Below are 113,155 nucleotides of genomic sequence, written 5' to 3' on the forward strand. Positions count from 1 at the left end.
ATGGAAGTGGGTAAGACTATTATTTCCATATTGTTTCCTTCATGTTTAAAGGGGGGTATTAAGGGAGAAGGCCCACCCAACTTCCCACCCTCCCCAGGTCCCGGATGTAGGGTATGCTCCAAGTTTCTTGCTCAAGTGGCTTTGATAGTTCAACAGTTATGAATCACTGCCAATCTTGCCACTCCAAGCACGATGAGGTCTTTGAAAAATCCACTGATTGACATAGTCCATCACAGAGTCTCTGTTTGCCCCGTATTTCGCTGCCAACATATAGCTGAGGTGGTTGATTGACTTGTTCTGTCTTCTCTCTTTTCTTGGTTAGGGTTCAGCATTACTATTGGGGAGATCTCCAAAGAAACTTTGTCTGAGGTGTTCTCAGACCAGATTCTTGTATGTACTAGCAAGTACAGGGCCCGGCACAGTCCATCGCCCTAATCAGCTGGTGGTTGCTATTGCTGGGTTGGTTCTGTTTTCAGCCCCGACTTCCACTGGAACCAATGGGTGTTGCAATCCAGCCTGGTGCTGTGCAGCACATACTCGGCCTTCGCATAAACCAGCGGGAGCTACAGCCTAGTCAGAGAGACCCACACTAACCCCCACTAGGCCAGCCCCCTACCCTGGTTTGCCAGTATGTATAGCAGTAGTCCAGTCTGTCTCACAAACCCATTCCACCCCAGCCCCTGTCCTGGTTTTCGTGCCCTCTTGTGGAAGTGGTAACCCAAGAGGGAGGAGCCCACTATTTCCCTCCCAGACCTCTCCCACTTCCAGATTATGCACTTTCCAAGTAGTTCTGTGGATTGACTTGACAGAACTAGCCACCAGTGCCAGCTTCCAGATTCCAGCTGATGCTGTGGCTAGGCCCAAACAACGCTCACCCACTCTAATTTTGTTTGCACCAGTAGGAATAATCAGCCCAGTCTGGCTTTTCCCTGATGTAGTCCACATGAGGCCCACAGGTGTTGTAGCCCTGCTTAGTCTGGTCTGCCCGCATCCCAGCTCAAGCTCTTCAGTGAGAGTAGCTGTCCAGCAAGGAAACCACCCCTTATTCTCCCTGCCAGCTACGCCCCCTCCCTTTCTGGTTCTCAAGTGTCCTGGTTGGGCACTGTGGTCACATCTGGTACAGGCAACCTCACCTTGGCATTTCATATTATGCACTAGTTTTTGTTGTGACTGAACCTGGCTCAACCCACATTGTTTTGGTGCTTGGATTTACCAGTGGATGATGTGGTCAGATTCAGCCTGGTCTTCCCCTGCCCCCTGCCCCCACGTCTGCCAGTGGGTAACTTTCCATGGCCTATTCTGGGCTGTTTCCTGTCATGTTTCTTGCGCTTACCTGTCAGGTCTGTGTCCTGCCAGAGGAGTTGCCCAGGCTCCTCCATCAGAACCTCTCCCAATGCCAGATTTTGCATATTCCAGGGGGTCCATGAGCCAGCCCTATTCAGTTCACCTCCTGTCCTAGCAGGACAGTGGCTTTTCCTGACTAGCCTTCAACCCAAACTGGTCCTTGCTGTTGGATATTTCAGCCCAGCCATGGCTCGTCCATACCCACAAAGGACTCACACATGTCTCAGTAGAGATTGAGACCTTGCCTAGTCCATCCCATATCTACCCTGGTCCTCCAAGACACGAGAGGGTGTTGGTGTCTGGCCCTGTTCAGTGCATCCAATTCCAGTCCACACTTGTGCCAAGGGAGACTACAACCATTTCCCGTTCCGAACGCAGCCCCCATTCCAGGCCACGTGCCCCTTGGTTGGAACCTCAACCCAGCTAGGGTTGTCCCTTTAGTTCCCCAACCAGGTCTGTTCCTAGCCATAGATCACTCACATGCCAGTGGTTGCTCTGACTCAGCTTGGCTCAGCCCCTCACCTGTCCCGACCTCTGTCTTAGACAATGTGGCTTAGTGTCCCTGACTTACACAGATCAGTAGGTGCAAGAGCCTAGCTCAGCATGACCTGTGTTCCCTCCTGGTCTCTAGTTTTGCTTGTGGGCTAAGGTTTGCTCAGTCCTGCACGGTCCACCCTCTTCCATTACCAACTGACACATTACCAGGTTTTGTAGCTACTTTGCCTAGCTTGTCCAACCCCCCAGGTCTGGACCACATGTTCACCAGTGGGAGCTATGACTCACCAAGGGAGTTTCCCAAGCACCTCCACTTAATCCACTCCCATCCCAGGTCTCATACATGCCAGTGGATTTAGGCCAGGTTCCGGCGAAGTCTGGCCTTCCATTTGGCCTTGTATGAGCTGGTGAAAGTTGCTGCCCAGCCCATTCTCACTAGGGTATTGAATATTTTTCTGCACACCCCTCCTAAAACTGTTCACCTAAACTGTTGACATATGTCTTGTTAGAGTTATAGAGTTAGACTACCTGAAAAACAGCCAGGTTCGGCAAAATCATGCTTCAATGCTATAAACTGCTAAATACTAAAATTAAAATAGACATAAGACAGCTGAATGTAATCTATAGCCATTCTAATGTGTATAGAACCCGGTTGTATGTAAACTAATAATTGAAGTGTCAATGTAGAAGTCACAGGATGTGGTTCAGAACTTGCATTCTTTTTTTTTTTTTTTCTCTTTTAACATATTGGTTACTTAATACCATGTCAACTAATTCCATAACGTTATAAATTGTTACTGATGTAATGTTGGGGCTTTTACTTGATCAGGATGATACTCTGCCGGCTCTACTTTCAGACTAGAGATGGTCTCCCCAAGAAACCATTGAACTTATCTGGACAATAAGATGCTGGACTTCTCAGCTATATGTTGGCAGCGAAATACAGGGCAAACAGAGACTCTATGATGGACTATGTCAATCAGTGGATTTTTCAAAGACCTCATCGTGCTTGGAGTGGCAAGATTGGCAGTGATTCATAACTGTTGAACTATCAAAGCCACTTGAGCAAGAAACTTGGAGCATACCCTACATCCGGGACCTGGGGAGGGTGGGAAGTTGGGTGGGCCTTCTCCCTTAATACCCCCCTTTAAACATGAAGGAAACAATATGGAAATAATAGTCTTACCCACTTCCATATAGCCCGTTAACCTTTTTACCCTAATTAGCTATGTAAAGATTGTCAAAAATATAATAAAAAAATTAATTAAAAAAAAAAGAATAAAGAAATCTTAAAAAAAAAAAAAAAAAAAAAGAGAGAGAGAGAGAAAGAAAGAGAGAGGGAACGCCCAAGACTGTAGACCTCACATCCAAATCTGGGTGGTTGGTTTTTCTCAATAAACACCATACTCAATTTTAACTTCTAGCTTATTGCATGTGTTATTACCTTAATGTTCTGGAAATTTCTTTATTTTTATGATTTAAAACACAAATCTATTTTAAAATCTGTACATCATAGGCATAGAAACCTCATAGCTCATAAGAAATGCATGTGTGGTCTGATATTGTGGCACAGTAGTTTAACACATTGCTTGAGACATCAGGATCTCATATCAGTTCTAGTCTTTGCATCTCCACATCCAGATCCCTGCTAGTGTATCTGAAAAGTGATGGAGAAAGGCCCAAGTACTTGGGCCCTTGCCACTCTTATGGGAGACCAGGATGAAGTACTTGACTCCTGGCTTTGGCCTGCCTCAGCCCCAACCATTACCACCATTTGGGTGTGAACCAGAGGTCTCTTTCCCCATCTTTTGCTGTAACTCTGACTATCAAATAGATAGAGAGAGGGAGGAAGGAAAAGAGAGAAAATATTGGATATGTTACAAAAAGGTCAAGAGAAGGAGTCAGACTATTCCATAACATCTCTTACTGGCATTTTTAATTTATGAAATTGGAGAAAGGGTAGTTGGTGCCTAGTAATGGGTTAAATTAATTTAAAAGGGCCAGTGTTGTGGCATAGCATATAAATCTGCTGTCTGAGACACCAGCATCTTATGGGTGCTGGTTCAAGTCCGATTGCTGCACTTCCAATCTGACTCCTTAGTAATGGTCTGGAAAAAGCAACAGAAGATGGCCTGCTGGGTTCTGTGCAGTGGATGTGAGGGACACAGTGTGGAGAGCATTGTTCCATTGCAGGCAGGGCCACATGGAATTTCCCGCTGTATGGCAGGGCCCAGAGGATATCTCTAGAACCACCTGAATGCAGCTCCACCTTCCTTTGCAAGGACACTGGACCACTCTGCAGAAGAATTCTGTAATCCATTCAGGCATTGTTTGCTGATTGTGGAGTTGGCTTTTTACTATCAATATGAGCTTGGAGGTTGATGTTGTTAATCTTGCAAAAAGGGTCTTTTATAATTCATGCTGTCTCAGCTGCCCCATCCACCTCATGCTAATCAAGGGAACTATGCTTAGGGTTTCATTCATTCCTTGATCTTTAGGGTCTTCTTTGTGATATGTTTCTTCCTTTATGCTAATCAAGGGACCTGTGTTTAGTGTTCCATTCTTTCCTTGATCTTTAGATTCTCCTTTTCTTTGTGATACATTTTGTCCCTTAACTGATTCAAGATTGAGTTATAGAATAAGAATTGTAGTAGGAACTTCTATTGAGAGTTTTTAGGTGAAACAAATAGCAGAATTATTCTTGGATACACCCACTGGACCATGACTCAAAAGTCTGTGCCAGAGCTTGTGAGGGTTTCTGTATAAATAAAGGGGACAACTTTCTTGCATTTGTCCAGTATGATGCTGAAATTGTAGTGGTCCGTTTCTTTCCTCTTGTGCCTACTCCATGCACCCTTCGCGAGTTCTGAACTCAGCTGGAGCTAGACTCCGGCAATGGCCCAAATACTTGGGGTCACTGCATCCATGTGGAAGATCCAGAAGAAGTTCCTGGCTTTGCACTTGCCCATTACAGCCATTTGTAGAGTGAACCAGTGGATAGAAGATCTCTTTCTTTCTGTCTCTGTTTCTCTCTGTCTCTCTTTCACTTACTCCTTCAAAATAAATAAATCTTTAAAAAAAATTTTTTTAAAGTTCTTTCAGCTACTAGATTCTGTGCTTCTGTGGTATTATATTTATCAACATAATTTATATTAGTTTCACACTTAATTGTTTTTAAAGTAACACTAATTAAGGAACTGAATAAAACAACAATAACAACAGAACTGTATAATAGCTGAGATTTTAAACAAGAAGTCATGGCAACATCTACATAGTTAGATCCAGAAAGAAACCACTCCAATTTCACCTCAAAACAACTCAAATTTATCATGCTTGTTGAATTAAGTATACGCAGTGAGCTGAGAAAAGCAGTCAATTTAAATAATCCTAAATTATCTTGGCGTACTCATGCTAGAGTTCAGCATTTAACACACTGTCTTGATTATTTGGAATACCTTTCAATATATCACATATTGCTGTGAGCCACCTGAGTAATTAATTCATCAACTTTGCATATGTAATCACAAAGTAACTTGAGTAAAATACATTTTATTTTAGGTTAGCTTATTTTGAAATGACTTGGAAAATTTCTTTTAAAGTACTCTGATTAGGTTTACCATATGGAAAGCTAAATTTAGACTTTCTCCAATTGATACACACTTTATCATTTCAATTTTTTAATTTTAGAAAATTCATGTTTCATTAATGCATACATTTTTAATGATGTTTGTGGGCCAAATATGCTATAAAATGAAAAATAAGTAAAGCTACCTTCCTGACCAATTTGTAACTTATGGTTTAAGTACTAGACAGTATTAGATTTTACATGCTGAGACCACTCATAACTCTTGCTGCCAAAGTCATCCAACAATTTGTAGTTTCCCACTTTTCTGAAAGAAAGCTGAACTCTTGTTTTTCGGGAGTGTGTGTGTTCATCTGCATAGGAGAGTGTTCTCTGTGCACTGATTTGGAAGTTTGGGGGCAAATCCAAAAATGAATAGAGATTGTTTAGTTAAAATAATGAATTTCTTAAAAACACGACAGTGGGAATCTGAGGAAAGCAGATGGGCCAGTGCTTACCAGAGAGGTAACTTCACTGTCATAACCTTACTAGAAAAGTGATGAGATTCTGGGAACTCAGTTACAGTTTAACAGGCTGTGACAGCGCCATAGAGACCAACCCGGCAAGGTAAGAGAATCAAGTCTTTCCTAGGTCCCGACACAGTGGCCTAGCGACTAAAGTCCTCAACTTGAATGCACCAGGATCCCATATGGGTGCTGGTTCTAATCCCGGCAGCTTCACTTCCCATCCAGCTCCCTGCTTGTGGCCTGGGAAAGCAGTCGAGGGCAGCCCAAAGCCTTGGGACCCCACACCCACATGGGAGAACCAGAAGAGACTCCAGGCTCCTGGCTTCGGATTGATGCAGCACTGACCATTGTGGTCACTTGGGGAGTGAATCATCAGATGGAAGATCTTCCTCTCTGTATTTCTGACTTTGCAATAAAATAAATACATCTTTTTTGAAAAAAAGATGTATTCTTTCCTGGAGGGTAAGAATGTACCAATAGGTGCAATTTATAGTACGTATTCTATATGAATTCTCTATGAAATCTATAGTTTTTTAAAAATCTTTTTTGGGTGGGTGCAAGTGGGTGGGAGGAGGGAAACAGTAATACAGCGTAGCACACTAAACCTCCATCTGCAGTGCCAGCTTCCCTGATTCAAGTCCCACCTGCCTCACTTGAGATCCAGCTCACTGCTAAAGGCTTGGGAAAAGCAGTGAAAGATGGTTCAACATCTTGGGTCCTGGCACCCACATGGGAGACCTGAGAGAAGCCCAGCTCTGCCCCTGCAGCCATCTGAGGAATAAATCAACAGATGGAAAAAATCTCTCTCTCTCCCACCTCTCTATATAATTCTGCTTTTCAAATAAACTTTAAAAAAATAGGGGTGGGGAGTTTCGGTTTAGATAATTAATGAATATTCTTAAAAGCCTTTGGAAATTACCAAATTCATCTGTTAAATTTATTCATGTAGATGCATAGGCCTCACCTCAAACTCAATGAATAAGGACCTAGAAGAGCATCTTCCTTTTTTATTTTTAAAATTTATTTATTATTATTTTTTAAAAATGTATTTAATTATTACAAAGTCAGATATACAGAGAGGAGGAGAGACAGAGAGGAAGATCTTCTGTCCGATGATTCACTCCCCAAGTGACTGCAACGGCCGGTGCTGTGCCGATCTGGAGCCAGGAGCCAGTCCTTGACTGCTTTCCCAGGCCACAAGCAGGGAGCTGGTTGGGAAGCGGAGCTGCTGGGATTAGAACCAGCGCCCATATGGGATCCTGGTTCATCCAAGACGAGGACTTTAGCCACTAGGCCACGCCGTCGGGCCCGCATCTTCCTTTTTAAAATTAGTTGTTTCAGAGGAGCAGAGAGATATCCTATTCTCCTATATGGTCTTTTACTTCCTATATGTTCTAGCTGAGAGTTCCAGCTGGAAACCAAAAGCTCAATATAAGACTCTCACATGGATGGAAAGCAACTACCAAAGCCAACACTGCTGTCTCCCAGAGTATTAGCAGGAAGTTGAAATCATGGATGGAACTTGAAATCAGGCCAATATACATCAATGTAAGATGAAAACATCCTAACCTGTGTCTTGACTGTTGGGCCAAACACCTGTCCTAGAAATCCATTCAATTGCTATTTATTGGAAGTGACTATATGCCAGGCATTTGGGATAGGCCATTAAACAAAATGAACAAAGATCCTTCATTTATTTCGTCTGCTGTGTCTTTCCTAAGAGCTGCAGTAAGCTCAGCCAATAATGGGTTAGAAGGCAATGATTCAATAGAATTTCAAAGTTAGAAGAAGGTAAGCAGGTTCCTAGTGTTAGCAGGGATTGTGATTTTTTTAAAAATTGATCGTCTTGGGTCTGAGGCATGGCCTGGTGGCTAAGGGCCTTGCCTTGAATGCACTAGGATCCCATATGGTCGCCGGTTCTAATCCTGGCAGCTCTACTTCCTCTCTAGCTCTCCTCCTCTCTGGATATCTGACTTTGTAATTAAAAAAAAAATTCTAAAAAAAAATTGATTGTCTTTGTTGTTGAGTTCTGAAAATTGTTTTTCTTTCTTTTCTTGAAAGGTTATTTATTTGAAAAGTGAAATTTACAGAGAGAGAAAGAGAAATCTTCCACCTGCTGGCTCACTTAGCAAATGGCCACAATGCCCAGGGCTGTGCCAGGACAAAGTCAGGAGTTTCTTCTAGGTCTCCCATATGGTTAAAGATGTTTAAGCACTTGGAACATACTCTGCTACTTTCCCAGGCCATTAGTAAGAAGTTGGATAGGAAGTGGATCCACTGGAACTTGACACTACAAGTGGCAGTTGTTTCGCTTAAGACTTTTTTTTTTTTAATTGAAAAGGCAGACATACATCTCTAGAAGGAGAGATGGAAAGATCTTCTGTCCTATGATTCATTCCCCAAGTGACCCTGATGTGTTTTTTATTTTTTTTTTTTATTGTTAAGTCAGATATACAGCGAGGATGAGACAGAGAGGAAGATCTTCCGTCCGATGGTTCACTCCCCAAGTGACCTCAACAGCCGATGCTATGCCAATCCGAAGCCAGAAACTTCTTCTGGGTCTCCCACACGGGTGTGGAGTCCCAAAGCTTTGGGCCGTCCTCAACTGCTTTCCCAGGCCACAAGCAGGGAGCTGGAGTTGAAGTGGAGCTGCCGGGATTAGAACCGGCGTCCATATGGGATTCTGGTGCATTGAAGGCAAGGACTTCAGCCGCTAGGTCACGCAGCCAGGCCCAACCCTGATGTGTTCTGACAGTGAATAGGCCAGGATGACGAAAGAGAATCTACCATGGGGAGAGAAGAGCGGGTGACCAAGGCGGCAGTCAGTGCCAGTTCAGTTGGAGCATTATAGGTTCTTGTGAGAAATTTTTCACTCCAGATCATTGTGTCTCAGCTTTGATACGATTGATCTTTTAGTTTAGATAATCCTCTCTCGAGGCAGGACTGTACCCTGACTTCTAAAATGTAAAGTAGCATCCTTGGCTCATCCCACTTGAAGCCAGTGGCACCCTGCCAAAGTAACAACCAAACATGCCTCTAGACACATTGTCAAATGTTTCTGGATATAAAATCTCACCCTGCCCCTCACCAGCCACTAACTGTGGTCAAGAACCACTTGGAAAGTCATCTGAGGTTTGTAAACAAAGGAGTGACATCTGGTGTCTGAAAACAGCTTTGCTTGGGCCTGGCGGCGTAGCCTAGCAGCTAAAGTCCTCACCTTAAACGCCCCGGGATCCCATATGGGCACCTGTTCTAATCCCGGCAGCCCCACTTCAACTCCAGCTCCCTGCTTGTGGCCTGGGAAAGCAGTCGAGGACGGCCCAAAGCTTTGGGACCCTGCACCCGTTTGGGACACCTGGATGAAGTTCCTGGATCCTGGCTTCGGATCGCCATATCATCAGCCGTTACACTCACTTGGGAAGTGAATCACTGGATGGAAGATCTTCCTCTCTGTCTCTCTTCCTCTCTGTATATCTGACTTTCCAATAAATAAATAAATCTTTAAAAAAATAATAAAATAAAAAATAAATTAAAACAGCTTTGCTTACAAGACTATGTATTATCAAATTTATCCAAAGTGTAAAATGGAACATTTTTTTAATATTGTGATGCACTCATCACAAGAATTTATGCTGGGACATCGTATTTGGCTTAGCAGTTAAGACACTGGTTAAGTCATCCATGTCCCGCACTGTCATTTGCTAACTGGCTACAGCTTCCTGATAATGCAGACATGGGAGGCAGCAATGATGGTTTAAATAATTGGGTTGGACCCAGCACAATAGCATAGTGGTTAAAGTCCTTGCCTTGCATGCACTGTGATCTCATATGGACGCAGGTTCTAATCTCGGTGGCCCTCCTTCCCATTCAGCTCCCTGCTTGTGGCCTGGGAAAGCAGTCAAGGAAGGGCCAAAGCCTTGGGATCCTGCACCTGCGTGGAAGACCTGGAAGAGCTCCTGGCTCCTGGCTTCGGATTGGCTCGTCTCCAGTCGTTGCTTCACTTGGAGAGTGAATCATTGGATGGAAGATCTTTCTCTTCGTCTCTCCTCCTCTCTGTATATCTGCCATTCTAATTAAAATAAATAAATCTTGAAAAAATAAAATAATTGGGTCACACGTCTAACATGTGGGAAAACTGGATTGAGTTGCAAGCCCCCAGCTTGGCCTGGTCCATCCAAGTCACTGTGGATATTTGCAAAGTGAACCAATGAACAGGAGGGCTATCCCTCCCGCTCCCTCTCAAATAAATAAATAAATGCAAAAATTTAAGATTCCTTTAAAAAAAACTACTGTTGTCACTTCAATAAGGGATTTTTGTACCCACTGTCAGTTACCCCCCGACTCCATTCTGTTGTATCCTGTTGTATCAGCACTTTTTATTGAAACTGTTTTCTGATTAAATTGTTTTGCCACCCTCATCAAAATCAGTTGGTCATATGATAAGGATATGTTTTTGAGCTTTCGATTCTAGTCCATTGATTTGTATCTCTGTCCTCATGATACTTCTAATTTGACTACTGTAGCTTTGTAGTAAGGTTTGAAGTCAGTGAACACCTGTCTTCCAATTTTTTTTAAGATTTATTTATTTATTGGAAAGTCAGATATACAGAGAGGAGGAGAGACAGAGAGGAAGATCTTCCGTCCAGTGATTCACTCCCCAAGTGACCGCAACGGCCGATGATATGCCGATCCGAAGCCAGGAGCCAGGAACTTCTTCCAGGTCTCTCACACGGGTGCAGGGTCCCAAGGCTTTGGGCCATCCTCGACTGCTTTCCCAGACCACAAGCAGGGAGCTGGAGTTGAAGTGGAGCTGCTGGGACATGAACAGGTGCCCATATGGGATCCCGGCACGTTCAAGGCGAGGACTTTAGCCACTAGGCTATGCCGCCGGGCCTCTGTCTTTCAATTTTATTGTTCTTTGTCAAGATTGTGACTCTTCTAGTTACCTTGCATTTCCATATGAATTTTAGGGTGAGACCATTTTCTGAAAGAGTCAATTACATTAATCTGCAGATCAACGTGAGGGGTATACTCATTTTCAATTCTTATTTTTTCAAAGATTTTTTAATTATTATTTTTATTGAAAAGGCAGATGTACAGAGAGAAGGAGAAACAGAGAGAAAAGATCTTTCATCTGCTGGTTCACTCCCCAAGCGACTGCAACAAGCCAGAGCTTAGCCAATCTGAAACCACAAGCCAGGAGTTTCTTCTGAGCTTCTCATGCAAGTGCAGGGTCCCAAGGCTTTGGGCCGTCCTCGACTGCTTTCCTAGGCCACAAGCAGGAAGCTGGATGAAAAGTGGAGCAGCCAGGGCATGAACCAGTGCCCATATGGAATCCTGGTGCATGCAAGGCAAGAACTTTAGTTACTAGGCTTCTGTGCTGGGCCATATACTCATTTTTAAATAAGATTTATTTACTTACTTATTCAAAAAGCAGAATGATAAAGGGAGATCTTTCATCTTCTGGCTCAGTCCAGCTAGGCCAAGCCAACGCCAGGAATCAAGAACTTCATATGGATTCCTACATGAGTGGCAGTAACCCAGGTACTTGGAACATCAACTATTGCCTCCTAGATATGTTAGCAATAAGATGTTTGGAAGTGTGGGGTAGCTAGGTCTTTTTTAAAAAAATGTATTTATTGTGCCCGGCGTGATATTGTAATGGTTAAAGTCCTTGCCTTGCATGCTCTAGGATCCTATATGGGCACCAGTTCTAATCCCGGTGGCCCTGCTTCCCATTCAACACCTTGTTTGTGGCCTGGGAAAGCACTCGAGGACGGTCCAAAGCCTTGGGATCCTGCACCTGTGTGGAAGACCCGGAAATGCTCCTAGCTCCTAGCTTCAGATTGGCTCAGTTCCAGCCATTGTGGTCACTTAGGGAGTGAACCAGCAGACAGAACGTCTTCCTCTTTGTCTCTCCTCCTCTCTGTGTATCTGCCTTTCCAATAAAATAATAATAATAATAATAAATCTCTAAAAAAAATATTTGTTTAATGATACACTTTCATAAGTCTCCATTGGTCAGAGTTTTCCCTTTTCCCCTCTCTAATTCCCCTCCCCCCACTGATTTTTCCTACATTATTATAATATCCTAGTCCTTCAAAAAATCATGAGTTTGTCATTTGGCTATTTAAATGTGTCATGACATTATAGGTATAGACAATGGTAGAAACTCCAGCATCTTATTGTCAAGATATATTTAATAGTTTCATAGTAGCTAGGTCCTTTTTTTTTCTAAGATTTGTTTATTTATTGGAAAGTCAGATATACAGAGAGGAGGAGAGACAGAGAGGAAGATCTTCTGTCCAGTGATTCACTCCCCAAATGACCGCAACGGCCGATGATATGCTGATCCGAAGCCAGGAGCCACGAACTTCATCCAGGTCTCCCACATGCAGGTGCAGGGTCCCCAGGCTTTGGGCCATCCTCGACTACTTTCCCGGGCCACAAGCAGGGAGCTGGAGTTGAAGTGGAGCTGCCGGGATTAGAACCAGTGCCCATATGGGATCCCGGGGCATTCAAGGCAAGGACTTTAGCCGCTAGGCCATGCTGCTAGGCCACTCTGCCGGGCCTAGTAGCTAGGTCTTAAAGAGGGAACTCCAATATCAGATGCAGGACTCCGAAGTGAAATACTAACCACATCTCCAAACTTTGTGCCTAGATCTTTTCTTCTTAATTTAGCAACTCTGATATTATTGCATATATTTCTTACATCTCCTGGACCACAGAAGCAACTCAAGATCTCTCATTGTAAACAACAACAACAACAAAGTTAGAATAGATAGAGAACAACAAAGAAAGCTTGGAACCAGACAGGAAAACAGTCAGTGGGGACTCACATATACCTTACTAGATAGGACACGAAAATAAGTTACTCCCGACTGGGGAATTGAAGATTTCTCTGCACACCCCTCCTAAAACTGTCCTGTGCCTCAACTGTTGACATATGCCTTGTTAAAGTTATAAGTCAGTTTGGACTATCCTAAAATCTGCCAAGTTCAGTAAAAATTAGCTTCAATACAATAAAGTGCTAAATACAAAAATGAAAATAGACACGAGACAGCTGAATAGTATCCTAGGGCCATTTTAAGGTGGATAGAAGCCGGTTGTATATAAACTAACATTGAAATGTCAATGAAGTAGTCACAGGGTGTGCGTAAGAACTTGCATTTTCTAACATATCAGTCACTCAATACCATGTCAATTAACTCCATAATGTTATAAACTGTTGTTGATGTTATGTTGGGGCTTTTCATTGGACGGGATGATATTCTGCCAGCTCTGCTTTTAGACCAGAGATGGTCTCCCCAAGAAACTGCTGAATTGATCTAGACAATAACATGCTGTACTCTATGCATGGTACATGCTTGCAATGAAAGAAACATGACTGCTTTTTGAACCGTAATACTGCAATAAGGTGGAGTAATCCACCATGGAGGGAGGGTACAGGGAGGAGTTGGGGTAATCTCAGAGCCTATGAAACGATGTCATAAAATGAAATGCAATAAAAAACATAGCAAAAAACAAAAAAAGATCTCTGTGTGAAATGTAGGCATTTGTGACTTTGTGACTTTGCTTGGCCCTTCAGCAGTCTTCTCCGCACTTACTCCTCCAACTCGCACCTGTGCTTTTTGCTTTTATATTGAAGATGCTGAAGATGGAGACATTTTCATTTGGTCTTCTTTGCTGTGGTTATACATTGTTTCTGAATGTTGAAACCAACAAGGCTTATTGTTATTAATTTGACTAGGTAATTATCTAGAGTCAAGTAAAATCATAAATTATAATTTATATAAGATAATTATATTTCCTGTCTTGCTTAGGTTTTTTTTATTGTATTTTTAAAATTGAATTACTGGTGAAGCTGTTCATGACAAAAAAAAATGAGCAAAGGATCCAAATATCTCTTCGACTGACACGAAATAACCAAAGTAGTTTTTGCTTTTATAAATAAAATCACTTGACCATTATACATGATGTAAATGCTCATAAAAGGATATGAAAATAAAAAAATCTAATCCACATGGGAAAAAGAATAGAAATTTAAAATAGCTGCCATATTACAGACACATCTGTTATTATTGAGCTAGTCTAGTCTACAAGCAGCCATTTGATGTGATACAGATTTTATTCCATATAGGACTGTTTTTTTTTTTTTACCAATATACACTTATCCTTTCTTTTTTAAATTTTTTTCATTTTTTATTCTATTTTTGACAATCTTTACATAGTTAATTAGGGTAAAAAGGTTAACGGGCTAGAGGGAAGTGGGTAAGACTATTATTTCCATATTGTTATGTAGGACTGTTTTTAGATTGGATGTATGTTGTTTGTGCAATTATCTTATACACTAGTTCAAATGTCTAAAAATGGATCCCATAGAGTGCTTAGGTGCCTGTCTCTGAAAACACTCACATGGCACATAATGGCATTTCCACCCACAACGCACTGTGCACTGTATACATGATGCCAACTGTGTAAGATGACAATGTGGCTATAAAATCCCTATTATCTAGTGACATGGTAGCGCTCCTCTCACTGTATGCATTTCTCCCATGTTTGTGGTGATGCTGATATGAACAAATGCACTGCACTGTTAGTCTGCAAAATCTAGCTTATACAACAATGGAAGTACACAAGGCCTGATAATGATAAAAATGAACTGGTATTTGTTTACACATTTACCAAATTATGCTTTTCCTCATTATTTCAAAATGTATTCCTACTTAAAAAAGAAACCAGATAACTGCAAAAAAAAAATGTTCAGTCCAGTTCTTCTTTTTAAAGATTTTTAGGGCCCGGCACCGTGGCCTAGTGGCTTAAATCCTCGCCTTGAACGCGCCCGGGATCCCATATGGGCACCAGCTCTAATCCCAGCAGCTCCACTTCCCATCCAGCTCCCTGTTTGTGGCCTGGGGAAGTAATCAAGGATGGCCCAAAGCCTTGGGATCCTGCACCTGTGTGGGAGACCCGGAAGAGGTTCCTAGTTTCCAACTTTGATTCGGCATAGCACCGGCAGTTGAGCTCACTTGGGGAGTGAATCATCGGACGGAAGATATTTATCTCTCCTCCTCTCTGTCTGACTTTCCAATAAATAAAAATAAATCTTTTTTTTAAGATTTATTTATTTTTATTAAAAGTCAGATAGAGAGGCGGAGAGATAGAGAGGAAGGTCTTCCGTCCAATGATTCACTCCCCAAGTGAGCTCAACGGCCAATGCTGTGCCAATCCGAAGCCAGGAGCCAGGAACATCCTCCAAGTCTCCCACACGGGTGCAGGATCCCAAAGCACTGGACCGTGCTCAACTGCCTTCCCAGTCCAGAGGCAGGGAGCCGGATGGGAAGTGGAGCTCCCGGGACCAGAACTGGCACCCATATGGGATCCCAGCGTGTTCAAGGCGAGGACTTTTAGCTGCTAGGCCACACCACAGGGCCCAGGACAGAAGATCTTCCTCTCTATCTCTCCTCCTATTCGTATATCCACCTTTCCAATAAAACAAATAAATCTTTGTTGGGCCCAGCGTGGTGGCGCAAGTGGTTAAGGTCCTCGCCTTGCACGCCCGGGATCCCATATGGGCGCAGGTTCTAGTCCTGGCGGCCCTGCTCCCCATCCAGCTCCCTGCCTGTGGCCCGGGAAAGCAGTCGAGGACGGCCCAAAGCTTTGGGACACTGCACCCGTGTGGGAGACCCGGAAGAGGCTCCTGGCTTCGGATCGGCATAGCATTGGCCGTCGTGCTCACTCGGGGAGTGAATCATCGGATGGAAGATCTTCCTCTCTGTCTCTCCTCTCTGTATATCTGCCTTTCCAATAAAAAATAAAAATAAATCTTAAAAAAAATAAATAAATCTTTTTTTAAAAAAAATATTTTTAATTTTTTTGTTATTTTATAGGAAGGTAGATCTACAGAGAGATGGAAAGATAAATATCTTCCATCGTTGGCTCACTCCCTCTCACAACCAGTGCTGAACCCATCTGAGGCCAAGAGTTAGAGCTTCTGGGTCTACCATGTGGGCACAGGGTCCCAAGGACTTGGACCATCCTCTGCTGCTTTCCCAGGCCAGAAGCAGGGAGCTGAATGGGAAGTGGAGCAATAGGGACATGAACCTGTGCCCAGAAGGGATCCCAACACATAAAGGGGAATACATGTTGGTGGGCCTACCATTCTGTAATTTAAAGTATGATTATTAGCTAGCATGTAGAGTAGTAGGCTAAGTCTCTGCCTTATTAGTTTTCACTGTAATGAGGGAAAGAAGAAACCATTAGATTCATGGACATCTCAGACAGAGGGTGTTTAAGAGAACATGTGTCAGTGTCCGGGTTTAAATTTAATGACTAGGTAGGGCTGAAGGGAATCGGGGTTTTCTTCCAGCTTGGAAACTTTCTGGAAACAGAAGACCGATTATCTTAATAATTCCTACCTAGAAGGCATTAGGAATAAAGTACATTAATGCTGTATTTCATAAAGAAGTCACTCAGATTGTCCAGGAAAGGGGCATAATGAAGCAATCTGCAGTTCAGACCATACTGCGGTTTTACTCTACTTAAACACTGTTTCAGAGTGCTCTGACTTTATCTGCTTCCTTCAGCATCACAAAGTGGCCTTCTCTGATATTTGTGTTCGTGTATTTTGTTGTTGTTGAAGAACTGTGAGTACCAGGTAGCTTCCCACTGTGAGAACGCCCAAGTGTGAATGCCAAAGGAGCTCCGCAGGCAGGAGACTGGCAAAACAGTTAATTTGCTCCTTGCTCTCACTCCGTATTAGAATTCTTAATTCCAGATACTCTGTTTCTGATTCCACTTCCGTGCTAATACACACCCTCGGAGGTAGCAGGTGAGCATTTAAGTGCTTGGAACTTTGCCTCTTCTGTGGGAGACCAGGAGAGAGTTCCAGGATCATGGCTTCGGCTTGGCTCAGTTCTAGCTGTTGCAGACGCTGAGGAATGAACCAGCAAGTAGAAGATCTCTCTGTGTCTCTTTGGTTCCAGATGTCACAGGTTTCTTTTCTCATATTAAGAATGCTCATGGTATGAACACATCATGTGTTAAAGATTTTAAAATCTAATACTTCAGATAAGAAAGTAAATGAAAACTTCCAGATAGTATGCTCAAAAATATAAACACCATGTTAATAAAAAAAAAAAATAGTGCAAGAGGGGATTGCAGATTCTTAAAATTTAGGATGACTATTTGTGTTACATTGATACAAAAAGATGCAATGACACATAAATTGAACCCAAGACCCTAAAAAGCTTCTACTTAGCCAGTGAAAGAGTTAACATCCGCTTTGCTGTTAACCCTGTGGATGTCCAACAGCCACTGAGAATGACACAAATGCAGCCTGGATGCCTAAATCTTCCTGTTATCTTTCACTGAAAGGAACTAGGTCTTTGGAGGGCAGCCAGTATCAAATCTCCAGCACAACAGTTCTGGAAAGATCTTGTTCCCGATGAGGATTCCAGGTCTACTGTTGGAGAAGCCCCAGAGAAAATCTAAGAAAAATATTTACACACCAGGAACAAACCAACCATTACACACTGAGTATTGAAATCTATGACTTAATCAACTGGACAAATCTGAATCTATAAAAATTCGCGGAAGCCAGAATAAAATTTTAAAAAGAGATGTCAACATGAAGCATGGTTAAAAACATAACTGCGATGTGGGCATAAGTTAACAACATATGTTGGTAAATATTTATAAATATAATTTGTTCATCCAGACAAATTTTGAGCAGTCTACTCTAAAGCCATGGTCATGATTTAACGATCACAAATTAGTATATATAAAGTAAGGCAACAAGGACCAACAGAAATGAAATATGAGCCACACACATAAACACGTCAGAGCCCAGAGCAATGGCCTAACAGCTAAAGTCCTTACTATGAATGTACCAGAATCCTGCATGGGTGCTGGCTCTAATCCTGGCAGCCCCGCTTCCCATCCAGCTCCCTGCTTATAGCCTGGGAAAGCAGTCCAGGATGGCCCGAAAGCCTAGCGACCTTGCACCCCTATAGGAGACCCAGAGGAGCTCCTGGCTCCTGGCTTCGGACTGATGCAGTACTGGCCGTTGTGGTCACTTGGGGAGTGAATCATTGGATGGAAGATCTTCTTCTCTGTCTCTCCTCCTCTCTCTATATATCTGACTTTGCAATAAAATTAATAAATCTTTAAAAAACACATCAAATTAATTCTAATTATACAGCTAACACAAACATTCAAAATACTCTAAAATCTCAATGCAATGGAAGAAGTGTTTTCATTCTTTTCCTCAATAAATTTTAAATCTGTTATATTTTATATTTATAGCTCAACTGAATTTGTTAGCTATAACCAAATGTGACTGTAGGTACCATACTGGATAACACAGATAGACCCCAGAATGAATTGCTTAGATGATGGCCCAAGTACTTGGGACCCTGCCATCGATGTGGAAGACCAGGATGTAGTTCTAGGTCCTAAGATCTAGCCTAGCAAGGCCATTGCAGCCATCTGGGAAGTCAACCAGCAGGTGGATGATTTCTCTGAAATTCTTTTCAAATAAAAAACAAATATTCAAAAACTGAGTTGTTTTGTTGAATTATAACTGTGAAAAAATCACAAATTTGGGCTCAACACGATGGCTCAGTGATTAAATCCTTACCTAATATGCGCCAGGAGTACATGTAAGTACCAGTTCATGTCCGGCTGCTCTACTTCCCATCCAACTTCCTGCTCGTGGCCTGGAAAGGCCAGTGCAGGATGGCTCAAAGTCTTGGAACCCTGCACCCATGTGGGAAACCCTTGTGGGAAGCTCCTGGCTAACAGCTTCAGGTCAGCTCAACTCCAGGCATTGCAGCCATTTGGGGAGTGAATCAGCAGACAGGAGATCTTTCTCTCGTCTCTCCTCTCTGTAAATCAGTCTTCCAATAAACATAAACAAATCTGGTTTATTTTCTTTTGTTAAAATATTTATGTATTATTATTGGGAAATAAGATATATATAGAGAGGAGGAGAGACAGAGAGAAAGATTTTCCATCCGTTGATTTACTTCCCAAGTGACTACAACGGCAGGAGTTAAGCTGATCCAAAATCAGGAGCCAGGAGCTTCTTCTAGGTCTCCCACACGGGTGCAGGGTCCCAAAGCTTTGGGCCGTCCTCGACTGCTTTCCCAGGCCACAAGCAGGGAGCTGGAGTTGAAGTGGAGCCACCGGGATCAGAACCAGCATCCAAATGGGATCCCTGCCTGTTGAAGATAACACTTTAGCCGTTAGGCTCACATGCTGGGCCCAATAACCTTTTTTTTTTTTTTTTAGCAAGTCTATTATGGCAACAAGTTCTCCTAAATCCATACTGTAGAAATATGATAACAGACTCCTCATATAACCATGTTGTGAAGAAAGGTAGGATAAACTAAGAAAAGCTTGGATCTCATTGGAAATCTCAGAAATATCTGTTGATAACTATAGTCAACATTTATTTAGCACTTTCAATCTACCACAAACTGCGCTGTGAATTGCACAACACCTGGTAAGATAACGTTATACTCACACAAAATTGTTCTCAAAATTTTGCATATTTAATGCATTTAATATTCTGTCAACTCTGTGAAGAAGTTTGTTAGCTTTGCATTTTTTAAAAAGGTTTTTTTTTTTTTATTACAAAGTCAGATATACAGAGAGGAAGAGAGATATAGAGGAAGATCTTCTGTCCGATGATTCACTCCCTAAGTGAGTGCAATGGCTGGTGCTGTGCCAACCCAGAGCTAGGATCCTGGAGCCAGGAACCTCTTCCAGGTTTCCCACACGAGTGCAGGATCCCAAAGCATTGGGCCGTCCCGGACTGCTTTCCCAGGCCACAAGCAGGGAGCTGGATGGGAAGTGAAGCACCCGTATAGAAGACCTGGAAGAAGCCCCTGGCTCCTGGCTTCAGACCAGCTCAGCTCCAGCCATTGTAGAGATTTGAAGAGTAACCAGCAGATGCAAGATCTGTTTCTCAGTTTCTTCTCTTTGTGTAACTCCAGTTTTCAAACAAAACACAAATAAATCACTAAAAAATTAAAAGTATGTATTACTGAATATTTGTCTTAGAAGGAAAACAGTCATGTACAATTGTGTTGCTTGAGCAAATGAATGGAAAATCAATTCATATACTATACTGCTGAGTGATACTTGGCTATAAACTGTATTGGGATGTGCAGTCTTTGTTAATTTTTAAAAAAGACTTATTTTATTTATATTGCAAAGTCAGATATATAGAGAGAAGGAGAGACAGAGAGGAAGATCTTCTGTTCGATGTTTCACTCCCCAAGTAACCACAACGGCCAGTGCTGCATCAATCCGAAACCAGGAGCCAGAAATTTCCTCCAGGTCTCCAACATGGGTCCAGGATCCCAAAGCCTTGGGCTATCCTGGACTGCTTTCCTAGGGCACAGGAAGGGAGCTGAATGGAAAGTGAGGTCACCGGATTAGAACTGGCACCCATATGGGATACTGATGTGTTCAAGGCGAGGACTTTAGCTGCTAGGCCACTGCGCCGGGCTCCAGTCTTTGTTAATTTGTCCTCCATAAATACCATGAAGGAATTCTACCAAGAAAGACAAAATTCTTGGGGCCAGTGCAATAGTTTAACTGACTATGTGAGTGCCAGTTCATGTCCTGGCTGCTACACTTCCAATTCAACCCCTGCTTATGGCCTAGGACAGCAGTGAAGAATGGCCCACAGCATTGAGACCCTGCACCCTGTGGGAGACCTAGAAGAAAATCCTGGCTCCTAGGTTTGGATTGGCTCAATTCTGGCAACTGCAGTCATTTGAGGAGTGAACCAGGGGGTAGAAGATCTTTTCTCTGGCTCTCTTTTTCTCTGTAAATCTGTCTTTCCAATAAAGATAAATAAATCTTTAAGAAAAGAGAGAGAGAGAGAAAGACAGACAGGCAGATAAGGGCCTGGCATCGTAGCCTAGTGGCTAAAGTCCTCGCGTTGAACACACCAGGATCCCATATGAGTGCCGGTTCTAATCCCAGCAGCTCCACTTCCCATCCAGCTCCTTGTTTGTGGCCTGGGAAAGCAGTCGAGGACTGCCCAAAGCCTTGGGACCCTGTACCCACGTGGGAGACCCAGAACAAGCTCCTGGCTCCTAGCTTCAGATTGGCTTCACGTCAGCCGTTATGGCTGCTAGGGGAGTGAAAAAGCAAATGCAAGATATCTCTCTCTATATATATATCTCCTTCTCTATATATATCTACCTTTCCAATAAAATAATAAATAAATATTTTTTTTAAAAAGACTAAATTCCTGGGCCCGGTGCGGTGGCGCAGTGGTTAAGGTCCTCGCCTTGCATGCCCAGGATCCCATATGGGCGCCGGTTCTATCCCGGCAGCCCCGCTTCCCTTCCAGCTCCCTGCCTGTGGCCCAGGAAAGCAGTCGAGGATGGCCCAAAGCTTTGGGACCCTGCACCGCGTGGGAGACCCGGAAGAGGCTCCTGGCTTTGGATCGGCATAGTATCGGCCGTTGTGCTCACTTGGGGAGTGAGTCATCGGACGGAAGATCTTCCTCTCTGTCTCTCCTCTCTGTATATCCGCCTTTCCAATAAAAAAAAATAATACAAATAAATCTTTAAAAAAAAAAAGACTAAATTCTTGATTCTGATAGATAATGATAAGCCTGGCTGTCTGATGAAATAACTTTAGGGAGATAAGATGCAAGTTTGCTAAGCCTGCTCTATTGGGCAGAAACAACAGGGAAGGCAGAGCTCATAGAATGCTGAGTAAAAGCAAAAATGTACCTATAAAAAAGTGCATAGACTGAAAATACCCTGTTCTAATCAATTTTTTTTATTCTTATTAGCGAATCATCACTTGACAAATCATCACTTGAGGTTGGCTTATTTTCAAAAAATGGTAAGTCATCATTTATTGAGATGGTGTCAAGTGGCTAGCAAAAGAGTAGCACTTCCTGTAAAGCTAGGTATTTAATATCTCCATTCCTCACACATGACTCGGACACACTGTGAAGTTGAACTATGGTTAATGCAAATGTATTGAACAGGTAGCAATACTGTAGATCTCCAGGCTTTGTGTTTTAAGTGACAGTGAAGGCAGACTTGCAATCATATCGCCTCCATTATTCTCAGAAATAATCGGAGCGCTCATTGGGATCCTGCTACTGGGGTGCTGCTGACCTTGTCTATATCCTGGACTGCTTGTCTATATCCTTGTCCTCTCCTGGACCGCTGAACTCCTCCCCCACTCAATACCCCATATTTTTCCTCTGTGACCCACTGCCATACTCGGGTCAGTTCCCATGGGGCTGATCTGGAGGCCTCTTCCTTCTCCATCCTGCCTGAATAGTTGGTTCGCAAAAATCCTCAAACATTTCTGGGCTTCAGTCTATTAGTCCAGAGAGAGAAGTCCTCTAGGGGGCAGTGTGGGCCAACACCTTGGGCCATGCCAACAAGGTACCTCCACTCAAGTTAAATATTCTGCAACACCCCAGCATGAAAACTGAAGCTCCGAGAACTTAAGAAAATGTGGTCAAGGTCACCAGCTAGTCTACAGCAGGTCTAGGATTCTAGCTCTGATTGCAGAAAAATGACTTTGTTTTGTTCTGTGGGATTATCTTCACCATTCACTGAACAAAAAATAAAATACAGGCAGCAAGTCATAATTAAGTAACTATTTCAATGTACTTAATCTGTGATCTCTGAAGTGAATTGAAGAGAAGATAAATCACTTGGGATAAGCCATATTCTTTGGGGGAATTTCTAGGGCTAAGTAAAAGCACAGACATGATTAAGAATACAGGGGATTTTGTTGTAAATAGACCATGAGTTCTATGTGTTATAACCATTCAATCACTCACACATTTAGTAACAAACAGGCATGAAGACTTTATGCAAGTTTACAGATTAGGGAGAGATTAAATAAATAGTGAATAATTAAACATGAAATTACAGAGGCTGCTAGGGTGAAGCTGCACCTGTGATGCGAGAATCCCATACAGGTACCAGTTTGTATATTGGCTGCTTCACTTTTGAACCAGCTTCCAGCAACAGATGGCTTAAGCACTTGGGCCTCTGCCACTCAAGTGGGAGACCCAGATAAAACTGGTTCCTGGCATCGGACTGGTCCAACCCTTGCTGTGGTGACCATTTGGGGAGTAAACCAATCAACAGAAGAACTCTCCTCTCTCGCCCTCTTTCTGTAAAATTCCTTCACGTGAATAAATAAATCTGGTTGGAAAGTCAGATATACAGAGGAGGGACAGAAAGGAAGATCTGTTTGCTGATCAAGGGACTGCAACAGCCACAGCTGAGCTGATCCAAAGCCAACAGCCAGGAGCCAGGAGCCTCTTCTGTGTCTCCCACGTGTGTGCAGGGTCCCAAGGCTTTGAGCCGTCCTCAACTGCTTTCCCAGGCCACAGGCAGGAAACTGGATGAGAAGTGGGGCTGCTAGGATTAGAACCACGCTGCCTATTTAGAATCCTGATGTAGGCAAGAAGGGGACTTTAGCCGCTAGGCTACTGTGCCAGGCTCTCACATAAATAATTAAATCTTGGGGCTGGCATGGTGGCATAACAGCTAAAGTCCTCACCTTGAACGCGCTGGGATCCCATATGGACCCAGGTTCTAATCCAGGCAGCTTCACTTATGATTCTTATCTGCCTTCTTTTGAGAAGGGGGAAAGTCTCAAACCAGCTAAAGGAAGGTAATCTGAAAAATCTGGTGCTTCCCGGTTTTGAGGTAGGCTTGTGTTAAAATGTGTTTCCACGAATTGGGAGAAATGGTTGAAAATTGCTTAAAGCCATAGTACTTAAAATTTGGTATGCTTTTATTTAGAAAATGTCTTAATTTGGAGTCTTATATGATTATTTAATAATGTAAATCAAGGGAATTAGCAGATAGAAATGGTTACAAGCGTGAGAATGTGTTGTTAGTGAGAAGGTTATGAAAGAAGAATAACTTGGGCTCGGTGTGATAGTGTAGTGGTTAAAGTCCTCTCCTTGCATGCGCCGGGATCCCATTTGGGTACGCCAGTTCTAATCCCGGCAGCCCTGCTTCCCACCCAGCTCCCTGCTAGTGGCCTGGGAAAGCAGTCAAGGATGGCCCAAAGCCTTGGGACCCTGCACCTGTGTGGGAGACCTGGAAGAAGCTCCTGGCTTTGGATTGGCTCAGCACCAGCTGCTGCGGCTGCTTGGGGAGTGAAACATCAGATGGAAGATCTTCCTCTCTGTCTCTTTTCCTCTCTGTATATCCGCCTTTCCAATAAAAATAAAATAAATCTTTAAAAAAAAAAGGAGAATAATTTTATTAAAGGAAGAGCATAGCTTGTAGAATAGTTTGTTCTACACGAGAATGGCTATCATAGAATGGAAAGGGAAAGCTGGAACAATATACTTAAAGGTTTAAGCATGTTGAGAAAAAGATGGGAAGTCAGAAAATTTGAGGAATGAATCTTTTAAGTTTTATATAAGTGACCATAATTTTTAAGATACTATTACAGCATTAAGTTTTTAACATTAATATCTAATGTTGGGTCCGGCGGCATGGCCTAGCGGCTAAAGTCCTCGCCTTGAACATGCCGGGATCCCATATGAGTGCCAGTTCTAATCCTGGCAGCTCCAATTCCCATCCAGCTTCCTGCCTGTGGCCTGGGAAAGCAGTTAAGGACGGCCCAAAGCTTTGGGATCCTACACCCGCGTGGGAGACTTGAAAGAAGTTCCTGGATCCTGGCTTTGGATCGGAACAGCACCAGCTGTTGCGGTCACTTGGGGAGTGAATCATGGGTCGGAAGATCTTCCTCTCTGTCTCTCTTCCTCTCGGTATATGTGACTTTGTAATGAAAATAAATAAATCTTTAAAATTAAAAAAAAAAATTTTTTAATATATCTAATGTTTGCTGACATTAGAATTGATATCTGTGGGCCCAGCGGCGTGGCCTAGCAGCGAAAGTCCTCACATTGCACGTCTCAGGATCCCATATGGCCGCCGTTCTAATCCCAGCAGCTCCACTTCCCATCCAGCTCCCTGCTTGTGGCCTGGGAAAGCAGTTGAGGACGGCCCAATGCTTTGGGATCCTGGACCCATGTTGGAGACTGGAAGGAAGTTCCTGGATCCTGGCTTTGGATCGGCACAGCACTGGCCATTTTGGTCACTTGGGGAGTGAATCATCGGATGGAAGATCTTCCTCTCTGTCTCTCCTCCTCTCTGTATATCTGACTTTCCAATAAAAATAAATAAATCTTAAAAAAAAATTGATATCTGTTTGCAAAAAGTTTTTGAAGTGTGCACTCATATGAATGCTGGTAAATACCTAAAAATAAGCAAATCTCTAGTTTTGAATGCTATTACATAAAATTGAAACATTGAACTTTAGATAGTCTGCTTAATTGGTGACTTTGTCAATTAGCAATCCAACTTCAGCAAACTGCTCTAGTTCCAACTTTTGAATTTGATAAATCCTTACAAAGTTATGAGATCATTTTATGTGTTAATCCCTGTGTTTCCCTTCTGGTGACTGACTATGAAAACATACATTTAGCCTTCCAGTTAGGTAACCTCTTTGGTTCTCTAGATTGTCTTTGTTGCATTGTCATGGTTTAAAAAGAGCTGTGTGTAAAATTATGCTAAATATTAAATTGCATTACATAAAAATGCCATTAATACAAATGTCCTAAAAATTCTATAAAGGTTAAAAAAGGGTTAAAGGTTAGAAAAGTTTGGGCCCGGCACAGTGGCACAAGTGGTTAAGGTCCTCGCCTTGCATGCCCAGGATCCCATATGGGCGCCGGTTCTAATCCCGGCAGCCCCGCTTCCCTTCCAGCTCCCTGCCTGTGGCCTGGGAAAGCAGTCGAGGACGGCCCAAAGATTTGGGAACCTGCACCTGCGTGGGAGACCTGGAAGTCTCCTGGCTTCAGATCGGCATAGCATGGGCCGTTGTGCTCACTTGGTTTGTTTAGGTTACTAAGAACAAGATGTAATTCTAAACAGCTGGTAACTTTTAAACACTTAAGAGCTTCTTTAAGAACCTGTTACAAAAGCTGTTTTTATAATATGTGTTACCTGATATGCATGTACATGTTTACGTGGCAAGCTATGTAGTCTATTTTAATTGACTTATAGATGAGAATGTTCATAAATGAGAAATGCTAAGCTAAATCCTTTAAAAAATAATGTATAGATGCATAATTAGGCTCTTGGAGAGTCATGTCTGTTTCTGTTTTCTCAGACCCTACAAACTCTGTTCAGCTGTATAATTCTGCATGTGTTCAAATGAACTTACTATTAACGGGTACAGTTTTTAAAACTGGCCAAGGGACCCCAAATCCCCATGAGCTAGATGCAAAATAAAATATATGGATATATGTATGTAAGTGTTTAATAATTCAGATGTCAGGGAATGTTAAAATGCTCCAACATGGGAAGCAGCTCTTATGGTAGACTCATAGACTAGCAATGTTGAATAGCACTCAGTAGCCTCAGAACCAGCCCAAAAGGCATGCTGGTCTGACAGGAGGGTCAAGAGAGCATTATCAGGCATGGAAAGCCAGGACACTGCTGCGAAGAGTGTCCCTCCGTGGAGGACCTCAGTGGTCCATGCCCCAGCGCGAGGAAACAGTCATCAAAGATGTTTGTGCTCTTCTCTCAGTGGAGTAGAGAACTTCCACTTTGTGTGTGGTCTTGTCTAATGACTTGCGGGCTTGTTGTAGATTCAAGATGCTTCCACAGCCTAAGCATCCTGTGTCTGGAGCCTCAGGTGATCACTGACGTCACACATAAGAGTGCTAATTTATTAAATTTATTAGAGTCACTGTACTGGCTTCCGATGCAGGACCTGTGTTTTCAGAGTTGTATTAAAATTAATAGTAAATCTTGCTTTATTTCAGTATATTAAGATTTATAATCTCAGTTTTGGTTATGTCTGAATATTTAGCTCCTTTACTTTGAAACAATTGTTCAGATATTTTATATGCTTCCATAACCAGTAATCTAACTGGATAGATTTAGTTACATGTGGCTTGCTAGTCCCCTTACAGGGATGTTTACCATCTCCCTCTTTACTCTGAAGCCGACTGCATACCTTCCTCACTTGGCAAATTAATTGAAATTTCTCTGCTCAACTACTTAAAGATTCTTGTGTTCTTCAATTGCCAGTACACGGCTTGTTAGACTATAAATTAGTACATTGTTCACCTCTGCCTTAAAATGTGTAAAGTTCTGTAAAATCTTGTCAGAATACTGTAAACTGCTGGATTATTGTAAGTGAGAACTAGTTTAAATCTTTTGCCATCTACCATGTAACTAGTAGATGTTGTAACAGAATGTTTTCAGGACCGGGCGCGGTGGCGCAGTGGTTAAGGTCCTCGCCTTGCACGCCCAGGATCCCATATGGATGCAGGTTCTAATCCTGGCGGCCCCTCTTCCCATCCAGCTCCCTGCTTGTGGCCCGGGAAAGCAGTCGAGGACGGCCCAAAGCTTAGGGACCCTGCACCCATGTGGGAGACCTGGAAGAAGTTCCTGGATCCTGGCTTTGGATCGGCATAGCATTGGCCATTGCACTCACTTGGGGAGTGAATCATCGGACAGAAGATCTTCCTCTCTGTCTCTGCTCTCTGTATATCTGCCTTTCCAATAAAAATAAAATAAATCTTAAAAAAAAAAAAAAAGAATGTTTTCAGTACTGTGCTTTATGTTCTAGGCTAGATTTCTTCCTGAAACTGTTAGGACTAACAACAAATGACTTCAACAAAGAAAATCCTTCAAGCACCAGGCAGTACTCCAGGCCAGATGACTTCTACCTTCTACCAGGAAGCGCTGGATGACCCCTGCTGCTGCTGTTCCTCAATGCTCCCTTTTGACAGAAGCTTATGAGAACCATTTCTCATGTGCAACACAGAAAAGGGGGGAATGTGGAGTTGGGGTGGCAAGACTGGGTGGCAGGGATTTATTCTTAACAACAGTAGTGATAGGGAGTTTCTCAACTGTCAGCATAGCCGCTATATTTGGCTTCTGTAATCGTTGTTTGGCTTTGCTGCATAAAGAACAGGACCAACGCCATGATGGGCCTAAGGTCAAGGAGTAGGCCTAAGTTCCACTTCAAAGTTTGGTTTTCTTCAGAGTGATGGAGTAGGCAGGGGGAATTGACCTTGGAGATGGGCCAATCAGGAGCGTCTGCACGTCCGCAAATGGAATGTGGCCTACACCTGTACCAAGATAAGAACTGCTTGCTGGAGACGTGTTGTGCGTGACTAGGAGGGAATAAAAACATTCTGTAAGAGAAAAGCAGGGTCCTTGTCAAGACTCACTGCGATGGGCGAGACGTGGACCCTAGCTCCACTAGCTTAGCTTTTGCATAATTGCATGTGGAACCCGTCTGTATGTGGTTCGGGGATCTTTTGGACCTAACAGTAAAATTGAAAAAAATAAAATAATTAAATCTTATCTAGAAAACCCTAGGTAATTATATATTTATACAATGATGGTCAAAAGAGAAAAAATTGAGAGATTCTCTCTGTTCCTTTTAAGAGAAGGACTCCAAAGATTGAAAAGCAACTGGATAAGTGAAAAAATGTTTCAGGTAGGGAAGAGCAAATATAAAGATGAAGTGAGGAAGAGTGTCAGAGTCTGAGGTGCTGGTAAAGGGTCATTGTAACTGCCGGACCAAAGGATACTTACTCCTTAACAGCATTTAGTGCAAACACAAGGGCATTTCATACAGCATAATAAACCAAACAGGTACGAAGCCAGAAACAATGTGGATGTTGGAGAACTTGGAGAACGGGGTAGCAGCAAGTTTGGGAAGTTAGCAAAGCACTCTGGTGCTCTTAGGAAGTGCAGGTGATCAGGCCAGGTGGCTGCAGCTAAAGGCAATCTGAAGATTTTAATTCTTTTGGAAGAAAGAAGGAGCTGGATAATCTTAAACAATGGAGTTCAATTAACATAGATGAACTTCCAGGGGTGAGATGATCAGTTAGTAGCAGGGACACCTGTTAGGAAGCTGTTGGGATAATCCAAGCAGGAAATAGCTAGTATTCATTTAAGGCTTTTGAACCAAAGATCCCTCTCTTTAAAACTAGCAAATACAAAATCTCTCAGAGACCACAGCAAACAGGTATTTTCCCCCAGGTTGGGGAGTGGGAGGCGGGGAGGAGAGGTCTCTGTTGGGGAGTGGGAGGAGAGAGGCTAAAACAGTGTCCTATGAGATTTTGAGTTTCCACCTTCATCGGGGGTGGGGGGGTTGGGAGTGGGGGGGGTGCCTTTGGGCCCCTCTGACCTCCGGTAAACCCAGGGACAAAGTCTCCCAGAAAGGAACAGGAAGCTCCTGAGGAAGAAACAGAATATGCCAGGAGTCCCAGTGAAGTGATGTCAACAAGTCTGAGGGTGGGGTCCCCGGAGGGGTCAGGGCGGGGAGGCATGAGAATTCCAAACAGGTTTGTGGAGCCTATGGCTCCCCTGCACCTGGGGGTGACTCTCACCCCTTAAGTTCATCTCATACCGTCAGAGGACACCACACTGTGTTGCCTGTGAGTTCTCAAGACATGGACAAGTAGAAATGCTTAGAAGTGAATATGAAAAAAAAAATTTTCTTAAGAAAAAATGATAGAAAATAACTGAGAGAGAAGGCTGGGTGTTTGAACCATGGTGATTTAAGATCTTCTAACTCCCTTTACGCCAGTTCCTCCCTCCCTAAGCAAACTGGTGCTAATTTTGCTCACATGCTCACTGCTCTATAGGGAAGCTATTATGTTTCTCAGAGCAAATTAGAAAATTGGGCTCTTGTGACTTAATCACCACCTGGGTGAAATGAGAGAATCAAGTTCTTAAACTTGCAAATCAAGCCTTGCAGCTTAATCTGCTCCTTTCAGGATCCACAACATGAGTCTATCCTCTGATCATATTATTGTCATTCATAGGACAATCATGGAAATAATGGTTCCTATAGGTAGGACATCTCTGCTTCTACAACAAGGAATGCTAGACTTATCCTCTGAAATTGAACCTTGCAGAAGTAGTGCCATTTATCGAGTACTTACTGTTTAAGTATTGTGTCTGGCTCTGTTCTGGGCACTTTGGGTACATTCCCCTAGACCTCATAACATCCCTGTCAGGGAAAAGCTACTACGAGGCCCATCTCCAGAGGAGAAACCTAAGGCTCAAGAAACTAAGTGTCTAAAGGCACACAACCAATAAGCAGTTGGGGCGGGGATCCAAACCTGACAGAATTCTGTAAGTCTTAACGTGTATTAAAATGAAAAAAGAGGACCACCACAATAATTCAGTGGCTAAATTCTCACCTTGCATGTGCCAGAATCCCATATGGGTGCCAGTTTGTCTCCTGGCAGCTCCACTTCCCATCCAGCTCCCTGCTTGTAGTCTGGGAAAGAACTGGGGATGGCTGAAGGCCTTAGGACTTTGCACCTATGTGGGAAACCAGGAAGAAGCTTCTGGCCCCAGCTTCAGGTCTGCTCAGCTCTAGCCGTTGCAGCCACCTGAAGAGTGAAGAAGTGGATGGAAGCTCTTTCCTTCTGTCTCTCTTTCTCTCTATAAATCTGCCTTTCCAATAAAAATAAGTTTAAAAAATAAAATGAAATTTAAAAATCTTTTTTTAAAAGATTTATTTTATTTTTTATTGGAAAGGCGGATATACAGAGAGCAGAGACAGAGAGGAAGATCTTCTGTCCGATGATTCACTCCCCAAGTGAGCGCAAAGGCCAATGCTATGCCGATCCAAAGCCAGGATCCAGGAACTTCTTCCGGGTCTCCCACGCAGGTGCAGGGTCCCAAAGCTTTGGGCCGTCCTTGACTGCTTTCCTGGGCCACAGGCAGGGAGCTGGATGGGAAGCAGGGCCGCCGGGAATAGAACCGGCGCCCATATGGGATCCTGGGCATGCAAGGCGAGGACCTTAACCACTGCGCCACCGTGCCGGGCCCAAAATTAAAAAATCTTAACATGGTCATAGTAAGTGCCTCCAATATTTTAAAAATCTTAATAGATGACTCTCCAAACATTAACTATCATGAGTCATCACTTGTAAATGTCTGACTGATAGTGTATTGAGAAATACCCAGGTTCAACAAAAGGGAACTGGGAGTAGCCATGACACTGGGACATGATCCAAGAAAATGGCAAGGAGGGGCCAGTGCTGCGGTACAGCAAGTTAAGCTGCCGTCTGCAGTGCCAGCTTCCCATACAGGTGTTAGTTTGAGTCCCATATGTTCCAGTTCTGATCCAGCTCTCTGTCAATGCACCGGAAAAGTAGCCTCTGACACTGCTTTGGAAGACTCAGAAGGAGCTCCTGGCTCCTGACTTCAGCCTGGGCCCAACCATACTTTGAGGCCTTTTGGTGAGTGATCTAGTGGACGGAAATTTTTGCTCTCACTCTCTGCAATTTTACCTTTCAAATAAATAAGTAAGTGAGTAAATACAATGAAAAAAAAAAGTTTCTATTAAATGAACTGCATTGTAATTGCTTCTGGGAAAAAAGGGACAATAAAATCCAGAACTTGTTTTTTCCATGATGTATGTTCTGCCTTTCCAATAAAAGTAAATAAATCCTTTATAAAAAATTATAGTTTGGAATACTATATAATCCTCAATTTGCTTTTTATCATGCTTCGTGACTTTTTAAAAATTTGATTTATTTTATTGGAAAGGCAGATCAGATTCACAGATACAAGGAAAATAAAAAGATCTGCCATCCGCTGGCTCATTTCCCAAGCAGCTGCAATGGCCAGAGCTGAGCCAGTCTGAGGCCAGGAGCCAGGAGCATTCTCCAGGTCTCCTACACAGTGTAAGGTCCCAAGGCTTTGGCCTGTCTTCCACTGCTTTCCCAGGCCATAAGTGGGGAACTGGATGGGAAGTGGAGCAGCAGGGGCAGGAACCGCATCCATAAGGGATCCTGGTGTTTGCATGTGCGTGTTTAGCCATTGAGTCATTGTGCTGGGTTTCATGCTCTTTTTTTTTTTTTAATTATTATTACTATTTTTTTAATTTTTTAAGATTTATTTTATTTTTATTGGAAAGTCAGATTTACAAAGAGAAAAAGAGACCTAGAGAAAGATCTTCCATCCACTGGTTCACTCCATCAAGTGCCACAACAACCAGAGTTGAGCCAATCTGTGGCCAGGAGTCAGGAGCCAAGAGCTTTTTTGGGGTCTCCCGCATGGGTGTGGGGTCCCAAGGCACTGGGCCATCTTTCATTGCTTTCCCAGGCCACAAGCATGGAGCTGGAAGGAAAGTAGAGCTCAAACCACTAGGCTACCCGCGCCAGGTCCCATGCTCTGTATTTTCAAAGTCCATTATTTCCCAAATTTTCAATTTCGAGAATAATTAAAGGCGTAACAGTGGTTCAAAAAATAATTATTAAGTGGTATGTTTGCTTGTTTAAGTAGTTATAGGTGTTAGGAGTACTATATGTAGACTTATGGGACACAAAGGGTTAACATATTGTATACCATCACTCTGCTTTTTTTTTTCATGGAAGAGTGCGCTATTATCCATATGCTACTTCGTTTCCTCAGTGCTCACAATATCCAGGGCTGGGCCAGGCCAAAGCCAAGAATCTAGAACTCCATCCAGGTCTCATGTGGGTGGCAAGGGCCCACACACTTGAATCATCATTTGCTGCCTTAGGATGCATTAGCAGAAAGTTGGATTAAAGTGGGCAGCCAGGACCGCCACGAGAGGCACTCTTAAATGCCAGCATCCCAAAGTGTGGCTTCCTCCTATGCATCACAATGCCGGGCCCAAACTGTGTGCTTATTATGTTGATATATACAGTTTAAATTCATTAATTTATTTGCTATACGTGTCAATATGTGAATATGCCATAATTCGCTTATTTATCTCATACTGTTTTCTAGGTCCTTTCCAACATGTTATCATAACATGTAGTATTACAATGAATCTTAATAAGATAACAATTATGGAGTTGGGAGATGCAGAATTGGATTCCAGGCGCTACTGCTTACTAATTATCACTTTGGGCAAGTGACTTAACTTCTCTGTGTCCTAGTTGCCTAAGCGGTAGAATGTAGGTAACTTTTCATGACAAATTGTTAGGACTAAATGAGTAAATACAGAACTTTGGAGAGTGCCTAGTACATTAAATTTCAGTGAATAGCAACTCTTATTACTCTTACTATTAGGAACTAACATGTCACAAGATATAGCAAACATCAGTTTTATTATTAAGTGTGACAAATTTTTCTCCTCCATGACACAGCCCTGTCAGCAGTGTGCAAGGTACTATCTTCCTAAATCATAATATAAAGTACTAACAAAAGATTTCTGACCATCTGTAAGTTTCAAAATCACATCACAGGGCCAGTGCAAAGGGTCAGTGACTAAATCCTCACCTTGCATATGCCAGGATCCCATATGGACGCCGGTTCTAATCCCGGCAGCTCCACTTCCCATCCAGCTCCCTGCTTGTGGCCTGGGAAAGCAGTTGAGGACGGCCCAAAGCCTTGGGATCCTGCACCCATGTGGGAGACCTGGAGGAAGTTCCTGGCTTTGCATTGGCTCAGCTCCAGCCATTGTGGCCACTTGGGGACTGAACCATCAGATGGAAATCTTTCTGTCTCTTCCCCTCTCTGTAAAGGTAGATAAAAGGTAGATACCTTTCCAATAAAAATTTAAAAATTAATCTTTAAAAAATTACATCTCGGGCCCGGCGCGGTGGCGCAAGTGGTTAAGGTCCTCACCTTGGACACCCGGGATCCCATATGGGCGCTGGTTCTATCCCAGCAGCCCTGCTTCCCTTCCAGCTCCCTGCCTGTGGCCCGGGAAAGCAGTCGAGGACGGCCCAAAGCTTTGGGACCCTGCACCCGCGTGGGAGACCTGGAAGAGGCTCCTGGCTTCAGATCGGCATAGCATCGGCCGTTGCGCCCACTTGGGGAGTGAATCATCGGATGGAAGATCTTCCTCTCTGTCTCTGTTCTCTGTATATCCGCCTTTCTAATAAAAAAATAATAAAAATAAATCTTAAAAAAAAATTACATCTCATTGCTCTAATTTTACATTCATAGTTACAGCGAAATTTAAAAATTGTTCCTGGGATATTTCCCTTTTTTGTAAATTGCCTCTTTATATACTTTATCCCTTTTTATTTTTTAATAAAGATTTATTTATTTTTATTTTTATTTGGAAAGTCAGATATACAGAGAGGAGGAGAGACAGAGAGAAAGATCCTCCATCTGATGGTTCACTCTCTAAGTAGCCGCAATGGCTGGAGCTGAGCCAATCCGAAGCCAGGAGCCAGGAGCCAGGAGCCAGGAGCCTCTTCTGGGCCTCTCAGGCAGGTGCAGGGTTCCAAGGCTTTGGGCCATTCTTGACTGCTTTCCCAGGCCACAAGGAGGGAGGCAGATGGGAAACAGGGCTGTTTGGGATTAGAACTAGTGACCATTATGGTATCCTGGTGCGTTCAAGGCTAGGCCCTTAACCACTATGCATATTGCCCCCTTTTCTTTTAGATTTCCTTTTTTTTCTATTTAGAATTATTTATTGGAAAGGCAGATTTATAGAGGAAAGGAGAGAGAGAATGATTTTCTATCTGCTGGTGCACTCTTTAAGTGGCTGCTGTGGCCAGAACTGAGCTGATGCAAGGCCAGGAGCCTGAAGCCTCTTCCAGGTCTCCCACACAGGTGCAGCTTCCCAAGGTTTTCTTCTACGTTTCGTCATGCCACAAGCAGGGAGGTGGATAGGAAGTAGAACGGATGGGGCACGAACTGGTGCTCATATTGCATTCTGGCGCTGGAAGGGGGAAGATTAGCTAGCTGAGCCATTATGCCTGGCCCTAGATTTCCTTTTCCCTGTGAATCGTTCCAGTTATTAATCCAAATAATGGTTCCATGTATGGTAACAAGCATCCAATGTCTGGCTTGTCTTTGTGCATCACCTTTTAAACTTCTGCTACCACAGAAGTAACATACTTTATATAAGAGGCCACACTGTTGGTGGTTGCACCTGGGAAAACAGAGCAAGATGCAGCAAGTGCTTGGGCCCCTGCATCCACCTGGGAGACTCGAAACAGCTCCAGGCTCCAGTGCCCCGTGAACTAGTGAGTGGGACATCTCTGTCTCTCCCTCTTTTTGTAACTCTGTCTCCCGCAGAAATAAAATTTGAAAACCACGCTATTTGAGAGAGAAAGAGATCTTCTATCTAGTGGTTCACTTCCCAAAATGCCCACAACAACAGGCAGGGCTAATCAATGTCAGCTCAGGAACCTGCATCTGCATTTAGGTCTCCCAAATGGGAGGAAGGGATCCAAGTACTTCAGAGATCACCTGCTCCCCCCCGCCACACCCCAAGTGGTCCTAAAACCCAGAGCTGGGCAGACCGGAAGCCAGGAGCGTCTTCCAGGTCTTCCACGCAGGTGAAGTGGAGCAGCCGGGATACGAACCGGAGCCCATACAGGATCCCAGAATGTGCAAGGTGAGGAGTTAGCCACCAGGCCATAGCGCCGGGCCCTGTGCTTTGAGCTTTTACCTCAGAAATTCTATTTTTTTCCCCTTGAAGCTATTTTCTATTTATGTTTTGAGTCTTTAATGAACCTGGGTTTTATATTTGGATGTGGTTTGAGGTAGAAATTGGTTTTTCTCCCCTTTGTGGAAAGAAAAAAAAGGCGCCATTTATTTCAGAGTTCATCCTATCCCCAATACTGGTAATGCTGTTTCTGTCACAAACCGAGTCTCCTTGCAGTTAGTCTTCTATCTCATAACGTTCATTTGTTTTTTTCTCTTTTACCAGGGATGTTGTGGTCTGGGTTCCTCCCAGGGTTACCTTCATTCCTCAGCTCGAAGCTCCAATGTCATTTCCCTCATAGCAGCCACACTGTTGGCAGACGCTCCTGGCTCCGCGTAGCGGGAGGTGGACAGGAGCCTGGAGCCAGCCGTTGCTAGGCTGTTGCTAGGGTGCAGGTTGCAGAGGCCTTGTGGAGGAGGAGCCTTCGGCACTCTCGTGACGCAATCGAGCAGGCGCCGGCGTCGCCAGGGAGTACGTCACCGTGCGCGGGCGATCGGGGGCGGGGCAGAACAAAGTCACGTGGCTCGGTTGCCTACGCGCTGCTGGGCCGTGGGAAGATGGCGGACGGAAAGGGAGACGGCGCCGCAGCTGCCGGGGCCGGGGTTGAGGCTCCGGCGGTAGCGGCAGCGGCCGCCGGAGCCGGAGTCGAGACTGAGTCAATGGCTCGGGGTAATCGCCCCACATCTCCGGTGCCAGGAGCCCCGGGTCTACGACCCTGCCTCTGGCAGCTGGAAACGGAGCTGAGGGAGCAGGAGGTGTCCGAGGGTTCATCTTTGAACTACTGCCGGAGCTTCTGCCAGGTAAGGGGCTGACTCGCTGGCTGAGGACGGCGGGGCGGGGACGCCAGGGACGAGGCCCCGGGTCCGTTGCAGCAGAAGGGCCGGGACTGAAAGGCACCACCTCCACGTCTTGCCGCGCCCCCGAGGTGGGAAGGCCCAGTTGGGAAGCTCGGTCGCTGACCCCCCTCCGTCCCTGCCCGATTTCGGCCAGCGCCGGGGCGGGTTGTGCTGGCTTCTACCGGCAGTCCCGAGGGCCCCCCAAAAGGGCCGGGCCCTGTTAGCGTTGCCCGTGTCCCGGCCGGGCGGGTTGGAGCGCCACTGCCCCCTGAGGGATGATGGCTCGGTCTTGCACTGAGAGCCTTTTTGGAGTGGAGTGCGGATGTCTTGTTCTGGAGAATCCGTGGAGGTGTGTTGGGGACAGAGCCTTAATTTTTGGAGTCACCATCTTCCGCCCCTCCATCACCCCCCAAAAAAAGAAGGTTTGACAGTTGACATTGAAATGCATCTAGGGCTCTGTGATTACAGTTTGAGGAGCTGATCGGTGGCAGGGTTTTGCACTCCCCCCACCCCCCGTTTTTTTCTTTCTTTTTTTACGTTTAAGCCGTTTGTTCGCCTGTTCAGTTCCTTCGAGGATTGTGCTACCAGGAATGAGGCTGGTGAGTCTTACACTGGCGATTAGGAGCATTGAGGAGAGAGATTGGTGCGTTTGGCAGTCGTGTGGTCATTTATGTGCCAGAACGGGCCCTAACCTCTGATTACGTATTTATGGGTGTATTTGAGATTCTTCTCAGTGTTTTAAACTCTTGCGGTGTAAACAGTTGCCATTATTATTTCTACTTTGGTCGTTTGCTCTATCATGTTTGTGCCTCTCACTTCCCGCACTTTAGGGAATGCCGAATAATGGAGTGTGTTGTTACTTGGGGGATTCTTGATAAGTAGTGAGTGTGCTGAATAAACTGTGGCATTCCAAAGTTAATTTGGGGCGTGTTGATTGCCCCATTGACCCAGAGCAAAATCAGAAGCTTCCTTGCCTTCCCTCCCGCCCCCTTTTGCTGAGCTGCAAGCATCTCCTTTCTGAACGGAGTCTTGTCCTGGTCATCTTTTCCGTACTCGAGTTTTTGTGTGTGTCCGACTTGGAGCATTTATCCGCACTATTAAGATGTGATTTTTTTTTCTGCTTATTACTTTTCTTGACCCCAAGGGTTGATGCCAGAAACTTAGGGAGGAAAGTAGGTAAGACACACAGCCCGTGGCCTTGTGAGCTTGCGGTCTTTTGGTGTAGTTTGGGGTGGAAAAGGAGACACTGTAGAAAGTGGTGAGGAGAGCCCTCGGGGGACATCTTAATGGAAAAAGCAGTTAACTAGTTAAATGGAATTTCGAACCGATTAATTGTAAAGAGAGTCACCTGGAGAGGCGGAGCAGGATAGGGTGGGTCGTCGGGCTGAAAGGATGGGAAGTGGACTCCTGTGGAAACCTGGGGGAGTGGCACTCTAGGCCACAGCTGGAGACGATGGACGGGGTGGAGGGTGGGAGAAAGGGAAGCTGACTGGAAGGGCAGAGGAGCTGGGCCAGCTGGTGAGGCTTCTGAGTTTGAGTTGTCTTTCTAGAAGGATAACAGGAGTGAATGTAGCCGGTCATGAATATGTATTGCTATGTATTGCCCAGTTTGTCAAATGCTTGAAGTTCCGATTGTAACATTAAAACACGCCACTAAAAATACAGTCTTGGTAATACCTCCAGATGTGAGGGCCTTGGGGAGTTTTAAAAATAAAGCACTTGTGTAATTTGTATTGTTTATCAAGTTAAGATTTTTTTTCCCCTTAGAATTTTCTAGAAAACATTTTTGGACTAGTAAATGAAGTAGGAATAGGTGTTCTGTAACATTATGTTGTAGAGATTCTGGCACATCAGATTGGGAGTCAGTTGGATCCTGATCGAGACTCTGCATCTTAGCTTATAACTTTGGAAAATTTATCTTGCTGTTTGACCTTTTTCAGTAGAATAGAAAGTTCATGTGCAAAAATTTGTCATAATAATTTTGTCACATTTTCCCGGTAATTCAGATAACAAGCTTTATCCTTGATCTCCAAATACAGGTAAACAAAAAATTTGAAGTTTTTATGAAGAACCAGGAAAGTTTTTACTATCAAGTAATTTGGTTTAATAACTATTGGTTCCACATGTGAACAACAGTGAGCTATATTCACCCACTTAAGAAAATTCTGATTTGTATGACCAAGTGTTGAAGATAGGAACCAAGTGAAGATAGAATTCCTGTCCTTTAAGGGAGGTGTGCGATAAGAGAAGTACCATGTTTTGCTTTCTCCTCAGCCTGTGCTAATCGATGTTAATGAGCACAGGTGTTTTTGTTCTGTTTTCCAATTAGCTGCTTGGCTCAGAAAGTTGTCTTGGAGACTTCAGTTGTACTTGGTTGATGCCTTCTACATGGCGCTGGGAGCATGTTCTTAAATATCTCTATCTTGGGAATTATAGTAAATCAAGAAATAAGCTGACACATGAGTTGATAGAGAAGTTTGCCTTACTTGATTTTCTTAAATTTGTGAAGATGTTAAAATGAAACTCCAGAAGTAATTGTTACTAAGAAAATGATATTTACACTGTGTTCAGTGAATATTTATATTCAGTCTCTATGAGATGTGCTTTCTTTTTTCTCTTTCCCTCATTTCCTTTTCTGAAAACATTGCCTGTCACACTGTATGAATAAGATTAACTTGGAAAAGCAGTCTTTGTTTTGCTGAAAAATTGATGATATCTTACTAATTTTTACTGTCTTTTGAGAATTAAGACTCCAACACTTTTACAACTGGTAGTGCTATTTGGAATATAAACTTGAAAGCTTTACTAATAAAATTTAAGTTATTAAATGAATGCTTATGCCTTGAGAATATTAAGCAAAGTAATCTTATGAATAAACCATGTGTATATGAGACATCATTAAGTTCTAGAGTGACAGTAACTGTAGATTTTTTTTTTAACATTTATTTGAAAGGCAGAGAGAGATGTTCTCCTGCTGCTTCACTCTTCTAATGACTGCAGTGCCCAGAGCCGGCCGAAGCCAAGAGCCTGGCACTCCATTCTGGTCCTCAGTGTCGAGGCAGGGGCCAGGCACTTGAACCATCTGTGTTTTCCCGGGGACATTAACAGAGCTGGATTGGACGCAGAGCACTCATAGGATGCTGACAGCGTAACCTGCTGAGCTGCAATGCTATTTCCAGTTTTATAGATTAAAAGATGTATGAGAGGCAGTGGGGTGTGAGGTGGAGAACTCCCCTTCCCGATGCACTGATTTACCTTTCAAATCCCTGGTGAGGCTGAAGCCAGTAACTGGGAACTCAGTTCAAGTCCTCTGGGTGACTGAATGCAGTCACTTAAGCCATCACGGCTGCATTCCAGGGTCCCCAAGAGCAGGAAGCTAGTCAGGAGCCTGAGCTAAGACACCCACCCAGGGACTCTGGTATGGGATATGGGCATCTTTTTTTTTAATATTTTTATTTTGAATTTTGAATTATGCGGTACATTTTTGTATAGGCTGGGATTCCCCCCCCTCAAACTCCCATCCCCCATCAGATTTTTCCCATTTTGTTACAATAGTGTAGTCCTTCATAAGAAATCATAATTCGATCAGTATCTTTGGGATGTGGGCATCTTAACTGGTGTTTTTGTTTGTTTTCTACTTTAAATTTTTTTTTAGTTTTTTAACATTTATTTATTATGTTTATTGGAAAGGCAGATTGACAGAGAGAAAAATCTTCCATCTGCTGGTTCACTCCCTAAATGGTTGCAATGGCTGGAGCTAAGCTGATCCAAAGCAAAGAGCCAGGAGCTTCTTCCAATCTCCTATGTAGATGCAGGATCCTAAGGCTTTGGGCCATCCTCTATAGTCCTCACAAGCCATAAGCAGGCAGATGGATAAGAAGGGGCCCGGCACGAAAGCGTAGCTGTTAAAAAGTACTCACCTTGAACACCCGGGATCCCATATGGGTGCCGGTTCTAGTACTGGCAACCCGGCTTCCCATCCAGCTCCCTGCCTGTGGCCTGGGATAGCAGTCGAGGATGGACCAAAGTTTTGGGATCCTGCACCCGTGTGAGAGACCTGGAGGAAAGTTCCTGGCTTCGGATTGGCTCAGCTCCAGCCGCTGCGGCCACTTGAGCCGAGTGAATCATCAGATGGAAGATCTTCCTCTCTGTCTCTCCTCTCTGTATATCTGCCTTTCCAATAAAAATAAATCAATCTAAAAAAAAAAAAAAGAAGTAAAGCAGTCAGGACACAACCAGAGCCCATAAGGGATCACAGAGCTTGCAGGCAGAGGATTAGCCAACTGAGTCATTGCACTAGCCCTTTAATTGATGTTTTGATGGTTAGGCTAAACACCTGTCCCACATTTTGTAAAGTTAGGTTGAGCATGTATTTAAGCTTATTCCTAGGTTGATGATTGAGTGCAGAGGGCTCTGAGTCAGATGGGCTATATACTACACTTTGCCTGCAGAGGGCATGTTCTAAGGCAACTGCAACTGGTAGATGCCTGAAACCTCATGTAATACTAAACCCTACATATGCATTTTTTTGCATATACACATGCTTATGATAATGTGAAAGACCAATAAAAGAACAGTTTATAGCCGTAAAGTGTAATAGATTTTGTGACTCTGGTCTCTTTCAAAAGTATTTTGTGTTGATGTGAGATGATACAGTTCCTTCATGATGAAATGAAGTGAATGATACAAGTCTTGTGTTTTAGCTTAAGGCTACTTATAAAGCATTTCTAAAAGGTAAGCAGCTGTGATATTCCTATGTCTTGATATAACCAAGATCACTACTGGCTAATGGTGGATAGACTATACAGTTTGGGTAACATGGTCAAAGGAATGGTCTTTGTCCCAGGAGGGAGAGTGGTGAGACAAATAGGGATTTCATTATGCTGTTTAGAAGGGCACACAATTTGAAACTTATGAATTGTTTATTTGTGGAATTTTCCATTCAGTATTTTTAGTCCATGATTAACTAAAATTACTAATATGCAGGGACTACTGTACTGGCTTCACTTTAATTAATGGACTTTAGGCATGTTGGTTTCCATAATCCTTAATTTTCTCATTTACCAACCAGTGGAATAATAATACTTACATACTGTGTATCAAATAGTAATACTGTATGAATACATGTTATGAGGAATGAATGCAATAATATCTATTTAAAGAAGTGTGTCTAGAATTAGGTGCCTTATCCAGATTTCTTACCTTGGATTAAAAAAGCTTTACAATCTTGACCTCAGCTTGTTTTTCTTTCAGTTACACTGCCTTGATCCTACTCTTAACTTGGATTCAGTACTTCTTTATTTGGAGTCATGACCAAAGTGTAGGATCAGTTATTTCTGTGGCTAGTATCCTATCATTTGAGTCTCCAAGTACAATTTTTTAAATTTTATTTTAAATTTTTTTATTTGGTTCTGCACGACTTAAGGCACATATTAAGTTTTCAATAAATATTCACTGATACATTTCCAGAAGAATAAAGTTCGTTTAACAAGGTCTCAGGTCATCAAGCATATCTTTTCATTGTACTGCTCAGTTGTTTTCTTTTGCTTCCTACATGGTAGATTTTTTTTTCTTTAGAGCTCAGTGCAAGTGAGCGTTCATGTTATCTCCCTGAAGCTTTCTGTCATTTCAGCAGATAGGTTTGCTCTTAGATGTTTTTGGACACTTTATGAAGACCTGTGATATTGACAGTTGCTTTTCTTGTTGTTGCTATCTTAGTTCAGGCTTTCTCTTGGACCTGTTTCTTACTGTTCTTTACATTCTAATTGAACTTATCTACAGTTCATTTTTGTAGTAGTAAGTTGAATAATATAGTCTTGTTAGTCACTTTTTCCCCAGGGACAAGATAAAGTTTGGTTCATTAGTCTGGCTTACAAGGCCTTTAGATCTGCATTTCCAGCTCCCACCTTAAACTTTTTTTCTTCTTTCTAAGAGAGACATCTTTCCAATGATTCACTCCGTAAATGGCTGAAGTAGCTGGAGCTAAGCTAGTCTGAAATGTTGAGCCACGAGTTTCTGGGTCCACCATGAGTGTGCAGGTCTGAGGAGTTGGGCTGTCCTCCACTGCCTTTCCAAGTTCTTTAGCAGGTTGCTAGTTTGGAGTGGAGCAGCCGGGATTGGAACTGGTGTCCATGTGAGATACTGGCACTGCAAGGGGGAGCTTTACTCCTATGCCATGGTGCTGACCCCAAACCTGTTTTTTTTCATTCTACCATCTCCATTTCTCTGCTTGCTAACCTGAAGGCCTCCCTCCCCTTCTTCCTGTTTGACTTTCAAGACTTTACACACTTACAGGATATTTCAGGAGCTTTTCTTATTTTAAGCAGACAGATTTAGGTCTTTGACCAGAATATTTTATCAACATCATGTATCTAAAACATGTGTATAAATATTTTTTTTAGCATTTATTTATTTTTATTGGAAAGGCAGATACAGAGAGGAAGTTCTTCCGTCCGATGATTCACTCCCCAAGTGAGTACAACGGCTGGAGCTGAGCCAATCTGAAGCCAGGAGCCAGGGCCTCTTCGGGTCCTCCACGAGGGTGCAGGGTCCCAAGGCTTTCCCAGGCCAGAGGCAGGGAACTGGATGGGAAGTGGAGCTGCTGGGATTAGAGCCAGGAACATGTATAAATATTTCTTTGTCTGTAGCTGTGACTAATAATTCGATGGAAGCAGAGAACTTGTTCGTTCTTAATTGTATACTTTATCTAGGGGTTAATACACTGCTTGGTACTCAGATTAATTTGTTGAATGAACTATATTGTAGGAATTGCATGATATACTCAAACACTTCAAAAGGAACATCTAATGTAAAATCTAGCATGTATGAACAGTTCTATCAAAAAATCACTATGATGGCATAAATGTTTTTATTTTTTAAATGAACAAAATGTAACTTAAGCCTACATTTATATAATAATCTATTTAGCAACATGTGTTCACTGGGTAACGTTGATGGACAGAGCATGAGAGTATTATGCTGTTGGAGAAGAGTTAGCCACCAGTCACACAACAGTTTGAAGATGTTGCAATGGGGAAGATCTCAACTCCTTGAAATTGGTGTCCATGACAACTAATATTTTTTAAAGATTTATTTTATTTATTTATTTGTAGAGCGAAGTGAGAGAGAGATCTTCCGTCTGCTGGTTCATCCCCAAATGGCCACAATAGCCAGATGTCTAGAGCTGAGCTGATCTGAATCCAGAAATTATGGCTGCTTCTGGGTGTCCCACATGGGTGCAGAAGCCCAAGGGCTTGGACCATCCATTGCTACTTTCCTATGTTAGAAGTAGGAACGGGATTGAAAGTTGAACAGCTGGGCCTTTATGGGATGTGGGCCCTGCAGGTGGAGGATTAGCATGTCAAGCCACTGTGCTGATCCTCCTCTGATAATTCTTGAGCTTTTCTTGTAACATCTTGATTGAAATTCTAGTGCATTAGTTTCCTGTGGAGGATGTCTAAATAGAAGCTGCTTGACAAGTAATTATCATAGTAAAAACTAGCATTGTGTGGTAATTAGAGCCAAAGCATTATAAATGTAACCTGTGAAATGTTATACTTGTGACTCCTAAATGGTTTCTCTTTCTTTCTATAGGTCATGGTATTCTGAAAAGTATTTTTTTTTTTTTTAAAGATTTATTTTTATTATTTTTTTTTTTATTGGAAAGGCGGATATACAGAGAGGAGAGACAGAGAGGAAGATCTTCCGTCCGATGATTCACTCCCCAAGTGAGCCGCAACGGGCCGATACTATGCCGATCCGAAGCCAGGAGCCTCTTCCGGGTCTCCCACGCGGGTGCAGGTTCCCAAAGCTTTGGGCCGTCCTCTGCTGCTTTCCCAGGCCACAGGCAGGGAGCTGGAAGGGAAGCGGGGCTGCCGGGATTAGAACCGGCGCCCATATGGGATCCCGGGCGTGCAAGGCGAGGACTTAACCACTTGCGCCACCGTGCCGGGCCCCTGAAAAGTATTAATAAAAAATTTTACATAGAGGATCTGGCGCCATGGCTAAAGTACTCACCTTGAGTGCTCCAGGATCCCATATACGCGCCGGTTCTAATCCCGGCAGCCCCACCTCCCATCCAGCTCCCTGCTTGTGGCTTGGGAAAGCAGTCTAGGACGTCCCAAAACCTTGGGACCCTACACCCACGCGGGAGACCTGGAAGAATAATCCAGTTAAAAACTAGGAGATCAAAGCAGACATATCTCAAAGGAAGATTTACAAATGGCCAGCAGATCTGTAAAGAAAGTGCAACATCACTGACCATTAAGGGAATGCAAATCAAAGCTGAATGTCTTCAAGGATGAGGAGAGAAAGGACAGTGCTGGCAGGAATGTAAATCAGCACAGCCACAGTGGAACAGATAAGATCCCAAATACCAATAACCCCACTCCTAGATATAACTAAGGGAAATACACCTGCCTGTAGAGGAGACCTCTGCACTCTGATGTTTACTGTAGCACAATTCACTGTACCCACAAAGCAGAAACAACCTAGGGATCCATCCACCAATGAATGGGTGAAAAAAACATGGTATATGCACACGGTGGCATATCACTCAGGGGAAAATATTGTGATTTGCAGCAACATAGATATTATTACTAAGTGAAGCAAAATCAGCCAAGTATAGAAACTACGTAGAGTCACTAAGTATGTGGAGTCTCAAAAATTGGTGACATCATAGAGGTTAAAGTATAATGATGATTACTGGAGACTGGTGGAGAGAGATGGGGAGAGACTGGCTGGCACTAAGCCATAGTTAGAAGTTCTGGGGTTTGGGCCTGCCATGGTAGCCTAGTGACTAAAGTCCTCACCTTGCATGTGATCCCATTTGGGTACCAGGTTGTATCCCAGTCGTTCCATTTCCCATCCAGCCCCCTACTGCTTGTGGCCTGGGAAGGCAGTCAAGGACAGCCCAAAACCTTGGGACCCTGCACTCACGTGGGAGACCTGAAGGAGGTTCCTGGCTCCTGGCTCCGGATCGGCACAGCACCGGCCCGTTGTGCTCACTTGGGGAGTGAATCATTGGAGGGAAGTTCTTCTCTATCTCTCCTCCTCTCTGTATATCTGACTTTGTAATAAAAAATAAAATAAATCTTTAAAAAAAAAACCTGAAAGATAGAATTTGATACTGTGACTATAAAGAAGTGATCAATGCTTGAAAAGAATGCATAAATTTATCCTATTGCTAAAATAATTCAATAAAAGCATTTTTCATAGTTTTTTTTTTTTACTTGAAAGTAGGAGCTACAGAGAGTGCGAAAGAGAGAAAGAGATACTGAGATTCCACCAGCTCGTTCATTCAGCAAATTGCTGCAGCAGCCAGAACTGAGCCAGTCTGAAAGCAGGGAGTCAGTAGCTTCTTCCAGATACAGGTGCAGAGTTCCAAGGCTTTGGCCCATTCTCTGCTGCTTTTCCAGCCCACAAACAGGGAGGTGGCTTGGAAGTGGCCAGGACTAGAACCAGTGCCCAAAGGAGATACCAGTACTGCAGGTAGAGGATTAGCTGCTAAGCCACTGAGCCAGCTCTAAATAAAAGTATTAAAAAAAAAAAACCAATGGTCTGTCCATGGATGTTGACCAGAACTCTGAAACTCCAACCTAGGCAGCCCTCTAACTTCAAAGTTATGTGTATGTTCCTCCTTTGCATAACACAATTAAACAGGAGGTTGGTGTAAACATGGTATTTTATCCACATTTACTATTAGGATCTTGTGGGATAACTTATTCTAGAGTGGTCATTTTCATTTACCAAGTCCTTTAAAGACTAAAATCAAGATTTCACTAAAAGGAAAAAAGCTAAATACAGAGAATGAGCATAATAACTAACGTAAGTAGATGATTTCACTTCACATTAGCAGAGTGGTTTCCACTGGGATGGGCATTTACCCTAGAGAAGTAAATGAGAACCCATCAGGATACAAGATTATAACTGAATAGTTATATTTAAATGAGTTTTTAAAAATCTCATTCTTATTATCTATTTCTGTGTTCACCTTTTTTACTTTATTACATGATAGCTGAATGGAATAAACAAAATGGCTCGAGCATCATTCCAATTAAGAATATACAAACACATGCTTAGAAATGAGGAAATAATTTTCAGTAGATATTTTTAATGGATTTACCAATTTATGCAGCAAAATCAAAGCTTAAAGCATTAAGCAACAATTTTAATTCTCAAATAGCAAACTACTTTAGCCCACGGTCATATATCCCTTCTATGGCAGTGTATGCAGTCACGATATAAGAACAAGTTACTAGAAAGAAGTAAAGTTTTTCTAATATTCCATAGCTTAAATATCCCCAGAATTCAGTAGCATATATTTAAAAAAAGATCAGTCAAAAAACAATTATACTGACAAATTTCTCAGAATCATTCACTAAACTGTATCCTATGTCTAATCAGGTTAAGCTGCAGCTCTAATTATAATTCTTTAGAATATGTTCTGCTCCTTGAGAACATCAGAGTGACATGAAATCAATAGAATCTCAAGATTAAGTTGTCATACTTGATGATTAGACAAAAGTCTAGTTGTAATGACTTAACCATTTTCAAAGTCACAGGGTGAGGAAGACAGAGTGTGCTGCCTTTTATACAATGACTATTCAATATTCCCAGGACCTCCCCACCTCCAAGGCTCCTGAGGGGGGAGACCATCCCATTCTCCACCACTCTCCTAGTCTGACAGCAGGGACAGTGACTCTTCTCCCCCAAGACCCCTGAAAACAGACACATCAAACCCTCTCCATCCCTTACCAGAATCGCACATGGAGTCCCCATCTCCTCACTTCTGTAATGAATGTTTAAAAAAAAAATCAGTGACTTCGTTATGAAATAAATATTTAAAAACCAAAAAATTTTAAAATGTCCAATACACATGAAAGTCTCGTGTTAATAAAACAGAATGACAATTTTTAAATCTATCATATTGACAAATACTAAAAAAAAAAATTAAAGACTGTCAGTGTTAGTTGGAACGTAAGCCAGCAAGGACTAGCCAAAACAGACTGGACATATGGGACGCTGCAACAGTGCAAGCCGTGTTTGCCCCACTGTACTATACAAAGGCATATAAATCTTTTAAATTCTTATTCTATAAAATTCTTAGAATGAGCATGTATTTAAAGTTTGGAATCACAAAAAATTTAAAATTCACTTCTTTTTTTAGTTTCATTACTTGTTTTCAAATAATGAAACTAAAGAAAACAAGTAATGCCCACATTCCTTACCAAAGTGTATGTGCTTGTGTCTTGGCTCTGCTTCCAATTCCAGCTTCCTTCTAATGCACAGCCTGAGAGGTACAATGTGATGGCTCAGGTGGATGGTCCCTGTCTAAGAGATCCAGACAGAGATTCCAGCTTTCCCCTAGCCCACCCCTTATTGGCATCTGGAAAGTGAGTCAGTGAGTAGGTGGGAGATCTCTGTCTCTGCCTTTCCAATAAAATAAAATAAATTTTAAAATGTGCTATTTTATATGACTACATGTGATACACAATTCCTATCCACTTAATTAAGCCAGTAATAAGTCTACATTAGTAAGACATGTTAGTTAATGTGATTATTCAGGCTGTATTTCAAATAAAAACACAAATTAAATGCGAGCACCAAAAACTACAAGGTACCACTGAGAATTAAATAAGGCACTAAAAAATTAGCAAAACTATACTTAACACAAAAGTGGGGAGAAATATAAAACCTCAGAACCAATTCTGAACAGATATTTATGAAATACAATTCATTCTCAACTTCCCAAAAATTGCATTTTATACACAAGTTATAATATTTTTTTCCTAAAGATTTATTTATTTTTATTGGAAAGTTAGATTTTACAGAGAGAAGCAGAGACAAAAATCTTCCACTGTTGGTTCGTTTCTCAAGTAGCCACAGTGGCCGGTGCTGTGCCAATCTGAAGCCAGGAGTCAGGAGCTTCTTCCAGGTCTCCCACACATATGCCAGGTCCCAAGGCTTTGGGCTGTCCTTGACTGCTTTCCCAGGCCACAAGCAGGGAGCTGGATGGGAAGTGGAGCAGCCAGGAAATAAGCCAGCGCTCATATGGGATCCCGGCACATGCAAGGCAACTAGGTTACAGTGTTGGAGCCAAACTCATAATCTTATTAACATACAGAAAGTTGGAGGGTAAATTTTCTCATAAAAAGCTCAATTATGTTTTAAATTGAAGCTAAATAATCAAAATGAATTGGTAGGAAGGCAAGTCATACTCTTGGTTAAGCTGTAATGGAGTGTAAGGTCTACATTCCAGTTAGTCCGCTTTTCCAATCTAGCTTCCTCTGATGCACATGGGAAAGTAAGAAGCTCAGGTACTCAGACTCCTGCTACCCACAGGGAAATTCAGATAGAATTTCTGGCCCTGGACTTCAGCCTGGTTTAGTCTCAGCTATTGCAGGCATTTGGGCGACCGGCCAGCAGATGGAAGGTAGGGGGTGGGTGGGTGGGGGGGCTGGGGGTGTGTACCAGACTCAGTCTTTCAAACACATAAATCTTAAAAAGAAAAAACCTCAGTGCTTGTGCAGAAAACCATTGTGGTTTGCTTCAGTGGGAAATAAGTATGCGATTTTTGAGCTCACACAGGCTTTGTATCAAAGTATAATATTTTGAAGTTGGGCCAAGTTCAACAAATGCTGCTGCATATACCTTATGTCTCTCCAGGAGATTCACAATACATCTTAATACATAAACACATTTAGAAAAAAGTTTTGAAAATGTTTACTTCAAAACTCACAAAACTAATTTTTATAAGATTAAAAAAAATTTTTATTGGAAAGTCAGATATACAGAGAGGAGGAGAGATAGAGAAGATCTTCCATCCACTGATTCACTCCCCAAGTGGCTAGAGCTGCACTGATCCAAAGCCAGAAGTCTCTTCTGGGTCTCCGAAACGGGTACAGGGTCCCAAAGCTTTGGGATTATCCTCGTCTCTTCCCAGGCCACAAGCAGGGAGCTGGATGGGAAACAGGGCTGCCAGCACACAAACAGCCACCCATATGGGACTCTGGCACATGCAAGGGGACGACATTAGCCACTAGGCTACCACGCCAGGGCCAAAACGCTTATTTTAAGAAATACTTACTAATGTGTGTGTACATATCATGTTGAATGAAACAGGATTCAGTAAACTCTGAGACAGGAAGAGTCTGAGGTCTAAAAATCTTGCAACGCAATGACTTACCAACTGTGTGATCCTGAGCAAGCAACTTAATGAAATCAACACCACTAACTTCAAACCTGTAGGTTAGAGAGCCTTTATAATGGTCTGTATATTGGCACTGTGCCACAGTGAATTTTATTATGCACATTTGCCATTTATGTTGCGCTTTTAACAAAATAACTTATGGTTTACATGAAACTATATTAGTTTTTGCTTGTATGAAAAATAAAAATCAGGGGCAGGACTTTGATACAGAAGTTGCTGCTCAGGGAACTCACATATTGCAATGCCTGGTTCAAGTCTGGACTACTCAACCTGCAGCCCGTCTTGACGGCGATATACCCTCCTGGGAGGCAGCAGGCAATGGCTCATGCGCTCAAATACCCTGGTGGGGTACCAGAACTGAATTCTGGGCTCCTGACCTTGGCCTAGTCCAGGCTTGACTTGCAGACACTTAAGGAGTAAATGAAGAGACGGAAGCACTCTCACCATCTGTCTGTCTTTTAAAAAAAATGAAAAAACAAATAAAAATGAAGTTCTTAATATTGGGCTGAACAGAAGTGACCCGTGAAGCCTTAGTGCATCAGAGGACAAGGAAGTTATTCATGAGCTGGAACACCTGGTAACCTTGGAACACCAAGCAGCAGACTGAGTCCTGGTGCTATCTCTCCTTTGCCTCCCTCTGGCCATAAATAACAGAGGAAAGCCTCCCTAGTTCAATGCTATCTTTTCTTCTTGCAAATACCAGATCAAAGCAGATCTAGTCTCTGTGCAGAAGGTCAACACCTGCCATTATGACATGTCACAAGCATGCACTTACTGAGGAGCTGCCACCTTCCTCCATCCCCTACGCCTAAGATGGATAAATCTCTGAGTGCCATGTACTGTGGGTTGTCATTTCCCTCAAGGGTCACCTGCCATGTGGAAGGAAGCCTGGGCTTGCTCACACTAGGGAGCAGTTCGTCATTCTCTCTCTCAGCTGCCTTCATGTCGCTTTCATCCTCTACCAGCAGGCTGTTGCCCTTTTGCCAGTAGGTCCTGGCTACAAACAGTAAATCTCTTGTATATTTTCTGGTGTGTGGTGTGGTTGAAAAAGCTAACATTTAAGGTGATCAAGGTACAAAGAACAGTATTTGGGCCTTGCTGGTCAGTAGCATAAATGCAATGACAAGAAAGCATACTGAATTCGTTGTAATAACTGCTAGTTACCCTCAAAAGTCTAGGGGGGACATAGGGAAAAGAAAGTGCTAAAGGTCAGGAAATAAATACTAAGTACTCTTTAAGTGCCAGGAACTATTCTGTACTGGGGCAAACCAAGCAGATAACACTTTTATGTCATTTACATTCCAATTGGAGAGGCAAGCAGACTTGCCAAACAGAAATTAGTGATGTGATGAAACCTACAACAGTGTTAAGGAGGTGGAAAACAAAGGGAAAGTGCTGTTTTAGATAAGATAGGAAAGGCCTCTGAAATAGATGATAGGGGTCTAGAAATTAATAAAAGAAAAAACAGGTTAGTTTACCAAAGTCTATCATCTTACAATAAGTGGTGCTTTCTATGTAAAACATTTTTTAAAGATTTATTTTTGGGCCTGTCGTGATGATGGCATAGTGGTTAAAGTCTTCACATTGCACACACTGGGATTCCATATGGGCGCTGGTTCTAATCCCAGCAGCTCCACTTCCCATCCAGCTCCCTTCCTCTGGCCTGGGAAAGCAGTGGAGGACAGTCCCAAAACCTTGGGACCCTGCACCTGTGTGGGAGACCTGGAAGAGCTCCTGGCTTCAGATTGATGAGGCACCAGCCATTGTGGTCACGTGGAGAGTCAATCGTCAAATGGAAGATCTTCCTCTCTGTCTCTCCTTCTCTCTCTATATAGCTGACATTGCAATAAAAATAAATCTTTTTTTTTTTTAAGATTTATTTGTTTTTATTGGAAATCCAGATATACAGAGGATCTTCCATCCGATGATTCACTACACAAGTGACTGCAATGGCTGGAGCTTAGCCAATCTTTTTTTTTATGAAATTAGTGGATGATTTTTTTTTAAGATTTAGTTTATTTTTATTGGAAAGTCAGATATACAGAGAGGAGAGACAGAGAGGAAGATCTTCCGTCCGATGATTCACTCCCCACGTGAGCACAACGGCCCATGCTATGCCGATCCGAAGCCAGGAGCCTCTTCTGGGTCTCCCACGCAGGTGCAGGGTCCCAAAGCCTTGGGCCATCCTTGACTGCTTTCCCAGGCCACAGGCAGGGAGCTGGATGGGAAGTGGGGCTGCCGGGATTGGAACCAGCGCCCATATGGGATCCCGGGCGTGCAAGGTGAGGACCTTAACCACTTGCGCCACCGTGCCGGACCCCAATTTTGTTTTTAATTTTAGTTTTTTAAAATTTATTTACTGCTACTGAGTTTTTTTGAGTTCTTTACGTATTCTGGCCATTAAGTCCTAGAAGGATGTGTAGTTTGCAGGTATTTCCCCCAGTTGTATAGATTGTCTCTTCTGTTGATTGTTTCATATGCTCATAGAAACTTTTAAGTTTGTGAGATTTCATTTATCTATTTTTGTTTTTATTTTTATACTTTTGCCTTAACAAATCCTTTCCATTAAAATGCCCTGATGTGTTTTCTGTCTTTTTTTCCTGATAGTTTCAAAGAATTGGGTGTCATATTTAGATCTTTAATGCACTTTGAGTTGATTTTGTAAATGGTAAGAGGACTCTAGCTTGCTTTTTCTGTGTGTGGATTTCCAGTTTTCCCAGTGGCATTTATTAAGAAGACTGTCCTAATTACCTTAGATCAACTGGTTGTAGATGTATAGGTTTACTTCTAAGGTCTCTATTCCATTGCTTTGTGGATCGGTTTTTGTGCCAATACCATACTGTTTTCATTAGTATAACTTTGTAATATAATTTAAAGCAAAGTAGTTTGATGAATTCTACTTTAGTCTTTTTGCTAAAGGTCACTTTGGCCATTTGGAGGGGATTTTTTCTGGTTGCATACAAATATTAGTTTTTTCCTAGTTCTGAAAAACTGTCATGGAAATTTTGATAGTAGTTGCACTGAATCTGTAAAACCCTTTGGAGAGTATGCATATTTCAGTGATACTGGTTCTTCCATCCTAAGCGGGGAATATCGTTCCATTTCTTTGGTCATCAGTGACCTAGAGTTTTTGTTGGAGAACTCTTGCATGTTTTGGTTTACATTTATTCCCAGATGTTTTGCCTTATTATTTTTGTAGCTGGTACAAATGAGGTTGCTCTCAAGAGATGCACTATTGGTGTTTGTTTGTTTTTAAGATTTCTTTGTTTATTGGAAAGTCAGATATACAGAGAGGAGGACAGACAGAGAGGAAGCTCTTCCATCCGATGATTCACTCCCCAAGTGACCACAACCGCCGATGCTATGCCGATCTGAAACCAGGATCCAGGAACTTCCTCTGGGTCTCCTACACAGGTGCAGGGTCCCAAAGCTTTGGGCCATTCTTGACTGCTTTCCCAGGCCACAAGCAGGGAGCTGGATGGGAAGTGGAGCTGCTGGGACTAAAACTGGCGCCTATATGCGATCCTAGTGTGTTTAAGGCAAGGCCTTTAGTCGCTAGGCCACGCCACCAGGCCCACTGTTGGTATTTGATAATGCTGTTAATTTAACACTTCTTTGATGGAGTATTTGTTTTTTTAATATATGCGTATATAAAACATGTTATCTTTTTCAAAAAAAAGATTTATTTTTTTTAAAAGATTTATTTATTCTTATTACAAAGTCAAATATACAGAGAAGAGGAGAGACAGGAAGATCTCCCGTCCAATGATTGACTCCCCAAGTGAGTGCAACGGCTGGTGCTATGCCGATCCGAAGCCGGGAACCTCTTCCGGGTCTCCCACATGGGTCCCATATGGGATCCCGGGGCATTCAAGGCAAAGACTTTAGCCACTAGGCCACGCTGCTGGGCCCAAAAGATTTATTTTTAATGGAAAGTCAAATATACAGAGAATTGGGGAGAGAGAGGAAGATCTTCTGTCCAATGATTCCCTCCTCAAACGGCCGCAGTGGCTGGAGCCGAGCTGATCTGAAGTCAAGAGCCAGGAATCTCTTTCAGGTCTTACACGTGGGTACAGAGTCCCAAGGCTTTGGGCCATCCTCAAGTGCTTTCCCAGGCCAGAAGCAGGGAGCTGGATGGGAAGCAGATCCTGTATGGGAGCATGGTGCATACGTGTTTGATCTCATATGGCAAATATGGGAGACAGTAAACAATGGTTTAGGTGGTGAATTGGATTCCTGCCATTCCCATGGGAGGCCTGGATTGAATTCCCAGCTCATAGCTGCACTTTGGCTTAATTGTAACTGTTCTAGGATTTTGGGTGAACCATTGAATAAGAGCTCATTGTGTATGTGTTGGTATGTGTGTGTCCTTCTCAACCAAAAGTTAACCAGACAAAAGTAACCAGAAAAGAATTGCTGAGTATTTGCTGTGTGATAGTAGTACTAGATTCTGATTTACACTGCTGACAAAATATTTGGTTTTTGCCCTCCATTCATTGACTAGAGAATATAAGCATACAATAATTGGTTGTTCCCAATCTGCTGTACATACTGGCAAGCATGGTCACTAGGGCAGGGGGCATTACTGGTGGGAATTATTGTGGGTCACTCCAACTAGGATGCAGCTCCCACCTGTTTGCGTGAGGGCCAAATGTGTGGTGGGCAGGATCAGGCTGGACTGAAAATGCCCATTGTTCGTGGAAGACAGTGCTGAAAATAGAACTGACCCAGCAATTGCAACCACTGGCATATGCTTAAGCTGATTTGGGAAACGGGTTGTGCCGGACCCGATACTAGGAAGCACACACAGGGTTTGGGTCTGAGACCACCTCAGATGAAGTTTCTTTGGGGTTACCTCCAACTGAACTGTTAGTCTAAGAACCCCAACCATGAAGAGAAGTACAAGTTCCGTGGTCTGACCATGAAGTCCCTGTGTCAAAGCTGAGCCTCCTCAGAGGCTCAGACGGAGCAGTGGACAGCATATCCAGGTGCATATGGAAGATAAGGCGGTCCATCAGAACCTGCAGAGGACACCTGGTACCACAACAGAGGCCAGAACAAATCGATCATCTGCCGCAGCCATGTGTTGGTGGTGAAGATCTGGGCAAATGGAGCAGTGCCCTCAGAGCATGCCCACATCTGGGACCTGGAATGGGTTGGAGGCTGGGTGAGGCTTCTCCCTTTATCTCTTCCCAGATACAGAAAAAGAAAAAAAAAAAAGAATGTGGAAACAATGGTCTTACCCATTTTCCTGTAGCCTGTGACCCTTTGTGTCCTAATCAACTATGTAAAGATTATCAAAATAAAATAATTTTAAGAATTGGTCATTCAATGTTTGCTTACGGTGCAGTAGTGGAGTATTCAGTGTGTTTGATTACGTATGGTTGTTCACCTTCCAACTACTTTGTCTTTAGGAAGTGGGAGCATCAGTGGAAGTAGTCACAATCTCTAGCTACCGCATACCTTTAAACTCTTGAAATTGGTTTGTGAATAAGCAACCATACTGATGTTTTTTAGCTGGTATAGGTTATAAGGAGATGTTTATCCATGCTGCATTTCTGTAATCAGCTGCTATGGCATTGGTTGCCAAACTGAAACTTTGAAGCAAGTTAGTAATTAAGAGAAAAACCATACTAATTTAAAGGAGACCAGGATTCTGAGAGTCCATCTTGGTTGAATGAGGCCTTTTTAAAGATATTTTAGGTGTAGAAATTCTCCACTTCGTCCCCAAATAAAGAGAAGAATGAAAAAAAAAGATGCATTGAATATCTGGAGCCATTGAAAACATTTGAGCTGCAACAAAGAGTTGGAAAGTGTTTGCTTGATATAAAGTATTAATATAAAAGCTGATTATTTATAGGGATTATTTAGGGAATGGGCCTGGAATTAGAAGGAATGAAGCTGTGGAGTGTCACTTCATTGTAAGGAAATGTTTTCTAATGATTTGTTTATTTTTACTGGAAAGGAAGATTTACAGAGAAGGAGATAGATCTTCCACATGCTGGTTCATTCCCCAAGTTGCTGCAATGGGTGGAACTGAGCCGATCTGAAGCCAGGGACCAAGAGCTTTTTCTGGGTCTCCCACACGGGTGCAGGGTCCCAAGGCTTTGGGCCATCCTTGCCTGCTTTCCCAGGCAACAAGCAGGAAGCTGGATGGGAAGTAGGGCTGCTGGGATTAGAATTAGCGCCCATATGGGATATGAGTGCTTGTAAGACTTTAGCCTCTAGGCTACTACGCTGGGTCCCCATCGGTATTCTTAAGTATATATCAGCTAGAGCCATTGTTGGAAAACTTTACCCAGAAGCAATCGCCTTATAATGGAGGTTAGATGTTACAAACTTTTAGGCAGATGGCCAAATTATACCATATTACTTGCAAAATGTTAGAAGTAATACGCAGGGAGGAGAAGCAGGATTTAAAAGTACACTTAGTTATAGAGGGATCGGCATCGTGGTGCAGTGAGTTAAGCTGCCATGGGGTTGCCCATGTGACTGCAGTGCAGATTGAGGTTGGTTTTTTTGTAAGTTGTCCTGGGGTACAGCAGGTAATAGCTCTGGTGCTTCAGCCCCTGTCACTTACATGGGATACTTGGGTGGAATTCCTGATATCTTGGGCTCCTGACATCTGCCTGGTCCAGCCTTGGCTGTTGCTGGCATTTGTTTGCAGAGTAAACCAGGGAATAGAAGACCTCTCTCTCTCTCTCTCTCTCTCTCTCTCTCTCTCTCTCTTTGTTTCTCTCTCTGCTTTTCATGTAGATGAGAAAATAAATGTTCAGAGAAGTAGAACTGTACATATTAGAAAATCATGAAGCGTAGTTATGTATAGGCCTACTGAGCCAGATGGCCCTAGATCAGAATGTGAATTTAACATTCACATACTGGATAACTTTAGTTAAATAATTTAATCTTTTTGTTCTAGTTTTTAAAATGAGCTTGCAATCAATCTAACTCATAGGATCATTGTTTTTATCAGTTATAGTCAAGTGTTGCTGAACAATAGGATACCTTCTGAGACATGAGAGATGTGATTTCATCATGTGCAAGCATCAGAGAATGTACACATACAGACCTGAATAGTTAGCCTGCTGTAGGCTGCTACAGAATCTGTTGTGCGAACCTGTACCACATATTGTATTGACTGTTGTAGGCTGTTTGAACCTACTAGTGTTTACATATGTAAGCATATTTGAACAGAGACAAGGCACAGTAAAAATAAATGATAGAATTCTTCAAGTCTCTTGTAGTCTTTTTGTAGTCCCCTTCGTGCATGAAGATTGTTGTAGACTGAAATGTTGGCTATAGTTCAGAAAGGTCTTAGGATTGTGCCCAAGCCATACCATGATCTCATTCATTGCAGCCTGATATCTGTTGAGAAAGCTCATTCTGAACTCGATGAGTTTTAAATTAAAATGTAACCCTTTTATAAAATTGAAATGTAACCCTTTTATAAAATATAATAGAAGGTGTCTATCCTTTTGAGAGGCCCCTCATCTCCCGGTTATATAGCAGGGGTGCTTTCTTTCTTTCCCTCTTCTTTTCCTGTTCACCTATTAACTTGGCAAATAAAACCCTGCAACCAGGGGAAAATATTGCTTATCAAAGGAAATTTGGAAAGTTTAAAAATATGAAGATGATGAAATTGTTAATCCTAGGCCTGGCACAGTAGCCTAGTGGCTAAATTCTTTGCCTTGCACTCAGGATCCTCTATGGGTACCAGTTTGTGTCTGAGCAATCCTGCTTCTCACCCAGCTCCCTGCTTGTGGCCTGCAAAAGCAGTGGAGGATTTCCCGAAGCCTTGGGATCCTGCACCAGCTTGGGAGACCCGGAAGAAGCTCCTGGCTTCTGGCTTTGGATCAGCTCAGTTCCAGCTTCTGTAGCCTCTTGGGGAGTAAATTAGCAGCCTGAGTATCTTCCTTTCTCTCTCTCTTCCTCTCTGTGTATCTGGTTTTCCAATAAAATAAAATCTTTTTTTTTTTTTAAGATTTGTTTATTTTATTGGAAAGTCAGATACTCAGATACATCTGACTTTATTACTGAGCATGAGATTTAAGTTTTCCATTTTTCAATGTTCACCGCATGAATTACTGAGAAAGTGGTGTGGATTGGGCCTCAGTTAATGCACATGCGTGGCTGGTCTACGCCTAGCAGTGCCATCCTACTCTTGGGTGCTGTCTCCTTTCCATTTGCTGCTTCCTGCTGTACTGTACCTGGTAATATTCTAGACTCTTTGACCTGTATACTTTAAACCTTTCTAGATGCTTTTAGTTTTAGCTGCTGTGAAAATAGCTTTGTGTTGATAATATTCTAAAAAGAAAAACAAGCTTAATTTATTTATATAGAGACAGTTAAAATAGTTTGCAAATATTCTCATATTCTTTTTTTTTTTTTAAAGATTTATTTTTATTATTTTTTCATTGGAAAGGCGGATATACAGAGAGGAGAGACAGAGAGGAAGATCTTCCGTCCGATGATTCACTCCCCAAGTGAGCGCAACGGGTCGATACTATGCCGATCCGAAGCCAGGAGCCTCTTCCGGGTCTCCCACACGGGTGCAGGGTCCCAAAGCCTTGGGCCATCCTCGAATGCTTTCCCGGGCCACAGGCTGGAAGGGAAGCGGGGCTGCCGGGATTAGAACCGGCGCCCATATGGGATCCGGGTGTGCAAGGCGAGGACCTTTAACCACTTGCGCCACCGCGCCGGGCCCAAATATTCTCATATTCTTAATAAATATTTCTAATTCAAAAGATTATTTATTTGTTTGGTAGGCAGAGTGACAGAGAAAGGAAGAGAGAAATCGTGCACCTGGGTGACTCCCCACAGGGCCATTGCAGCTAGGGCTGGGCCTGTCTGAAGTCAGGAGCATGGTACTCCATGCTGCTCTGTAATGTGGGTGTTCAAGGCTCATGTGCCTGGGCTCTTTCCCTCTGCCTTCTTTAGACACATTAGTGAGAAATTGGATTAGGAGCAGAACCCCTGGCACTTGTTGTTCAGAGCAACAGCCTAATGCGTTGTGCCACAACACTAGACCTTCTAAAGGATTTTGAAATTGTGTAACTTGTGGGTGTCGTGTTCGTCATCATCATCATCATCATTATTTACTGAAAGAGTGTAACATCTTCATTCACTGGTTTCCTCCCCAGAGTGGCTACAGGGTCTAGGCCTGGGCCAGGGCAAAGCTGGGAGCCAGGAACTTCATCTGGGTTTACCACATGTGTGGCAGGGGCCCAAGCACCTGGGTAATCTTTCCCTTCTTTGTTTTCCCCAACACATTAATAGGGAAGTGATTCTAAAGTGGAGCAACTAGGGGTCCGGCGCGGTGGTCTAGCAGCTAAAGTCCTCAGCTTGTATGCCAGGATCCCACGTGGGCGCTGGTTCTAATCCCGGCAGACCAGCTTCCCATCCAGCTCCCTGCTTGTAGCCTGGGAAAGCAGTTGGGCATGGCCCAAAGCCTTGGGACCCTGCACCTGTGGGAGACCTGGAAGAAGTTTCTGGCTCCTGGCTTCGGATCAGCTTGTCTCTGACCGATGCAGCCACTTGGGGAGTGAATCTTCGGAATCTTCTGTGTCTCTCCTCTTTGTATATCTACTTTTCAATAACAATAAATAAATCTTAAAAAAAATAATAAAGTGGAGCAACCAGGAAGTGAACCATTGCCCATATAAGATATGGGCAGTGCAGGAGACAGTTTTAGCCTTTTGTGTTTCAAGGCTGATCCTCTTGAAGTCTTAATGTAAGGTCTTTATCAGAAGATGCTGGGCTGGGTCTAGTGCAATGGCTCAGCGGCTAAATCCTTGGAAGCACAGGGGTCTCATATCGGTGCTGGTTTGTTTCCTGGCTGCTCCACTTCCCATCCAGCTCCCTGCTTGCCTGGGAAAGCAGTAGAAGACAGCCCAAAGCCTTGGGACCTTGTACCTATGTGGGAAACCCAGAAGAAGCTCCTGGGTTCAGATTGGCTTAGCTCCAGCTGTTGCAGTCATTTGGGGGCGTGAACCTGTGCATGGAAGATCTTTTTTCTCTGTAAATCTGATCTACCTTTGCCATAAGAATAAATTGTTTTAAAAAGAAGGTGATGAATTTTGAGAGGATGGTATTAAGTTCTTGTTAATATAATATGCTCAGAACTCGAAGTCTTGACAGTTTGCTGAGGTAATGTTAAAACAATGTGAAATCCCTGAAACCTACATCAGACACGTTGAAACCTTGCGAGTGCCAGCACCATGGTCTGTGTAGCCTGCTATGTGGGCCCAGAGATTTCCATAAGAAAAAACAAACAAAAAAAGGTGATGATGATACTGGGCTGAGGCTAAGTAGGCAGTTGTATTGTGGATGAATGGACCCCATCTGTGTACATTCCACCCTTCTATTTGCATGATGTAGTTAGCAGTTGTCACATTGTGTTGACTCATTCCAAAAGTACCCTGAGGATGGACTTCATGTCTTTTCCTCTGGCAGTCTGCTATTGCAGGTTGTCAATAATATTTGTGATATGAACAAAATAGTAACTATTCCTCTGCCTACAAGTGCCAGCATCCCATATGAGTGTGGTCGTGTCCTGGCTGCTGCAGGGAAGATCCAGCTCCCTGTTTATGGTCTGGGAAATCAGTGAGGGTGACCCAAAACCTTGGGAGACCTAGAGGAGGCGCTTGGCTTTGGATCGGTTCAACTGTTGTCATTGTGGCTGTTCAGGGAGTGAACTAGTGAATGGAAGACCTTTCTTTCTCTTTTCTCTGTAAACCTCTGCCTTTAGAATAAAAAATAAATCTTTTAAAAATTAATAAAACAATTATCTAAAAGGTCATACAATCTTGTATTGAATATAAACATTTTAACCTTTGTAATCATTAAATTAACTGATGTAGACAATAGTTTGTTACCTAAGCCCGATTTTTTTTGTAATGTAGATTTTTTAATAAATTTCTTTAGGGAGATCAGGTAAAATCCTTTTTATGTAACAGTTGAGCACACTTTTTGCATTGCTCGTCCCTATCCATTTAACTAGGAAGTAAGATTGTGTGGGGTTCAGTTCTTATCCTCTCAAATTCAGTTTTTAATCTTATTTTGTTACAATTTGGATTTGATTTAATAGCACCATGCTCTTAGTCACCTAAAGTGACTAAGTAGTAAGGTATTTATTAAATGATTATGCTAAAATGACTCAGGTTATTATGATTATTATGCAAAGCTCAGAAAATTCAATTTGTTACTCAAGATAGCGTTTCCTGTTTATGGTATAATGAATAGTTTATATGTTCCTGCAGAGGTTTTTTTAAATTGTGAAATAATCAAGGTCATGCTAATAGTTCTCAATTATCTGACCAGTTAAATGGACAACTAGTGTGGAAAATAAAGATGGAGAAAATCCAGTCGAATCTTTATAGCTACTTGCCGTTTTTTTTAGGTTTATTTATTTATTTAAATTTGAAAGAGTTACAGAGAGAGAAAGAGAGAAATCTTCCATCTACTGGTGTACTAACCAAAGCCAGGGGCCCAGGCCTTCCTCTCCTGTCTTCCCAGGCCATTAGCAAGAGAGCTGGATTGGAAGTAGAACAAATGGGACTCAAACCGGTGTCTCTATTGGATGCTGGTGCTGCAGGCAAAAGCTTAGCCTGTCGTGGTGCCAGCCTCCCACTTACAGAAAAGTCAAAGTGAGGACAGAATGTTAGGAATCTTAGAAAAAATTATTCTGGGGGTAATAAATTCAAATCATTGTAATTCATTCAGATTAAAGCTACTGTCAAAATAAACTTACCTATTAGAAGTAGTTCTAACAAGAACCACATTAGGTGCTTCCTAACCCAATCATGAATGTTTTTTGAAGAAAAAAAAGTTTGTGTCCTGCCTGTGTCACACTGCAACACATAATTCAAGTCTTAACTTACCTAAGTATTCAAGCACAGGCAAAACCTAATCACTTGTTAGAAGAAAGAAATGCGTCAATAGGAGAGAGAATAGCTCTGGATCTAGAGGGTCCCTAAAGAGTTTGGCAGTGACTGTTTAGCAGTGTGCAGGGGGAGCAGTCTGGTAAGCCAGTATTCCATCATCTGTTGAACAAATTCTTTGTGATGGGATACATGTAATCAATCTTTATCATGGTTCCGTTATTTTTTGATTTTGATTCCATACTTGTCGCTGTCCTGCAGAGATGGACTTGGTGCATGGAGCCTGACTGATGGTCAAAGTTGCAGTTTATTAGTGACATCAGACTTTATACACTGAGGGTCATATGGGATAAGGGAGGAAGTATTGAGCTCATCAACAAAACCCAGTAACAGTTTCTATGCTTTTGTTTGGAACTCCTTTTGTCTTGTATATTCCACCAAATGTTCTCACACACATACTGTCCATTCAACTGTTCTCACGCAAATATTATCCAATCAGCTATAAACCTGTGCTCTCTGACCTTCTAGGGTCACAATGTCCTCCTACACATACTCAGATAGTTTTTCAGGTACTATATAACATGGGAAATGTATACTGCAGATGGTCATGACCATACCTGTCATTGTGAACCAAATGAACTGGTATCTGGTGTGTAAGTCTGGTCTCTTTTTAATAAATTTAAGAGAAAAAACTTAACAATAATCTTCTATATGTTGGTTAATGTGAATTAATCCCTGGAAGCCCTAGCAGTACCATATATTGTAAAATGGGGTCTGTGGAGCTATAGTGCTTAGCTGGGCTGAATTCAGGAATAAGTCTCTTACAGTAGGCAGGTGTTTTATTTTTTGTACACGTACAGCACCAGATGTTTTATGCTCCCATTTCTGTTGAATTAGTGAAATTTTATTGTTGCATTTCAAAAGTGGAACTCCACATGTAGTAAACAGAACATTTTATAACTCTCCTTGATTTGTTCTCAGGTTAGAACAGTTTTGCCTTTTACTTAGCTGAAGCAGTTTGTGATATAAATAGAATTCTCCAAATAAACTGGAGCCCAAAAAGGCACATGAGAGGTGCATGCATCTGTCAGGAAAAAAGGAAGAATTTCACATTTGAGAACAATGAGAATATATTTGGTCCATTATTTTTTTTTATTTGTAAAATAACAAAATGTTTAATTTTACCTTTTAGACTTTATTACAATATGCAAGCAACAAGAACGCGTCCGAACACATTGTGTACCTTCTGGAGGTGTATCGACTTGCCATCCAAAGCTTTGCCAGTGCACGTCCATATTTAACTACTGAATGTGAAGATGTCCTCCTAGTGCTTGGCAGATTAGTACTGTAAGTTTAAGCACTTAAGCAACTTCTACTATTGAGTAACCATGGTTTTTATGTTTGCCTAACTTCTCTTTACAGTGGTTACCATATTTATTCTTCAAAACTCTGCTAGACCATATCTTTGAAAATTCTTTTTCCTTGAGTCTTCATACTTGGGTTCCCAAGGTGTATAGTCCTAATAAACTTTCCAGACAATCAGCATAATTTTTAACTGCCTGCTTGGGCTGAGTCTGAGAATAATACATTCTGCTTCTGTGTTAGGTACAGAACAATTTAAACGACATCTGGAAATTTTGGTGGTCTTTGGGAAACACTAAAATCCTTGGAGGAGGAAGACAGAAATACCAAGAAATTCTGTAATTTGAACTAATTGGTTACATTATTTGAACTAAGAATCATTTTACTAGCAGAAAATGCCACTGTACAGTATGTGATTTTCGCTTTAACTGCCGTTTTAATATTTGCCTAGTTGGAAAAGATTTTTAGGTTTAGTTGGGGATCTTCTTATAGAATTACAGATTGTTAGGGGAGTCACTTCTTGTGTAGTGGTTTGTTTTCTCTGGCCTCATCTGTTTTGTTTCTGCTTGCCAAAGCCCAAATCCTCTTACCAGTGGAACTTTCATGGAACAAAAAGCTTCCTAATCCTATCGATGTTCCTACCAGTACCCACTTTTCCATATTAGCTAATTACTGAAGGGTAAAGTACCATTCTGCAGGACTTTTAGGATGAGTTGCTTGATTGGTATTTTGAGTTGATCTTTATGTTACTGAGCATTTACATTAAACATGTTTTGCTGTTATTTCTTCTCTATGCTTTCTGGATAATGGCTAGGGTAGAAAGAAGAAACTTTGCAGGAGGGGACTTGGTATCTTAAAAGTGAAGAAATGACTGCTGATCAATTTGCTTCCTCTACAAGTAACAGCAGATTTTTATTGTTGATTGGCAGCATCATGAGCTCTTGTTTTTATCTGCTCTGTTCAGAATTGTCCTTTATGGTTCTCTTCCCATACCCAAGTAAATTGTATCAAACTGCTTGGAATGTGATTGCTGAAAGACTTACTATTTTATACCGAATACATAAAAACAACAATGTAAATGTCAAGCTTTGTTTTTCTCTGCCTTTTTTAAAGTTGAAAAACCAATGTAAAAGCTTTGAAGAGTAAAATGTTTTAAATAGTCTATACAGAAATAATATTCATTATTAATAACATACTGTACTTACTGTTACCACTCTGTTTACTTACTGTTGTAGGAGCTGTTTTGAATTATTGCTTTCAGTGCCTGAAAGTGAACTGCCATGTGAAGTCTGGGTACCATTCCTTCAGTCTCTGCAGGTGAGTTGATTTTAACTGAAAAACATTTTTGATTTAGGGCCCAAGACTCCTTTAATTACTTTAGCATGCTAACATTGAACAGTTAAAACAACAAGTTCATTGTGTGTTGATACATTATTGCCTTCAGGAAAATGATAAAGACTCAGCTCATGGCATGCAGTGCTGCATTAAAATAGATTTTTTTTGTTTCATTTAGGTTTGCCTTCCATAGCTTAGAAATCAACAGAAAAGTTCATAACTTAGAAATTGTCAGAAAATTTTTCATTACTTAAAAACCTCTTATGTGAAATTAAACACTCAAAATTTAAAATCACTTGGTTATAAGGTAGTAGTGTCAGAATTGCTCATAGTGTACTTGCATGGTCAACTTCAGTATACAAAGTACCATATTTCCTCATATCTAGGATTCACTTTTCCCCCCAGTGCTTCAAGGATTGTCCCAGGCATTGTTAAGTCTGTCCTGCTGCCTGTTAACATGGTCATTTTAGATTCTGTTCATCACAGAGAACTTATTGGGCTCTCATATTGATTATCACTTTGATTGATAAGTGGTCTTTTTTTGATAGGAAGCAAGAACAGAATATGAGGACAAGCAAGTCCATTGCCAGCCAGAGACAGGAGGAAAATTTGTGTGTTCTAATGGCGACTAAAATATTAAGAATAAAAAACAAATGATAGCAGTCATGTACTTGTCACTGATTATGTGCTTTACGCTATTTACATGTTCTATAACTTTATCGAATTTACCAACCTTTTATAATTTGGAAATTATTTGAATTTCCATTTTCCAATAAGGAGATAGGCATACAGCAGTTAATTAGCTTGCCTAGTTACACCAGGTTACAAACCTTAGTCAACTGCTTTCTTGAGAGTAATTAATTGTAGCCTGGATCTGTTTGTGGGCCCAAATAAATATTTGCATACTTACAGATATATTACATTGCCCAGAAGTTTCTTTTCTCTTGAATATAAAACCTTAAATGAAGTGATAGCAATAGTAATCTTTTTTTCCTTTGTGGAGAAGAGAATGCTTTGTCATATTCTTGTCCTATTTAAATCCCTGAAATGGAGTCTCATGTGTCTACCCAGTTGTCCATGCATGACACTTTGGCTTTTGTTACTATGTTTTGAGTTCTGCTGGTACTTTTGTATTAGCATATGGTCCTCTCAAAAGACAGCTCTACTTATTAATAGGACTCAACATTTTCATTAGTACTTTAAGATTCAACTTCATTGCTTTCTTAGATTGTTTACCGAAATTAATAATTGCCTTTCTTTCATCTGTGTATTTTCAATGTTTATCAGAATGTAGGATATACTTTCAGAGCGTGTATCCGTAGTAGAGATAAATGTAAATGTAGGCTCTGGGGGCTGGTGGTGTTGTATAGAAGTATGAGCCACCACCTGCTGTGGCAGCATCCTATACGGATGCCAGTTTCTGTCCTGTCTGCTTCACTTTCCATCCAGCTTCTGCTAATGTGCATAGGAAAGCAGCAAATGATTAGGCCCCCACACCTGTGTGGGAGTCTTGGGAGAAGCTCCTGGTTTCTGGCTTCAACCTGACCCAGTTCTGGCTCTTGCGGCCATTTGGGAAGTAAACTAGTGGATGAAAAATCTCTCTCCCTCTCTGTCTCTAACTCAGCCTTTCAAATATTAATAAGTTTTTTATAGAGTGAAAGAAAGACACAGGCTCTGTTTATATCTGAAAGTTAAAAACCAGTTTTTCCTATTTTAAATAGTAAGTGGGTGAAACGGCAATACTGAGGATACTTTTTGGTAAGAGCGTAGTATCAGACTAGGCCACATTTTCAGTTGATGTTTATAGCTCTGTAACTCTTCTAGGTCTTTTCTGTTTTTATTAGGTCTTCTATCCCCTGGTTTGTTCCCCAGCTAGCCACAGTGGCTCCAGCTTGAGTCAGGCTGATTTTCCAAGTGGCCGCAGAGGCCCCAGCTTGAGCCAGGCTAAACCTGGCAGGTGGGAGCTTCATCTGGGTTGCTCATGTAGATGGCAGATTCCCAAGCATTTACACCAGACTCTGGTCTTTTTCCCGGGCCACAAACAGGTGAGCTGATTTGAAAGTAGAACAGCAGACTCAAACCTATGCCCCAATGGAATGACAGCACAATTTAATTTTATTTGAAAGGCATATTTACAGAGAGGAGAGAGAAAAAGCTTCCATTCACCATTCACTCCCCAAATGGCCCCAATGGCAGGAGCTAAGCTGATCTGAAGCCAGGACCACAAGCTTCTTCTGGGACTGCCGTGTGGGTACAGGGGCACAAGGACTTGAGCCATCCTCTGCTGCTTTCCCATGTCATAGGCAGAGGGTTGGATTAGAAGTGGAGCAGCTGAGACACAAACCAGCGCCCATATGGGATGCTGGCACTGAAGGCAAGAGGATTAGCTGTTGAGTTACCATCCAGCTCCAAATTTTTTAATTTAAAAATTTTGTTTGAGAGGTTGAGAAACAGAGCTTGCATCTGCTGGTTCATACCTCAGGTGCTTGCAATGTATGGCTCCAGTTGGAAGATGAAGGCGTAAGCTGGAAACAGTTTAGGTTTCCTGCTTTGGTGGCCGTTTGAAGCATGACTGCTGCCTCCCAGAAGCTGTACTATGAGGAAGCTTAAGTCAGAAGCCTGAGCCGATGTCAAACCTGAGTACTGCAGCGTGGGGCCAGGAGCAGACTGATACTTTAATTGCTAGGCTAAGCTCCTATCCACGATCATGGATGTGTGTCTAGATTGTATACATATAACCCCTAGTTCTCTTTTGTAGTTGTAGCATTTGTCCCAGTGGACCTAAAGTTATTAACTAAACTGTCAACAGGGCTATTCATGTCTTTAATCTGCTAATAATATAAGCTGTCTTAATAGGGCACTCTAAATATCATTAGTAATGCCGCAAGCAAAATTGAATTGTATATATAATTTTGAGTGAAATTTTAGAACTAAAGGTTTTGTTCAACTTAGAACAAATGTCTGTTTTATTAAAATGCAGCAACAGTTTCACAGTTTTTAAATGTAATTTTTAAAAAATTGTTTAATTTCATTTTATTTGAAAGAGGTGGACAAAGGAATCTTCTATCCACAGACTGACTCCCCAGATGCTCTTACAGCGAAGGCGGGGCCAAGTTGAAGCTACAAATCTAGAACCATTCCAGGTTTCTCATCAAAGTGACAGGAACCTAAGTACTTGAATCATGGTGTACATCAGCAGGAAGCAGAGCCAGGAATCTAGCTCGCCACTCCAAAATGATATGTCACAAGTGCTTTCTTAACTACTGTGCCAAACTGTGTCTGCCCCCTGAATTTCTTTTTATAATTATTAGCTTGTTTTCTGGACACGCTGTTTTTTGTTTTAGGAGTCACATGATGCATTATTGGAATTTGGGAATAATAACCTACAAATATTGGTTCATGTTACCAAGGAAGGAGTATGGAAAAACCCAGTTCTTCTTAAAATTCTATCTCAACAGCCAGTGGAAACAGAGGAAGGTAAGTCTTAAAAATTTTACTGATTATATTAGAGGAGAATTTAATGCTAAGAGAATTGAAATTAGTTATGGGTAAAAATGTAACAATTTGAGTTTGTTGATTTGTTACTTAAGTAACAGTTTTTGCATTATTAGGTAGTGTTTTATTTATTTTAGCATTTAAAAATTTTTTAATTCTACATTTATGACAATACTCAATGAGTTTCAGAAGTCGAAATCAGCAAACTGTTTTAGCCCTCGGGATGTCACTGTCTTGCTCCTACTTTGACCACAAGTTGCAGCACTTGAGGGCCATGGAAAATAATTGCTCTTATTTTATATTTATGAAATAGATGGTATTACATGATTTATGGAGAAATAGAAAAATTGAAGTTTTTAAAAATGACTTTTAGAGAAGAAAAGATTCATCTATTTATTTGAAAGAGAGAATATCTTCCACCTGCTGATTCACTTACTCTCCAGATGGCTGCAGTGGCCAGGTTTGTGCTAGGCTGAAACCAGGAGTTAGAAGCAGCATCCAGGTCTCTCGTAGTGGGGAATGAGGCCCAGACACTTACTCTATCTTTCACCGCTTTTCCCAGGCCATTAGCAAGGAGCTAGATCAAAAGTGGAGCAGTCAGGTTAGGAACTGAAACCTACATGGCATGCAGGTGTTGCAGTCTGCAGCTTTTCCTGCTGTATCACAAGGCAGACCTATAGACCTTTCTCAAAACAATTATGGGAGGCAGAGGGAGAGAGAGGTCTCCATAAGTACATTCCCCAAATACTTGGTATGAATGGGGCCAGGCTGAAAACAAAGCTGAAACCAGGCACAATTCAAGTCTGCTGAGCTGGTGGGAGGATCTAGTTATCTGAACTACCCTCCAGAATCTGCAGTGGAAGGAAGCTAGAGTTTGGGGCTGGAGCTGGGAATAAGATCCAGGCACTTCTGTACGGGACAAGGGCATCTTAACGGCTAGGTTAAATGCCTGCCCCGAAAATGAAAATTTTCACCCAAAGTTGTCAATTTCAGACCAGAAAAATTTGGATTTGAGTTGATATTTGCAATTTAGACACAAAACCTGTCTCATTTGCTTTAGCCAACTACTGAAAGAAACTTCCTTTATTTCTAGTGAATGGAAAGTATAAAGGATCACATTCTGTGGAATAATCATTTTTTTGCTGGGGAAAACATTTCAGAACAGTTACTGCACTGACCTACCTTCAATGTCTGTGTGTTAGATATTTTAAGGCATCAGCAAACAGTTTGAATGCTGATGTCTTAAAATAAACGTGCCATTTGAACCTTTTCCTTTTTTGAGAGATTTGTTCTTAGGAGGGTATCTTCCATATGCTGGTTTGGTGCCCAGATGGCTAAATTGGCCAAACCTGGCCCAGACTAGAGTATCCCATGTGAGTGTAAGGGCCCAAGGGCTTCCACTGCTTTTCCCAAGTAAGGCAGAGACGAATACTATGCGTAGGCAAGTCTAATTCAAAAACGAAAAAAGCATAAATTAAGCACCCTGAGCTTATTTTTTCCTAGCGTACTAGTCAAATATTACTTCACCTCTGTAGTTTATAGCAATTTTTCTTCTTCCACATTTAAAACACCAGGAAATGGAAAGAATCACAGTTTACAAAAAAAAAAAAACCCTGTGTTATCTTCTCTGTTCAATAAAGATTAGCTAAGTGCCCACCATTGGTTGGGTATGTGATGGCTACGTATCTATTAAAGCATTCAAGGTTCACATGAAGTGATGGACAACCTGTGACCTGCCTATCTATTCTCACAATTGGCCTTTACCTAATTTCATAGACAAAACATTGAAAAGTTTCTTTTATACGTGCTACTCTGTTTGGATATTTACATATTTGATACCAAAAGTAGTGATTATTATTTCATTGATTGTTTTCTGTTAAATAAAGTAGTAGAAATGCAAAAGTATAGTTTTTAAACTCCGTACATTTCAGTTTAGTGGTTCATTTATTTCATTCAATTAAAATATCCTGGAGGGTGAGGGGGGCGGCGTGGAAGCCTAGTGGTTAAAATCCTCGCCTTGAACGCGTGCCATGTGGGCATCAGTTTGTGTCCCGATGGCCCCACGCTCCATCCAGCTCCTGCCTGTGGCCTGGGAAAGCAGTCGAGGACGGCCCAAGGCCTTGGGACCCAGTACCTGATGGGAGACCCAGAAGAGGCTCCTTGATCTTCCTCTCTGCCTCTTCTCCTTTGTATATCTGCCTTTCCAATAAAAATAAATCTTTTTTAAAAAAATAGCCTGGGGACAGCACCAGGCTCACTAGACAAATCTTCCATCTTCTAACGCTGGCGTCCCGTATGGGGGTACCTATTCATGTCCCAGCTCTTCCACTTGCTATCAAACTTGCTGAATATGACCTGAGAAAGCAGAGGAGGATGAGCTAAGTCCATTGGACCCAGAACCCATGTAGGAGATCAGAAGAAGTTCCTGACCCCTCCCTGGCTTCAAATCAGCTCAGCTCCTGCCGTTGTTGCAATTTGAGGTGTAAATTGATGAATGGAAGATCTCTCCCTGTGTCTCTTCCTCTCTGTAACCCTGCCTTTCCAATAAAAATTTAAGAAAAAGAAATTTGTCCTGTAGTTGTTCTCATGTGAAATAACCTGTTTATGGGGTTGTAAATTGTGTTATATATGTGCAAAAAATTTGAAAATGTGTAAATGAGTAAATTTGAAAATGTGTAAATATTGTTAAAAATAATGGGCTGGTGATGGAATGGCTTGTTTGATATAGTATGTGGGAAAAGAAATGTGTTTTTTGTATTCATATTCTGAAGCATAAACAAAGTTAGGAACAGTTTCTTGCAGGGGGGACTATAGGGCACTGAGGGTAACTGAGATGACTTTTCTACTGTGTACCTTTTTTGTGTACCTTGTATAGTGTGTGACTTACATATATATGTATGCACATCTGCAACTATGTATACCTACATAATGATCTACTTTAAAACAATTATTTTAACAATTCTGCGGTTGCGGTTGCTTCTGATACGTAGTTAAAATTGGGTCAGTGGTTTGTTCTTTGTGTAGATCATTGCTGTTCCTTATTTGCACAGACTTACAGGCCTGCAGACCTAGCAGAATGGATGTTAACAGAAAGCTTCTTAGTAAAGTAGGATCTGAGGTTCTCTCCTCGACAAGTGATTCAGAATCTGCACTTACTGTGCTTTCTAGCTGATTGATAGGCACTTTCAAATGTCAGAACTAGTATTTTTGATCGACCACCTTAAACAATTCGTTAACCGCTTGGCTTGGCTCAAATTATTCTTACCTATGTTTTTTAAAGTACATCACACATTGAGAGTAACTGCTATTCAAAAAGCAAGGGCTTGTCCAGGACACTGTACGGTGATGCTCAATACTCATTACTACTCAGAGCAGCATTTTCCAAAGTGTGCTAAACCAGAAACTTTGGCTCTCGAGGATAGTAATAATATGTTTAAAAGGGTTCTCTGGTCAAATCAGCTTGGGAATCACAGGGTTAAATAAAAGTGAACAGTTTTCTTTATTGCAGGACTGTTCAGCGATTTGACCAAGGAATCCTTTTTTTTTCTAGGACTATCTCTCAGGTCTATTGGTCGGTGGAACACACTTTGAGAAATGCCTGGTTTAGAGGAAAGAGCCCCACTGGCTTTGGAATCCTTGGCAAGCTACCTAACTTCTCTGAATATCAATTTTCCTAACCCTAAACTGGGATAATAATACTTGCCTTGCTGGTGGTGTGAAGAATAAATGAGAGGTATATAAAAACATTTAGCTTAAAGTTTGATATGATACTGAATAAGTGTTCATTTGTCATTAATATTATATAGGTTATTTGCTTCATTTTCTTCAGTTACACTTACAGTTATTTCATCTTTGCTTACTGTTCTTACCAGAAAGTAAGAGATGGTTTGATAAATATAGTGTTAGCTTTATTGAAGGGGTTTGTGTTCAAATACAACTATTAATTAATATGGAAATCATTAACAAAGTTTGTTTTTCTCTCATTGAGAATTGTTTACATCAACTGAATTTTTATTAACTAAAATAATTAACAATAAACATCAACTTTCATCTTAACAAATCTGATATGGTGTATGATATATTAAACTATTTTAATTTTCCTTTTTTCTAGTCAATAAATTTATTGCACAAGAAGGACCTGCCTTTCTGCAGATGCGAATAAAACATTTGTTGAAATCTAACTGCGTCCCCCAGGCCACTGCTTTATCAAAACTATGTGCAGAATCCAAAGAAATTTCAAATGTATCATCTTTTCAGCAAGCCTATATCACATGTTTATGTTCTATGCTCCCTAGTGAGGATGCTATTAAGGAGGTAAGTAAACAACTCATTCATACCTGCTATGAAAATCAATAGATTTTGATACATGTTCTGTGCTTCTTTTTTCCCATGTAAATAATGTGCCATATTATTAATGTATTTAAGTTTTCAACAGATTGAATTTGAAATTGTGTTTTTATCTGTTGGTTTGACAAGTAGGTAAGAATATGCAGATTTATATTTACATGTTTAGGTATTGGTAGGTTGTCAAGTTTTTGAATCTGAAAGTTGTTTATAAGATTTAAATGAGATTTCATTTTACTTAGTATTAAAGTTTGCTACTAAATATGGGAATCACAGGATCTTTTTCTATCCAGTAGTAACTTTTTTTTTTTTAAAGATTTATTTTTATTATTTTTTTATTGGAAAGACGGATATACAGAGAGGAGAGACAGAGAGGAAGATCTTCCGTCCAATGATTCACTCCCCAAGTGAGCGCAACGGGCCGATGCTATGCTGATCCAAAGCCAGGAGCCTCTTCCGGGTCTCCCGCGTGGGTGCAGGGTCCAAAAGCACGGGTGCCGGGTCCCAAAGTTTTGGGCCGTCCTCAACTGCTTTCCCAGGCCACAGGCAGGGAGCTGGAAGGGAAGCGGGGCTGCCGGGATTAGAACCTGCGCCCATATGGGATCCTGGGCGTGCAAAGCGAGGGCCCCAACCACTTGCGCCACCGCGCTGGGCCCTCTAGTAGTAACTCTTAAAACTTCTTTGTCTGCTTTGTAACTTGTACATTCCAGTTACGACTCTTTCCATCCCATTCCTTTAATATATAGACTCCATTCCATTATCTTTTTTCTTGTCTCTCATCTTTCTTATTGACTTTCCTCCTTACTCTGCTTTTTTGTAGTCTATCTTCTTTCTCTGCCTGGCATGCAGTCTTATTTCCTTTGCTGTTCTTTAATTGTATTTATTTAGCTACCAATGTCCTGCTTATCTCTAATATCCATTAGTTCCTTTTCTGTGTTGTGTCATCAATTTTTCTCTCTCTCTTGCAACCTCCCCATAGCAGTAAATACTGTTATTTCTTAGTCTTTAATGGAACCTGCTTCCTTTTCCAGTTGCTTCTCTGCCTTTTTTTATAACATCAGTATTGTTTCTTAGTTAGTTTTATGAATTTATTATTGTAAAATTTATTTATTTGAAAAGGTGGGGGAGAGGGAGAGAGACAGACTGCTGGTTCACTACCCAACTACTCCAGGAGTCAGAGCCAGGTTTCCTGTTTGAGTGCTGAGGACCCAAGTATATGAGCCATCACCTGCCACCTGTCACCTCCAAGGTGTAGCAACATAAAGTAGGAATTAGGAAAAATGGAATGTGATTTGGGACAATCAGATACGGGATATGGGCATCCCATGTGGTTACTGTTCCAAATGCCCCCTTTGCATCCTGCCAGATTTACTACTAGACATTTTTCCTACCTAGTCATGATAAAATGACATTTGCCCCTGCCAGCCCACTAGATCACTAAGTCCTATGCTGAGTTTCCAGTTTTCGCTTGGGTTAGTTTACTAGTCTAATTTCTTAGTTCTGTCTCCTTGATCAAGTTTTTCAGTTTGTTTCTAGGGTCTACTTCACTGATAGGCCCTTTCTGTTTCTGGTTTGTTTTCTGATGAATAGATACTGCAGTATTCAGTGACTCTGTCATTGGGTCACCTCTTACTTCTTTTTAAAATACTTATTTTATTTGGGCCCGGGTGGTGGTCTGTTGGCTATAGTCCTCGCCATGAATGTGCCGGGATCCCATATGGGCACCGGTTCTAATCCCAGCAGCTGCACTTCCCATCCAGCTCCCTGCTTGTGACCTGGGAAAACAGTTGATGACAGCCCAAAGCCTTGGGACCCTGTACCTCAGTGGGAGACCCGAAAGAGGTTTCTGGCTCCTGGTTTCAGCTCTGGCCATTGTGATCATTTGGGGGATATGAATCATCAAACAGAAGATCTTCCTCTCTTTCTCTCTGACTTTGCAATAAAAATAAATCTTTTTAAAATATATATATTTTATTTTAAAGAGTTACAGAGAGCAACAGGTCTTCCATCAGCTAGTTCACACTCCAAATGTCAACAGCATCTGAGCCTGGGTTAGGTGGAACTCAGGAGCCTGGACTTCATCCAGGTCTCCCATGTGATTGATACAAATCTAAGCACTGGGCCATCTTTTGCTCCTTTCCTAAGTGCAGCAGTGGGAGCTGGATTAGAAAAGGAGCATCTAGGCCTGAACTGGTCCTGTTAGTAGTACATGGTGTGACATTGTAGTTGATGGCTTAACCTGCCTGTACTGTTGTCTGGATTACCTCTTTTTCTATCTACAGTGATCTTTCCTTGTCTTGTAGTTTTTAATACAAACTATGGTCCAAATCTCAAATGTTTTCTATAGCCTACTCCTCTCCTCCTAACTTCAGGTTGATAGCCACTGCCTAATTAGTGTCTCTGCTTATACGACTAAATAACATGATATAATTAACATGCCTACCACTATGCTCTGATATTTCTGATATTAGAACTTAGGTTTTATGAGATTTCTTTTAAATGGTTGCCTTCCAGCCTTGTTCTCTGTGTTGGAGAGTTGTCTGTGTTGTGTGAGTCATGAATAATCAACTACAACTTGTATCTTTGGTCCTGCTATATTCTGTTTTACTGTGCTAGCTGCTTCATGTGCTTTGTTTTCTTTAATCCTCACAGCCATGCTAAAACCAAGCATAATGCTGCAATGCCTTATTTTATGGCTGACTAAATCATAGGTTGATGCTTGAGTTAGTTTCTTCGGATGTCGTAACACCCTGTTCAGAGTGAGTTGATACAGCTCCCCTTTTTGAGAAACTTCAGTTAAAATCTTTGTTGTTGTGATTGTCTAAAGATTAATTTATTTTACTTATTTTTATTGGATTAAATCAGATTTACAGAGAGAGAGATCTTCCATTCGTTCGTTCACTCCCTAAATGGCTGCATCCGTCTGAGTTGAGCTGATCCAAAGCCACTCGGGAGTAGCCCTCCCAGGCCACGAGCAGGGAGCTGAAGGAGATGCGTAGCAGCCAGGATTAGACCAGGCACTCATATCGGATCCCAGCGCATGCAAAGCAAGGACTTTAGCCATGCCAGGCCCTCTGCTTTGCTTTTACACATGGCAGTCTTATCCTCACATATCTCATTTAAATGCTCCCAATCACTGGCACTGCCAACCTTCTGTTACAAGCATCTGTTTATTCCTCAATTATGATTCGTAGTTAGAATAGATTTGATTCACAGGAGGGTTTTTCTTGTTTTATTTGCCTAGAGAGGATAGGAAACAGGCACATTTATCACTCTTGGGAGAGGTGAGAGTAGGATTTGGAATTCTGAAACTTCTGGATGGCTTTTTATACTTGATTGGATTGCCTGGAGTGCATAGCCAAAGTATGTTTTTCACAAGATACCTGGAGAAATGAAAACAACAATCAGAATGCAGTTGGCCATAAGCAGTTAGCTCCATTCTTTTATCCATAAAACTAACAAAGAAACAGTCACTACCTCACAAGATTGCTGGTCAAGCATCAAACAGTTCCAGGCATATAGTAGACACTACAAATATGGGCTTTGATGTAAGAATTCTTTTGGCCTAGGATACAGAACTGGGGGGAGCAGTCAGTCAGTTTGATCAAATGTGAAATCGGTGCTCTGCCAAAGACTAGAATGGCAAAGTGAGGGGATAGGGCGTACATATAGAGATAATCGGATTTCTTTTATGTGTAGTCTTGTTTGGTTTATTAATAACAAATTAAGAAAGTTAATCTAATTATGAAGTCTAAGTCCAGGCTGGAGGGCAGGTCATCAGGCTCTTGGTTCAGCCTAGCTCTTTCCCCACTGTACTCCTTATTTCCATTTGGTAGGCACTGGTGAGCCATGTTCTGGCTTGAAACATCCTGGTATTAATACATTCCGCTGATTCTGTTATGCATACAGAAGGTATGATTGAAAACATTCTTATCATCATAACAGAATATTTGTTAAATACATCAATGCAAAATGCACCAGTTTTTTTCCTTTGCATTTTTTATTTATTTTTATTTGAAAAAGCTACATAGATAAAGAAAGAAGGGAAAGGGCCCAGCGTAGTGGTTAAGATCCTTGCCTTGCACCCCCGGAATCCCATAGGGGCGCAGGTTCTAATCCCGGCAGCCCCGCTTCCCATCCAGCTCCCTGCTTGTGGCCTGGGAAAGCAGTCAAGGTCGGCGCAAGGCTTTGGGACCCTGCACCATGTGGGAGACCCGGAAGAGGCTCCTGGCTTTGGATTGGCATAGCATCGGCCGTTGCGCTCACTTGGGGAGTGAATCATCGGATGGAAGATCTTCCTCTCTGTCTCTCTTCTCTGTATATCCGCCTTTCCGATAAAAATAAAATAAAATAAAATAAATCTTTAAAGAAAGAAGGAAAAAGAGAAATCTGCCATTCACTGGTTCTTTCCCCAAATGACCGCAATGGCTTAAGTCTGATCTGAAGCCAGGAGCCAGGAGCTTCCTCCAGGTCTCCCACTTGGATGCAGGGACCCAAGAACTTGGGCTATCATCTGCTTCTTTCCCAGTCATAAGCAGGGAGCTGGGTGGGAAGTGGCGCAGTCAGAACACAAGCTGATGTCAATATGAGATGCCAGTGCCTTAGGCGGTGATTTAATATACTAGATCACAGCACAAGCCCCTCATTACACAACTATTTTAAAGGAACATTAATACTATCATAATTCATTTGTCTCTGATCTAGTGGTGTTTTTTTTTTTTGCACATGACAGCAGAATTACACATACATATTTGTTATCTATTCCAGCTGAAGTTTTGAGGAGAGTTAACTTGAGCAACACCTGGGAGAAGTACTTTGTATCTTGGCACCTGTGGGTATCCCATTAGTGGGTATGTGTAATATGACACCTCTACTGGGGAAGATGTAGTCAGACACATATAATTAAGGTTAATTGACTAGATCATCTGAAAGCCAGAATTCAGAATGTGATATTTTAGGAGTGAGTACTTTCAGAAATACGATGGGTCTGAAAGGTGTTTCATAGAATCCTAACATTTCATTAGTACAGAATTAAGTAAGAGATTTTAATGAAAGTTACAAATTTGGCAAAGGCCTTATGTTCTAAGTGAATATTTATTATAGAAAGGAGAAATTTTTGCAGAAAACACATTTTCTGCATTAAACAGTCACATCATAGCACATGTATGTTGTTTTATACATGAAATATTACTTCATTTTAAAGAGCCAAAAGATCTGTTGTCAGAGTTCTTGTCACAATTTGTAAGATGGGGGTTCAATTTAATTGTGCTTCTTTAGGAACTGCAACGTGCTGATAGACACAGGTCTCTTGATGGATAAAGGAACAGACGAACAGGGTCTAACTTGCTCCCCAGTCTTACCCTTCTGGGAATTGACACAGTCACCATCAGCAAATACATTTCAACAAGACCCAAGGGGATTTGAGTGTGAAAGTAGAAGAAAAAGTAAACAAGAGCATAGAAATTCCAAATACAGCTTAAATAAGAAATAGATCAATCTTAGAAAAAGAATAACTACAAAGCATAAATTAAAATTGGAATCTTGTTTTTAAAGTTATTCGAACTGTTACACAAAGAGAGGGAGAGAGAGATCTTGGATCTGCAGTTTCATTCCCCAGATGGCTGCAGCTGCCAGGTCTAGTTCAAAATCAGGAATCAGGAGCTTCCTCCAGGTATCCCACATGGGTGACAGGTGCCTAAACACTTGGGCCATCTTTTGCTGCTTTTCTAGGCATCAACAGGGAGATGGATCTGGTCGTAGAGCAGGTGGAAAACAAATTCACACCCTTAAGGGATTTTAGTGTCACAGGTGGCACCTAACCCAATAAGTCTCAATGACAGCCCTCACAGTTAATATTTTGTACTTTAACGTAAACTTTATTTTTTAATTGTAAACACATCTGCAGCGAGAGAGACAGAGAAGGATCTTCATCCGCTGCATCACTTCCCAAAAGGCCACAATGACCAGAGCTAAGTTGATCCCAAGCCAGGAACCAGGAACCTCCTCCAGGTTTCCCAGTCCATAAACAGGTAGCTGAATGGGAAGCAGAGCAGCCAGGACATGGACCTGCGCTCATTTTGGATCTTGGCCCTTGCAAACAGAGAATTAGCAGGTTGAGCCATCATGCCCAGTCCACCAGGTCCAAGCTTTGTCATTGGCCAGACTCATAACCTAGCCTCTTAGTTAATGAAACTATCAGTGATTCAGCAAGTTAGGACAATTCGTGAGTCACATTCCTTACCTTTGGTTATTTATTTTACTTTCAGTGCAGTACAGAAGATGCTTGTTATATTTTTAAGAGCCTTGCCTTGGAGGTTTTCAGGTGATTCTTACAAAGTGCAGCTCTTTGTTTTTATTTCTCATTATATCCCAGACAGGAAACTATGGTACCATTACATCTGGAAGTCATTGAGGTGATGTGCCTTCACTTTAGCCATCTTAAGTATCCATCAATAGCACCTGCATACCTTTATCCTAACTTTTTTTAATAGTAAATTCAAATGCCGTTGGTGGCTTGTGTTTATGCATGACTTATACTTCATTATCCTTAAGTTTGTCAGACTTATGTTATGGAAGTGATTTTGAGAAGGGACAACTGTGTACTTAAGTACACAATAGTGTACTTAATTCTGTACGTATGGAATGAGTGAGTGCATAACAGACTTGTGGCATAGTGCCAAGAAAAGCTGTGTAAGTGTCTAAAATAGTTACCATCATTATTAGTACATAACATAGGGGAGAAGAAGAGTATGTAACCAGCGTAGTGCCACCTTATTAAAATGTGTGTTATTTTCAGTAGTTATTGAAGCTATTATGTTGAGTAGGTGTGCATTAACATAATACCCAGGAAAATTTACCCTACTATTTAGATGGGTTTTTGTTGAATTGTTACATCTTACTTTGGGGGGGGGGGTCATTTTTAAATTTTATATCTTGAACATTTTTATAATTAGGAAAAATCTAATAGGGACCCACATAGTGATGTAGCACACTAATCCTTCACCTGTGGTGCTAATGTCCAATTTGGGAACCAGTTTAAGTCCGTCACTTAAACTCCCCTTCTGATTCAGCTCCCTGCCAATAGCCTGGGAAAACAGCGGAGGCTAGCTCAAGTCTTTGGACTCCTGTACACGCATAGGAGACCCGGAGAAGCTCCTGGCTCCCAGGTCAGAGCAGTTCAGCTCTGGCCATTTGGCAATGAACTAGCAGATAGAAGATCTCTATCTCTTTCTCAGTAACTCTTTTAAGTAAAAATAATAAATCTTTTTTTTTTTCTTTTGAAGAAATCTTAATGGAGTTAATCAAACTAGTCACTGGTTTCAGTTGATCTGTTTTGCATATAAATCCAAATGTAAACAATGACCAATTCTTTAATTTCCTTTTAAAACAACATGGATAAAGGCTAAATACTTCCTTCTCCCATTACCATTAATGTGTAAGGTACCTTTGTGGAAATCAGTGAAAAGTACCATACTTCATATTTCCCCTTTAATGTGGTTTCCTTGGAGAGGCTTTTAGCTTATGGAGTGGAAGTGCCAAACTTAAGATTTAGCAGGAAGTCTAAATTTCAACCTCTATAAGTTTTCAGGTAATTATTTCTGTAACATGTAAAACTGCCCAACTCTTACTTGATCTGACAACCGCATAGTATGTTCTTTCCTATGGCTCTGTTATTTAATTTTGCCTTCAGAAACCATTGAATTTATCTGGACAATAACATGCTGGACTCTATGCTTGTGATGAAAGCATCTTGACTGAATTTGAACTGAAATACTGCACCAAGGTGGAGGAATCCACCATGGGGGAGGGTAAGGGATTGGGGGAATCCCAGAGCCTATGAAAGAATGTCACATAATGTAATGTAATTAATAAAAAAAAATTTTACCTTCAGTTCTCTGCCAGCTAAATGGTATCATTCTTCACAGTTGCATCAGACAGTCATTCATCTGGATTCTCATAGCCCCCGGAGGGCAATTTTCTTCAAAGTCTATTTACTTTCATTTGTATTATTACTACTCTTTTTAGTTTCCATCTCATTTTTTTTTAAGATTTATTTTGTTTTTATTGGAAAGGCTGATATACAGAGAAGAGAGAGAGGAAGATCTTCCATCCAATGTTTCACTCCCCAAGTGAGCGCAACGGCCGATGCTATGCCGATCCGAAGCCAGGAGCCTCTTCTGGGTCTCCCACGCGGGTGCAGGGTCCCAAAGCTTTGGGCCGTCCTCGACTGCTTTCCCAGGCCACAGGCAGGGAGCGGATAGGAAGTGGGGCCGCCGGGATTAGAACCTGCACCCATATGGGATCCCGGGCGTACAAGGCGAGGACCTTAACCACTGTGCCGGGCCCAATTTCCATCTCATTTATTTTTCATGCCACTCATTTTGTAACCACTAAGGTTTTTATCTGGTTTTCTTTCACTGCAGCAAATACTTATTGATGTTCCATCATTTGCCTGGCACTATTGTAGACTCTGAAGATACAGTGATTAAATAATTTCCCTTTGTGAAATGCTTGTCTTACATAAGACAGGTGGTAAACAAATATTTGTTTTTTGGTGCATGTATTTACAGGCTTGGCTCAAGGTATAAAATGTAAATACTTAGGACAGGAATCATGTTTGAAGACAGAAAATGAATTTCGTTTCAAATCCATTAAAAGGAATTTCCTAGCTAGTCCTTGTAACTCTGAAAACTCATCAGTGACTTTCACTCCATTTTAAATGGGAAGTTTGGATGTTTATGTGTGTGTGTATTTTGTGGCATGGAAGTAATTTTTAGTTATTTAATTTTTTTTAAGGTTTTTTTTTGGCAAGTCAGATTTGCAGAGAGAAGGAGAGACAGATCTTCCATCCACTGGTTCCCCAAGTGGACACAATGGCTGGAGCTGGAAGGCGAGGACTTTAGGTACTAGGCTACCACGCCAGGCCCTTATTTTCATTTCTATGTCATATCTGTTTTTCTTTTAATATTCAAAAAGGAACAGGTGTTTACAGCCTAATGCCGAAATCTTCCTCAGCTAAACAAATGGTTCCTAAGTGTTTTTCTTGTGAAGATCCTGAAGCAGACACTTAAACGAGTGTGTGTTGTAGCATAGCAACCTTTTTTTTTTTTTTTTTTTTTGTAGCGTAGCAACTTAACATCACTGCTTGGAGTGTAGAGGGTCTGCAGCTCACTGGGGAGATCAGATTTGAGTGTCAGCCAGCCACTCTTTTTTTTTTTTTTTTTTTTTTAAAGATCTATTTTTATCTTTATTATAAAGTCCTATATATGGGGGGAGGAGAGACAGAGGAAGATCTTCCATCCACTAATTCACTCCCCAAGTGACTGCAACAGCCAGAGCTATGCTGATGCAAAGCCAGGAGCCTGGAGCTCCACGCAGTGCAGGGTCCCAAGACTTTGGGTGGTCTTCAATTTGCTGCTCTAAAAGTACTGTTGGCTTATCCTTCGCTTTAATGAAATGCTGTCTTCATCTCTGGAATATCTTTTCTGTTTGCTCTTTCCATGGCTTATTCCTACTTTTTTTTTTTTTAAGGCATAGAATGTGGGACACAGAGTTTCTATCCTCTGATTCACTCTTCGCATGCCCTCAACAGTATGGACTGGGCCGGGTTGAAGCTAGGAGACCACAGTTCAGTTTGAGTCTACATCAAGGTGGCAGGGACTTGTGCAATTCAGCCATCACTGAGTGCCTTTCAGGATGCACCTGAGCAAGATGCAGGGCTGGAGCCGAGACTCAAAGCTAGGCAGCAAATTATTGGGTGCACATAGGCTCTTCTTGATTTGTAGAGTAGAAAAATAATGCTATTTACTTAAGACTTTGAGGATCATTCCTCAATACGTGGGAGAAACGCAAACTTTTCAATCCAATCACTTTTCTCCTGTCCCCCTAAAGGTTCATATCCATTTTATAATGCAAAATACAAAAGCACCTTCCTCCTAAAGTCTAAGGCTCCAACGTTGTTTAGAAGTGCAGAGTGTCATCTGAGTCACAAGACAGACTGCTTTTGCTGTGAACCTTTGTAAAATGAAAAATAAATTACGGAGCTTGGGTTGTGATGCCTGCTTTGCCCAAGACCCAACTGCTCCACTCCAGCTCTCTGCTAAACGCCTGGGAAAGCAATGGCAAGCGGCACACACGTTTTGGCCTCTGCACCCAAATGGGAGAACTGAAAGAAGCTTCATTCAGGCTCTTGGCTTTTGCCTGGACAGTTGCAGGGTATACATTTTATTCCAAAAGGAGAAGAGAGGAAAATAGGTAAGATCAATTAGGTCAAAGACTAAGAAACATCAGAGCAAACTTGAAGTACTTACGTTCCATATCAGGCATTTTGAGCACACAGGGTCTGGGACTGGGCTCCAGCAATTAAATCAGCCTGAATCCTCCAGCTTTGTAGTTCACAGTCCATGATTGAGTTCTCAGAAGTTGGGGACTTAGTGGCATCTGTGGAGCATTGTCCTACTACGGGCACTGCAGCAATCTGATCCCACATTTTCTCTTAGGGATTGTCCTAGTGGAGGCTTTTCGTAGGGAGTCTGTCCCTGTAACTGATCTTTTGTTAGAGGTTTCCAATCAAGACTCCCTTTAGAAATATACTTTTGTCCTTTATACTACCTTTTTAAAAAGACAAAAAAAGCCACCTTAGGTCCTGGCGCAGTAGCGTAGTGGTTAAAGTCCTCTCTTTGAACACACCAGGATCCCACATGGTCGCAGGTTCTAATCCCAGCGGCGCTACTTCCCATCTAGCTCCCTGCTTGTGGCCTGGGAAAGCAGTTGAGGACGGCCCAAAGCCTTGGGACCTTGCACCCGAATGGGAGACCTGGAAGAGCTCCTGGCTCCTGGCTTCGGATTGGCTCATTTCCTCCCATTGCATTCACTTGGGGAGTGAACCACTGGATGGAAGATCTTCCTCTCTGTCTCTCCTCCTCTTTGTACATCTGCCTTTCCAATAAAAATAAATAAATCTTTAAGAAAAAAAAACTTTAAAAATTCCTGGGAATTTCAGGGTTTTTGAGACTTTTTAAACATAAAAACATAAAACAGATTTAGATCTCAATCTTCATTTTGATTTGATAAGAAAAATATGAAGAACAGTCTATTTCCAAACTCTTTCAGCATTATAATTACCAGATATATCCAGTTATATGGGGCATCAAATATCCAAAACAGTGAAAATCTCATGGCAATTGAGGTATTTCTCATGGCAATTAAATAAACATATCAACTCCTGTGGTACCATCCATTCCCAAGATGCAACTGAGAGTCTAATTTTAGTCGTATCCTCAAGTAGAGCTAGAAAGATTCATTTCAACAATCAGCTTAAGTGCCTTTTTATAAGGTCCTGTTACTGGATCCCTACTAATTACTCTCAAGTTCTTTGTAGCATTTATCAAAACTGCAGCTTACTTGTGAATTGAAGGAGGGTATTTGATGCAGGTGTTAATGTTAAGTTGCCCCTTGGAACATTCACATTGTGCTGGGGAATGTGTATGTACTAATTATAGCTGTGTGTTAATGCACACCCTGGTAGACAAGCAGGTGATGATGCAAGTGATTGAGTTACTGCTACACAGGTGTAAGACTGGGATGGAGTTGCATGTTGCTAGTTTTTACCTGCTCAAGTTCAGTCTGTCACAGCTGTTTGGAGAGTGAATCAATAGATGGGAGATCTATTTTCCTTTCTGAAATACTTAAACAAATGGTCCGGGCAGAGTAGCCCAGTGGCTAAAGTCCTCACCTTTCATGCATTAGGATTCCATTTGAGCACAGGTTCTAATCCCATATCCCATCCAGCTCCGTATTTGTGGCCTAGGAGAGCAGTCGAATATGGCCCACAAACCTGGTAACTTGTACCTGCATGGAGGACCCAGAAGAGGCTCCTGGCTTCTGGCTTCAGATTGGCTCAGCTCTGGGCATTGTGGCTGGTTCAGGAGTGAATCAGCAAAGGGAAGATCTTCCTCTCTGTCTCTGCTCTTCTCTGTATATTTGACTTTCCAATAAAAATAATTAAATCTTTTTTTTTTTTTTTTAGTGCTAAAATGCTTAAAATTGTAAGATGAGCACCTTTTTAGTTTCTGTCTTTCCTGCTAGCATTTAGCATCCTTTAAGTTTAAGGCTTGTTGTGTATAACTTGTTCAAAATCCTGTTTATGCTTGTCTAGAACATAGAAGTCTTCGTAATCAGGTGCTGGTGAATATAATAAAGGAATCAAATTTAAACAGGCTAGATATTTACAAAGGGAACTTTACACATTTCTGTTTTCTAAACTTCTATTTATTTATTTTTAAGATTTCTTTTTTGTTGGGGAGTCAGATTTACAGAGAGGAGATCAGGAGAGACAGAGAGGAAGATTTTTCCCTCCACTTGTTCACTCCCCAAGTGACCACAACGAGAGGAGCTGAGCCATTCTGAAGCCAGGAGCCAGGAACATCTGGGTCTCCCACATGTGTGCCAAGGCTTTGGGCTATCCTCGAACATTATCCATGCTACCGGCAGGGAGTTGTATGGGAAGCAGGGCTCCTGGGACACAAACTGGTGCCCATATGGGATCCTGACACATGTACGGCTAGGACTTTAGCCCCTAGGCTACTGCGCCAGACTCTGTTTTCTCAACTTTTTTTTTTATTGATTACATTGCATTATGTGACACTGTCTCATAGGCTGTTTTCTAAACTCTTAAAAGAAGATGCAATGACATTAGAAGCAGTACACTGCTGTGATTAGCAGTAATTGTGGGGTGTTTTTTGTAATTATGTTATTTTGATAATCTTTACATAGTTGATTACAGCACAAAGGATCTAAGGCTACAGGAAAGTAAGACCATTGTTTCCTTTTTTTTTCCCTGTATCTTGGGTTGTATCTTGGGTAAGGGGAAAGATAAAGGGAGGAGCCCCACCCAGCCTCCCAGCCATCCTAGGTCCCCAATGTGGGGCATGCTCTATGGGTCCTGCTCAAGTGGTTTTGATAGTTCAACAGTTCTGAATTGCTGCCAGTCTCATTGTTCCAAACACAATGAAATCTCTCCTGAATTCTCGTTTATTTTACTCATTAACTCATTTGGAAGGCAAAACAGCAGAGATGGAAGAGAAAAATATTCTGTCTGCCAGTTCACTAAACAAACACCTCCAGTGGTTAGGGCTGTACAAGGCCGAATCAGGAGCTCAGGATTCCACATTTGGACTTTTCTTGTGGGTAGTAGGAACCCAATTACCTGTGTCATTTCTTGCTGCCTCCTGGGGTAGACATTAGTAGAAAACTGGGTTGGAAATGGAGCAAGACGAAATCCAAGCACCCTCAAGTGGGATGTATGTACCTCAGCAGTATCTTAAATCTGACCCTGCACTGACTGGCACACGCACGAGTCAAATCTGAAGTCACCCCAGGCAAGGTGTATTGGTGAACTCTCCAGTTCGCCTGGCTGGACTCATACCCAAGGCGCAGCGAAAATCACGCCACCTGGGAGTGCATTTATTGGGTCTGGACCTTGTTATGTTCTGATGCCCATGCAGTGGACAGTATGCCTAGATGCACATGAGGGGCATGTCAGCCAACTCATCTAAGCTGGGAGAGGACATGGAATGACTTCCCAGAAGATGGAAGCAGAACATACTGAAAAATTATCTTGACCAAGTTGTGCAGCAAATGCCAGGGTCTGTGAAAGCCCTAAGGTGGAGTTGGTCATCCAATAGACTTTAGAAAGATTTTCTCAATCCTGGTGCAATAAAGCTGATGACATCTCAGAATTACCAAAACCACTCAGATAAAATCTCTGAAACACTCTTCCCCACATCAGGGTCTCTAATGTGTTATCAGAGGATTTACCCCCACTCCTTCTGCCCCTGTAGACAAAGGAGAAAAAAAAATGGAAATATTTGTCCCACTCACCTTCCTCCATACTTCGACCTTCCCCGCCCTAATCAGAGGCCCACATGAGTGTGCACCCCCCTCAACAATTTAAGCAATATTAAATTTTTTTTTAAAAAAGCAGTTTCTGAATTGCTATCTTTAGGAAATAGATTAAACAAAAAAGATTGTGATATAGTGAAAAAAAGCTTGAGTGTATTCATAATTTGACACATTTATGTGATAGCGTATTCATTTGTGTTTTTCAAATGCAACAAAAATTTTTGTCTGTATTAAGGCTGTATATGGTATCTGTACTTCTATATCTGATATTGTATGAATTCTTTATTTCAGAAGCCAGGCATTATTCTTTAGTGGAAAATTATGTACATCTGATGTTTGCCTAATAATTGCCAATGATAGAATTTATTTCGTGTGTATAGCAAAATTTGTAGGAAAGTCACTTTTTTTCTTTTTCATACTTAGTTTTCTGGTGTTTTGTTTTGTTTTTGATAGATTGCAAAGGTCGACTGCAAGGAAGTACTAGACATCATATGTAATTTGGAGTCTGAGGGTCAAGATAACACCGCATTTGTTCTTTGTACAACTTACCTTACCCAACAACTCCAGACTGCAAGTGTCTATTGTTCTTGGTAAGTTTGATTAATTTAATGTTTTATTCCCTTTGTTGGTGCATATTACAGTGTTTAGCATTTATGTAAAACATTGTTTTATTTTGAATTTAAAATCTAAGCAGATGAAATGATGGTGAGATAAATCTTGCCTCCAGGTCAACTGGTTAAAATCTTCACCTCGAACACACCAGGATTCCATATTGGCGCCAGTTCTAATCCCTGCAGCCCCACTTCCCATCCAGCTCCCTGCCTGTGGCCTGGAAAAGCAGTTGAAGATGACCAAAATCTTGGGACCCTACACCCATGTGGGAGACCCGGGGGAGGCTCTGGGCTTCTGGCTTCAGTTTGGCTTAGCTCTGGCCCATGATGCTGCTTGGGGAGTGAATCAATGGACGCAAGATCTTTCCCTCTATCTCTCCTCCTCTATGTGTATGTGACTTTCAAATTAAAAAAAAAAAAGGATCTTGCCTTCAGACAAAGACGTAAACAGTTTGGTTAATCTAATCAGAAGGTAAATGGATCCTCTTGATTATCATACAGATGGCTGTGTTGCCTCTAGTCTCCTACCTTGAAAATAGAATTGTGTCATTGTGAAACAAACTGATGTTAAGATTGTTTTCATTTATTGTTATCTTCTGATAGTGCTTCTGAAATGACTTGGCTGTGACAGTTTTGAATGTGTTTAGTCCAGTAAAACAAACCTGATGTAAGAGAAAACTCAAAAAAAGTAAGAGTCTCTGTCATTACATATCAGGTTAGTTATATGGGTAATGCTATAGGAGATCAGAGAGAAAGGGCTTACTGTACCCAGGTATTTAAAGTACTATATCACAGGGATCTGAGATTTCTTGAGATTTTGCAGAGTTCAGGCTAAAAATGGGAGTACTGACGTTGAAAGCACAGGGCTTTTAGTTCCTTTTGCCCAAGTTGTATCTACCTTGAGAAAGAATGTAGAGGTGAAGGAACTTGAATATATTTTGCATAATCAATGTGATATTTTGTTAGAAAACTGAAACAGAAATGAGTATAAGCAAAAAGTTAGGAGCTAGGAGCTTTTTCTGGATCTCCCATGTTGGTGCAGAGACATCCTCCACTGCTTCTCTGGGCCATTAGCATATAACTGGATTGGAAGTGGAGCAGTTAGGAGTAGAACTGGCATCCCTATGGTAAAGGATTAGCCTGAAACACCACCCTGCCAGCCTCAAAAATGAAATGTGCTTTCTACTAAAAATGCATGTTCTGATTTACAAATTTGCATATAATTTTGATCTGTTTGAGCCATAGGCATTCCCACATTTTTCATTTCTCATTCACATCTTACTTCCTTTTTAGGATTTATTTTTGTTTATTTGGAAGGCAGAACTAGAGAGAAATCTTCCATTTGCTGGTTCACTCCCCAGATGGCCAGCACTGTACCAGACCAAAGCCAAGAAGCAGGAGCTTGTTCTGGGTCTCTCATGTGGATTCAGGTGCCCAAGGACTTGAGCCATCCTCTACTTTTCTTTTTTCCAGGCACATTAGTAGAGAGCTGGATAGGAAATGGAGAAACCCATGTGGGATGCCTGCATCACAGGCAGTGGCCTTACCCACTTCACCACAATACTGTCCCTGGTTGTCTCCAAGTTTTTAAACTGTCATAAAGACTGAAGAAAAGATTTTCACCAGGGATGTTTGTGACCCAGTGAGCTGTAAGTTTATTTTGGTTGGCAATTTCAGCGTTCCAGTATGCAGATTCAAATGGATGGTTTAGGTAACATTTTGGCATTCTCCCATGAATGCCCTGATTGTCTATTTTTAGGTACATTTATATGTTGATTTCTAAGTATACAAGTACAAAATGTATTACAAAATTCCATTTTTGATTATACTTATGAGAGGGAAGATATCTTAAGACTTCATTGGGAATAAATTAAACATTGTTCTGATTTATTTTAAAAATTGAAACACCTTAAGTTCTCAGCTATCTTTTATACTGTGTTAGCAGAGTTGTGTTTTGGCTTTTATTTTCTGAATTTTAGCTAGTTGACATCATTTATCATTTAACATTCATTACATTTTATTAGCTTTGAAATTTTTGTTGCCTTCAGATAGATTTCATAAGCCTTTATTTTTGAGACGTGCTTTAATTCTGAGCATATGTCGTTCTTGATTTTCCTTGTTCTTTAGAATATGCAGTGTTTTTATTGGAAAAGCATGTTTACATAGAAAGATCCTCCATCTGCTTGTTCACTCCCCAAATAGCAGCAACAGCCAGCCAGAGCCAAGCCAGTCCAAAGCCAGGAGCAAAGAACCTTCTCTGGAGTACAGGGTCCCAAGGTTTTGGGACAGCTTGTAGTGCTTCTCCAGACAGCAAGGAGCTAGTTGAGAAGGGAAGCAGCTGGCACACGATCCAGCACCCAGATGGGATGCTGGTGCTTGCAGGCAGAGGATTAGCTGTTGAGCCATCACGTCATCCCCTAGAAAGTTACATTTAAGATGTGGAAATCTGATTAAAGTCATCCCACCTTGCCTGACTGGTGACTACTTTTAAAGCTGACCCATGTTAATTTTCATATCTTGTGGTTAGGAAGGTAATACAAATGAAATAAACAAAATAATGTGAAGGATTGGGGCTGGGTAGGTTGGTTTGGCTCATTTGAATGAAAGAGCAAAAGAGAAATCTTCCATCCTCTGTTTCACTCTTCAGATAGTGCAATGTAAAGAGCTGGAGCAGACCAAGGCTAGGAGCCATGGGTTTCTTCTGATTCTCCCATTTCGGTAGCCAGGATCTAGCTTTTTGAGCCAATTTCTGATTTTCCCAGGCCACTAACAAGGAGCTGAATGAGAAGTGTAGCAGCCAGGACTTGAACTTGTACCTACATGGAATGCTCACATTGCAGGTGGCAGTTTTGGATGCTATGCTACAACATCAGCCACAGGATCCCTGTATTTTAGTCATTTCTAGGAGTTCCATTTCTGCCTATTTGATGGTGGTGCTTAAACATTCTAAAATATGGACATTACGACATTTTAGAGCTAGTAAGAGCCCATCATAGAGATGAGAATTATAATCATCTTTGTTAAAACATAGTGACTAATACAAGACAGTGTTTAATTCAGTCCGTGTAATTAGTTACCATTTTAAAGGATGAAACTTGTTATAACAGAATGGGATTTAAGCAAGGATTAAAGGGAGTAGTCTTCTTCTGTTTTTGTTTTTCCCAATATGCAAAGGAAAAGGAAGTCAGGTCATTTTTAGGGAGTGTTCATAACAAATTTAAGAGGAAAAATGTAGTTAGGACCAACAAGGTAGCATAGCAGGGTAATCCTTTGCCTGTGGAACCTGCATCTGATATGGACGATTCATGGCGCAGCATCTCCATTTCGGATCTAACCCCTGCTAATGACAAAGGACAAGAGGCTGGGTGGCCCAGCTCTTTGGGCTCACGTACACATGTGGGAGACTCAGAAAAAGCGCCTGGCTTCCAGCTTCAGATTGCCTCATCTGTGGCCATTTAGAGAGGAATCAGAGATGGAAGCTCTCTCTTTCTCTGTAAATGACTTAAGTAAGGTAAATGTATTAGAAAGACAATGAAACAGTAGTGAATAAAAAGCATTTTCCATCTGGTTTTTACTTTCTCTACTGTCAACTTAATTTCACAAACTGATAGAATAGTGGATAAACTGATAGAATGGTGGATGGCAACAAATGCCAGTTGTTTCTTATGTTTTGCCATAATGTTTCTTTTAATTTTTTCTTTAAATAGGGAATTGACCCTTTTTTGGAGTAAACTACAGAGAAGAATCGACCCTTCCTTAGATACTTTCCTGGAGCGGTGTCGTCAATTTGGTGTCATAGCTAAAACACAGCAACATTTATTTTGCCTGATTAGAGTCATACAAACTGAAGTGAGTGATTTATGCTCCCTATGCTGATTGTGCTGGTTGAGAATATGGGGAACTGGGATTTAATGAAATTAGGAATTAGCTGCATCAGGCTATGTCTGCAGTTTGACTTCTTAGGAATCCTGTTTTGCTTAATGAAAGCAATGACTTGAAGCAATAGGCCATCTCCCCTGGGTGAAGGAAGTGTGATGCCCGTTGGTTTTCACTCAAATACCCTATTATCTGCTTTTCCTAAAACAGTATTCTATGTTTTATACAGAGGTGTTTGCTTGCTAGTGATTATAATAACTAAATAACAGAAATTGTTGTGTTTTTTACAACTTTTTCTTGGAAATGGAATGGTAAGCTCAATTTTGGAGTAATGTAAAAGTTCCAGAATCAGCTGTCTAGAATGTATAAAGGAGCAGACAGATTAGATATTTTAAAATATATATATTTCCTGGAAGGAAACGAAGTGCTGTATTTAAAAAAAAAACTATTCTGTGAGTTCAGCCTGAAAGAGTTTGGTATGAAACTTTTCACTGTGCTCTATGTTTGTTTTTAGCATCAACTTGTGACAGCCTTTCCTATGCCCACATGAATAACTCACAGTGTGTTTGCCGGATTGTTTTCTTTTTGAGAACTTCCAAGGATGGTGTATAGTAAGGTTGAAGCACACTGGTGTATTTTGTTCTGTGCTCCTGCCACTTAAAAGTAACCATCTATACTGGGGTATCCCTACCATTTTATTTGAAATATCTTGATTTAATCTTCTCTACTGAAGGCTGGAAGATCAGTTATCTTGGCGTCAGGCCCAGCACCCAGTTTCAATAGCTTAAAGTTTTTCAGATGAGAGTATCTTGAGGCTAGAATTAGATGTTGTCTAGGCTAAGTTCTAATCAAAAACTGAAAAATCCTCTTACAGGTGTGTGTGCGCCTCCACCCCAGTTTTCTTTCAAGTTTTTTGTTTTTTTTTTTTAAACTGATTTGTAAGGCAGCCTAAGAGAATTTCCATCTGCTAATTTACTCCCTAAATGCTTAAAATAGGTGGGGATGGGTCAGGCCTAACCGGTAGCTATAATATCAACCCAGGTCTCCCATATGGATAGCATGGACCCAACCGTTCAAACCTTGACATGCTGTTCCTCAAGGTACACATCAACTAGAAGATGAAATCATGAGTTGAGCCCGGACTAAAAAAAAGGCTCTACTGGGTCCAGAGTGATAGCATAGTGGTCAAAATCCTCGCCTTGAATGCACCGGGATCCCGTATAGGTGCCGTTTCTCATCCTGGAAGCCCTGTTTCCCATTCAGTTCCCTGCTTGTAGCCTAGGAAAGCAGTGGAGAATGTCCCAAAACCTTGAGACCCTGCACCTATGTGGGAGACCTGGAAGAAGCTCGAGGCTCCGGGCTTCAAATTGGCTCAACTCCCGCCATTGCAATCACTTGGGGAGTGAACAGTTGCATGGAAGATCTTCCTCTCTGTATATCTGACTTTGCATTAAAAATAAATATATCTTTTAAAAAAAGGCACTCCCATTGGGAAGGTGGGCATCATTCCCAGTAGGCCAGATACCTGCACTATCTACCTATCTTTCAGTCAACTGATGTGGAACTTCAGTTCCACCCACAAAATTCCTTTTTCCATAATGTAATTGCAGAAATGTTTTCATATTTAAAATTTCAACCCCGTCCAAGGAAAGAAGATTGTGCAAAGGTGTGAAAGGCACTGAAGATATTTTAGAATTGTTCTTATTGTAAGGAATCAGACAAAATGAGAGAAAGCTGCTAGAGATTAGAGAAGTAGGTTTCTGAAACAAGCCACAGAATTTTCTGCCTATTTGTAGCCCTAGGCCCATTTCTCTTTAAAGTCTTGGGTACTTTCTGTTATAATACGTACTTAAGTAAGGGTTGAAGAATGGAAGAGATACAGACAGATAGATAGAAGGGAAGTGAGTGTAGGATCCCTTTCTAATTGAAATTCCGATGTCAGCTAGGAAGGTTCTGCTGTGAATGTTGGGTATCTGAAGTAGCTGTGACCCGAAGTAGGTATATATAGGAATGTAATCTAACTATACAAGCCAGATTCTTTTGGTGACTCTACTTAACAAAACCTAAGTTCCTTTTCTTCCCCATTAGTAGATGGTGTTTACTTATATCCTGAGATTTCGAATTCTAGCTATAATTTTTTAACTTCTAAAGATTTATTTTTATTGGAAAGTTGAGAAGAGAAAGATCTTCTGTCCCTTGACTAACTCCCCAAGTGGCTGCCACGGCCAAAACTAAACCGATCTGAAGCTGGGAGCCAGGAGGCTCTTGCAAGTCTCCCACTCAGGTGCAGGGTCCCAAACCTTTGGGCCATCCTCAACTGCTTTCCCAGGCCACAAGCAGAGAGCTGGATGAGAAGTGGAGCTGCTGGGATTAGAACTGGTGCCCATATGGGATCCCAACGTGTGCAAGGCAAGGACTTGAGCTGCTGACCTACTGTGCTGGGCCCAAGGAATCCTTTTCCACATATTGTGGAAAGCTCCCTTCCGATTTAATTGTTTCTGGTTACTTATAAAAAACTTAAAATCTGTAGATATATGAATTGCAAGGATCCTACATAACAAAGTCTCAACCAGGTTTCTCTTGATTTACTAACATGTGGTATGAGATTATCATTTTTCCGTGAACCCATAGAAAACATTCAGACAGTTGAGTATTGCGGTTGAAATGGTAAAGATGTGTGAGATCGCAGACAACGCCTAAGCAGTAGAAATGCCATTTTGCACACTGAACAGATATTTCAGGAGTTTACTGGCCAAAGGAGTAGTGGATAAATTAGAATAAGGAAATGAAATATGGAGCTGATTATCAAAGAAATTGGTTGGTTTTAAGTCGGGAAACAGAGGGAACACAAACATCTTGACATACTGTCTCCGGGGCACCTGAGGTATAACCAGGTCTCTTTTAAGCTTTGTGTCAGTGTAGGCTGTAAAGGGATCCAAACCCGAGGCTCTGCTTGAAAATCTTTAACCTTTTCACTAGCTGGTGTCACTAGCTGAGAAGGCAGTGAAGCCTTCTCAGCTTGTTGTTTTTCTTCTATGAAGTGAGGTTGGTGGATGCAGAAATATTTGTTTAGATTACGTGCCCAGGATGTAGTATTTGCTCTATAAATTGAAAGCAGTTGTTTCTATGTGTTTTGGCATGTTGAATAATGGTCCAAAACACAGTAATTGCTTGGCAACTTTTACTGAGCCTAAGCAGAAGAATTTACTCTGTTACTTTCTATGATACTCTTGAATTTTGCTTTATTCCACCATTTCAGTATTGTCATATATCATTTTTATAGCAATCTCAGGAGAAAAATGTAAAGCTACAACTCCTAATACCATTTTATAGGTGAGGAAACTAGAGTTGCAAACTTACACTGTGGTACAATGGAGTTGAGCGGCATTCACAGTATGACTCTAAAAATCTGTTCTTAACTGCAACTTTTCCATCTTCTTCGCCATGTCATCCATTTGTACATGTTCCAGTCCCACCTCTGAGACGGGAGTTAACATTGTAGACACTAATCTTTTGTCACATATGATCGGGTCTTCATGATGTTTCACGCTGCTGCTACAGATTTTCTGATTTCTAATGCTTGTCTCTGAAAAACTAAGGTTCAGCATGCCTGCGTTTGTAAACTGTTGAAATCACTGGTTTTTGTAATAATTTACTGATCTTGTTTGTATTGAATTCCTTTGCATTCATGTGCACTTATTATTTACACATTTTTGCATGTAGGCAGCTTCCTGGGGAGGAGGGGCTGCTCCGGTACTATCTTACAAAGTTGGATGCCCTCTGCTCATGTGCAGTGCTCATGATTGTGGCACCAGTCTTTTCTGTCTTTTTCAGTCCTTTGCTGTGGAGACTAGAAGGACCTAAACGTAAGCTGTGTGAAGAAACATTTAAGATGAAATTTAAGCATTCTCTGAAGATTTTGAAAAGCTAGAATGTTTTTTCAGCAAAATTTAGAAATGTTCTTATTAAATAAAGATAATATTTCCTTGCTCCTTTTCTTTCAGGCACAAGAAGCTGGTCTTGGGGTGTCAATTTTACTATGTGTAAGAGCTCTTCAACTCAGATCAAGTGAGGATGAGGAAATGAAAGCATCAGTTTGCAAAACAATTTCTTGTCTTTTACCAGAAGATTTGGAAGTCAGACGAGCCTGTCAGCTTACAGAATTCTTAATTGAACCCAGTTTAAATGGATTTAATATGCTGGAAGAGTTGTATTTGCAACCAGACCAGAAATTCGATGAAGAAAATGCTCCAGTTCCAAATTCTCTCCGATGTGAGCTTTTACTAGCTTTAAAAGCCCATTGGCCTTTTGATCCTGAATTTTGGGACTGGAAAACTTTAAAAAGGCATTGCCACCAACTTCTAGGACAAGAAGCATCAGATTCTGATGATGATTTAAGTGGCTATGAAATATCTATTAATGACACAGATGTTTTAGAGTCGTTTCTCAGTGACTATGATGAAAGTAAAGAAGATAAACAATTTAGAAGAAATTTGACAGAGCAGCATAAGGAGAAAAGAGACAAAAAACCCATTGGTTCTTCTGAGAGATACCAGAGGTGGCTTCAGTATAAGTTCTTCTGTTTGTTATGTAAGCGGGAATGTATAGAGGCCAGGATTCTTCATCATTCTAAGATGCACATGGAAGATGGAATTTATACCTGTCCAGTTTGTATTAAAAAATTCAAAAGAAAAGAAATATTTGTTCCTCATGTGATGGAACATGTTAAAATGCCACCAAGCAGAAGGGACCGTTCCAGAAAGAAGTTACTGTTGAAAAACTCTCAAAAGGGTGTCTGTCCCAAGAGCCCCTCCACCACTCTGGAGCAAAATCAGTCACTGAATGAACAAGCCAAAGGAGAGTCTCATGAATATGTTACATTCAGCAAGTTAGAGGATTGCCACCTGCAAGACAGAGATTTATATCCATGTCCTGGTACAGACTGTTCCCGCGTGTTTAAGCAGTTTAAATACTTAAGTGTGCATCTTAAAGCTGAACACCAAAATAATGATGAAAATGCCAAGCACTACCTAGCCATGAAAAATAGAAGAGAGAAGTGTACTTATTGTCGCCGGCATTTCATGTCTGCTTTTCATCTACGAGAGCATGAACAAGTGCATTGTGGACCTCAACCATATATGTGTGTATCTATCGATTGCTACGCTCGGTTTGGATCAGTGAACGAACTGCTTAACCATAAACAAAAGCATGATGATCTGCGTTATAAATGTGAATTAAATGGCTGTAATATTGTTTTCAGTGACTTGGGACAGCTTTACCACCACGAAGCACAACACTTTAGGGATGCATCTTACACATGTAATTTCCTTGGCTGTAAAAAGTTCTACTATTCTAAAATTGAATACCAGAATCACCTCTCAATGCATAATGTTGAAAATTCAAATGGAGACGTAAAGAAACCAGTCAAAGTTGAGCCTGCGGCAGGTGAAAAGCAAGATTGTGTTAATCAACCCAGTGTACAAGAGCAAACTGATAAACCAAATTTATCTGAGGCTGTTTTTTGTACAGCATCTGCTAATTCTCAGACAGATACAGAAACTGCTGACAACCTGAAAGAAAACAGTGACAGTAATTCTAGTGATCAGTTAAGTCATAGCTCTTCAGCCTCAATGAATGGAGAGATAATTGACACACTGGATCACTCTGAAACCATGCAGGATGTGTTATTATCTCATGAGAAAGCCTTTGAATCCTCCAATTTGAAAGAAAAGTGCTCCGGTGTGGCAGTTTGTTTTGATGGGACTAAGTTTACCTGTGGCTTTGATGGATGTGGTTCCACATATAAAAATGCAAGAGGGATGCAAAAGCATCTCCGCAAGGTCCACCCATACCATTTCAAACCCAAAAAGGTAAAGACAAAAGATCCCTTCCCTTGTCTGAGTAACGAACACAACCAAACAACTGAAAAGCTTGATGTGGAACCTAAACCCAACTCCGATACAAACAGTGACTCCCCAGACGAAAGTCTAGATCACAACGTTCACACTAAATGTAAGCGAGAAAATCAAGGTTATGCCACACAACCCTCCACTTGTGCACCTAAAAGGTCGTGTACAGAAGATACCATGTTAGAACTTCTGTTACGCTTGAAACATTTAAGTTTGAAAAACTCAATAACACATGGATCTTTCTCAGGGTCATTGCAAGGGTATCCATCCAATGGTGCTAAGTCTCTTCAGTCGGTTTCATCTAATATCTCAGACCTTAATTTTCAGAATGAAGATGAAAATGTGCCAAGTCAGTACCTTGCACAACTGGCGGCTAAGCCTTTTTTCTGTGAGCTTCAAGGATGCAAATATGAATTTGTGACCCGAGAGGCTTTATTAATGCATTACCTTAAAAAGCATAACTATTCAAAAGAAAAAGTCCTCCAATTAACTATGTTCCAACACCGGTATTCCCCATTCCAGTGTCATATTTGCCAAAGATCATTTACAAGGAAGACACACCTTCGAATTCATTATAAAAATAAACATCAAATTGGCAGTGACAGAGCAACTCATAAAGTAATCAATAATGAAAAGTGTGATCATGAAGGTCCATGCTCGGTGGACAGGTTGAAAAGTGATTGTTCCGTGGAACTTGGAGGTGATCCTAGCAATAACTCTGAGAAGCCACATTGTCATTCTAAGAAAGATGAATGCAGTTCAGAGACAGATTTAGAATCATCCTGTGAGGAAACAGAAGGCAAAATATCTGATATTTCATCACCAATTGGCAGCCATAGGGAAGAACAAGAAGGAAGAGAGGGGAGAGGTAGTAGGCGAACTGTTGCTAAAGGAAATCTCTGCTATATTTTGAATAAATACCACAAGCCATTCCATTGTATCCATAAAACTTGCAACTCCTCATTCACCAATCTAAAAGGCCTGATCCGTCACTACAGAACTGTACATCAGTACAACAAAGAACAGTTATGCTTAGAGAAAGACAAAGCAAGAACCAAAAGGGAACTTGTAAAATGTAAGAAAATATTTGCTTGCAAATATAAGGAATGTAACAAACGCTTCCTTTGTTCCAAAGCTCTGGCTAAGCACTGTAGTGACTCTCATAACTTAGATCATATGGTTGAGTCAAAAGTACTTTCTGAAGCTGAATCCGCAGCCAGGTTTTCCTGCAGCCAGCCTCAGTGCCCTGCCGTCTTCTATACATTCAGCAAGCTGAAGCACCACCTGATGGAACAACATAACATTGAAGGAGAAGTACATTCAGATTATGAAATTCATTGTGATCTCAATGGCTGTGGCCAGAGTTTTACCCATCACGGCAATTACTCACAGCATGTGTATTTTCGGCACAAGGACTATTACGATGACCTGTTTAGAAGCCAGAAAGTCGCTAACGAAAGGCTGCTAAGGAGTGAAAAGGGTTGTCCAACAGCTGAAACTCCGGGACATGAGCATCAGACTACCCGTAGAACTTTCACTGCAAAGACTAAAAAATGTGGCTTAATCAAGGAAAAGAAAGCTCCAATTAGTTTTAAAACAAGAGCTGAAGCTCTGCATATGTGTGTAGAGCACTCTGAACACACACAGTATCCTTGCATGGTTCAAGGATGCTTATCTGTGGTGAAGTTGGAGAGCAGCATTGTGAGGCATTATAAACGTACCCATCAGATGAGTAGTGCCTATTTAGAGCAACAGATGGAAAACCTTGTGGTTTGTGTTAAATATGGCACCAAAATTAAGGAGGAGCCTCCATCTGAAGCAGAGCCCTGTATAAAGACCGAAGACAACAGAAGCTGTGAACCAGAACATACAGAGCACAGCCATTCTCCAGGTGACAGTAGTGCACCCTTCCAGAATACCGATTCTTCCTCTCACCTACCTGAAAAGGATGCAAGTCAGAAGGGGTGTACAGAAAGCAAACCAGTGTTTGATGCACAGACTCTGCGTTACAGGGGGACTTTAAAATGTAATCATAGCTCAGAAACCACTTCTTTGGAACAATGTAATATAGTTCAGCCTCCTCCTTGTAAAATAGAAAATCCGATCCCTAATCCCAGTGGGACTGAAAGTGGAACTTACTTTGCAGGTTTCCATCTGCCTTTACCAAGAGTCAAAGACTCAGAAACTGGGCAGTATAGTTCAGGGCAAGAAAACACTGTAAAAAATGCAACCTATGTCCCAAAAGAGAATTTTAGAAAGCCTTCACAGCCCAGGTCGTTTGATTTAAAGACTTACAAACCTATGGGATTTGAATCTTCATTTCTGAAATTTATTCAAGAAAGTGAAGAAAAAGATGATGATTTTGATGATTGGGAGCCTTCAGAGCATTTAACATCAAGTTCTTCACAGCCCAGTAATGACTTAACGGGGAGTGTTATGGTAAATAATATAGTGAATAACAATGACCCTGGTGTTGACATACCTCATTCTTCCAGTGACTCTACAATTCATGAGAACCTGACTACAATCCAACCTTTAATAGTAGCTGAAACCACAACAGTTCCTTCCTTGGAAAACCTGAGGGTTGTACTGGACAAAGCATTAACAGACTGTGGAGAGCTTGCCTTAAAACAGCTTCATTATCTTCGGCCAGTGGTTGTCCTTGAAAGATCTAAGTTTTCTGCACCAATTTTAGACTTATTTCCAGCAAAAAAGACAGACGAGCTTTGTGTAGGAAGTTCCTAAGTAGCAATTTTGTTTTAGAAACAGACTGGCTCTAACATTGCAACATGGGACAGTTGCCAACTTGAACAAAGGCTGATAACCAGCCCCACTGTTGTTTAGAGTAGAATAGGCTGTGTATTTACATGAATGTATGATATCTCTGTCAGCAGTATTGGCTGAGTCCATTAGCTCTCCAGTTGGTTTATTGATGATTGGAGTTTCTCTTTGTTTTTTTGTTTGTTTATTAAAAAAAGAAATGGAACTGTACTCTTGTTTGGTGCTAATTAATACATCAAAATATATTGGGGCTTCCTTTTTCAAATTACAAGTGCATGATTGTATATGGAACAAATGCTAAAGTCCCAGGGTGGGAGGGCTAGGGAAAGGGATATGGAGTTCTTATTTGACTTGAATGTGCACCCAAGGGTGCTTTGTGTAATATATTGTACACTACAGCATCTTATATTTTTTGAGTTGAGTTTCAATAAATTACGATTTTTCACCCATTTCTTGTTTACTCATACTGAGTTTTGTGTTTACTTGAAGTGTGTGCACTTTCTCTCTCTAGTCTTAGCCAAATCATTCTAAACAGGGATTACATTTTTCCACCTTTTGCCCTCAGAGTTTTCTTCAGCATTTACTTTCATTTTCATGAGTACTTGTGAGAGGGTGGAAAACAATGGAGAAGCAAGTTTCTTTTTTTATTACCCATCTTAGGGGCAGTCTTTGATCCCTCAGTCCAGGATTACTTGCTTGTACTGTCATGGACATGGCCATTCTCAGTGTCTACATAACATGTGACAAATAAAAAGACCCAACTTCCTTTCTAAAAGAACCTACTTAACAAAAAGTTGCTATTGGGCCCGGCGTGGTGGCACAGTGGTTAAGGTCCTCGCCTTGCACGCCTGGGATCCCATATGGGCGCTGGTTCTAATCCCGGCAGCCCCACTCCCCATCCAGCTCCCTGCTTGTGGCCTGGGAAAGCAGTCGAGGATGGCCAAAAGCTTTCAGACCATGCACCCGCGTGGGAGACCCGGAAGAGGCTCCTGGCTTCAGACTGCCTCGGCTCTAGCCGTTGGCCGCCTGGGGAGTGAATCATTGGACGGAAGATGATTTGTCTATCTCTGTATATCCACCTTTCCAATAATAAAATAATAATAATAATAAATAAATAAATCTAAAAAAAAAGTTGCTATTTCCAAATGGCAGATGATGATGCTTCCTAGCTGTACTACAGATTTATGCCCTGTTGAGTTAAATGTATAAAGATTGGCCTGCTCTACTCTGACTTGCTTGGTCTACACCTGCAGGAGTGGATCTGTTGACCATCTGCATTTGAAGATGTGCACCACTTTGAAATTTATAACCCAGGTGGGTGGGAGCTTTTTAGACCTGTCCGCCTCAATTTAGTGTGTTTAGAAGTCAAAAGGCAGGCCCAGTTCAGAGGCTTAGCAGTTGAAGTACTCACTTTGAATGCTGGGATCCTGTATGGGCACCTGTTCTAATCCCGCAGCTCCACTTCCCATCCAGCTCCCTGCTTGTGGTCTGAGAATGCAGTCGAGGATGGCCCACAACTTTGGGACCCTGCACCCGCATGGGAGACCTGGAAGAAGCTCCTGGCTCCCGGCTTCATGTTGGCTCAGCTCCAGCCGTTGCGGCCGCTTGGGGGGCGAATCAATGAAAGATTTTCTTTGTTTCTCCTCCTCTCTGAATATCTGCCTTTCCAATAAACATAAGTAAATCTTAAAGCCAAAATGCTCAGGAAAGATAACCTGCATGAATAATAGTGAAAAACCAAATATTCACTGAGCTCTTGTCATGCTTGTGAGTGGCGAGTAAGACATTCTACATTATGAAAAACAGAACAGACATACATTATACTGGAAACAAGTAACAAAAGCCGGCTTCAGACCATAGAGAGCATAGCAAAAACTTCCTTGGGAAACCACAATAGAAGTTAACCTGGACCGGGAGAGCAAGCCAATTATATACAACAGGCTTGTGATGGGGTATAACAAATGAAGTGTAAGTAATACCAACCAGATCCTTTAAACTAGGGAGGATAATAGAGGAAAAAATTGAGTGGGTAAGCAGGGACCAGGTATTCTAAGGCATTTTACCCATGTTGTAGTTGGCGAGTTTTGTTTGTAAGGCAATAAAGAACTAATTGAAGGCTTAAAAATAAGTTATGTGTTACTAGGGTGTAATGAAGAAGACTGCTGACAAAAGTGAGAGTTACAGATACATGGGTATCAAAGGTGTTGAGATGGCTTCCTTATGAGTGGTAAATTCAACATTAGAGGGGCCCGGTGCGGTGGCACAGTGGTTAAGGTCCTCTCCTTGCACGCCCGGCATCCCATATGGGCGCTGGTTCATGTCCCAGCAGCCCCGCTTCCCATCCAGCTCCCTGCCTGTGGCTTGGGAAAGCAGTCGAGGACGGCCCAAGGCTTTGGGACCCTGCACCCGCGTGGGAGACCCGGAAGAGGCTCCTGGCTTCGGATCGGCATAGTATCGGCTGTTGCGCTCACTTGGGGAGTGAATCATCGGACGGAAGATCCTCCTCCTCTCTATCCGCCTTTCCAATAAAAAATAATAAAATTAAATCTTTTTAAAAAATTCAACATTAGAGGTTTTTAGGTGTCTAAGTAGGGGGAACTTATGTCGAACCATATGTAAATTTTGCAGTTGCAGCAAGAGGGGAATTATTTTCACTTTACAAATTAAGGTACTAATCCTCAGCCCAAATTAGCCACAGTAAGTGGTGGAGAGTAGATTGCAACTTCAAATGAAATTCCCAAGATTTATTTTAACAGCTTTTCTACGATGTTTGTATCCAAACAAGTACAAAAATTTGATAATAGATTTAGTGAATGAGCAGTTTTGCTTCTAAAGATATTTGTATCCAATTAATATCTGATCCACAGTGTGTCAGTCTTTAGGGAAATGGTAATGAAGGAAATGAGCTTGCTTCCTGTCTTAACAGTTGGGGAAAGCATACTAAAGCCAAAAGTGCGCAAGTAATTAATTGTACTATGTGCTTCAGAAATACTAAGTACCATTCAGTCCCCTCACTATATCTAGTATAGGGAATCTTGAGAAATGAAATTGTCACAGTGGTATTTTTCCAAAAAAATTTCCAGCCAATGTTCGTGAGTGGTTTCAAAGCCACTGGCTTAGAAATAGAATTCTGGATATGGTCACCCACTGGTTGGCTGCGGTTTTAACAATCATAGCAGTTGCTTCCATTTCCAGTGATACTCTGTACAACAACATTGTAGACGCCATTTTTCCTTAAGTATTCAAGCAACTTAAACAAACCTCCTTCCTTTCATGCACTAATAAAACAATGATTCCTTTTCCATCAGGTTCCTCTACTCCTGAGCAGTTCGTCAGAATGAACAAATTAGAATCTGTGGTATCTTCATCTCTTGTAAAATAATCAACTTTTTTAGTTATAACCTACCCTTTCCCTCATTGTGCCCTCTGGGTAAAACTCATCAATTCTTGCTGTTTGTATTCTCTCACTGGCTTATATGTAGATGAGCGTATATGAACTCTTTCTGCGAAAAACTTTTGAGAATAGATTTTATACATGTTTTTATATATATTTAAGATATTTTGTTTTTTTTTAAGATTTATTTTATTTTTATTGGAAAGGCAGATATACAGAGAGGATGAGAGATAGAGATAGACGAATCATCTTCCGTCCAATGATTCACTCCCCAGGCGGCCAACGGCTAGAGCCGGGGCAGTCTGAAGCCAGGAGCCTCTTCCGGGTCTCCCACGCGGGTGCATGGTCTAAAAGCTTTTGGCCATCCTCAACTGCTTTCCCAGGCCACAAGCAGGGAGCTGGATGGGGAGTGGGGCTGTCGGGATTAGAACCAGTGACCATATAGAATGCTGGTGCGTGCAAGGCGAGGACCTTAACCACTGCGCCATCGCCCTGGACCCTAACATTTGTTTTTATTTGAAAATCAGATATACAGAAAGCAGGGAAGAAAGGATGATCTTCCCTCCAACGATTCACTCCCCAAAGTGGCTGCATTGGCCAGAACTGTGCCAATCTGAAGCCAGGAACCTGGAGCCTCTTCCAGGACTCCCACCCTGATGCAGGATCCCAAGGTGTTGGGCTGTCCTCGACTGTTTTCCCAGTCTGAATCCAGACTTTTGTTCAGGTCTCCCATGTGGGTGCCAAGGTTTTGGTCCATCCTCCACTGCATTCCAGGCCACAAGCAAAGGAGATGGAAAAGAAGTGAAACATCCAGTACATGAACTGGCATGCTTATGGCATCTGTGATTGCAAGATGAGGAGTTAGCCATTGAGCCATCACACTAGGCCCTGGCCTTGTTTTAGACCTGCACTATTAAAGAGGCTAGCGTTTAGCCAGCTGTGACTAGTCAGCCTTTCTGCTAAGCTTTCCACATTTCAGGTGACTAGTGGCTGCAGTAATGGACAGGCAGATAGAAAACCTCTGTCGTGTAGTCCCGATGGACAGTAATGTACTGAGTATATTGGCCAAAGATCAGAGAAACTAATCAGCTTTTAAAGATCTCGTACTGTGCCTCATTGGTTCTGAATGAGAAGGTTGATTGGACAAGGGCAAACAAGTTGACCTTTGAACGGTGACATCACAAAGCACAGCTCACAGTGACTCCACCTGGTCTCCCAGGCCACTCTCAATTCATCTAGATTCCTGAAGCCTCTGCACATGTAATCCCTGGAGCTGCTGTGTTACTAAAATGCCACCATCTTCATCTTCATTTACCTGGGATAACCTTTTAGATTCTCTCTCTCTGAACACAATATGGAATTGGATACAAGCAGTTCTTCCTGGAGATGCTGGTTCGCCTCAGACAGATAATTTGGGGATACTGGATAATCTTGCTCCGGCAGTGCAAGTCATCCTGGGAATTTGCTTTTTGGCTTTGTTGGCAATAGGATTGTATTCCTTATGGAAACGAAGTGTTCGATCAATTCAGGTTATACTCTTTTTGTTCTAGAGATAAATATCTGTATGTTGAAACTCAGTTTGTTCTCTATTTTATTTCTGCCACCCAGTTTTCAGACCAAACAGGATGCACAAGGGCAAATCCTTATGTCAAGTTGGTTGAAGCTTGGTATCATTGAAAATCACCAAGTACATTCTCAGCATAGGAATGCTATCTCACAATGGTCTTTGGCTTATCTACTGTGACAAAATAGGTCCATCAAGAAAATGCAGTCTTACCTACAAATTTATTAGATTACTCATTTTTGAGTACCTGCCCTGTTTGAAAGAAGTGGTATTATGGTATTACTGGGGTCTTGGATATGGCCGTCTGTCACGGACTGTTGTGCCATAACTAATGAGAAGGCATGCATTAAGGCATCATGATGTTTTCATTGTGTTTTAACAAAATAAGCCTTCAGAAACACAGGGACTCTGGTGAAATAGGAGTTTAACTGGCTTGGATTATGAGAAGCATTTGGGATTTTGCATAATTACTAGTAATATCATATAATAAGGGGTTATTTTTATATGACATGAGGAGTGGGGTGTGTGGTAGTGCAGTGACAATTACAAGAGACAGCATTTAAGGAGTTTTCTTAAAGAGTGGTTTATTTGGTAAATGTAGAAGTTATTACAGGGCCATTTTGTATCATCCACTTATTTTAATATGCTCCTTTTGTTAGGAATCATGATCACAAGTAGTTTCTCTTTTAACCTTAGACTCACATGGTGATCAAGACGGGGATTACTAGCTTCATTTTATAGATAAGAAAAGGAGGTTGTCACCTGCCCAAGTTCATACAGTTTGTGAGAGCTAGAAAAACAGATAGGACCAAGCTTTTAGAACTTCAAATTCAGTTCTCAAAAATCTCATTGAATCTAATCCAAGTGTCTTAAATCTCAACAGAAATATTTTACCTTTACATACACAATTTTTAATTAGTTAATAGGAAAATAGAAGGTGAGGAAGCAAATATGACAAATTCTGGCTATAACTCAAGTAGAAAAATGAATCTGCAGTCCTTCAGTCACCTCAGTCAGGAAAAAGAGGTAATATAACAGTATTAGTATTGTGGGCTCTGGAGTGGGATCCCTGAGTTGAAATCTTTGTTGTACCTCTTGCAAGAGACATTTTCTTCCTAGCTGACATCTCTCAGCCCTAACTCCCTGTCCCAAGGGGAGTTTGTTGGCAGGTCCTTTCTCCCAGGGTTAGTGTGAAGATTACTGGAGACATGGTAGTACTTGACAAGTTTATGAAAATAAGGAATTAAAAGATAAATTTATTCAAGTGCAAAAAGTTGTTGAATTCATGCATAGTTTTCTCATATTTTTCCACAGATTTTTTTTTCAAAAACCCCGTCAAATAATCTTAGCAGCAGTAGTGATTATAATAGGTAAAAATATTATTGGTTTTATTCTTATCTTAGTAGGGAGGTCCTAATACATGTGCACACACACACACATACATATGTATCTTTTGTAGTGACCCACAAATTTGATTTTTCAAGCTGTTGGATCTTCAAAGTATATTTGAAAGTAAGCTGTCTTGCATTTCTGGCCTGGCTTTATCAATTCCGATGACCTGGAGAAATAATAGGTTTTCAACTGAGAGGCATGCAAATGGCTATCTAGTTTCCTTCCTGCATAAATAGGTCATATAGAGGCAAAGTAGCTTTTAGCATAGGGTTCAGCATGTATTATTTATTTAGTGCAACTAATAAGCTTTTAACAATTACCTTGTTATAGGGAATGCTTGGCCCAGAAATGGGGGGTTACTGTTCTGATTGTTTTGATTATTGTTTTGTTTCACTTCTCTAATACACTGGCATTTCACATGGATAAGCAAGTAACTCAATTTCTGTTTCATTTCAGAAAATACTGCTGTTTGTTATCACACTCTACCAACTCTACAAGAAGGGATCCGATTTTTTCCAGGCTTTGTTAGCCAACCCAGAAGGGAATGCTCAACTTAAAGAAAATAGTAATATCTTCCTGTCCTTGGGTCTTCAAGAGAAAATTTTGAAAAAACTACAGACGGTGGAAAACAAAGTAAAAGACCTAGAGGGGATGATCATTGCCCAAAAGCCTGCCATGAAGAGGGAGTGCTCTGCTGGACCCTACTGCAGCTGTTCTGACTGCCAGAGTCCTTTGTTCACCTCAGGGTTTACGTCTGCATCTGAAATGTGATTAGCTCCAATCTTCAGAAATCATTGTTTCTCCTCTGTGTGCCGTGGTATACCAGTAAAGATAGAGAACTATATTGAAATTGCCCTGCAAAGGCTGGATGTGTATCCAGTAGGGCTCACCTTCTCCGTGTGTGTGTGTGCGGTGGGGAAGCTGGGTTGGGAGGCAATAATGGCAATTTAGACATGCTTCTTGGTTGTGATCCTCACTTAGCAGACTGGAGACCATCAACCGCCATGTAGAAATGGAGAGCTAGCCTGGAATCCACCAGGGAAGAGGAAGGGTGGGTGGGCAGGTACACAGGGTCCATGCTGCAGAGCCATGGACCTGATGCTAGAGGGAGGCTGCTCCATGCCGATCCTTGGCATAAGTGAACATGCAACCTACGAGGCTCCTGCATTAAATACGTAACAAATGATCAAGGGTAGGGGTAGACATAAACAGGATTAACAAATCACTGGATTTTATCTGATTTTTACTGGCAGCTTCTTTGGTAAATATTAGGAATCTTTTCTGAGTACTTCAGGAATACTTATTTTGGCTGAATGATAGTTAATTTTAGAATAGGGATATTATTTTATAGTGGAACCATGCCTTCTCCAATTAGGTGGATTCTTATGTGGATCCACTCACAGCAGGGAGGAAAGGGAGGCATTCCACTTAATGTGTGCCCTGTGTGGGAGGGAGGAATGGAAAGAAGGAGAGAATGAGAAAGGTGGCTTACTGGGAGATGATAGCAGATGGCTTTCTTCAGCAGGCTTCAGATTCCACCAGACTTAGAGTGTGCATTTTTAAAAAAAGGTGCATCTGTTTGGAAGGCAGCATTGTACATGGGAGATACAGCAGTGTGTGCATTTTGCCACAGTGTGACCATGGCCATTTGAAAGACTCTTTAGCTATCTGGTACTTAAATGAAATATTAAAGTAATTGTGATTTATAAAACTTCTGAAGATACACTGGCTGTGCTGCTTTACAAGGGGCAATATAGAATTTCCTGGAGTAATTCTGGCCATTTGGCATGTCTGTACAGCCCTGACTTTAAAACAAAATCCCTTTATAAGATGATAGTTTATAGAACATTAATGCAAAAATGGTGGATGGGACCTGGCGTGATGGCCTAGCAGCTAAAGTCCTTGCCTTGAACGTGCCAGGATCCCAAAGGGGCACTGGTTCTAATCCCGGCAGCTCCACTTCCCATTCAGCTCCCTGCTTGTGGCCTGGGAAAGCAGTTGAGGACAGCCCAAGCCTTGGGACCCTGTACCCGTGTGGGAGACCTGGCTGAAGTTCTTAGCCAGGAAAGGCTTTGCAAGAGAATGTGACAATAAACTAACAGTGAAACGGAAGGTGAGATCATCAGAGCCGTCCAGGATGGCTTGCCTCGGGAACAAGCAGTTGCATATGGCTGATGCACAGGCTCTTTCCGGAGTTATAATGAAAAATTTTGGCTTCAAGCCAAAGCACGCTAAACTCCTCTTCCAATCAGCTCTGATTTGCTATAATATGAATAGAACAGGTGAGAGTTGACAAAGTATATTAATTGCCAGTTTAGGTAAAAGGCTTATTATTGTGGCATGCAAGTGTGTTTGTTTTTTGGTGTGTGTGTTTCATTTTATTTGAAATATTCTTTACATAGTTGAGAGTGATACATGTACATGTGGGTCTCCCATTAGGGTATGGAGAGTGAACCATGCAGGAAAGCAGCTGGTACAAATGTTACATTTTTTTTTCTTTCTGGGTCCACAGGAAGGGAGGGGCTGGGGAGTAAATTCCTTGCTGTATCAACAAACTATATCAGCACCCTGGAATGGGGCATAGGCCTTTGATGATGCCGAGAGACCCCAGTCTGGGGAAAAAGGTTCTCTGGGTGTTGACTTGAGTAATTTTGATAGTTCTGAGGTGTCATCGGTTTTGTTGCACCAGGGTTCAGAAAATCTCCAAGGTCTGTTAGCTGGCCAAGTTCCCCTTAGTGCATCCACAGACCCAGACACTTGCTGCAAAGTTTGGCCAGGAGGGTTGTTCAACATGTTCTGCTTTCCATCTTCTGACAAGTCACTTGATGTCCTCTGTTGGCCAGATAAGCTATCATGTCCTCTCTCCCCCTTTTGTAATCTGGACATGCTGTCCACTGCACAGGCATCAGCAACTGACGAGGCCTAGTCCTAATACATTCACTCTGAGGTGTTACCACATTTATTATGATTTTCCCTGTGGCCTGGGTTTAAAAGTCCAGCCATCAGTTTGGGGAGTCCTCCAAGAAACCTCATCTGGAAAAATCTCAGACTTGACTCTTGTGTGTACCAGCCAGTGAAGGATCAGATTTGGTCTGTCACCTGCACCAGCCAATGCACATACTAAATGTCAGGGTGCAGCTGCCAAGTCAGTTCTACCCCTAGCTCCAACTCATGTGAATTGATAGGTGCTGGGGCCTAAGCCAGCCCAGCCTACCTCAGGAGGGACCACTCTTTGCAAATACCAGTGAGTACATGACTTACTTAGTATAACCCCCAACAACTCCCACTGAGTTCATCTGGAGCCCTAGTTTTTGTGTGTGCTGGCATGTGCTATGCTCTAACCTGGTCCATCCTGCATCTGTCCATCTGGCTGTCATGTACTTCCATGAGTGTTGCAGCTTAGCTCAGCCCAACCTCCCCCCAGACCCAACCCACATCTATGCTGACAGCTACTGCCACCTTGACCAGCCCTAGTCTACCCCCACCCATTTTGCTTATGCTCACCAGTGGGAGTTGCAGCCCTGCAGGGGAATGCCCGCAGTTGCCCTATCAGGTCTAATCTCAGGCCTCAATCTTTTTTTTAAGATTTATTCTTATTTGAGATTTTTTTTTAAAAGATTGATTTATTTTAATTACAAAGTCAGATATACAGAGAGGAGGAGAGACAGGAAGATCTTCCGTCCGATGATTCACTCCCCAAGTGAGTGCAACGGCCGATGCTATGCCAATCCGAAGCCGGGAACCAGGAACCTCTTCAGGTCTCCCATGTGGGTGCAGGGTCTGAAAGCTTTGGGCCGACCTCAACTGCTCTCTCAGGAAACAGGCAGGGAGCTGGATGAGAGGTGGAGCTGCCGGGATTAGAACTGCCACCCATATGGGATCCCAGCGTGTTCAAGGCCAGGATATTAACCGCTAGGCCACGCCGCTGGGCCCCTTATTGGAAAGATTTACAGAGAGGAGAAACAGATCTTTCATCCTCTAGTTCACTCCCCAAGTGGCCACAACTTCTAGAGCTGAGCTGATCTAAAGCCAGAAGCCAGCAGCTTCTTTTGGGTCTCCCACATGGCTGCAGGGTCCCAAGGCTTTGGGCTGTCCTTGACTGCTTTCCCAGGCCCCAAGGCAGAAGCTGAAAGGGAAGTGGAGCACCTGGGATATGCTGTCCACATGGGATACCAGTGGCACATGCAAGGCGAAGATTTTAGCCAGTAGTCTACCACACTAGGTCCCAGCTCTGCATCTTGTGCCTACTGGGGAGTATAGTGGTCTGGACTGTATAATTTGCCTCCAGTCCCAGGACCTGCTGGCCCACACTGATTCTGGCTCTTTCTCACACCAGTGGGTGCAGCAGCCTAGCCCAGTCTGGCAGGTTCCCAGACCAGGTCATCCCGAGTCCCAGCTCTCATCCTCACTGCTGGAAGCAGTAACGCAGCAAGGAATTCTCTGAAGTTCCCCTACATCTGCTCCCAGCCCTGGGTCTTCCATATGCAAGTGGGTGCTACGGCTCAGCCTGAGATGCTCTGCTTCCGGTCTCAGCATTTTCTAGTGGGTGTTTCAGCCTAGTTCAGCCCAGCTCATCCCAGTTTCAGGTATTATCCAGCAGGTGCAGCAGTCTAAACCAGCCTAGGTCATCCTCAATCCTCATGTGAAATGGTGGGTGTTGCAGTCCAACCCGGCCTGGCTTGCACCTGTCTTGGCTCTTGCTCATGCCATTGTATGCAGTGGACTGACCCAGCCTAGCCCACCCCCTGACCTGGCTCACGCATATGTAGATGACTGCTGTACCCTGGCCTGGCCTGCTTCCAGCTCCAGTGGGAGATGCAACCTAGCAGGGAAGCTCCAAACCTTGTTAAGTCTTTTGAAGTTGATGTCTTAGTTTTCATGTTGCTTCAATTTCATCCCAATCATCCTATCTGGGTTACCCTTTGGTGTGTGACAAAAGAGAGTGTTGGAAGAATGCCCCTGAGCAGACTGAAGTCAGGTAATGAAGATCCTTGAAGGCCAAACCATTTATTTTGGGCTTTGCATTGTCAGAATGGACCACTAGTTTTTTTTTTTTTTTTAAACAGGACAACAAAATGAATTTAGTAGCCTGAGAAGGAGTCGTAAAACAAGTTAATTGCAAAAGATGAAATAATGCGGCCACCCCTATGTAGCATTCCCAGATTTCATCTCAGAAATAAAGTGTGATTCATATCATAGTTACAAGAAATGGATGAGAAGGGGCAAGTGATGTAATGACCTGCAAGCACTGGCATCCCATGTGGGTGCTGGTTCATGTCCTGGCTGCTCCACTTTCCACTCAGCCCCCTGCTTATGGCCTGGTAAAGCAGTGGAGATGGCCTAAAGTTTTGGGATCCTACACCTGCATGGGATATCCAGTAGAAGCTCCTGGTTTGGACTGGCTTAGCTCTGGTTATTGTAGCCATTTAGAGAGTGTACCAGTGGATGGAAAAGCCTTATCCCTGTATCTCCTCTCCATGTAAATCTGCCTTTCCAGAAAAATTAAATTTTAGGGCCCGGCACCGTGGCGCAGTGGTTAAGGTCCTCGCCTTGCACGCCCAGGATCCCATATGGGCACCGGTTCTGTCCCGGCAGCCCCGCTTTCCATCTAGCTCCCTGCCTGTGGCCTGGGAAAGCAGTCGAGGATGGCCCAAGGCTTTGGGACCCTGCACCCGCGTGGGAGACCCGGAAGAGGCTCCTGGCTTTGGATCGGCATAGCATTGACCGTTGCACTCACTTGGGGAGTGAATCATCAGACGGAAGATCTTCCTCTCTGTCTCTCCTCTCTGTATATCTGCCTTTCCAATAAAAAAAAATAATAAAAATAAATCTTTAAAAAAAATAAATAAAATTTGGGCCCGGCGCGGTGGCGCAAGTGGTTAAAGGTCCTCGCCTTGCACGCCCGGGATCCCATATGGGCGCCGGTTCTAATCCCGGCAGCCCCGCTTCCCTTCCAGCTCTCTGCCTGTGGCCTGGGAAAGCAGTAGAGGACGGCCCAAAGCTTTGGGACCCTGCACCCGCGTGGGAGACCCGGAAGAGGCTCCTGGCTTCGGATCAGCATAGTATCGGCCCGTTGCGCTCACTTGACGGAAGATCTTCCTCTCTGTCTCTCCTCTCTGTATATCTGCCTTTCCAATGAAAAAATAATAAAAATAAATCTTTAAAAATAAATAAATAAATAAAATTTTAAAAAACTTTTTATTGGAAATGCAGGGTTACAGAGAAAAGGAAAACAGATCTTTTGTCCACTGGTTCACTCCCCAAGTGACTTGAACAGCTGCAGTTAAGCTGATCTGAAGCCAGGAGCTAGGAAGTTCCTTGGGTCTTTTGAGGAGCAGGCACAGAGTACAAAGGCTTTGGGCCATTTTCTCCTGCCTTCCCAGGCCATGAAGCAGGGAGAAGGAAGGGAAGTGGAGCAATCAGGAAAGGAACTGGCACCCTTTTGGCCTCCTGGCACGTTTAAGGTGAGGATATAGCCACTGAGCTATTGTACTTGATCCAATTTTTTTCTTTAAATCTGCATGATCGGGCCCAGTGCAGAAGCCTAGTGGCTAAAGTCCTTGCCTTCCAAGTGCCAGAATCTCATATGGGTACCAGTTCTAATCTTTACAGCCCTAATTTCCATCCAGCTCCCTCCTTGTGGCCTGGGGAAGTTGTCGAGGTCCTCGCTCTGCATATACTGGGATCCCATATGGGTGCCAGTTCTAATCCTGGTGGCCCCACTTGCAGCTCCCTGCCAATGGCCTGGGAAAGCAGCTGAAGACGGCCCAAAGTGTTGGGACCCTGCACCCACGTGGGAGACCCGGAAGAAGCTAGTGGTTCCTGGCTTCGGATCAGGTCAGCTCTGGCCATTGCAGCCACTTAGGGAGTGAATCAATGGACAGAAGAGCTTCCCATCTGTCTCTCCTCTCTGTATATCTGATTTTCCAATAAAAATAAATCTTTTCTTTTTGATACCCTTTACATAGTTAATTAGGGTAAAAATGTTCAAGGGCTACAGGAAAATGGGTAAGACTATTATTTCCACATTGTTTCCTTCATGTATCTGAGGTAAAAGGGGAATTTTAGGGAGAAGCCCCACCCAGTCTCCCACCCACCCCTGATGTGGGGTATGCTCCGAGGGTCTTGCTCAAGTGGTTTTGATAGTTCAACACTTATGAATTGCTGCCAAAATAAATCTTTAAAAAAAAGTGGTCCTTCATCAGTTAATAGTTGTTAGGCCTACCTTTGATTTTGTTGTAAGCAAAAGAACTCGAAACCATATGACTCCAAATAGGTTGAGTCTTTCCATTTATTCAAGTGACTTATAATAATATTGATTCCTCTCAGAGGTGTGTGACAGGGTTGAAATTGGAGATAGTGTTAATTTCAGCACATCCTCAGAATTACAATATGCCTGTAACTTAAAATATTTTAAATGCAAGTATAACTCACTGTTGTGACAATTATAATTATGCAAATTAGCAGTGGGCCTTCCAGAGATCCAAGTTAGATTTATTCCCAGTGAGAAAACTTCTGACTTTGCCTTTGAAGCCAAACAAATGTGTTAACAGGCATCCCCACTGACCACATTTTACTTCCAAAAGCAACGAGCTTTCATCCAAGTTTGTCCTCTAGATAAAGTAAAAGACCCTTTCATTCCAGATGTTTCTAAACTAGGGTATCCTTGTTCTGTGCCCTGGATCGCTCGCTCTTGGACAAAATGCCGCCTCCGACCGGAATGGCCGAAACGAGATCAAGCCTAATGTTCATCATTTCCGTCCACTCTAACGCGCATCCCCGCGTTTGAACAGCGCCGGTTCCGAGCCAGGATTCTTAGCCTCTTTCGCGGCTACCTC

At 42.0% G+C, this 113,155-nt stretch overlaps 2 protein-coding genes across 2 annotated transcripts; both read left to right on the forward strand.

Annotated features, from left to right (window-relative positions):
• Window positions 1–35,959: 35,959 nt before the first annotated feature.
• Window positions 35,960–99,416, forward strand: RLF (RLF zinc finger). The gene is made up of 8 exons (XM_040974293.1): window positions 35,960–36,227; window positions 62,545–62,699; window positions 63,950–64,031; window positions 67,394–67,526; window positions 71,656–71,858; window positions 86,244–86,380; window positions 90,109–90,250; window positions 94,282–99,416. The coding sequence occupies exons 1-8, from the start codon at window positions 35,985–35,987 to the stop codon at window positions 98,929–98,931; spliced, it is 5,745 nt and encodes a 1,914-aa protein (XP_040830227.1). The 5' UTR covers window positions 35,960–35,984; the 3' UTR covers window positions 98,932–99,416.
• A 3,873-nt stretch (window positions 99,417–103,289) lies between these two features.
• TMCO2 (transmembrane and coiled-coil domains 2) lies at window positions 103,290–106,163 on the forward strand. Its single transcript, XM_040974294.1, has 2 exons — window positions 103,290–103,890; window positions 105,774–106,163. The coding sequence occupies exons 1-2, from the start codon at window positions 103,651–103,653 to the stop codon at window positions 106,086–106,088; spliced, it is 555 nt and encodes a 184-aa protein (XP_040830228.1). The 5' UTR covers window positions 103,290–103,650; the 3' UTR covers window positions 106,089–106,163.
• Window positions 106,164–113,155: the final 6,992 nt, after the last annotated feature.

Source organism: Ochotona curzoniae, unplaced genomic scaffold (genome assembly GCF_017591425.1).
Source record: "Ochotona curzoniae isolate NIBS_2020 unplaced genomic scaffold, NIBS_Ocur_1.0 contig_2404, whole genome shotgun sequence".
Lineage (NCBI taxonomy): Eukaryota > Metazoa > Chordata > Mammalia > Lagomorpha > Ochotonidae > Ochotona > Ochotona curzoniae.

Coding starts and splice junctions, on each gene's coding strand:
- RLF (XM_040974293.1), top strand. CDS start 35,985: ATGGCGGACGGAAAGGGAGACGGCGCCGCAGCTGCCGGGGCCGGGGTT. Junction 36,228..62,544: donor ACTGCCGGAGCTTCTGCCAG/GTAAGGGGCTGA, acceptor TTTACCTTTTAG/ACTTTATTACAATATGCAAG. Junction 90,251..94,281: donor TTAGAGTCATACAAACTGAA/GTGAGTGATTTA, acceptor CTTTTCTTTCAG/GCACAAGAAGCTGGTCTTGG.
- TMCO2 (XM_040974294.1), top strand. CDS start 103,651: ATGCCACCATCTTCATCTTCATTTACCTGGGATAACCTTTTAGATTCT. Junction 103,891..105,773: donor GAAGTGTTCGATCAATTCAG/GTTATACTCTTT, acceptor GTTTCATTTCAG/AAAATACTGCTGTTTGTTAT.